General features: G+C 34.9%; 1 protein-coding gene and 5 non-coding genes across 6 annotated transcripts; 1 reads left to right on the forward strand and 5 right to left on the reverse strand.

The window, feature by feature from the left end:
• The first annotated feature begins 16,913 nt into the window (after positions 1–16,913).
• Positions 16,914–74,170, forward strand: LOC131076531 (translation machinery-associated protein 22). Its single transcript, XM_058013770.2, has 8 exons — positions 16,914–17,084; positions 17,219–17,480; positions 17,574–17,666; positions 46,233–46,291; positions 46,983–47,064; positions 47,270–47,337; positions 47,446–47,529; positions 73,733–74,170. The coding sequence occupies exons 2-8, from the start codon at positions 17,333–17,335 to the stop codon at positions 73,787–73,789; spliced, it is 591 nt and encodes a 196-aa protein (XP_057869753.1). The 5' UTR covers positions 16,914–17,084; positions 17,219–17,332; the 3' UTR covers positions 73,790–74,170.
• Positions 74,171–99,217: 25,047 nt separating this feature from the next.
• Positions 99,218–99,290, reverse strand: TRNAF-GAA (transfer RNA phenylalanine (anticodon GAA)). Its single transcript has one exon. It is a non-coding gene; the product is annotated as a tRNA-Phe (tRNA).
• Positions 99,291–101,582: 2,292 nt separating this feature from the next.
• Positions 101,583–101,655, reverse strand: TRNAF-GAA (transfer RNA phenylalanine (anticodon GAA)). Its single transcript has one exon. It is a non-coding gene; the product is annotated as a tRNA-Phe (tRNA).
• A 1,724-nt stretch (positions 101,656–103,379) lies between these two features.
• Positions 103,380–103,452, reverse strand: TRNAF-GAA (transfer RNA phenylalanine (anticodon GAA)). The gene has a single exon. It is a non-coding gene; the product is annotated as a tRNA-Phe (tRNA).
• Positions 103,453–123,979: 20,527 nt separating this feature from the next.
• On the reverse strand, positions 123,980–124,052 carry TRNAF-GAA (transfer RNA phenylalanine (anticodon GAA)). Its single transcript has one exon. It is a non-coding gene; the product is annotated as a tRNA-Phe (tRNA).
• A 7,220-nt stretch (positions 124,053–131,272) lies between these two features.
• On the reverse strand, positions 131,273–131,345 carry TRNAF-GAA (transfer RNA phenylalanine (anticodon GAA)). The gene has a single exon. It is a non-coding gene; the product is annotated as a tRNA-Phe (tRNA).
• Between the last annotated feature and the right edge of the window lie 12,834 nt (positions 131,346–144,179).

Raw genomic sequence — 144,179 nt, forward strand, 5'->3', positions numbered from 1 at the left:
TACTTTGTTGGATCAAGATGTCAAAATGGTTTTGAACAAGGTGTATTCCTAATCTCGCTTGAGGGAAAATAAGGGTTGAGTACAAAGCCCTTTTTGTTGGCTTGTGTGCCTCCGTTTCTTTTGAAGTTACACATATTTGTACTCATGGTGATTATGAACTTACTGTAAATAAAATAATAGGACCATGTTAGGCTAAGCAGTCTAAGCTATCTTAATATTGATATTTGGCTCCTTTGCTTAGTCATTTCTCCTCTTATACTATTGATAATATTTATAGGAGACAAAATCATCATACAGATGTAATGGCAAGCACAATTTACCTTGTACTCCTTGAATATAGTATAGATGAGTACCAATTTGTGGTGTGAGTTATTTTCTCTTTTGTTGTCTCTGATAAACCCAAACTCAATAGTATTATGTGTACCCAAATAGACTCAAGGGACTGGTTTTCTCACATCTACAACTATCTAAAGTTTGGAAGTTTTCTCAATAACACTAGTAGTAAAAATACTCACGTTCATATTTGAAAGCTCTCAACTCTTTACATCATTATTTCTAATGTGATTTATCGTAAATCTTACAATGGTATTCTTCTCCGATGTCTTACTAAGACTTAAATACCCCTCTCCCTTCAAGAAGCTCATTCAGGCTCTGGGGGTGGACACTTTGGTGGTAAATCCTTAGTACACAAATCGATACACATGAGATATTATTGACAAACAATGAAAAAATATTCCTTTGCCTTTGTCAATAACTATCCTCAATGTTAGCAACATAATAATTTCATTCAACCACTTGCACAAGAACTCCATACTCAAGCTTCTCCTTGACCTTTTCAAACTTGGGGCTTTGATATCAAAGGACAGATATTTCCTCCTTCTTCTAAGAGAGATATATTAATAATAACCTATGTTGAGTATCTTCATGATCATTATCTTCACTGCAAAATCCTAGTAGTGACAACAAATAATTCATTAACTACCTTATAACCCCATGGTCTATTTGCACAAAAACTTGATATTTAGCTATGTGATACCTGAAATTGTTGATAGAATAGATGATTACCAACATTAATTTTTTTGTTATTGTATAGTTAAGTTTTTTTGAAATGGCATACTAAATTATCCCCTCCTTTTGTCCTAGAATTGCTCTTGAAACATTATTTGAGGCATTTGTGTGTATGTGAAATGAAAGATTCCAATTTGGTCCTCTAAGAACATGTGCCTCACCAAAAACATCCTTAAATTTTTGAAAAGCTTTCCGATAAGCATTAGTCCATTCAAATTCTACATCCTTTATAAGTAGAACAAATAATGGTGATGCTATTTTACTAAAGTCTTGAATGAATTGCCTATAATAACTAGCATGACCAAGAAAGCTTCTAGCATACTTTTGCTCGGAAGGAATAGAAAGATTTTTAGTCACCTCCGTTTTCATAGGATAAACTTGTATGACTTGTTGGGAAATGTGATGGCCTTGCATAACAACTTCTTACATCATCATGTAGCACTTCTCATTGCTTAATGACAAATTATGCTCTTTGCACCTTTGAAGTAGCTTCTTCAAATTTGTCAAGGCACCATCATATCTATCACCATAAGTGGTGAAGTCATCCATATATACCTCCATACAACCAAGTGTGAGGTTAAATGAAATGCTTAGGATTATGCTCTGGAATGTAGCAAAGGCATTGCAAAGGCCAAAAGACAAGACAACATATGCATAGGTTCCCCAAGGACAAGTGAATGTAGTCTTGTCCTACTCTTTAGGTACTATCTTGATCTAATTACAACCATTAAACTTGTCCAATAATGAGAAATACTTCTTACCCGCCAAAAAGTCTAGGATTTGGTTAATAAAAGGAAGAGGAAAATGATCCTCCCTTGTAGTTGAATTGAGCTCCCTATAACTTTCCTTCAACTCTCGTGATTTATTAATTCTTAAAAATGTTTAAAAAAGATAAATTTATCTAGATGAAAAATTAGGGTTAGTTAGTATGTCATTTTCTTTCTTTATTGACATGGGAATTAACAAAAAAAAAAATTCATTTCTTTATAGCACTCATCATTCGTAAGTTTTATCCTTTGATGAAAGAAAAATTGACTAGAATGGTTCCTTTTTATATGAGAATGTGTATTAATATTGAAATAATTGATATCATCATCTTCTTTTCAAAACATGTATTTATTTACAATGAAGCATTGATGTTACATGTTGAGTTTAATAGATGCAATTTCTTTTCATGTTAGTAAATCTAAATAAAGATGAGAAAACTTAGAAAGACTTAGTAGTGTTCGTCATAAATGGTGCCTCTAGCTCGCACTTGTGGATAATGTCGTCGTGATTGAGCTACTACATCCATCACATAATAAAGTTGGAATAATGTTGTTTGTAGTCAGGTCCCTATAAATCATCAATGAGTAATAAGTGACATTGCAGAGTTAAAATCCAATAGGTGGGAAATCCCCCTTGGATTGATAATCTAATAATATAATTCTTAATAAACCTACATCCACTAGTGAAATTGTAGAAAACTCCAATATGGCTTGGATGTATGAAATCATTCAAATTTATTATTAATTGGATGTAATGTTCCTTTATTTCAATATACGGGTTAAGGGTGACGTGAACACATGGCTAGGACCTAGATGGAATTAGGTAAACAAGCAAGGGGCCACCATAGACATTTTTTACTTACGAGCTTCCCAACGTGGGTAGAAACTAGAGAGAAATTGTTTGGGATAATGACCCTAGAAAGGGTTGCGTATGCATTATATAGTTTACACCAAACCTAGCTAGAAAATGAAACTACATAGGCCTTGATCCTGTTTGGAAGCGGTGTTTGTAGGCAATCTAGGGATGAGGTTGTCCCTAATACATAGACAATAGAGGATAGGGATTTATCAAGGTGATGTGTTAATCAAGATTAAAATAAATCAAGATAATTTTAGTGAAGGGATGGGAATAAAAATCTCTAATTTGGAGTTAAGATAAAATATATTCCTTGTATACTTGGAAGGAATCTTAGATGGATTCACTTTACTACTCGAGGCTTTAGATTAAATTCTAAGGCGAGGCTCAATCTATTTATATATGCTCCTGAAAATGATGACCTTGATGCACTTCTATTAAAGGAGTGTAGTCTCTAGGAGCTTAGGGTGATAGACTACCCCTGAGTTTAAGTCTCCAACTGGAGCATTTTGATTCATATCCTATATGATAGATGAATGCCCATCTTATTTGATAGATGGATGCCTAACCCTTCTAAGGGTTATATGCCTAACTTGTTTTATGGATATATGAATTCCTAAGTACACAAATGAATAAACACTTAATCACTTAAATAATAATAATAACAAAAAAAGAGTGGCATTTCAAGTTGAATGGATTAGGCCATTACATGGTGTTGTGATAATACAATGAGATTACCAATTCTACTTGTATATATAAAATAATCCCATAACCCTTCAACCAAACTATGTCAAACATAATTTAATGAGCCTACTTTTGGAAATAAGTTAGATAATATATAATCAGTGCAGATACCTTAAATACATGTATATGCAACTTTTTGCACATTTCAAAATCGCAAATACTAGAATTTAATTTTTTGCGGAGTAGTGATTGCCTGGTAATCTTAGACATACCTAGTGTTGGGGTATTTAGAGTTTGTAACAAAATTTGGAAAAGTTATTTGTTTATTTTGTTGGTAATGTAAGGAAGTTAAGTAGCGGAATAACTTCCAACACTAACCTTGAGAGGAGGGTAATGCAAAACTTTAATAGATCTTTACAACTGTTACAAAAACTTAATAGAAATAAACACAAATAGCATGCATACCACAACACAATGATTTACATGAGGAAAACCCTTTATGGAGAAAAACTCCACACTCCAAAAGTTGCCCAATATATTATATAGAAATAAACATATTACAATATACTTTTAGAGCAAGCTTCTAATAAGAGTATCACCCACAAAGATCCAAAGGCAACTTAACAACTATCAAAATAATGCAATTAGATTTCCACAATCCATCTGATTAATATGAGCAACTTTTGGATTCAATTGTGTGAATGTTTTTTTCATCAATGTTTTGAATCACATTCAGTGATTCATCATCAGGATGCAAAGAGCTCAAGGAGTTGTAAAATCTTACACACCTAATATATAGGAGATACAATACATAAAATTGTCAAATAGTATTATAAAGCCATGCGCTAAAACCACTCAAAAGTGGCGCCCATGTTATCTCCTATACAAGATGACCTATGATGTATTAATACACACACCAACACATGTAACTCCCTTTTACAACTCATTTATGTGTCTAGTGCATTTCAATGTTTCATATTTTAGGATAACCTACTTTTGGAGGCCATAACTTTTGTACAAGGTATCCGATTGATGAACTGTTTGAAGCATCAAAAAGCTTGTGACGTTCTCTATCAATCTATAACTCACTACTCCATGTTTAGACACTTTCAAGTTGTTCCAGAGCATCTAAGGCCCTCAAAATTGACTTTGAAACATCTATTCATAACTTAAAAAACAAATACTTTAATATCTTCAAATCTATACATGATCTTGCAACGAAAATCTCTTAGCATGCTTATCTAGCCAATTCGTATTCAAATGAAAACATACTAAAAACAATAATCTTATGTGTATGCAAATCTGAGACACCAATTTCCTAACATTCTCACACTTCTCAAATGCCTTGCAAGAGAAAAGGGAGTATCTACACAATAATTTTATTTCTAGGGGCCACAAGGCCCGTAGACTCAGAACACCATCTGAACTTATCTATGCTCATAACCTTAATTAAAGAATATACAATATTCATCAAAGTCTCTACCTTAATTAGGTTCACCCTACCATCCTTGACATATCTTTAAAAATATGATACTAGACATAAATGTGTTTGGTTTGGGCATGAAATGTTGGGTTCTTAGCTAGGTAGATAACACTTTAACTGTCATTACACCTTGTTTTATTCTAATACTCTAACACAACCTCTTAAGCTAGATGACTTCATTACAAACATGAGTATCTACCATATACTCAACTTTAGTAGGGATAAAGCAACCACAACCTATCACTTACTCATCCAGCTAATTGCACCATCAAATAGAGTGGACACATAAGCATCGGTGGATCTTTTCCTATCAATATCACCCGCCCAATCTAAATCAATATAACCATGAATATCAAGGGACATATCATTTCCTATAAAATTAACATGATAACACAAAATATTCTAAGGTACCCTTCAAATATCTAAAGTCCATTTTAACTGCATCCCAATGAATTCTACCAAGATTAGACATATATCTAGAAAGAACTCCCATGACTTGGGCAATGTCTGGTCTAGTACAAACCATGACATACATCAAAATTCCAAATATACTTTGGTAAGGTACTCTACTCATGTCTTGGTGGGTGAGGTCATTTATGTCACAACTCACACCATTTAATTCTTTCAATATCAAACCGGGTGTGTCTCAGAGGTGTATGCGATAAGGATGAGTCTAAGTTGGCGGTTTTTGCATTGAGAATAGTGACTTTTGTTTCGGTCATGCTCTGTTAGGAGCTATCAAGATCTATTCTAAGGAGGACTCTGGTGCTTCCAATGCAACTTAGACAGAAGTTTAATTATAATTGAATCATGGAATTATCCAATCAAGACCACAACATATACAAATTCAAATCCTATTTTACTTGCTATAATTTGAAACATATTCTATGCTTGTAGAAAAATAGAATCTATTTTACGCTTGCATGAAATTTGAGATCTATTCTACAAAACATTCAAAGCAAACTAAATTCCATGAATAATTCTAATAAAGTTACTGCCTTGATCATAGTCTTAATCACCATTGTCATCTATTATAATAAGATTAATGTTAAACTAAAATGTAACATTCAATAAATCTGAACTGAACTAAGAAAACACAAATATGAACTTCTTGTGAATGAATTAACCTATCTCAAAAGCTATCGAATTAACTTGTAAATGAAAACTATAGATTGTAGTTATTTTCAATTTTTAAAATTACCATGAATCATGCAGAAAACAATATAACTAAATTGATCATACAATACCTCATCAAATCAAAGAATTAACTTAGAATCACCTCCCTTTGGTTGAGTGGGCCTTACTCTTCCTCTGGTGGGATCTGCGAACATAGATATGTCAGATCAACTTTAAATTTTCATTGCAATTGGCTCCCATGAGGGAGTAAAACAAGTTTTGGAATTACAAAAATAAAACTTTGAACTGATGGCTAACTTACAATCTAGCTAACTAGTTTTTTGACGAAAAACACAGGATATATACATATCCTTATTCAAATTCAAAATCAACTTTACTCGTCTAAAGGATTAACAACAACTATCCTAAACTACAAAAGACTTTACAATGCATTAATTATTCAAAATGAAACTTAAAGTTTCATAGAACAACCAATGAAACAAACTTGGAGAGAAACAAAAGTATCATCCAGCTAGAGCGATCGGGGGTGACCAAGCATTCCACATTGTTTGAACAAGAAGTTCAAGATTCCATATCTACAACAACTTCCCAGCATATCTAAAACATATCCAGGAAAGATAGTACGAGATATAACAACAAAAATTTAGAAGTTCGATTGTTTTCATCATTGATCAGTCATAAAGTAATACATTTCCACAAAATACTATTTTTAAAATATTTTATCTAATTAACAGAGTATATAAGTAAAAGTAACAAACATGCATGTATAAAGTCTACCACCAGACACATTAATTAACAAAGTATTAAAAGTTTTTAAGCATAAATTATCATAAAAACATGACATATTTAGGCACTCATCATGCCTTCCATCTCTGATGGGGATGCGGGACAATCTAAAATAGATAACTTTGTTCCAACTGTAAAAGGAACACTTAATAGTCTACAATCTTGCATGTTGAACCTTTGTAAAATTGAATTCACATACTTACTTTGGTCGAGCCATAGCTTTCTTCACTCCATCTCTTCTAATTTCCATCCCAAAAATGTATTTCACTGCAACAAGATCTTTCATTTTAAATTTAGCAACAAGATATAACTTTAGTTTCGAATTCATACATTTTCATTTACCAATGAATAACATATCATCAATATATAATTCTATGTACATGAAATGATCACCATCAAATTTATAATATGACACACTGATTTGAATTAGAATGTTCGAATCCCAAACTCAACACATATGTATCACATTTCTAGCACCACATCATAGGACTTTGTCCGAGGCCACACAAAAATTTCTTCAATTTATAAACCAAATTACTTTTACCTTCTACCATGCAGTGCTCTAGCAATGTCATATAAATATCCTCCTCTGAATCAGCATGAAGGAAAGCATTTTTCACATCCATTTGATCAACGTCTAAATCATAAGCAACATCAATAGAAAGAAAAAATCTCATGGATGTGATTTTTGCAACAAGAGAAAATATCTCACCATAATCAACACCCTCAACCTGAGAGTAGCTTTTCACAACCAACCTTGCTTTATACATCTCAATACGTCCATCTAAACCAATTTGTTTTTTGAACACCCATTTACAACCAACAGGTTTATGTCCTTCAAAAAATGGTACAAGATCCCATGTACCATTCTTTTTCAAAGCTATCATTTCTTCTTCCATAGCAATCTTCTAGGATTCTGCATCATTCATACCTGACATCTCTTCTACAGATATAGGTTCATCAATATTAGTGTTCAAAGAAAAAATACATCTCCAATCATCGAGCAAATACCTTTCAAGTGGTTGTCTATGTCTTGTAGACCTTCGAACAAGCTGAGTTGGAGGTTCTTCCTCCTCTTCCAAAGATTCAAATCTATATGAGCTCTCCTCAACTTCTTGCCTATCTAGGGGTCCCGATTCAACTGTTTTAGGCATAGAAGGAAATTGAATCACGTATTCTTGTTTAGTCTATTCTTGCTGGAATGTAACAAAACGAGGCTTAGTTTCTAAAAAAAAAATACTTTTACTATGTATTACCTTTTGTGCAACATAGTCCCAAAGCTTGTAGCCTTTCACACCATAACTCTATCCAATGAAGATACATTTCATAGCCTTGTTCTCCATATTTTTTTTCCTCTCCTCTAGCACATATGAATATGCCTCATAAACAAGTACTCTAAGATCTCTCAATGAAGGCTTATGACCCAACCATGCCTCCATAGGCATTTTGTCAGCAAAAGCTAATGTAGGAGACCTGTTAATCAAGTAGTAAGAAGTGGCGACAACTTTAGCCCAAAATTTTTATCCTAGACCAACACCACTCAACATCCTCCTATCCTTCTCCATCAATGTTCCTATTAATTCTTTTTGTAACTCCATTATGTTGTGGAGACTACAGAGTTGCCTTCTATCTATGAATGTCACAATCTTTATAGAATCTATCAAAATCACTAGAGATAAATCCACATCCATTATCAGTCCTCAAACATTTTATTTTAGATTCTTAGTCTGCAACTCAACCATTTCTCTAACACACCACAAAAAAAATGTGGCCAAGTCTCTACCATAACATAGTCTAATATGCAAGTAACTTTGATTCAAAAGAAAAAACACCCTTAGGTACCCAAAAGCCATGACCATTTTTTGAAGGTGAAACCTTCACCTCCTCCAATGAAGTATTCACATATTTACTTTTCACAAAAGTACTATTACACTCAATAGTATATGCATCTATCTTATATAATGTGTCAAATTTGACACCTCTGGCAATCACCATAACACCTCTAAACATTTTGCATCCTCCATAAAAAAATGACTACTTGCACACCCACATGTATTAGTTTGCTCACAAACAATAGATTTTGAGTTAGTCTAGGGATATGCAATATACCATTAATCCTTTTTATTCTACCATCAGGAAACTTGATTATAACTTTACCACGACCAACAATATCTAAATGAGAATCATCACCTAAGTACACCTTACCTCCATTAAATTCTTCATATTCAAAAAAACAATCTCTATTGGAAGTCATATGAAAAGATGCACCTAAGTCAATTAAGCATGCATCATTACTTGGACGAGTGGCCAAAGCTATAATGAACACATCACCATCTTCCTTCTCAAACTCATAATTAGAATCAAACTTCTTTTTTTTCTTTTTCTTTTCTTCTTTCAATTCTTACTAAGTGTCTTGAGTTATCGCAATTACAACAAACGACTTTGGACATTCCAAGATATTTAGATCTTCCTCTAGATTTGAATTCGACATGCTTCTCATTCTTATTGCCTTTTTCCTTAGGTCTTCCGTGAACAATTAGGGATTTCTTCAAACTGATGGATATCTTCCTCTGCATCTCTTCACCAAACAATACACTCATCATATCTTTAGACTTCAAAACAACAAAAGTACTACTGATAGCCATAAGAAGAGAATATCACGAATCAGACAAAGAACAAAGAACAAAGAAAGATATGATATTTATCCTCCTCATCCATCTTGACACCAACAAATGCCAATAAAGCCACCAACAAATGCCAATAAAGCCACCAACATATTGAAATCTTCCAGGAGGCTAGTAATCGATCCATCCTCTTCCATTCTCAAGGAAAATATTTTCTTCCTTAAGAAAATCTAATTAAATAAAGTTTTGTCTTGGTACATCTCACCAAGCTTATTCCATAGCTTATTTGTAGATGTCTCTTTATGGACATTAATTAGGATAGAGTATGTCAAGCACAATCTTATTAGACCCTTAGCTTTATAGTCCATAACATCATATTGAGTAGCCACACTAGAACTTGAAGGTCTTGAGACATTAACACCAACAACATCCCACACATATTGATCTATGAACATATCCTCATTCTTTAGCTTCCACATCTCAAAATTACTTCTAGAAAATTTATCCACCTCTATTCTCCCTAATGAACTTGTCATTTAAAAATGTCTGCGACTAGATCAAAATGTATCTTTTGCACAAGCTCCCACTCAAATTTGGATTAGTTTAAAAAATACAACAACCCACAACCGAAACGAAACATGATCACTTTGATACCACTTGTAAGGAAATTAAGTAGTAGAACAATTTCCTACACTAAGCTTGAGATGAGAAAAACTCCACACTCTAAAAGCTACCCAATATATTATTAAAAAATCAACATATTATAATATAATTACAAAGAAAGCTTCTCACAAGATTATCATCCACTGAGATCTAGAGGAAACTTATCAACTATCAAACTCTTAGACACAACCTCCATCTCATGTACCTAGAATATAGAAGATACAATACATGAAACCGTCCAACGATATTACAAAGCCATGGGCTAAAACCATTCAAGAGAGGCGTCCATCTTATTTACAATATAAGATGACCTATGATGTGTCAAAACACAAAACAACACATGTAACTCCCTTTTACAACTCATTTATGTGTCCAACATATTTCAATATTTCTATTTTAGGAGACCCAACTTCCAAAGGCCATAACTTTTGAACCAAGTGTTTGATTGACGAATTGTTTGAAGTGCCATAAATTGGGTGACGTGCTTTATCAAGCTATAATTGTTATGTTGATTACAAACATTTTTGGGCCATTTCAGAGGCTCCAAGTCCCTCAAAATTGACTCTAAAACTTTTGTTCACAACTTTCAAAAATAAAAACTTTGATATCTTCAAATCTAGGCATGATCTTGCCATAAAAAAATTACCAACATGCTTTTCTAGCCAATTCAAAGGTTTTGGGAAAATTTTGGACTAATTTGTGCTCGAACGACAACTTACTACAAATTGTAACCTTACGTATATGCAAGGTTGAGACACCATTTTTTTAATAGGTACAAAATATTTGTAGTTATTGACATGCACACAAAATTGAAATGTGTACTCTCCATGGGACCACAAGGATTAACTCAAAATTTTCAATAGATCTTGACATGTAGGTTGGATAGAGTATTTTCTTAGAACTCAATTAGTTTATTGTATGATTTTTCAAGTCTCATGCTTGATACATTCATAACTTAATTTGGAGGTTCATCTTATCCTTGAAAGTTAGTGACTATAGGCATGCATAAGAAAAATAATGTATTGATTGTAAAAGGTTTATTTTTTAGAAGCAAAAAAGAGGAACCATAATAGATTACTCTTCAAGTTTAAAAACAATAATTTAAATTGTTGATCTTGATTTGAAGTGGCTATAAGTGTTAATTATTATTTTATTTTTCTTATCGCTTCTACCACTTACCAAAATTAAGATAATTCTAATGACATGCTTGAAGGAAATTTAGTTATTGTACATCAATAAGCTTCAGTTTATTGAGATGGTTATGTTTCTTTTTGGTATGTATAGGAACTTTTTGTATAGATTTAATTCAACAATGATTTAGGTTGTATATAGAACTTTGTGATAGTTTATTCATAGGTAAAGTAGAGGTCTTCCTAAAACCCAAGTTGGGGGATTCAATTTTGAGGGGTGATTTCAATTGGAAATTGTGCCTACCCAATTTTGAATTGGGTTGTCTTATTAGGTTTCTCAAATGTAAAAGGAAGATGAGATGAAATGTATTTAATCATTAATAAAGCTATTAATTAAATTTTATCTTGTAAAATGATATTAGCTTTGAAATAGTCATAAATTATCAATAGTTTGAATTGCATTTTCTCTCTTTATATAACAAGATCTCTAGCCAAATGAATTTTTACTCTTTGTAAATATATGGAACATTCACTTTGATTTCGTCAACTTTCTTAACTTTTCAAGACAACATTTCTAATCACAAAAAAACTATACTATTCTTTAAATTATGAGGCATTTGCTTCAATTTCTTCAACTTAGGCAGGCTATTTGTTCATCCTTTTTCAATTAAATATTTTTATTAAGGATAGAATTAAATAATATGTCTCACTTTGTTATATGCTCTTTTGCAATTTTTTCGTCAATTGACAATTATTTGGGACCCTATATAGCTACAAGAACATCTGATTTATATTGAAATACAATGTATTAACTTTTAAGGATGCATTAGATTTTAAAATATAAATACTTTTTAATCTCTAATGGTTTATCAATCTAAATAAACCATTAAATTATGATTTTCCTTTTAAAAAAACAAAAACAAAGTTTACTTGTTCTTATAATTGTTCAAGGAGAACAAGCAATATATGCCAAGGGTTTGTAATATAGACTTGGTGATCGAAGAATTAGGGGTACTAAATTGGTGTAGGTTAACGTAAATTTAGAAAGTAATTTTTTTAATGAAGTTTTATATATTTTTATTGGTGAACTTCGGGATTTTTTAGCTTGTCTTGAGTCGAAGAGAAGTCACAAAGGGAACCTCCTCCCTAATCAACACATTCAACTAAGAAGTCACTTATTCAACTCAAATTAACTTAGAAGCTACAATGAAAGTGCAAGAGCCTGTTATAAATACTGGTCTTAGTTGTCATTGATGTCAAACCTTGATCCGGATTGGTCTGGATGTGTTGTACAATAGTGGAAGATAGGTATGTATGATGTGTTGCAAAACAATGGAAGATATGTATGTATGATGTGATGTAGTAACAATGGAAGATAGGTATGTATGTTGCAGATGGTAGATCCTAGTTGTCACTAATATGTTGCAAACATGTTTATTGCTATGGAAATATGGATTGTCAATATGAGGATACATTTATTTTGATATGAGAGATTTTGGTGTTGGTTGTGACAATTGGTTTTGTGCTCCGATCGTTCATGCAGTTCGATAGTATGCAATTGACTTATCTCGGAAGTGCAGTTCTCCATTTTTGTGCAGATATGGAACAACAATTTTTTATATGAATGTCGTCATCAATTGAAATTGTTGTATTTATGGATGGGCTTCTCTGGAAGTTGTGCTCTGGATGTTGTGCCTTAGAAGTATATTTGGTTATGCAGTGTTGAGTAGATCTTCGTGCTCCGGTTTCTTCTAGATTATTGATTTCTGATGATAAACTATTGATGATCAGTTATTCATATCTTTAACCTCGTAATTCTAAGTTGGATTATGATTGTTGTGCTTCGGTAGCGTGTCATGGAGGAAATTCAAGGACATGCTCTTTTCGAGTCAGACCGACCTTGAAAGATTATGCGGTTATGTTTACTCCAGTGTTTGTAGCATGTGATTTGACCGTTGAATATATCATTAGAAAAATATTAGTAAGGGTGATTTGATGTACATTCTTATTGTTACACTCATATATATATATATAGTCATATTATGTTTCATGGTAATGAGGTGAACAAAATAAGAGAGATGTATGAGACAATATGGATGAATTATGATGAAGTAAGTGAAGAGTAAGGTGGTAAGCAATAAAGTGAAGAAGTTGATGCTGAGAGAAGAAGGAAAAATCTAGCGCGACAATATTTTAGAGAAGGTAGATAGCGAAGTAATTTGTAGAGTTTCTTAACCGGATTTACTGCAAACGATTGGTGTGTTGTCTGAGCTTAATTGGAATTGATCCCATGCATATGTAGATGAAATTCTCTCAGTTCATTTCTTTATTTTCTGGCAGTGAGCCTTTTCGGTAGTGAGTCGTTGTAATCTGGGTAGTGAGCCCTCCGATAGTGAACCTCTTTTGTAATCCCATATAAGTAGTTATATTATCTTGAGAGTTAACCCTCTCTGTGGTTTTTCCCATATGGGTTTTCCATGCATAAAAATTTGGTGTCACTCTTATGGTTGTGTATGTTGTGCATTTTTGCTTCTATTGCATATTTCATTTCAGGTCTAAATAAGTTTCAAATTATCAGAGCAACTTGTATTTGGGAATATCGATTTATCCCCCCCCCCGCTTTCAGTATTTCAGTATGCTCAACAGAGCCACCGCTTGAAATTCCAACACTAGATGTCACTTTGGGGATTCAAACATGGATCTCCACCTTGAGAATCTAATGGCCTTTCCATTAGAGCGCAATCCCATTGACTTATGAAGTTTTATTTTGATGGTGTTGCAAAAGGGAATATTAAATTTGCTAGTAAAGAAAACATTTACAAAGATGAAAAATGTCAACCAAGATTTGACTTTTGAATGCATGTTGGATGCAATACAAATAATCAAACTAAAGTGATGCCAAATTCAAATTATAATGTTTATAAAGTGGAGAAAGCTTGTGGTCAAAGGCAATTCACAAATTATAAATGATGCCATGGAGATAGTGTTAGCATTTTTAATTGACATCTTTTAGTGCAACACAAAATAGAACAAATGTGCAATATAACCACTCTTCAAATAAAAAGGGGAAGCTTCCATCGAACTAGAATAAAAACCAAAAATCCTAACTAAAACAATATTTACTTTCTTATTTATGATCTTTACAATGTTTTCTAGGGTGGTTCACATCTATCCTAAACAAAACTAGAAGTGTATCTTTCCTAGTTCACATAGGAGAAAAGGTTGGGACACTGTTAAACTCAATGCAAAAGATTTTTATACTTTTTGATAAAAACAAATTCAACGGCTATATACTTTTCTTTGGACATGATGGGTTTTCCTCAAATTTTAAAACATTTTTCTTTTTATTTCAAAAACTTAGAAAAGAAGCATATTCTTAACAAGTACTTGCATTCTAGTTTGGTCTGCTTGCCTAATTATCCTCTCGGTATGCAAATTTTCCAAGCCTAATGAGAACCACTAAATCATTGCACTTGGAGAACCCATGAAGGCAATATAATATCTTGAGCATAAATTTTTAAATGGAAATGAAATACCAATCATAGATTACGAACCATAGGGTCCCAATGGTGGGCAAGAGGTTGTTGTATTGACCAACCTTTGGAAGTCATCACATAGTGTAAGCTACAATGTGTTGTTTGAGAGATGACTCCTAGATTTACATCTTGAAAACTATGACTACAATACAATGATCAAGTAGGTGGTGTTTTTACAATACAACAAGTGTACCAATTTTACTACTGTATATAATAGAATCTCATAACCCTCTAGTTCAAACTATGTCAAACAGTATAGCTCCGCAAAATTTTGTCTCTCTCTTAAATAATCTTAGATTCCTCCATAAAGTCCATAATTATTAGTCACGTAGCAATAACAACAATCTCAATGCAAGACTTAAAATCGATTGTGATTACTCTCTACAAAGCCCTTTTATGATTTTACTATATCCTTAAGAATACACTATTTAAAATTAAGATTACACACAAAAACTCTAAAATCACCTAGGCTTGCACCCCAATATTACCACAATAACAATGAATTTAAAAAGAATAATGTCGGGGTTACAAATTATCTATAAATCACACGAGGGTTTGAATTCAACACGGTGCCTTCTCAATTGCAAAACCAAATTTATGCTTTATATGATAAACTGTCCACTTAATAAGAATGAAAAATAGAGTTGCCTTATTTATAGCAATAAACATTTACCACTTAATAAACATAATTTAAAATGATATGTATAATTTAGTAAAGAAGGGCCCATTGTTATTCCTCACTATTCTTTACATTGTCCTTTGTACATATAAATTGTTTGCATAAAAAAGTTTTGGTATGAACTACTAATAATTTAATGAGCTTACTTGGTGAAAAAAGTTAACTAATATATAATTAGTGTAGATAATTTAAATAGATTTATATGCAAATTGTTACATTTCAAACTTGCAAATAATAGAATTTAAAAGAAAGTAGTGATTGCGTAGGAAGAGTAATCTCAATCCTAACTAGTGTTGGGGTACTTAGAGTTTGCAACAACTTTAGATAAGTTAATTTGTTTATTTCATTGGTGAAATCTAAGTATGGTTATTGACGTGCACATAAAAAATTGTCATGCGTACTCTTTATGACACCACAAGGTTTGATTCAATTTTTTCAATAGAGCCTGATATGTAGGTTGGCTAAAATATCTTCCTAGAATTTAGTTATTTTAGTCTATATTTTTTCAAGTCTCATGCTTGATACATTTGTAACTTAATTTAGAGGTTCCTCTTATCCTAGAAAGTTAGTAATTGTGCATATGCGTAAGAAAATATTGTGCTCTCGAATAAGGCTTATTTTTGAGAAGGAAAGAATAGGAACCATAATAGATTACCGTTCAAAAATAAAATAAAATGATTTGAATTATTAATCTTGATTTGAAGTGGCTAGAAATGTTAAATGCTTATTTTAAAGTTCCTATTACTTCCACCACTTACCAAAACTAAGACAATTCCAATTACAAGCTCGGAGAAGATTTAGTTATAGTACATCAATAAACTCTTAGAAGTTGTTGAGATGGTTATGTTTCATCTCATGACATTTAGAAACCTTTAGTATATATTTTAGTTCTACAAAGATTTACGATGTATATACAAATTTTTGACAATGTATTCATATGTAAAGCATAAGTTCCTAAAATTCAAGTGGAAGGATTCAATTTTGAGGGATATTTCAATTAGAGTTTGCAACTGCCAAGGAGGTACCTCATTGTAACTGCCCAGGTACAAATTTGATTGAGTTCTTAGATTTCTCAAATGAAAAAAAAGATCTGATGAAGCATATAGAATCATTGGTTTAAAAAAAGAGGAAAGGGTCTTTTATAGTCCATGATGCCACTAATTTGTATATGGGTTTATAGATCGGTTATACATTATGGGACTACCTTGTACTCCTCGTAGGAGGTTCCTCATTGCACTACAAACAAGACTTACATACCTTACCCCCTTATGAAATTTGAACTTGTGACCTTTCTTTCAAGAACACATCTCCACCATTAGACCAACTAAGCTGTACTATTAATTAAATTATATTCTCTAATATATTAACTTACATGTAGCCATTACATCTCTTTTAAGTACTAATAATTTAATCTAAATAAGATAAAACCCAGCTTTTGAAGAGTTTTAACTATATAAAATAAACATTAGAGTATAGAATTGAGATAATCTAAACGTAGGTACACAGAACGCCTTTTGGCGACAAATAGACTGCGACGTAACGCAAAGGCGAGCTGCTTTAGAGGCGAATATAAAAATAGATATCCCTGGTCGGATTCAAATCTGAAAATACCACCAAAATTGTAGTTAAAAAGATCCACAGGAGAGGAGAGCCAAAGTCACCGCCTCGCAGGTATGCTCCAGATTCATGATTCCAAATTTACCTTTTATCTATACCATTCTCCTTCCACTAAAACATTATTGTCTTCCTTTTCTTCATTCTTACATTATTGTCCTCCTTTTTTTACATTATTGTACGGTCTACAGGGCAAAGTGAAATCGAATTCGGATTTCTGCTGCTATAAAAGCCCTGTTATTTTGATACTCAAGTCTACCACAAACCGTGGGCGGAATTATCATTGAACGAGTAAACTGAACATAATGGCAGAGAAGCCACAACCCGTGAACGTTCTGTACTGCGGAGTGTGCAGCTTGCCTGCCGAGTATTGCGAATTTGGCCCTGACTTTGAAAAATGCAAGCCATGGCTCATACAAAATGCTCCGCATTTGTATCCAGACCTCCGTAGAGGTATTTGCAGATATTTGTTTGTTCGTTCATGTCTTATTTAGCCCTTTTGATATGGTTGTTTCATTTAATATACGATGTTGGTTTATATTACAGAGGCAGCTGAGAAGGACGCTGACAAGACGGCAGATGAGCTTCAAGGCGTCCGAATTTCTGGGGAGCGTAGTGATTTCGCTGCGTCTTCTGCAGGTACTTCATTTGTACTATCGCTTCGTATTTTCTTTAAACATTTGATAATTTTACAGGAAAAAAGATTTTAACGAGGGAGAGATGTGAGGCCATGGTATCATTATTGGGTAAAGGTTCCTTGGTTTAAATTCCTGTATTGCACATACTGACTCATGCAATGCTTCTATGCTCGCTGGGGTTTGAACTTGGGTTTCATGTATAACGACGTCCTGTTGCGATAACTAGATAGGAGCCTGGCAGACTTTTAGGGCTCTGGATGGTTAATGCTAAATGATATTATTATTTTCATAAGGAACCCTGATTAGTTGAAATGCATTTGTCTAAGCTTCTGTAACATCTCTTTCCCTCGATGATATGCCATTCCATTGATTGCCGTATCTAAATTTGAAAATTATTTGCTGAAATCTATTTGCATCATTATGAACTCTTGTTGGGCCCATGTTTTGGAACAAGTAGATATAGGTTGGAATGTGATAGTTGCTCTCTTGTTATATCTTGTGGGTCATTGTTAGCTTTGTTGCGAGAGCTTTAAGTTGACCTTATGATGATCTGGTTCTTGGATTTAAGTCTTGCTTGAATTGGGTAATAGAAACCATCTGCTGGTCTTGTTTGTTCCTTCACTTGATCCTAAAGTGCCTGGTATATAATCAGCAGACGGTTGGATATGCAGAGTGCTGCATTATGTTACATGATTTTAATTGCAAGGTACAGTCCCCACGATTAAGCAAGGAAAAGATATGTAGATCTCACCCACTGCATAGATAAAGATATTGGTTTGTTAAAATGTGCAAATTGTGTCCTCTCTTTTCCCAGTCCATAAAAGCAGGAAGGTTGATTCATCTTTTGTCTTCATAGTTTGTTATCTGTTTAAGGATGTGTTGTAGTTATGATATCAAATCAATGTCTTTACAAATTGGCCTTTTGGGTCAACCTCTAGGGAGGTGAACCTGCTTCTGCCGAGTAAGAAAGATAGATAGAAATTATATTATTACCCCCAAATGATCACAATAGCGCAGTAGGAATTAAAACTATATCCATTAATGATGGCAAGTAGAACAGGATGCTATAAGATAAAAGCTGAAAGCACAACAACAAATATTCTAACAGGCCAGGGGGTGAAATAAAAATGGATAGACCCTAAACATGTTGGAGGAGACACATATGTATCCCAAACCTAATTTACCAGATTGGAATCAGGTATGAGTACATGCATGGTATACCATTATAATATTTTTTTGGGCGGGGTATGTTCTGTGTATGTTTGTACACAAAACATGTAAAATAATAAATATATACATATTTGCAGCCTGAAGACAGGAATTAAGTTTAGAATACACATATCATGCATATGTTAGACAAAACTACTATAAATGTTACATATCTGAAATATAGTATACTAATTTGATATTAATTTGTCAAACTTGAATGTCATGATAGATATTCGTTGTTCGATATTAAAAATAATACAATTAGTAATCATTGTTATATAGGTTGTCATCAAGACCATCACCATCATTATCATTGGTGATATTTGATGATTCATGTAGATTAGATGAACCATAGGTGGCTCCACTGCCACTTGCAGTAAAAGTTGCTGGCTATTTCACTCCTCAAAAAGTGATGATTTTGTGGCACCAAAAACATCCAAGTCAGTGCACTCTTGGTCTACATCTCACAACTTTGTTGCATTTTCCATGTACTTATTATGTTTATATGTAAAAAGGCATGCCTTGGAACACATAGACTTGCTCCTTTGCCTCACTTGATGCCAATTGGTTGTGCTTCATTGAGTGGATGAAAGAGTATGTACTACAGTTTTCCTTAGATGAATAGGAACTAGCAACTTATTGAGGCAAAGTGAGAGTTAGAGTTATTAAACGCTTGCTTGTATCCTTCATTGACATCTATATAATTGCATGATGGCATCCTCGTCGGCTAAGGAAGGATCTCATTGTTGCAATATTTGGGAGTCAATGCAAAGGCAAGAAGATGTTTGGGGAGGTCATTTTGTTACATTGCTCATCACAAATTGTCTTCACCTCTTTGAAGAAGGTTTCTTGAGGGTCTTGCTCTTTTTTGCTTATGATGTACTTCATCTTCTCAATTGTTGAGTTGATGGCATCATATACTTCTCCCAAACATGGCTTTTCCATGTCAGTTAAGTAAATCTTACTCATGTTCAATTCAGTGAAACTAAGAATATATTCTGTGTGATCCATGAAGTGTCATCTAGGATCATCTACTTTACATTTGTTGACCTCTTGTTGTTGGATTTCCTTCATACAAACTAGAGTTGGATGATAATCATGCTAGAAAGCATCTCTTGTATCTTCACAAGTCGTCTCAAGATGATTGTGATGGATACAAATCATGTCTCAACAACCTATTCACAAAGAAAAAAAAAAAATAAAAAAAATCGTCCTTAAATTATTATTATCGTCCTTAAAGCAATCACTACTTTAAAAGTGCCATGAATATTTGGAATTTTGTCTAGCTATATAAATATATTGTGAATTAAGCAAAATTGAGATACTAGCTGTGATGAAATGCTTTGCTTTAATTTTCACACATTTTATTGCATTTGATGTAAAACTTAGTTTCATTTCTAAAGGAGAGTTTTATGAGTCGCCTTTATTCCACCATTTCTTTATCTAAAAAATAATATTTATTACAGTGGAGAGTTGTATTTTGTCTGAATAGGATCAAATCTCGTTGTTTATCTGCATCCTAAAAAGAAGCTCTAAAGTTCAGTAGCAAAGAGTTTAGAGGAATCTACTTGATCATTAAAGATGTATACGGTTCTGCCTAGCTGCCCAGTATGCACCTGGCTTATGTGAATCGTTCAGGACCAGCATCAGACTTTTGTCAACAACAAGCTCTCCTTAAAGGGCCTCAAACCATTTTGACTTTGATTTGTGTCATTACCTTAGCAATTAATTACCAATGCATGGCACATGGTTGAATTCCGTCCCGTTCTATTAGTTTATGAGAAAAAGAAAGAAAGAAATAAATTATATTAATGTCCACAAATGACCACAAAAGTATAGGAGAGAAAATAAAGCACCATGCCGCTAACAAATAGCAATGAAAGGTGAACAAGAGTCCCAAAAGCATGTGCCAGTGAAGATTGGGAAATAATCTTCTTGAATATCCTTGCGTATGTTTGAAATGGAGTAGTCATTTGAGCTTCCTCTAGAAATTGCCCTAACATCTAAGGATGGTGTAGCTCCCATAATAGAAAGAAGCCCGTAATGTAAGTTTGTCCTTGTGTTCTTGGGGGTGATTCGTAGGTAATAGACCCATGTTGTTAGGATGGGGTTGAGGTATGCTGATGGGAATGAGAAGAACCATGATGTTGAAGGAGAAGTGCTGCTTAATTGATCTATCAGCTTTGTACATGAAGTGTATGTATCCAAAAGTAGTTTTGTGTTGTTTGTAGCTTGGATGGTTGGAAGAGAAAGGTGATCAACAGATGGGCTCTAGAGCTCCTAGATCCCCTTGCAGTGATTTGTATTAGAGGTTAATGGCTTCACGAAGAAAAGAGCTAAGCATTGTTGGTCTAAATATTTGAAGAAAGTAAATAGGCTATTGCGTAAGCCCGTGTAGAGATAATGAAATCTTCTTAGATCTCATAGTAAATGGGGCATCTAAAAATAAAGTCTTCATTGGTCTCCACCCTCTGGAGGGAGCAAAGACTCATATTTTATGAATAGTGGTTCACACAAACCCATCTCGCATTAGCATGAATGGTCCACTTTACATCATTGCATCTAGGTGATGCTCACAAGGTGAAGTGTCGAGACTTCCTAGACTATCATCTGTCCTAGTACCATGATTTAAGTATGCTTAACCATGAAGTTTCCTCCAAGATCAAACCCATGTAGCTTGCTACCCTATTTGCAAACCCTTTATCTTGTGTTATGCTTAATGAACCATGCATCATAGAGCTCCTTTAGCTCATCTCATCACAAGTAGAAAGTATTTTTCACAGTGTATCAAATTACAATGTTTTATTAGGATTCAACTACATAGTTTTTGAGTCAAACTCATTGACCCATATTTTATGAGTAGTGGTGTATAAAATATGGGTTGCTTAGCTCTCATTAGCATGAATGGTTCCTTACCACTCATTGCATCTAGGTAATACACATAGAGGTGAATCATCGAGACTTATTGGGAGGCCATCTATCTTGATTTTACTTGGACTCAAGTGCACTTAACCATGAAGTTTTCATCAAGATTGTAATGTCCCCTACTTGATCTATTTCAATATACTAAAATTGATTGATATTCTTCAATTGGTTATTAACAAATTTCTTATTTATTTTCCTCATTAGATGATTAATTTCATTATTCATAGTTTTTAATATAGATATCAAACCCTGCTACTACTTCAGTTTTAAGGGAGAAGGGTCTATGTATGTTACCAAAGCGCTTAGAGACCAAATACAATAGGTTCCCTCAAAGTTTACAGATCCAATCCCTTACCTATCTTGGGTCTATACCCTCGAGGCTTATGGGTCACTGATCCCCACCATATCTTGGGTCTTAACCTATTGCTTGGATTACAAAGATCAATTCCACTGAGCTTGGTACCTACCCTATTTGCAATACTTTAGCAAGTGTTGTGCCTTATGAAGAATTCATTACAGAGTGAGTACCTTTAGTTGATGCTCATGGGAGATGGGTTCATGTGATCGACTACACATGAAATATGGGTCAATGAGTTTTAAGTAAAAATTACGTAGTTGATTCTTGATAAAGGGTTTTAATTTGACATACTCTAAAAAATTCCACGTAATTGTCATTGAATGAGCGTAAGGGGCTCTATAATGAATGGTTCATAATGTGCCATGTTTGTTGGAGGTTTTGCAAATGGGGTAGCAAGCTAAGTGAGCTTAATCTTGGGGCAAACTCCATGGTTAAGCATGTATGAATTGTAGTAGTCCTAGGATGGGTGACCTCTTGGGAAGTCTAGATGCTTCATTACTGCAAATTTGTGAGCATGACCTAGATGTTTCACCCATGTAAGCATTACATAAATATTATGAGTACCAGGGGGACCATTCATGCTCATGAGATGGGTTTGTGTGAAACACTAATCATAAAATATGGGTCAATGAGTTTTTCTCAAAAATTACGTAGTTGAATCATGATAAAACATCATAATTTGATACATTATGAAAAATACTTCTGAGTTGATAAAGTGAATCTTTAGAGTTTCATATGTCTCTAGAGGGTTTGCTAAAGTTAGTTAGAATGGATGAATGCTTCGTTAGGATCATTTAAGGCTTCTTTTCTAGATAGACCCCTAGTTTTAGCCTTCACTAAAAATAGCTCCCTATTTTTAGCTATCACTATTTTCAAAGAAAAGAGTATATATTGGGTTTTGTTATTTATAGCTAGAGATATTTTTGTTTTCACTAAATTTGGTGTACTCTACTTGAAGCTCCGAGTCAACTATTATTAGATTATCTATCTTTGTAGTAATTTCTTTGATAGTTTAATTGTAGGTTGTTGAAGTTCATATTTAGGTTTAGTAGATAGAATTTTAGAATAAAACTTGCATGGCATGCGAGTATTCAATTGCTAATTTAGTAGTGCAGTTAGTTTCTGTGTTTTATTTTTATGCAATGTTTTGAAAACTATATAAAAACAAGTACCATTTTACACATAGTTTCATAATGTAATATTGAATTTTGGATTAACAATAATAAATACTCAATGAACAACAATTTCAACAAGAGTTAAGCATTGTTTAGTCTATGCATTTAGCTAAACAACATAAGTATACTAGTCATAGATTTTTTTTAGTCAAAAAGTATAAAAGTCTTTTGCTTTGAGTTAAGAGTCCCAACTTTTGCCCTATGTGAATCCACAAATACATACTTCTAGTTTTATTAGGATGAGTGTGAACCACCCTAGAAAATACTGTAAAGATTGTAACTAAGCAAGTACATATTGTCCAGGTTAGGATTTTAGGGTTTTTTTGGTTCAAAGGGAGCTCCCCCTTTTAATTTGAAGAGTGGTTCTATTGCACATTTGCTCCATTTTGTTTTGCACTAAAAGATGTGAATTAAAATGCTAACACTGTCTTCATGGCATCATTTATAATTTGTGAATCATCTTTGACTACAAGCTTTCTCCATTTTATTATCACTCTAATTTAAATATTTTGAAGCATTGGCATTACTTCAATTGATTTTTTGTATTACATCCAACATGCATTTAGAAGTCAAATCTTGGTTGACATTTTTCATCTTTGTAAATGTTTTCTTTGTTAGCAAATTTAATAATATCTTTTGCAACACCATCAAAATAAAAAAGTTAAAGTCAAAGGTAGCTTTTAGTCACTGTTGACCAAGACTCAAGTTTGGTTTGTGAGACCCTTATTCAAATACTCCACAAGGGGATTTCTTTTCCATTTACTTTGTATATATTTCTGATGAGTTGTACAACTCTAGAATCAAACATGTGACTACTATGGAGTACACACATCTTCACCATAAATAATCATAGAGGGGACAACCCTCGATTAATCCCATTATTAAGATACATCATTACTTTAGGCCAAACATGTAATTGTTGTTGACTAATTGACACCAATTTCTTTGGTTTAAACCTAAGTTATCGGTTTGGCTACGGGTACAAATACGGAACCGGGTACGGATTGGTGGCTACACCAATTTCTTTTCCTTTGGTATAGTTACAGGTATGCCATGACACAATGAAAATTCAAATTACAAGCCATATTGGATTTAATCTTCATATTCATCTGAAGCATCAAGCCCAAGCCCAAGGTCATCATTTGGTTCATATTCAACATCATTTGAACCACAATCCATTGGATTGCCACTCCCACTAGGCACGTCTTTGTCAAGTTCCACAGTTGCCTCATCTATAGAGACCTGGGCAAGTTGTGCAACTATAATATCTAAATCAGCACACTCAGGGGATAGATCTTAATTCCTTGTTGCACCTGCATTATATTCAGGTTTTTTATGTGACAATAGACAAAGGTTGGAGTGCACATAGACCAAATCCTCAGCTTTTTTTTGCACCCAAACGAGTACTCTTGACTGAATGGATGAAGGAGTATGTACTCCAATTCCGCTCAGCTGAAGAAGAACTTGCAACCTGTTAAAACATAATTATAATTTATAAACTATAAAATAAAAATACTTTAATATGATAGCATTGAATGGAATTGGAAAGCAATAAAAAATAAAAATAAAAAGATACATACTTGGGAGAGAATTTTCAGCAAGAAAATGGATCCTTGACCATGTACATACCACCACTCATCAACATCCATCCCATATTTGGCTCGAAGAGCTACAACATCATGATATTTTGTAGATACGAATTGGCCAAACTCCCTCAAGACAATATTTCTAGTCTCGTCATCTGAAAATATATTTTTAAATGCAACCCTATAGCTAGTAGCAACCTCCTCTATATGGTGGCACCCTCCTCGGCAATGCAAGCATCTTTGCGCTATAAAACTTTGGCATCAAAGCAAATGCTAAGAGATGCAAGGGGGTGGTCATCTTGTTTCAGTGGTCAACAACAATTTGCTGCACAACTTTGAAAAATGTTTCAGTTGGGTCATGTTACTTGGCCTCGATTATTGCTCTTATTTTCTCCACCATGTAGTCTATGTGATCATAAATCTCACCCAAACATGGGCGATCAGTTTAGCATACCTAATCATGCTCATGATGGGCTTGGTGAAACTTAAAACATATTACACACGATCCCACCAATCATCATCAAGGATCAATGCTCTTACTTTTTGGGCTCTTTTTGTGTTTGACTGCTTCCATACACTCCACAAGGTGTTGATGGCCATAGCACTCAAGGCCTCTTGCACCTTCACAAGTCATCTTAAGATGAGTGCGTGAGATGCAAATCGTGTTTTGACAACCTAACACGGCATAAAAAAATACACATTATATTTAACTATAAAAAATAAAAACTGAAAAATTAAAAATTAAAATTAAAATTACCTTCAACAACTCCAACTTGGAGAAGGTCTTGAATATGGCTTGTGACATGATGGTTAGTCACAAACATTTGAATCTCCTTACCCTTCGTGTAAACTTGTTTCACCCAATCAATTTGTGTGCCAATCTTTTGCATGATTAAATTGAGTGAGTGGACTACACATGCTGTCCAAAAAATGTGACAATATGTAGCCTCCACTATAGACCCAGCTGCCCTACAATTTTAAGCATTGCTCGTTATGACTTGGGCAACATTTTGAGGCCCCACAATGTCAATGGATACTATGAGGATATTGGCAATGAAACTTGCATCTTTCACTTGCCCCTCACAATCCACCCCTTTCAAAAAACATTGTCCCTTTAGGGGATACTGCTATAACATTGATCAATGGTCTGTTTTTGCAATATTTCTATCCATCAAAAACGATGGACACACTTGTTTCCGGCCATGTATATTTGATGACTCTCAATTGTGTCTCAATGGAAACTTTCTCCTTTGCCAATACGGTGGTTCACAACCTTTCGTACTCGGGACAAACATAATCAGGAGGTGTATTGCAAAGGGTATGCACCATGTCTTGAAAATAAGGTGATCCTACAATGTTGAAAAGGAAGCCCATTGCCATAAACAACGCTCTGATCTGCAACCTCTTTGATTTCATTTTTGAAGGCACTATCCAATGGGCCTCTTTTTCATGTAACCGCAATATTCTTTGGTTCGGAAGGTGGTGGCATGAGCATGAAGGGATGTGGGCCAACTGGTCTTGTGGAGCCACTACTAGTAGGAGGCCTCTTTGAGCTTGCCTTGGCAAGAGGATGATCAGTCTTTGGTTTGTTGCTTCTCCAGTTGGCTTCCTCTTCTTCTTTGATATATTCCATAATTAGAGCTTTGGGCAGCCCTTTGCTATCTAGCCCCTTAAAAATTTTTATTCCACATCTAGGGATGGCACAAAAGTGACCTTTCACTTGATAGTATGAGCTGGTATATTCTATGCTACAATGGTTTCACTGCCAATAAAAACTCCCACCACTAGGCATTTGCTTGATCATTGTTGTATAATGCACTCGACATCAATTTTAAAAGGGTTTTGTTGAGTTTGGGCTTGGGCAACTGAACTAGAGCTTGCACTTGCACTTGCGCTTCCAACCATTATGTATGAACAATAAACCTAAAATAAAAAATGGAAAACTCTAACATTATTGAAAAAAATTGAATAAAACTTCAGCATTATAAACCCCTATTATGCATACAAAGTGTAAAAAAAAATTCAAAACTTTGTTTTTTTTTGAATACTTGAAAAAAATTAATATTCAGTCACCTTTGATGGCTAAATCTTCTTTCTCCAACGATTCCCATGCCTTTGATGCATGTCTCACACCTTTGTAGCCTTCACCTTCAAAGAAAAATGCAATCACCTTCAAAACCTGCTTGGAGAGGAAAAAAATGTGAAAATTGCAAGTAGAATGAGAAGAATGAGTGAAAAGAGCAAATAGAGGCATATTCAGGGTGAAATTAGTGTTTTGCAAAAATTAAAAGGTTAAAAAATTTGTTGTTAAGTTAAAAAAATGTTTTTTCAACTTGTGGGCCTTGTTTTTGGGCACCCACGAGCTTGGGTTCCCTCGGGTTCGTCTCAGGTGTGCCCTTGGTGGTTGGGTAGCCAAACCCACAGGGAACACGGTCGCCCAGGGGTGAACTTGACTTGTATCAAGCCCAGAATCGTACTCAGCTTTTCAATTTCGGGCCATCCCTGCAATACCCAGTTACTCAAGTTTAAACTCATACCCACTTTTTAACTAGGTCGTATTCAGTTCTAATATTGCTTCTTCAATTCTTCTCCAATTTTCAATTTTGATTGGCTCTTTTCTTTTAAATGTTTTGTGTTTTCTTTCTAGCCATATCAATTGATTATGATTGCAGAAGCTATTTTCTAGATAATCTTTAGAGGTGAATTTTAATCCTTATGACCCATTTGTCAAGTATAAGCCAAGCTGTACTTTAAAAGACTCATATTTCTTTTTTGTATAAATCTATTGCATATACTTTGGGCAACGGGACATAGCAGAGAAATGCATCATTAGTTTCATTAGTTTCCCTATATAACATAAATATAGATGGCCCATGGAACCACCTCTTGATTGACTTGTCATATGTTAGTAATCTTTCCATCAATGCTAGCCATAAAATGATATGGGCTTTTCACAATCTCTCATTAAACCAAGCGTTTTTGCTAGGTACTTAAACCATTTTCAAATTCCAACTATACTTCCACATATGCAACTTTAATTGCAGCAAATCTTGAGTTATCCCGTTTTCAAACTACCTTATTCCATCCTCTTTTGTAGGGGAGAAAATAACACACCAATAAGTGGTTTATAGCCTTTACTACCTTAACTATATTTGTGGAGGTGTGAAATCTTATTCTTGTATATAATTAGTTCTCATTGTGATATTACATATTTAGCCAACTCATTATCATGAAAATAATGGATACTTTTCGACCTGGCATCTTACTAAAATTGTATATTCTCATACCCCATACTTTAATCTTCTTTTTCGTTTTTCTTTGGTGTTTGATTTTGTGGGTTTATCCATATTTTGTTGCCTCATTGCAAACTTGCTTTGATTGTTTCCCTTTGGCTTCACACTTGCAGTTGAGCTTGGCTTTTATAAAACCTGCCCCCTGGTCACCGATTTATTTATTTATTTTTTAAAATCACAACAACCAACTTAATCAATTTGACATCTTTCACTAATCTAGAGATATCAACTTCATAACTTCTCCAACCATCATCGTGGTGATGACTCCATGCCAATAGTCCAAGGTTTACCCTAGAAACTGTTGATCTCCTGATGTCAGGTATATGCCTACAACTAGATCTAAGCCTCAAGGGTTCATTCGTGATGACTTGCCTACGTATTTCTTTTGGGAAAACAAAGGCTTTGTAGTTCACACACCAATGATAGAGAGATTGTCAACCTCTTCTCTTGTGTGAGATCTTTGATCTCTCTTTTAAAACCAATTGTTATCAGTCTAGCTACACTTGAATGATAACTTCACATTCTAGTCAAGAATTGGTCCCATACCATACCAATATTTAGTATACAAACACACAAAATCATATAGGGTCATATCATTTTATAATCTTATGTTCACACTTAGTGATTATCTCGAGCATTCATTACACTTTCACAAGCAACTAGTTTATACATATCACACATACAACAATGACTAGCTCATATGTACAACACAAGTACAACAATGACTAGCTCATATACACATTATAAGTATAACATGGAATAGGTCATACACATAACATATACCATAGTTACTAGCTCGAACATACATCATTTATATCCAGTGTGAACGATCCACACGAAAAATCACATGTTCACATAAAGAACAAAATTGGTAAAGTAGAAATCCCACCACCTAGCTCACAATCACATAAGATCGTAAGCAAATCTCGCTTGGAAAAGTAATGTTGCTGCATTCCCACATTACACCATGGGTCCTATCTTTTTCCAATCCGTAACCATTTGTGATGATAGTCAAGCAACCTATACTACCTGATGTCATCGCTAGCAAGGTCCACAGTGATAATGTGCACAAAACCCCGAGGCCATTTACACAAGTATATATTTAGTGACTAAACATATAAATAGTGAGATTGACACATCCACAATGAGTGACTAACACCTACCCTTTTCATGCATCCTAGATAGAAAAGGAATGTTGGTGCATTACAGATTACACCATGGGTCACATCCCTTTTCTTGATCTTCTGCACCTATAATGATAATGGCAAGAATCCCATGCTACTTGCAACACCATCAGTGATTGGGAGGAGGATTCGGTGTATTGCATACTACATAGGGGGTCCACCTTCCATCCCAAGGGTCATATAGGCACAAGTGAAATTTCCACATGTAGTGAACCTATCCAGCTTAGTGGATTCTAGCTTTAATCACGCATGGGGAACTAGTGACAAGTTTGTCCACTTAGGAAGTAACAACTTTCGACATATACCACCTCGTGACCTCAGTGATATTGCTAGCTAGCTTCATATTATGGATAGCATTTGGCATTGATCACCTCCGTGCTATAGGTGATTGCTTACTAACCCTCTCCCTCTTGATAGAATGGTCAACTTTGATTACCATTACTCATGTAGTAAGGTAACTACCCGCACAACCGCTCTAGTATCAAATTAGGGTAGCTCTTGGCAACCTACCTTCACCTTTGTGAACTAGGTGAATTTTAGCTAATCCATTGCAATAGCTTAGGCATTGATCATTGGCACAGTCAAATGACTACCTGACTTTGTTCAAATATTTTGGAGGTTCACACTTGTGGGAGTCATACATAACAAGGTTCACAAGGATTGGTCAAGTGGACCTACATAAGTATATCACAATCAAGATTTAGGAGCCTATACATAGAGTCCTATAGGTTTGGAGTTGAGTTTTACAAACACAAGAATCACATTGAATCCACAAGAGATGGCCTTCATTCAACATGTACACATAAGCAAATACTGACTATAAAGTAATCAAATCCACTTTATTCAAATCGTTATCCAAAATACACTATTAAAAATGCATTCTATATTAGAAAGATGCAAAGACAAACTCCAACCTTATTTAGTAATACTTATAGTTTTCGCCTACAAATGGCATAAGCAATCACAAAGAATGTCATCGCAAGCTCAACTCAAAATGAAACACAACTATAGCAAGAGGACCATCCATAGGAAATAAGAATGTCCATTGTTTTTTCCATTAGATCATGTTAACGTAATTTTATATCATAATTGGATACGAGTTATCAAGTTCTTTTAACTCATCCTTAACCATCTAATATGAATTTCAATTTCAAATTGAAGCCTATTGAAGAGGGCAAGTTCAAGAACAACCCCAACCTTAGAGCTGCCCACCTAGCCCCCTTCCCCCCCCCCCCCCCCCCCCCTCCCACCAACGGACTTGAGGTCACAAGGGCATCCTTCGCCCATGATTGCCTACATATCTGCTTCCAAATGGGATCAAAGTCACATGTATTTGTATTAACATGGTCTCTCTCAAGGAACATTTATTTGAAATTCCTACATAGAAAAACCCCTCGTCCAATTGATAAGGGTAATACAATTTTCCACCCAAGGGGGGTTAATTAAACCATAGCAAACTAACATTAAATTTTTCCTTGCAAACCCACCAAGGTTCTATATGTATAAAGATCCTCTTACATGAGAGAATGAGGGTTAGCTAGGTTTTGTTAGTAATAATGTCATCCCATATATATGTCTCTAGGCATGGAGATCCAAGCATACCTAAGTACAAGGTTGCTAGGCAATTTTGATTCCATCTAAGAATAGGACATTAATAAAGTATATATGTCCCTATAAATAGTAGTCAAATATCATTATCATGCATCAATAATGCAAGAAGCCTTGACATGGGTCTAAGTGAGGCCCCGACATAATATAGTTCTAGAAATCAAGTATCATAATCATTTATGACCTCCTCCTAGATGGAGCACAACATGCATCAACAAAGCCATATAAATAATCCCTTGAACCTCGAAAAACTTGCTTTGGTCATGATCAATAGCAGGGTCATTTTTTAAGTGAACGAACTACCCTATAACCTATAAATTATCATATGACAATGTCCCCACAATAATATAATTAATAATAATGACATCATTAACCTTTTGATTTCAATAATGTCTTCCATCAATTATTAACACTTGATAGTAGGTAGGAAAACTTAAGTTCACAATATGGTGAACCAATATCAGTGAACTTCCAACAAGGATGTCTAGATCTTAACTTGTTCTCACACTCATATTACTCCTAATTCAATGCGAGCATCCTAGAATCCTTACAATTACTTATCAAGGATATTGTGCAACATTTGGTACCTTGATGATAGTATCATATAGTTTATAATATAGAGTTTGATTTAGAATTAGAATGTGATAACATACAACATAGTTTGGTAATCTTTGATATCACAAGTGTAACGGTTCTTGATATCTTGAACCACTATATTATACTATTGAGAAACCCCTTAATGTATGAGGATAATCCAATAGAAATTAGAATAAATTACATATAATTGTCTTATGACTATTGCTAATAATTATGCTAATGGACTATTATTTTACTCCTTATGATTGTCTTCAAAATGAATATACCATATAACTGTAGTGCCTTATTCAACTATAAGGAAGCATTCTTCTCTAGTATCGAAGCATGGTGTAAATATAAACAAGATTGTTTTGGTTATGTTGCTAAATCTCTTGATCACCAAGATAATGCAACAATTAAAAATGAATTAACATTTTAGGACAATGCTTGAGGGGTTTGTTTTAGACCATACATTGATTTGATCAACCTTCAAAACAATATTTTTTTACCTTCAACAACAAATGCGCTCGTGTGAAACTTCGTTTAGAAGAACCAACATAGTAAGCTATAGTTTGATAGTCGCAGCCTTGTCTATTGTTGAAAATACATTTCTTTGACCTTTTCCTTTTATACTATGTGTTTTTTTCCTTTAGCTATTAACTTGGCTATTAAATAAATTTAAAAATATTGGATGCATGAAAATGTTACATGACATTTCTCTAGATCCACCTTGCCATCAAAGGAAGCGTTGTAATGAGACAAGAGAAAGATCTGTCAAGGTTGCTTTATTGTAATTCAATCTAAATATCCATTGCAAAGTTTGTCTTGATTATTGCAAGTTATATTTGCATCTATTTCAACCACCATGATGAAATTATTGATCAGAGGCCGATATGAATAAGCTGGATAGATACCCTTTAAACATGATAATCAAACTATATTATAACAAAGTGGAATGTTTGTAGGCCAATTTACACAATGAATGCAAATGAGAATGAAGTGGCAATGTATAAATAAAATAAACTACTTAGCTTTGTCGAAGGATTATCCTGCATATATCACTCTAGTAAATCCACATGCATCCCCAATTTCTTCAAATTTGTCCTTGGTCTGAAAGTCAAACTCCAAGGAAGGTAGGGAGTTTGCTATCAAGGGTTGTGGATTTTGTCTTTTAGGCCAACCTATCCCTAGTGATGAGGGCATGATACACTTGTAGGTTGTGTCAATATCATGCCCAATTTGTAAGATGCTTTCCCCAAATTCATCACAACTCCATGTTACTCTATTTTCATCTTTTGCCTTTGTTTTTCTTTCTCCTTCCATTCTTTAACCTTTTTCCTTCCTCTCTTCGAATTTGTCTATCCTTTTATGCTTTGATGGTTGTCCATAACCTATCCAAATGATCTCCTTTAGGTGCAACAAGGAGGCACGGAGTCAAAGGTTGTTGAGTTTGGCATTTACACCCCTTGAATGCCTTAACGGATGCCCATACTCTCTTCTTCTACACCTTATTTTTGGTTTGTCCCTTCACATGAATGATTGAGGAAATGTCAAGGGTGCCATGCCTCATTAAATGCATGGTCTCCCCCCTTCCTTAAGATCCTGTTTAATATATATACATATACATACATACATACATACATACATACATACATACATGTATGTATGTATGTATGTATGTATATGTATATGTATGTATGTATGTATGTATATGTATATGTATGTATGTATGTATGTATATGTATATTAACATATACATACATACATACATACATACGTATGTATATGTATATGTATATTAACATATACATACATACATACATACATACGTATGTATATGTATATGTATATCTACATGTACATATACATATACATATACATATATATTTAAAGGATGGTTATATATATATACATACATATGTACATACATATGTACATATACATATGTATGTATATGTATACATATACATATGTATATGTATACGTATACATATATGTATATGTATGTATGTATGTGTATACGCACATGTATATGTATATGTATATGTATATATGTATATGTATACGTATACACGTATAATATACATGTACGTATACGTATACATATACATATACATATACATATATATATATATTTAAAGGGTGGTTATATATATATATATATATATATATATACATATACATGTATACATATGTATGTCAATATATACATATATATATATATATATATACATACATATGTATATCAATATATACATACATGTATAGTTTGCAAACTCTACGAGTACTCTATTTTTTTGCTGGGCAAGTTTTCACAAGGTTAACTCTCATGTTTTTATAGACGCAAAAAAACATGGGTAAAAATGTCAATGTAGGTAAAACAGTGGTTAAATTGCATTATTCACATGTTATTTTTGCTATAAAACCATGCATTTTCTCTTTTGAGATGTCAATTTTTAATTTAATACATTTTGTAATTGAATTTTAATTAAAAAAAATGTTTTTTTAAGAGATTTTAATTTTTTAGGATTTTCTAAGTTGTTGAGTTTTCATGGAGTTGAAAATTTTGGGCTTGCTAAGTACTCTCCGAGTCCGTGTCTGCGAACATTGTATACATGCATATACATATATACATACACATATACATACATATATACACACACAAATGCATATACATACATATACATACATGTACACATAGATATATATACATACACATACATATATATATATATATATCAATATGAATTATTTCAATTTTTATTTAATTTAAAACCCTATTAGAAGGGCCTGATGTGGGGATGTGACAACGTTCTCTCCAATCTTCATCTTGTAATGATAGGCAGTCCCTAGGACTTTGATTTTAGAAATTCCATCTTTGTTTGAATAAAATGGTGAAGGACTCTTTGGTACTTGAATACACACACAGTATTTCGATTTTTATTTATTCAAAACCCTATCAAAAGGGCCTGATGTGGGGATGTGACAACTTTATCTTCAATCTTCATCTTGTAATGGTAGGTGGTCCCTAGAACTTCGTTATTTAGAAATTCCATCTCTGTATGAATAAAATGGTGAAGGAAGCTTTGGTACTTGAGGACTTGATGCTTCTTTGAGTCATTGATTTTGAGATTTGTAGACAATGCATGGAAAATATTGGTGGTCTTGTATCAACTAGTCTTCTTTTTGCAATAGTTGCAATTGGATATATACTTTTCTCTGCATGTCCTTAGGAAAGAAATCTTTTTTGATGGCCTTAATGAAATATCCCTAGGTGGATTCACCTTCATTACTTTGTCAGTATTTTTTCTTGGCCAGCAAAGTAGCCTTCCACCATTCTTTAAGATGGGGTTCAACTCTTGGGGGAGCGAGTGATTTTCTCTAAATCTGAAAAAATGTCTCCTAGGAAAATCTTTCCAATTTGGAAATCTAGTCATCAACAACATTTTTGTCAGCTTCCTTAGGGGTGGCGATGCAAAAGTTGACTTTTTTAAGGGGGTTTGGCCACCAAATGGCCTTTTTGGTAGGGCTTGTCACATATTTCACGTATTTTGGAGCATTTGTGCAAATTGGTTCATCATCTCTGATCTTTGTCTTCTGAGAGCTATTGATATCAACTTCTTGAAGGGATTCAAGGATTCAATAGCTTGTGCATTTATATCCATCGCTGATAGTTTGCATCTATTAGGAAAGTATGTAATGGATCTATTGTCTTCATTCCAAGTTTTTGATATGCTGAACACATTTGATGATAATTCAAGAGCACTTAGGCTTTGATACCACTTATTCGAATTAAGATGGTAATCCAGAGTGCACTAGTTGAGGAATTTAATGTATTATAAACAGCAATTGAACAAAGCTTAAATAAAATAATATTGACAGTTATTGAATAGCCAAAGTATATTCTTATTTTAATTGAGAGCTTATACTAAATGAGCAAATTCTATGGAAGAGTTTTATGCCTTCTTTGATTACATTTTTCCAACCTAGCTATTATATAGTTTTACAATAATAGAAACTGAAAAACTAAGAAGAGTAAATTAGGGTTCTTTATGAGAATCAAAGTGTCTCCACACTTAATATTGACCTGTGTACTCCATGGATGGAAGTTGAAATTGACAGTCAGATGTGGAAGAACTTATTAGAAAATTTATTTTTTTGTTTTATTTATTTAATTGTGGTACTCCTTTTTGCTGGGGTCATTACTTCTATCTCTTCGCTTGAAATTTGGAGTTTGTATATATATTGGAAATATTGGGTGTGAACTAATCTATCTGGGTTGGACTGTAGCGTAAGAAAGTCCAACCATTGCATTGCCAATTTCTGCTCTGAAAGGCTTTAGAAATTAAAAAAAAAAGAGAAATGTAGGAAAATGCTGAAAAACATTTTTTCAGAAAGATTAAAAAATCTGCCCCAAAATTCCACTCAGATGTTTTCTAGATAACCTTCACCTTATCCTTTTGAATGCATTTATATTGAGGCTTCCTGGCAGTAAACAACACAATTGAACATTTTTTTCTGCTTCATTTAATTTGTTCATCTCCTTATAAGAATTGAATGCTATTGGTCAAATAAGTTATTTTCACATCTTTATATCTTAACTCTTTATTGAACTCATAAGTTGTGTTTTTTCTACTCCTGTCCAGCCCATCAAGGACAAATTTTATTCTTCAAAAATGATATCTTTGCAATTTTGTTTTGTCAACTCACTTTTGCAGACTTGTTGATCCATTTTTAGCATAAGAAGTTTATCATATTCATTTGTGGTCAAGAAAACTTGTTGAATTACATTCCCCAATCCAAAAAATCTTTTAACAGTAATTGATGTTTTGCCACCAAATACAAGTTTCCCTGTGTAAGCTTCTTGTGGTAACCTTGTGTAAGCTTCTCATGGTAACCTTGTCGCCAAAAGGCCTATGTAAATGTTGTTTTAATGTAAACCACCATCGTTTAGCATACACACCAATCTAGAATACTTATGTATTTGCATGTATTACAATCTAGGTGAAGAACTAGTTTCAAGAAAACTTGCTCTAATGGATTTCCATTCTTACTATAAATCGTGTAATGAAAAACACAAGTTCTGGTAAATTTGCAAATTTCCTTCAAAATTATTATCAATATTGGACTGACCCAGTCAGACCAGTATCTTTTATTTTCTTAAGTAATCGGAGCTTCCACTATCATTTTGAATCGATTTTTTAGTTGTCGTTGGATTTTGATCTGTGTAATTTTTATTTTGGCATATCTAAATGACCAATTCCATGACTGGTCATTAGACTCATTACTTTAATGACCTCTCTCATATATGTTGGTAATAATTGCAAGGCAAGGGGGGATCCATATAGGAATGCTGATTATTAGAAATTCCATTTCTTGTTTATTTTGATTGCAAGATACAGAGAATGCTCTTTTTTTTTGGTCAAATGACAACGAGAAAAGCTATGTTGCAGGTTTGGGTTTGATTTGGCTTGGTCAATGGGTTTAGCTGTACCCATATATATAGAAAATAAAAAAATTATCATAATTTGCAAAAAATCTATAAAATTAAATCTAGATTTGAGAACACAGCTTAAAGTTGATAATTCAATATCAATTGTCAAATCATAATTTTAAAAGATAATTCAGAATGGTTTATAGTATTGGAACTTCACATTAAAAGTCAATACAATTAAATAATCATCATATTGCTTTCCATCGATGTCATTAGCTTGTTCATTAGAACTGTATGCACCCCTAGTGCCACTCCCACTAGCTCCACTATGCAAGGTCTATGTTACGATTTTGTTCCTTTCATCCAAATTGGGATGCTCAAGGGCTACATCTCAATGCCTTGTTGCCCCTTCCTTGTACTTGTATTGCTTCTATATACCATTTCCTTTGCCTTTTTGGTGCAATTTAGTTGTGGTTAATTGAGTGTATAAAAAAGTATGCACTCGAGTTCCACTTAGCTGAAGAGGAACTCACAACTTGTTGAGATTTCAGATATAAGCGATACAACACGTAAAATTATAGTTGCCCAAGAGAAGTATGAAAAATAATAAAAAAATGCATGTGATAGAACTTTGATGGCAAGAGGCTATAGGTATGAATCGATCCTTGGCCATGCAAGTACCATCATATTTGAGCAACTTCCTCTTTGTTTCAAAGAGTTCTTAGGTTGTGATTTGTTAAAGCTATAAAATTTCTAAACTTGCTCTAGTTGTGCTTAATTGAGTGCATAAAAAAGTATGTACTACATTTCCACTTAGCTGAAGAGGAACTCACAACTTGCTGAGATTTGAGTTGAAGTCAATACATTTTAAAATTATAGTTGCTCAAGAGAAATAATAAAGTTGAAAAGAAATTACATAACTCTGATTTTGATGGGAAGAAGCTATAGGTACAAATGGATCCCTGGCCATGAAGGTAACACCATTTAGGAGCATCCTCCTATTTGTCTTGTAGATTGTTTAGGTTGTGATTCGTTGAAGCTATAAATTTCCCATACTCATGACTATGTCCTCTATATCTAAAATTAGGGAATAGTGAATGTTGCTTTCTATCCTTTTGCTAACTTCAATGTCTTTGTATGATTGTATCCTCTTGAGCAAAGAGGTTATCTTTGTGGTATGCTATTTTTTGTACCTATTTGAAAAATGTTTCAAAGTGTTCTTACTACTTAGCTACCATTATGTTCCTTATGTTTCTGTTGTGAAGTTAGTGTCCTCATATATTTTACTCAAACATGGCTGATCTATATCAGTGAACTTGCTCATGATGGACTTAATGAAACTCAACACAAATTCCACATAGGCATACCGATAATCATCTAGGACCAATGCATTTTAAAGGTTGTTGAATACCATAGTGCTTGAGGCCTTTCACTTCTTCACAATTCATCTTAAAATGATTGTCTATGAGGCAACTCAAGTTTCGGCAACCTAATATAGTAAAAAATTATAACAAACTGAAATTTTTTTATGTCAAAAACTGAAAACATCATCTATTTTGTTTTTACAATTTAAAATTAAAAAAACAAAGTAGATGATGTAAAAAGTAAAATAACAAATGGACGGTAAAATTTTAAAATTGAGCCAATAATAAAAATAAAACATTGAAGTGCTATAAACTTACTGTTGGATATTTTGTCATTGATGTCAAAGGATGATGATTCAAGGTCGTATAAATCTCAGAGGATTACTCAAAGTAATAGATTGAGCTGCCTGGTTGTTTGCTTGAGGTACTTGAGCTGGTTGGTTGTGTGTTTCAGCTGCTTGCTTGCTTGGTTGAGATGCTTGGGTACTTCATTGAGTTGCTTGCCTCCTTGGTTGAGCTACTTGGTTGCTAGGTTGAGCTGATTGCTTACTTGGTTGAGCTGCCTGGGTGTTAGCTTGAGCTACTTGCCTATCTATTTGAGCTGGTTGATTGTCTGCTTAAGCTGCTTGCTTGTCAACTTCTCTGCGCCATGTTAGATTGCCATGTCAACTTCTAGAAGCACGTTTTGATCTAATAAGGGGAATTGTTTTCTATTTTCTGTTATCAGCTGAGCCGTGAGAAATATTAATGCTTCAAGAACGTGGGCATGAATACATTCAATTTAAAAATAATTTTTGTTGAATGAAGATAAAGCGGAGTGACTTTTGTTTGCTGTGCATTACCTTTTCAATATCGTGAGGAATGCGTTTTTTTTAAAAGCTAAGAGACGTGCTAGCTGTATGTAATGTGTTGGAGTTACAAAATTAATTGCTGTGCACTTTGAATAAAGTATGGGAGACGTGCAGGTATGAATCGAATATTATGTGGAGTCAACTTTATGAAGAAAGTTGTGTACGTTATTTAGCTGGGCATGTTTCTTCTTATGGAATGTTTTTTGTTGTATTTGTTTAAACCATTGGAACAATAGCAGCCTATGGTATTTTGATTATGATGACGTGATTGGGACTTCAATAATAGATACTGCGATTAAAACCATGGGACTTTTGGTGGAGTTTTGGCTGCTCATGTGTTGGATGTGAGTAAGAGGACAAGATATTTGTGTTTCCCATGGGTGCTATTTCTTGGGCTGTAGAAGAGGCATGTGAAAATGTTGATAAATGATGATGAGTTAAATCTACTAGGGCTGTAGCGCTAAACTGATTTTTGTGAGTCTAGTGTCTATGCTCGGGTCTTTTGGGAATGGTGTTGGATCCATTAGTAGATATCGGGTTGAAGCCCTTTGGAAGTGATTGGTGAAGAGTTGAACAAGCATGAGAAGAGGCAATAAAGCTGCATCAAATATCTAGAAGCTACAACAGTGTATGTGCAGAAATAAAAGGTTTGAAGATCATTTGTCCAAGTTTGTCAAAGATTCAAGTGCATTTTTCAGAGTCTGCGAGTTGGTGCTCAAACTAAGGTTGGTGCCTTAGCTGTTTGGAGTTGGTGCTCACTCTTGTATTCTGGGTTGGTGCCCATTTTTGTTAATGAAAGCTATTGTATGCTGTGGTATTTTACTCGAAAGGGTTTTCCATGTGAAATCTGGTGTTTGCATTTTGATGGTTGTTCTCTTTAAGTTTAAAAATCTAAAATATCGATTCACCGGCCCCCCACCCCCTCGCTGATGATTAATCACAAACATTTGAATCTTATCAACTTCAATGTGGAGTTGTTTTATACAATTAAATTGTGTGCTAACCTTTTGCATAATCAAGTTGTGTGTGGACATGACATGGTGCTCAAAATTGTGTCTGTATCTTGCTTGAACCAATTCTTTTACAACTTTACAAATGTTACCAGTACCATTATTTGTTTTGACTTGTATAATATTTTGAGGTCCCACCACCTAATATACTATACCTAAATGTACTATATGAGGATGTTGGTGCTAACATTTGCATCATTCACTTGCCCCTCACAATTATTTGTTAAAAAATATTACCTCCTTTAGGCCACACTACAATGACATTAATTAGGGGTCTATTTTTGTAATCTCACCATCTATTAGAAATCTACACCATTGTTTTAGTTTTTGAATTCCTAATGGGCTCCAATGAAGTGTCTACAAACTTCCTTTCCTCGTCCAATAAGCTAGTTTGTACCTATTCGTAGCTAAAATTTGTATACCTTGTGAGCCCGTCATATATTCCTCTCACAATTTCCTTCTAGTATGGTGATTTTATGAGATTGAAAGGAAGCTCATCAGTGTAAAAATGACTTGCATTGTGTTCATTGACATTGTGCTTTGCCTCATTTTGAAATACTTTTTCTAATTGGTGTGTGGTAGCCATTGTCATATTATTTGAAGATGGCATTGCAGGTGGTCGACTAATGTGTAAATAGGTGTGGAGATTCCACCAATGTATTCTTTAACTACATATTTAATTTAAACCAACTCAATAAATAATTCCTAAAACCATAATAAACAAGCCTTACACTTAAACAAATCAGCCGAATTCAAAGGACTTAACCAAACAAATATGAGAGCTATTGGAAAGGGATTGGAAATTGTAGATGCAAGCATGAAAATGGACTTAAGACATGATTACATTGGAGAAACCCTTAAATGGGAAAAAAAAGTCTATCTAGAGCGAGCTTCAAACTTCTCAGGCCACTAAAACTCAACCATACAAGTAGGATTAATGTTCCAAGGGCCATTTGAAACTTAAGGCAATATCATTAACCAAAATCTACAATTTGGATGGTCTTCTTTGCACACAATCCTTGGAATTGGAAGGAGAGGATACATCATTTGAAACCCATGCCTTCCCCAAAAAGACAACTATGTGAAATCGCCACTTCTATCAAAACAATGGTTCATATCCATTGGGGTGATTGCAAAACTGAGTGGGCAGTTCTAGTCTGTTAAGACCAGCAGTTTTGTCCACAACACCCAAAACCACTTTTTTATTTCAGTACTCCTCTAGAACTTCAACTTCATTGAGATGTTTTGGATTAATTCAATGTAATATTTAGTATTGAGGATTTCTTTTTTGCCTTTGAAATCTGCTCTAGCAAGGGGTTTTGAGTCTATGGAGCCCCTTGACATCTTTTTTGGTTGAAGTGATTGCAACTAATCTTCCAATCATGCATCAAGATTTGATTTACGAATCACCTCTGCCCAATTAGGAGGCTTTTGGGTACCAACAGCTTAGGAACTTGTCAAGTGAGGAAATTTTGTTGCTCATTCGTTGTCGAATACTACTTCCCCTTGCTTGATAATTTGCCCCTAGTCAAATCAGCCAAGTATCTTGTACCCCTGATCATCAATAGGAGGCAGCAACAAACCTTCATCAAGCATCAAAGGCTCAAACAATTATAGATTCTTAGTATTTATAACTATGTACATCTTCATTTATAGAGGCAAATCAAGGGAAAAGACAATTGTGCCCATTTGTTCCAAAATCTGAAATGTGCCATATATTAAGAGCTTCAACTTGCTTGCTTGCCCTTGGAGTCAAGATAGAATCAAACTTGGTCACCAACCTGAAACCTATACTCATCCAATGTTGGTTGTTCCTTTTCTTATAGCTGGCTTCTGACTCCTTTAACTTCCCGAGAACAGAGAGATGAGTATGCCAAAGTCTTTCAATTAACTTTTTGGTTGTGTAGATTTATGAATCTACCTGATCTTTATCCTTATGTGTCTGTCCTAAGAAACATCCAAAGGTCTAGGTGTTAGGCATAAGACAGCTCAAATGGTGACAAATTTGTCTAAGTATGGTTTTCTCTGTTTTAAGAGTGTTCTATGTGTGCCAAATTCTCATCTCATGACTTAGGATGCTTCTGATTATATCCTTTCAAGAGTTGTACAAGTGTCTGGTTCACCACCTTTGTCTGCCCATTGGTATGGGGAACAAAAGTGCCTGATCTCATCAATTAACCATCTTTTTCCTACAAAGCACATGAAAACTTCCCTATGTTACCCTAAGTTTCTGGGATGGGGATGGCAGGGGATGAGTTTCCAAGATGGCAATTTTTTTTTGCCTATTTTGGGATGGTGGGGGGACGTCAAAGGGGATGGTTATATAAAATATAGGGAAAATTCAAAATATATATGGAAATTTTAAATGTTCATATGAAAAATAGATAAAGCATGTATATATACATTATATTTATATGAAAACATGGATAAAGCAGGTATATGTACATTATAGAACCTTAACTTACCACTTTTGTGTTCAAAATTCATTGTCAATACTCAATATACATTCATAATTCATAATTCATTGTCAATACTCAATATGCATTCATAATTGAAAATACATTGTCAATATGCCAGCACTTGTTTGCATGTAGTTCATTGTTTCTTTCTGGTTGGAGGATATTTTGATAGCCTTCCATTTCTATTATTGACCTACAACCGCTTCTTTATGCACTACAAAGTTTTGGGTGTTTGTGAAATTCTATACCGAGCTGTTATTCATATTTCTGAGTGCTTTTGGCTATGATTCAGACCTGTTTACCTTTCATATTTGTGAAAAGTCCAATATTGCAGACCTGCAACTATTTTTTTACGCACTATCAAGTTCTAAGTGTGAGAAATTTATTACCAGGTTGCTGCTCATTATTTCTAAGTGCTTTTGGAAGTGATTCAGACATGTTTACCCGTTATATTAGTGAAAATCCAGTTTTACAGAACTATAATAAAATTAAAAAATGTTCTTTTTGAGCATTTGAGTCTTTTTTTTTTTTTCTCAAATGTGCTGGGAAAAGGGGGATGGCTGGCCGTCCCCGAGACAGTTAGGGAACGGTGGGACGTCCCCCAATCATATTGGAGACGGGGGGCTCTCCCCTTTGAGAATCACTGCCATCCCCAAGTTTCCGGGACGTTTCCCACTGATTTTGCAATTTTGGGGACGATGGGGGGATGTCCCCTAGCCGTCCCCAAGTCCCCGAAACGTCCCTGGTACGGGGACGGGGGATTTTAGCTACGTAGAAACTTCCTCAAGAGCATTGTATCATGGCCTGATATGATACATTTAGGTAAATCAAAATGAACCCATGCATGCAAAAAGAACAGCTTAGCTGTATCATTATCTTGAAGAATATTATTGCATGGAAATGAGCAAACACATAAAATGGTCCACTTCCACAAATAGATAGTCATGCACTCTTCTAGACATAGATTATACCCCCACAAAATCCATGGAGATGCTCCCCCATGGCTGGGAAGGTACTGGTAATAGTTGATACAATGCCACTGGTAATATTTGATACAATGCCAACTTTCTATTATTTGGCTTATTTATGCTACACAACTTGCACCCATGAATGAACTTGAAGACATCAACTTGTATGTATGGCCAATTCACACAGCTCTAAAGATTTGGTATTATCTTAGCAGCCTCATGACCAGCAACCTTTTAAAAATATGAGCCTCTCTTAAGAACAACCTCCTTTCTTTGAGAATTCACAACTTGCCCAATTTGTTGAGCAATACTCAGAGAAAGTAGTCTAAGTTCAGTTCAAAACCCACAACCTTACCCTTTATAGCTTGTTCGCAGATCTCTCCAAAGTCCTTAACACCAATAATCCTCCACACACTTCTTTGGTGAAGAATTCCAACTGAGAAAGAGTGCTAGAGAGTTGGCCTAGACAACATGTCTGCTAATTTGTTGGTCACCCCTAGTTTTGCTTGATAACCAAGTGGTATTGTTGCAATAAATACGTCCTCTTTTAATGCCTTTCTACAACAACTTGGTTTGAGCTTGCAAATATTTAAGGAGTTGATCTTTATGGACGATTGTTTCCTTGCCCATCAAGTAGTGTTTCCTTTTCTTGACCGCCTAGACTAGATCATTCAATTTCTTGTTACGTGTGTAACATTTTAGGATTGAATTGCTGAAAACTTATGAGGCCTAGATCATATAATTTCTTTCTTTTTTGTGCTACTATTGCAATTTACTGCTACAAGTTTTGGGCTTGGGATATTTTGGAGGTTTTTTTTTATTGTATCATGAGGGTACATTCTCCACTGCCCTGGGCCACCTTGAATGCTATGGGTATTTTGGGGATTTAGAGACGCAAAGGATACTTCCTCCTTGTGATGCCTTTTTTTATTATTAGTTTTTGATGTCCCATCAACATGTCAGGATATTTTTGACATCTTTAGTGTATCTCCTATTTTAAGGGGGTATTTGGGGAAATCCAATTTTCTGAGACATTGAGGGTTTTCCGAAAATTCCCCATATCAACTTTATAAGGAAAAAGATTTGTTTTGTAAACATAAAAATAAAAACAAATGGGACATTTTAAAACATTTTTTTAAAGACCATCAATAATATGCAGTGTTCCACGGGCGTTGGGGACGGGGGGACGGGGGGACGAGGGGGACGCGTTTCTGGGACGGGGGGACCAAGGGCCTAAATTTGGGGACGGCGGGGGGACGGCGGGGGGGTGGCGGGGTGGTGGTGCTCATATACTTGTACATATACATATAGTACTTGAAAAACTAGTTTTGAAAAGATGTATGACAGTATTACAGTGTAAGAATTACATTTCAAATGAGACTATAGGAAATTTGAAATACTAAATCTAAATACCAAGATTTCTAAGTTGTGTTGTTATATGGAGCCTGATCAAACTCGGAGGTTAGATTTTCCCTACTTCTATCGGCGCGGTTTCCCCCTATATTTTTCAACGGGGGTTTGGGGGCAGCGCCCCCAAGTTGGGTTCAAGGGGCATCGCCCCTTGCGGGGTCAAGGGGCAGCGCCCCTTGCGCGTTCCCTGTCGCGATACAGGGCGGGGTCGAGGGGCAGCGCCCCGCGAGGCCAAAAATACTTTTATTATTTTCTAAAGGCGTCGGGTGTTATTTTTCCATTGGCCCACGTCCAATTAGAGTTACCCCTTAACCCTCAAAAAACTTAAAAACTCACTTTTTTTAAAAATTTTAATTTTAAACATTGCATATAAGTGGGGGCGACAGGAGACGTCTGGGCGTCTCCCCGTCCTTGGAGAGACGTCTGCACGTCTCTTGAAGGACGGGGAGACGCCCAAACGTCTCCCAAGGAGACATGGAGACGGCGTCTCCATGTCTCTTTGGGAGACACCTAAACATCTCCCAAGGAGACGTCTCCACGTCTCCACGTCTCCCTGGGAGACGCGGGGACGTCTCCACGTCCCGGCGGCGTTTGGGTGGCGGTGGCGGGACGGCGGGGGACGTCGCGTCCCCGTCCCCCCGTCCCCGAGACGTCTCTGACGGGGGGACGCGCCCAAAAAGGGGGGGGACGCGTCCCCGTGGTTCACTGATAATATGACTATTTCATATTGTTATTTCGGTAACTCAACTTTGGATTTCCATTTTCAATTGCAAATTTTGAATGTTCATTTTTCAATGTTCTCCTTACAGATGTTATTTTTATTTGAAATATAGCTATTTAAATTATATGTTTAGCAGTTTAAGAATAGAATTGAAAACTTGTAATTAATACACACACACACACACACACACACACACACACACATGAAATGTGTTCCCATTCACCAGTCCTGGAAACTCAAAAAAAACATTGTTTCTTTGCACAATGTAAGAACCATTTTCACCCTTGGTGGATTGTTGTTTTGTGTTTCATGGTTGTGATTACGGAGAATGTCCATATTTAGCATGAGAGAATTTTGTAATCTTTGAATTTTCATTTAATGTTTCTACGGTTACTTTCTACTTAAGTTCACTCTTATCTCCTCTCTGTTGTTGCAGGAAGTGCGTCAAACCAGGAGGAAGTAAAACGGCTTCCAGGTGGGAAGATTAAGAAGAAGGTAAGAAAGTTACATAATGGGTACATATCTATATATCATATGCATAAAAGGAAACACTTAGTACTAGAAAAATGCTAAGGATTAGAGCTCTTGGCAAACTAAAACAATATATTTTAATCCCCACTCAGAAAAGAAACAGGTGACTCATGAATGACTAAATTGATACTGGCATAGGTTCCATCATTTCCATGTAATACAAGCCAATAGAGCCTACTGGAAACATATGATATAGAAATCCGGAACTTTAAGAATAGATTGTATTGGTAATGGAAAGAAACTTACATGGTTTTTAACTGATTGGATACTCCTTTCTTTCCTTCACTAGGGAAGACTAGAGGAAAGAACATTAGATTAAAAATGACATGTGAGTTATCTGGTAATGTTTGATTGCTCGCAGACTTTAGGCCCCTTAAGAATAATCCATTACTTAACAAACCTGATATCTGCATTTTCGTAACATTTGTGTGACGTTCTTATCTTGAGAAATCAATTACCATATACATAATGAATTTGTACTACACATTCTCTAACGTGCTGCAATCTGTCCATATGCGTGCTTTTAAATTCAATCAGATTATCTTCTTTATAGTTTCTAATGTCTGACAATCTGTCCTTCTGTATGCCAGTAAAGCCAGTCATATAATATAGTTTTAAGTTCATTGATTGGTTGCTGTTGATGATTTTATACCAGGAAAAACCAGAGGTTATAGTTGAGAAGGTTGTTCGAAATAAACGAAAATGTGTTACCACTGTGAAGGGTCTTGATATGTTTGGTAAGCTGGCCTTTTACCTGAAGCTTTCTGTCATTATTAATTTTTTCTTGGTATGAGATTTAATTAGAACATTTTGACTTTTTTCCAGAGGGAGGTACTATCTGGTTGACAATGCTACTTATTTTTTTCTCATGACCAATGGTTTTTTAGAATGTTGGCAATTCATAAGAAGTATAAGTTAAATATTTTATTGTGGATGTTGCAGGGATAAAATTGAGTGACGCTTCTAAAAAACTTGGGAAGAAGTTTGCTAGTGGAGCTTCGGTGGTTAAGGTAAGTGTATTTGAATTTGTTTGCTTCCAGATAACAGTTTACATCACATTATTAGTAGATTGGTTTACCTGTGCTGTTGATTAAATGAGATGTACAAATTATTTTTAGGGTCCAACTGAAAAAGACCAGATTGATGTTCAAGGAGATATCTTGTATGATATTGTGGAATTTATCACCGACACCTGGCCAAATGTAAGTACTTAACTTACGCCATGTGATGTATCTCTGCATTAAAGGATATCTTGATTGCTTTAAAAGTTGAGCTCCTTCTATACATGTTATATTTTGTGTCTCTATTGTCATGCTCTTTGACTTGGAGCTTTCCATCAACTTTACAGAGCAGCATAAGATCAAAATAGATGGGTTATGAACTTGATCAGCCTACATGATAATTGTTGTGGCCTGTTGACAATTTCTGATTTCTGCAAAAAAATTGTTCATATGAGGATGTTTTGTGTGTATTGAAAATAATTCTTATTTAGTAGGATAAGATTAAATGTTCCTTTTCCAAGAGAAAGAGAACTTTTCTATTTTGTTATTGCTCCCTTTGAAATGCACAGTGGTATTGGTAAACTTAAGTTCCCAGCCTTATTTTACCTGTGATCATAGTTATCAGATCTAAACGAATTTGTAATGAACCCAGCAAGAAAATTGTGTGCTCTTCTAAACCCTATAAAAATCTTGTTAAAAAATTTAAAAAATCTCTGGTTCGCCGAAGACATTCTTATTTGAGGAAGATGACCTGCTTTTTCAAATCTACGGTTAAGAGTTACTCAGAGGCAATGCAAAACGATCCAAAATATTTCGTCTGTTGATTGCTTTTTTGCGTTTTTTCTGCCCCGCCATTTTCCACGTTTTTGCGTTTTTTCTGTGCCGCCATTTTCCACATTTTTGCTCTTTTAATTCCTTCTGTTGTTTTCGGCTACCAGATTTTTTTTTCTTTGAAATACAACTGTTCGTTTCGTCATTATTGCGCATCAATGTATGCCAGAATTTTGATTACTGTTTTGGAGAAGCAAGGCTTATTACAATTCTTTAAAGAATTTTGACGGCATGTCCTTAATTCTCGTTGCTTCCAATAAAGTCCCCCAAAATTCATTCTTATTGACAATGAAAAAGCATAACAAAGTGGTCTGATTTAGTGTTTATTTTTATTAAATATTTAGTATGAGAGTAATAGGGGTCTATCTCTTTCTTAAATTTTGTGAAGGATTCTTCAACCAGTAAGAATGGTGTTAATAAACCATATTGCTATCAATAGAGGTTAACAAGGTTTTATTCCTAAGTGATGGGGAGAGTATAAAAGAGTGAAATTTGTTAAGAAATAGTTATCAAAACAAGAACATGGGAATGGGAATTTGATTGTGGAGTATATTTAAATTGGATTGTAGATTTTTGAATTCATATTAGTTATTTTGTATGTGTAATTAATAACAAAACAATTTTTATCATTACAAAAAAGATTTTTTAAGAATAAAGTCTTCTTTTTATAAACACAAGCTTCAAATTTGTCTTTACGAATTTGTGAAATATTATTTGGGCTAACAAATATGCAATGTTTACATAATTATAATAAAGTCAAATAGTTATTAATTATAATATAATTCTTACGTCTTATAAATTATTAAATATAATTTAAAAATTAATTCAATATATTTATTTAGTTTATATTATAATTATATTTATTTTTTATATATTTTATTTTTTTATATAAATAATAATGTAAATAATAAATATATATATATATATATATATTTTGGTCGGTAATATTGATTTTTTATTGATTAATATATGAAAGTATTTGATTACAATTCAAGAGGGGCCTATCATATGCCCAGAGTATAACATGTAGCCTATATCAGCCTATCCCTAAACATTACAGCAATACTGCAAACAGGGCTGAAATTTAAACCCCTATGAGGGCTTGGGTCATACAAAAAAACCATGGGTCCCCATCCAAAGCTACAAAAACTGGCAAAAACCGGTTCATTTCATTGAAAACCGGGAACAACAAAAACCGGTTCACTTCATATCGAGTTCAGACCGGCAAAAACCGGTTCCCTTCATCAAAAACTAGAAACTGCAAAAACCAGTTCACTTCGTAGACACCAAAACTTGTAGGTGGGTTACAACCAGTTCCCTTCATCAAAAACTAGAAACTGCAAAAAAGTGGTTCACTTCGTAGACACAAAAACTTGTAGGTGGGTTAAAACCGGTTCACTGGGGTGGTCGACGTCTTGCACTTCGTCGTTTCCTCAGAATGACACTCAAAAACCATGGCCTCCGCCTCTCTTGCGCATTCTGATAAATTCTGATTGCTTCCAATAAAGAATTCCACTCCGCCCTTATATGACTTAGATAAAGTCTCTGTCACCAGTTTGGCCATATAAAGAAAGATTGCAGGAAATTGTTGGCATCCGTGCAATCTAGGCTGGGAGGGTCTCAAGAACAGGCTCATGTTGTAGAGCATTTTGGAGAGGAGTCAGACTTCTATGCTTTGTGATAAGCAAATTTCCTGATTGGTTGGTTTGCACCTTTTTTTTTCCTCAAAAATTGTTAGCAGGGTTTGTAATTTTATACTTAAAAATTATTCTCTATCATCCGCAAAGCTTGTGTGGGATTTCTAGGTTTTCACGTTCTTTTCTTCAAAAATTGTTTTTTGTTTTTTACGATTTTTTCTTCAAAAATCATCTGTAATATGCGAAGTTCGCATGGGATTTGTGATTTGCAAAGTTCTCTGGTTTTGATCAATTTTTCTCCTCAAAAATCGTGCTTTGTTGCAGTTAGTTTTGGATCGCATTGTCAGGGTGAACCTCTGCAACCATGGTATCTTGCAGTTTGTTTAGGAGTTGTTGGAGCAAACAGTGCTCAGTACTCTTCTGCAAAAGGGTTTGCTGATTTTTCCTCAAAATCAGGATTTCAGGCTTCAGTTTATCAATGATATTATGCAGCGGAAGAGTAGTCTCTTAGAAGTTATTAGTGTTGTGAATAGTTATCAATGAACACTTGCTGTTCGTGCCTGCACCAGTAAAGCTGATTAGGAGTGGGCTATAATCCGACTATTCCTCGGTGGATAAGATGGAAAGAGGTGATACCTATTCTATCTCCCTTTCTGATGTCTACGATTTGCCAAGTTATATCTTGCTGGGTGAAAGGCTTGCAACCTTTGGATACATGAAAGACATATCTCTTCCTAACAAAGATCTAACTTAATTGCATCCTTTCCTTAACTATGTTCATAACAAGATAATTGGTTAAAGTCGTTCTTTCATAGTTATTCCGTAGTGTTGGGTTTGATTACAAAATCCATTTATCATCGATAATAATCGTTAGATGTGCCATTACTTCCTTTCACAGTAATAATGATACTAGAATTCTAATTGTCCTTATGACTTTCCTAAAATGAATGCGATATGGTCCAGAACTATGCTGAACTGTAATCATATGTTGATCGCCGCCCTTAATGCAATAATGTCTTTTTCATTTAGCCGTATAATTTATAAATAGAATCGTTGTCTTGTTATCACGCTATTGAATGCTTTCTGTCAATACGGATGGCTTGATTCTCCACCAAGAACAATGATGTTACTGCCTGTATCTCAATGATAGCTCTGATCTGATTTGATCTGATGGATTAATACTAAAAGTCTCTATATAAGTAATTGATGTTAATTGATACTCCTATAATTCCTATCTTTCAAGGTTGGTGGTCAAAGATTATCAATGTGTTATTGATATTGTGAGATTTTGCCAAGATCAAGAGCTCAATGAAAAGTACAAAATAGAGAGACAAAATATTGATAGGAATAAACTGTAATCTATCAAGATAAAAATACTAATCAACTGGATCATCAATCAATACATACAATGAATATGAGTCTGCTTATATAGGCAAGGCTATATGGATATGTGAGCACACAAACATGACATGTGACTCAATGAGAAACAAGGGTAGGTAGGAAATAGGTGTGGTAGGTAGGAGAACCAATATAATATTCCACATGAGGTGGATCACCCACCGAATGTGGAATGTAACAACAAGATAAGACCACAAAAGATGGAAATTCTCCTACACAAACTATCCCAATGTGGCACAAACAGCCAAGTGTCTCATACCCAAACTATTATGATATGCATGTACCTAAGTAAACTTAAGTAAGGTGTAATAATAACCAAGATGAATAATTAATTATACCAACACCCCCCCTTAAGTGCAACTTAGGGGAATGCACTTAAGTCTACAATGCAACTAAGCAATGCAAGATGGGTCCCGACTACTAGGCCATGTTAGGTACCCATGTACAAATGCAAATGCACGCAAACCAATGCAATCGCTCATAAAGCGGGGAAAGAGAGAAAAACCCAATGGAAAAAACCCTCCCCCAAAAAGAGAGATGAAAACTATATACAAAGAACTCTCATAGAAGTATATGAAGGACAAAACCCCATGTGTGGAAAAAATCCCCATCATATGAGAGAAGAAGAGAGACTAGGTAGCCCCCCCCTCAATGTAGAATCTGCACCAATGGTAGAAGCTTGAAGATGAATGAAGAAACTGCTCCACGAACGTCGAACAACGTTCCTCCCCTTGGGAAGAAACAAAACCAAAGGTGTATCCATGAAGTCTCCCCAATCATGAAGGGAAGATGTAGGAAAAAAACTCATGATGAATGAAATCTTTGAAAACTGCTCAAGTGTCCCCATATCGATGCTGAAAGGTACCCCCTCCAAAGGTGGTGAACTGCTCCACAATGCTGAAAAAGGCACTCCAAGATCTAGTGGAGAAGAATGTAGAACAAGTCCCAAAGTCTCACATGTCTCCTCTAAACATAAAGAGACCTCGTCCAACTGTTATACAAAAGTATCCACAATCATGTCAACCTCAAAAGAATGATCATGTAGAGAATGCACAAGAGGGTCAGAGTGTTCCCTCGCAACAATTGAAGAAGGATCATCTTCATCAAAGAGAAGATGAATGTCATCAATAATGTCTCCCAAATCTGCAATGTAGGACTCCACAAACAAACCTGCAATGTCTGTCAAGTAGTCATTCCAATGAACTGAAGGTGGAAGACAAGGAAAATCCTGTTGCATTGAATCACAAGAAGGCAAAACTGTCGCACTAGCTGCATCATCAGGTGCAAGAGGTGATGTGATATCAATAGGAGGAGATGAAATCGAAGGTTCATGAACAGGGTCACATGTGAGAATCTCCAAGTTCAAGTACCCAAAGTTCTCAAAATCTAAATCATCAGGTGAAGAATCAACCTCATCAATAGGACCAAAATGTGAAAAGGAGTACAACCGAGATGCATGATCAACCACCCCAGTCGCAATGATAGCTCTAGTCTCCAAGTCTCTAATGATAACTGAATCAGGTGTGAACTCCACAGTTTTCCTAGTTGCCCCATGTGTGATTTGATAGATGGAAAGAAGATTGTTTGTCAAGTGGGGTACACACAACACATCATTGAAGGAGTTATCCCCAATGGCAATATATCCTTTCCCAATCACATCCATGTATGTATGATTGCCCATCAAAATCTGCGGCATGTGGCAAGGCTCAAATGAAGAGAACATAGACTGCGAAGATGCCTTATGATGAGAAGCCTCTGAATCTAGAAGCCATCTCCTGGAATCATGACTTGTAGTAGCTCAAAGAGCTTGTCCTTTTCCTTTATTTGTCCCAAAAGAGTGATCCTTTCCTTTATCCTTTTCTTTGGAAGCCGAAGTAGACATTCTAGAAGGTAGGTTGATTTTGTTCTTCTCAAGAAGATGCTTCAACTCATCAATATCCTTCTTGTAACAATGTTGTTCATCATGTCCTGACTTCTTGCAATAGGCACAAAAAAAGATTGTCCTTAAATTTCCTCTTAGGTGAGGATGCAGAATCACCTTGTTGTGGAGAGGATGATTGTGCTCCATCTTGTTGTGGTTTAGACTTAGGTTGCTTTTCCTTGATTGCTTTGATTCCCTTTATTAGCCACCAAAGCTTGTGACTTTGAAGATTTGAGAATCCCCATCTTGGTCAACTTAGATTGCTCAAGTATCAACATCCTCGTGAATGCATCAAATGAGGGAGAAGTGTATGAGGAACCTTGAGCTAACCTATGGGTGTGAAAGCTAGATAGGCTGCATACTCTGAAGGAAGTTTGTCCCACAAGTTATAAACCAATTGAGCATCCTTTTTGTCAATGCCACAATCCTTTAGCTTTGCTCTTAGCTCATTAGCTTTTGTGACATAATCTTGGATTGTATCAAAATCCTTGGGATCCAAAGTTGTGAGTTCACTATCAAGCTTGTAGCCCTTAATCTCATCAACTTGACCATACAATTTCTCATAAATATCCCAAGCCTCTTTAATTGTAGTACACTTATCAATGTGAAAAATGAGGTCATCTGATACATACTTTCTAAGAGTTCCAAATGCCATAGCATTCTTAGTGAGCCATTCAATTTGAGCATTGGGATCAACCTTAGGATCAGGTGGTGCTGTTAATGTTCCATTTACATAATGAATGAGTCATTTTTCCATTAGTTTACTCCATGCCTTTATCTTCCATGATGCATAATTATGAGGAGTTAAAAGTGGAAATTTAGGAGAACCCATAGCACCAGAATGAAAAATACAAGATAGAGAGAGGCACAATCACACAAGACACCCCCCCAAATTCACTCAATCAAGAACCCCCCCCCCCCCAAAAAAAAAATAAAAATAAAAAAAATGGTGATTTGACACTTTATACTTAGTTCGTATACAATGGGCCACTTGCAAAACAAGGCAAGGTGGACTTCTGATTTCAATTTTATAACTTCTCAAAATGGAATATAAGAGACTTCAACAAATACTGCAAGTGATCTAATCTTAAGATCCAAGCAAAATGCAAGTACCAAATAAGCCAAAAATGACTAAATACTGAAAGTACAATTTCTACTCAAAATCACTGCAAATTAATGGCAGATTATGAAAGTAGACGAAAAATTATGCACTTTAAAAAAAAACGGCACCTGAAAAGGAGGTCGTATGACCCCAAACGAAGCCTCTGAAGTTGCAAAATCTGGGATTAGATAGTACAGTCATGAAAATCTGCAAATTCTGAAAAATCCGTCCATAAAAATTAGAAAATTCCTCCACCATTGCAAAGAGCACGAAATTCTAGCCCATTTCAAAAAAAATTGCACCAAAAAGGGAGCAAAAATGAGCAAGATATGGCTATCTGAAGTCAGACTGCAAAACTGAAAAGCCAAATGGTGAGGGGGTAATTTTTTTTTTCAAAATACTGCTGAAGCAGTACTGACATCAGCAAACGACGGGCTTGAATTTGACGCCCGTCTGGCCGTAAAAAAAAACTTCACCTCCCCCTGCATGGCTGCCCGTACCTACAGATTGTACGTGTGGTGCTGACCAGGCTAACATGTGGCGGATGGGGTGTCTGTCTACGTGGAAGGTGACTGATCCGTAGACCTACGTGGCGGTGTTGACTGTACAAAGGTGTTTTGCTCACGGGCCAGTGGCCACCTGACACGTGGCGGACGTGGATCCCGCCAGTTAAAAAGGTTGCTGGTTGATGTGGCTCACTCCACGGGCTAATGCAGAAGAGCCACGTGGACTGGGCCGAAAAGGATGAACCCGGGCAGTGAGTGGGGCCGGTCCAGAGCGGCGTATGGAGAATACACGCAGGACGACGGGAAGGTGGCCGTCGGAGAGAGCTCGCCAGAGTGCGAATGGCAACGGTGGGGATGGGGCGACAAACAAATGGCCAGCGGTTGAGGATCGTCGCAGGCGATTACCGAAGCAGAGCAGGGAGAATAGTTGGAGCACAGGCGGAGCCTGTCGGTGGGAGGAGAACAAACGGTCGGCGGGAGGTGCACGGAAGGAGGTTGGTGCAGGGGCACCTCATCAACATTCCAATCATGGCTCTAAGGATGAAGACTAGGATCATTGTAGTGTCTTAGGGTGTCTTGGATTTATGCAAGTTTGTTTCATGTATTCAATAAGCCCAACCATGTAAGCCCATGTCACCAATTAGGCAATTGGATAAGCCAATTGGGACAATGTGGTCAATAGGGGTAGCAAATGGTTTAGTTTTGTGTTTGATAGGTTTTTGACATGTTTTAGGAGTGTTTGGTTGATCCAAGTGTGTGGATCCCAACCTTAGCAAGTGTGACAACATTTTGTGCAAAATTGCAAAATTGCAACTTTTGAGTGCAAAAGTACAATTTTTTTTGAAATGCGGTTGGGGAAGCCTTTCAACGGCTTGAACCTCCTCCAAATTCGGTTGGCAACCGTTGGGGAGTTGTATAAACCTTGTGGACACGATTCCCAAGGAGGTTGTTGTTGTGTTGTGAAGCAATTGAACACAAAAATACTGAAGTTTTCCTTGAATTTCTGTCTTTGCATTGATTGCACGTGCTTGTACAGATTGGATTGAAGCACACCATTCATGGATTAGATAGAGGGATGCAGTAGCTTTGTTTTGGTGGTGGTCTGAGGTCCTAATTGTTTCTGAGTAGAGAGAACCCTCCATTTTTTTGACTTTAACCCAGAAAGTGAGGGTTTGGAGAGGGTTTTGGATAAAAATGGCCTTATCTTGCAATCTAGTCCACTAGAAGACTCTTCCTTTGGTGGGATGCAGGATAGGCCTCTGTACTTTAGGGTTTTTGCGGGGGAGGCTTGATTGTGTGGAGAAAGAAGCAAAATTAGGTAAGTCTCTATGTGACTACCTCGGACAAGATTTAGGACAGTCATCCTAAAATCTGATAGCGGTGGATTCTAGGCGTGTAACCTTGGAATTAGAAGTTATTCACCATCCCCCACATGCTCATAAAGTTGGCTTTGTAGTTGGGATACCGTTAAAGGGGGTTGCTTTTTAAATTAGGCCTAATCGTCCTAATTAGGTCTCTAGGCTTCTAGGGGGATCAGACCTTTAGGTTGCAGATCTTGCCAACCCATTTTGGGGATGAATGTAACTTCCAAAAGGGTATCTGAAATGGTGAATAGTTTGGCAGAGTTTGTGGAAGATTTTGGAGTTAAAGGCAAAATACCGATATAGGAGGGCTACTAGCCTAAGGGGTAGGTTTCCAAAGGAGGTATAAGGAGTTGGTGCCTAAGTCCTAAACCAATGGTTGGAATAGTTCTTAGATGTCATGTATAGACCAAATTCAAAATCCCTAAGAGCAGGAGTCACCGGTAAGGCATGTTTGAGAAGTTGAAGCGTTTTATTCATCTTGAGTAGGTGTTAGGCTTGAGTAGTTCTAAACCTTAAGATGTGGTGTCCTTTCTTGTAGGGTCGTTTTTGACATTCGAAGGGTCAGACCCTAACCTTTGGACTTGTCCTTAGGTGTAAGGAGGCCTCTGCATCAGAGGTTGCAGCAGGGGTCGGAGCACGATAGACCTGCAGACTCGTACTCTGCAGAACTGTACGGGGTGTCGACTGTGGGGGGTCATGGTCCCCCAAAGCAATTTTTTTTTTTAATAAATAAAATATATATATATATATATATATATTGTATGTGAGATTTTGCCAAGATCAAGAGCTCAATGAAAGGTACAAAATAGATGATAAGAATAAACTGTATTCTATCAAGATGAAAATACTGATCAATTGGATCATCAATCAATACATACAATGAATATGAGCCTGCTTATATAGGCAAGGCTATATGGATTTGTGAGCACACAAACATGATAAGACCACAAAAGGTGGAAATTCTCCTACACACACTCCCAATGTGGCACAAACAACCAAGTGTCTCATCCCCAAACTATTATGATATGCATGTACCTAAGTAAACTTAAGTAAGGTGTAATAATATCCAAGATGAATAATTAATTACACCAACGGATATTATAATTTCTTTGATGCCAAAGCTAGTCTTACTTGATGCTTGAATAATCTTCTTTAATATGTAGAAATATTATGATGTTGATCATTATCCCTTTAAGTCGTTCGTGCCTTCTTTAAATAGATCGAAGCCTCACCAATCTAATAGATGTTGCTACTTAGTCTTGGTCTTCTTTATTATGGTAATTTGCATTTCTCCAAGTCATTGTCCTAAAGGACTGGATCTTTGTTCTATAGATTACTCCTTCCTAATGTCACTGTCTATTGAGAGGGGACAAAATCTGACACCAACAATGTTCTTATATTTAATTTAGTAATTAACTTTATTTAGGATTATTCCTATTCTATTAAATATTGTTTTTCTAATTACTTTGTTATTTTGTGAATAATATAATATTGTAAAATTTTATTTGATAAATATGGAAATTAATATTAATATTTAATAAATATAAATTATATATTAAACCTTGTTTATTATTATCATTAAGATTTTATCTAGTTCATTCTATTCATTTATTTGGTTATATATATATATATATATATATATTTTTTTTTTTTTTTTTTTTTAATATTTTAATTGTATTGTTATTATTTATTATTAAACTCTATTCTAAAGCGGGCATCATCATGTTTGATTGTTTAGATGGGGACATCACACATGTCTACCATCCAATAGGGTTAGTTTGAGCTAATGTATCTCTATCTATCCTTGCCTTTGGTTTACTGAATGCTGGACTATGAAGGTTTGTGAAGGCAAGCCATTGTGTGCAAAATATTGAAGATTCCTCATTGAATACATCTTTTTGAAGGCCTTCATTAGCCCTTCTTTTACCTCTTCATCATCACATGGAGGCAAACTTCCAGCCTTTGGTGCATACCATTTGGGATTTAGAGCAAAGGCTGCCATATGAAGCGGGGTGTTAAATGTGTTCCATCTTTGCAACACAATGGCTTAATATGTTGCTCATATAATCCCAAAGTAGGATCCTTAGCCACAATTGTTTTCTTTATCTTTCTATGCATGTTGTCAAATGTCTCATGTATCTCTCCATGACCAGGAGAGTCCATAGCAACATATCTAATGACATCTACATCAGGTGAGATGAAAGAGCAACATATCTGCAAATTGCAAATAAAAAGTTGAAAATAATTAATTGACAAGTTAGAAACTTCAAAAGTTGAAACATTGAACAATAAAATTAAATATTAAAATCAGAAATTTAATATAAAAATCAACAATTTAATAATAAAATCAGCAATGTCTTACCTAATAGTGGGTCACCAATTGCCATCAAGGATCTTTTGTTTCATGGCTTTTCCTATAGTAGAGCTTGAATTAGGCCATCTCTACTCTGAATTCACTGCCATCAATTGTAGAGGCTCATGCACCTCAAGCATCCTCTCTACAAAATGACGTAATTGGCATATCTTGTCTCAACAAGTTTGACGGACTCCTTTGAAAATGTTCTGAAGAGAGAAAGTGAGGTGTGTTGGTTGAAAATGAACATTTGAATGTCTCTATAGCTTTTGCCACCACTTTCTTCACCCAATCTATTTTCCATGTCTTTCAATGCATTGTTCAATGCATGAACACAACATGCGGTCCAAAAGATGCTCTTGTAAACACCCTCCACCATCATACCGGCTAATTTGCTCACACGTGCTGAACCAATGACACCTATACAACATTTGATGCCCCAACCTCCTCTATGACCTTTCTCAAAATGCTAAATTGGAAGTCTGCATTCTTATGCTTCCTCGAACAATCCACAACTCTAAGAAAATAAGAGCCAGAAGGGCATGCAACTATTATATTGATGAGTAGTCGATTCTAATATTAGTCCACTCATCCATCACAATTTGTTCTAATCCAAGTTTGCCTCATATTTTCCACTAACAAATTAACCTTAGAATACTCTTTGTTTGAGAGGATATTGCGTAGCTTTCTCTAGGGGATACAAATGAGGGATATGTTGATGGGTGTTTTGTGACCACACCAACACATAATAAAAGTGCCAAAGGACGCTTTATCCTCTCTTAAGCAAAATCTTGTGTATGCTAAGATTGCAAAAGATCATATTGGTGACTCCAAGGTTCCTACTGTGAATGTGTGACTTTGTATTGGATATGAGCTCGTTTGGCTTGATGTATGTTGGTAACATAAAGGGACTTATGTTTGAATCTTTCTTTACTTCTTCTGCAATGCTGGTTGAAACTTCTTCATTGTATATTGCAATCTCGTGATTCTTCTTCGAACAGACACAACTGAAATAAACAAAAATTAAAGGGGAAAGGGTTAGAAGGATCTAAATCTACTCCTAAGGACAATGATATTAATGGATAGTGCTCTAATCGGCGAATTCCAAATAAACCAAGTTCTGCTTTGCCAAGATCAAGTACAACTCCACAAGAACTGGTGCAATATTCCAAGGGTTATGCAAAGAATTTTCATATCATAATGAACACCATCATAACTAACAATGTACATTCAATAATCGAAGTTAAGCATCCATATAAAAAAGGCTAAGGCTAACTTTACACTGCAAGTAGAAATCATCTAAGTGCAAAAAGTATGAACCATTGAAATTCATCAAACATTGTCACATTCTCCATTAACATCAATGCACTTCTAAGAATTTAAGAAATCAAAGGAACACCATGCAACAAGTTGAAATAGACAAGAATCCACCATAACTTCAATGTAATCAAGTTTTATATCTCGAAGTCATAAGCAACAATGTCTTCTCCTTCTCCTACTCCTACTCCTACTCTAAGGAGCAAGAGCTCTCTGCTTCTAATGACCTAACTATCTCTTGCAATTGAGAAGGCATGGCCTTTTATGGAGATCCTCCCACAAATAATGGCCAAGATTGATTTGAAATCGAGGGTCAAGATTACACCATGCAAACCCTAATTAGGGTTTGACCAAGAATAACCCTTGAGGCACAAGGTAGTGGGTCTAGCCATTAATGAGGCATCATGCTAATGGCTCATCGCCTAAAATAGCACGCCCACTATCCCTCTCCTTGGCGACAAATGCAATGAATTTGGTCATGACGGTTTAGAAACATGTGATTGGTCGGAGAAGGTGATGGGGTGCCACCTTAGCATGTTGGACGCCATGTGGATGCAGTAACTCATCACAAAGAATATTCCATTTTGATTGATTGTGATGGAGTATCTTCACAAATTGCATCATCTAGACCAAAGTTTTAACTTTAATCAACTCTTCTGAAATTATCCTTCCTTGATCATTTTCTTCTTTCCACATACTTGGGTTCGGGAATTCACCCTCTTGGAATATCTTTCCTTTTCAACGACTATCATTCCTTGAGTCTTTTCCTTATGACTTTTGATTTTTGATTTCCGGAGGAAATTCAAGATTTTGTAAATTCTTCTTCTCACTTGCAATTGAACTTTGGATCCTTGAGGTCTAGAACTAGATTGCCTTTAAGCTTGAATGTTGGGAGTTTGAATGTCCTCTTCGACATTTGGAACTGGAATTCTTTCTCCATGAACTTCTTGAGATTGGGTTTCTTCTTGAACTTGGATGTCATAAACTAGAATGCCTCTTGACGTCTGGATGTTGTTTGTGGATTGGATAGATGAATCCTTGATGTTTTATCATTTTCTGACATTTTGGAGATGGGTGCATTTGGAGCTTGGAGAAGGAATTTCTCCATACTTGGTCATTTTTTTGAGTTTCCATGCCTTGAGAATGCTTGGGCACACATGAGATGGCATGGAGGATTTTTCCAACAGAGTCACATTTTGAGTTTCCATACCTTTTGGAATGCTTATGCACACATGAGATGGCATGGAGGATTTTTCCAACACTTAGTCACATTTTGAGTTTCCATACCTTCTGGAATGCTTAAGCATATATTAGACCTGGAGGAGGAATTTTCAAACACAAAGCCAAATTTTCAATGTCCATGACTTTATGAATTCTTGGGCACACTTGGAGGGGGGAGGAGGAATTTTTAAACACTTAACGAATTTTTATCATTTCCTCCCATCATGAGGTTGGGCACATTCTAGAAGGATAGGAAGAAATTCCAATGCCTAGTTAAATTTTCAATTTCCATGACTTCATTAATGCTTGGGTGCACTTGGAGGGGGAAGGAGGATTTTTGGACAAAAGGATAATTCCTCCTTGTGATGTGATTTGTGCCTAGGGATAGATTCCTGGTGCACTTGAGGCCTGAAGGAGGATTTTTGGACAAAAGTGTTGGAAATATTGTCATTGATGTCACGAAGGTAAGAAGACAATGTTAAAGACAAAATTATCATTGATGCCAAAGCCATTGAGGAAGGAATTGGATGTCAAACAAGATCTATGCCAAAGAAATCATAAAAGTCCATAGGCCACTAATTGATGGACAGGTTGATAGTATACAAGACCAAGCAAGATCATTAAAGGTCATTATACCATAGTAATGCAGTAATACATGACAGAGATAAAATCATAAAAAAAGAAACAGTTTGTATATTCTATAAAAGACAGTGATCCATTATAGAATTGCGATAAAGAAGGATTTGGAAAATATTAAGGATGCCGGCCGACTCATCAAGAAAGTCTACTGACATAAGTAGGTTATTTCAAAATGGTGAGCTTGCTTTATTAGGAACGGTGACTTCATAACAACAAAGAATAACGTTTTATATGGCAGCCACTATTTTTGTTAAGGCAGCGACTTCACTTGAGCAACAAAGACGGTGGCTTATTAAGATGCCTAGCAATTCACAAAATAGCGATGATTATAATATGCAGCAAATTAGTTAAATAATGATTACATCATTATGATATAAACTGGGAGATTTCAAACGAGAAGAATTACATCAAGTGATTCCATTAATGATAAGTCTCTAAAGTTTATTTGAAGTCAGCGATTCAAACTGAATAGAAAAATTAAAGAACAATGATTATGATCAGTATTGAAGATAATAACAGGACAGTGGATTGAAGAGAAGGTACAATTCATAACTGGCGAATTCATCATCAATATGGCCGACTTAATGAACAGACGACTTTGTCCTTTTTGAGTGATTAGTAATAAAAAGTTCATAAATGGCGATTTATTACAAAGACAGTTGACTTCTTGAATTAATGAATAGCTAATCTGAAGAATTGTTAATGAATAAATGACTATAAAATAAGCATTATTAAGATGGTGTTTTGATTAGTAAAGCATAAGAACAGTTAAAGGAAACACTTTAAGAGGTGCGATTTATAAAGAAGACATAGTTATCAATAACAATTAATCTGCAGCGGTTCAAATGACAAGTCAGCACTTAGAAAAAAATTGTCTAATCAGTGAGAGGTACAATTGAAAATTAAGGAAGAAGCAATCATTATAAAAAACAAGCAAACATTTGCAAAAGGTGCAATTAAAGATATTGAAGGATGCGATTATAAGGTATATTAATATATTCAAAATGCAGCAATAAACATCAGACTGGAAGGAGGTGATTAGAAAAAGACATGTCTTGTGGAGATAAATTTTTTCTACTAGTGGGTCGATGCCTATGAATTTTTCCTCATATATATCTTGTGTTCTCACTTCTCAACAAAAAGGATTAATCCTTCTTTTCTTGGGTTTTACGCCCAAGAATAGTTCTTTGGTGATTCTGATTTTGAAGGAGAATTCTCTGACTTAGTCAAAATTTGACCATTTGCTTGCTTCATTGACTTTTTGGATTTGGAACTGGGTGCTCTAGTTCTTTCTTTAGTTAGTACTCACTCATTGCCAAGTATAGACTTTCCAAAAATAGTAAGTTCTACCAAACATAGAATTAGGGCAAATTGGGACATAGTGAAACTTACTAAAAATAGTAAGTTGTTCAAACTCGAAATTAGGCCAATTGGAGGCATAGTGAAATTTACTAAAAATATACATACTTAAAATAGCAATTACTAAAAATAGTAAGTTTGTTAGAAGCACTAAAAAATCATCACTGCTAGGCCCTTTGAAAGATTTTTCCTTGCCTTGGAAGAAATTCCTGTTTCTTGTCTTGTACTGACTTTTAAAGCGCAAATTAGAGGTTGAGGAAGAATGTTAGTCATTGGGAGAGAATCCCGACACTGCTACAAACTACCTCCTTGAGTGCAAATGAGACCTCGAGGAGGATTTTGTCCTTGGCTGTTGATGTACCTAACTGCTTCCTTGGGTGCAATTTAGGGGTGGAGGAGGAATCTATGGCAATGGCGCAAATCCTCTGTGGTGAGGGATTCCTACTCTTGGGCGCAAATTCATGGGTAAGGAGGAATTTTCATTGCCTTAGCCAAAATTTGCCTTTTCATTTTGATTTATCTGTTGCCACCAACAATTTTTGACTTAGAAATATTTTTTCGTTGCAATATTGGATTCTTCCATGCTGACTCCCTTTGGGATAGACTTTGTCCAAGCTTACCTTTTATAATTTTTTATCATTCCAAGTCATTATATCATCAAACATTGAATTCCTTGATCTGGAGCGCATTTTCACCCTTGGGGAGGAATTTTTTCGAAACTTAGCCAAATTTTGGCTGTTTCTCATTTATTTCTTCATATCAGTTCTCAGGGTTATCTTGACACTTAGCCAAATATCCATCATTCTATTCCTCTGCTTGTGCATTCTTTGTTCTATAATTTCAATCTCTTCCTTGGACTTCCTTGGACAATGATATCATCCACTCAACAATGTCCTCTTCTCAGCATCCAAAGTCTTGCTCCCCACAATGTACCTGAAAAAGACAAGGAAACGTCGCGAAGTACAAGTATCAATCAAGTCATAGTTAGCAAAATGCAAAGTTCGAAGGATAAAGCAATAAGCACAATGCATTTCTCAATACATCAAAACCCTAATTCTTGACTTGATGATAATATTAAGACTGTATCTTGTCTAGGCTGTATATTCCTTGAGAATCCATTCCTTGTGTAGTCATTTCATTACTTTCAAAGATCAAAATCCAGATCAACAAGACCTTACAATTCATTCCTTAGGGTTAGGAGACGACATAGACTGCAAAAGGCTTGGTTTAATCAGCGAAAAGAGGGGGTCCCCATTTGCAATGGGTGATGTGTGAAAATGTCACAACAGGACCAATAGAGGCTACATCTTTGATCATTTCTTTGAAATAAGAGGAACGGGCCACATGAAATGGGATGGTTTGGGCATAAAGAATTTAGCAATGTAAGACTCTGTTGCATTCCGTGCTTGCACATTAAACATAGCTTCAATTGTCCATGGCTCTCACCACCACTAATATCCTCTTTCCTCTTGTGGCAATTTTACTATCATTATTGCCAACCATGGATGGCATAGGCATAGATGATTGTTTACTTGCAAAAGAATGTGCCGACATTGTCACACCTTGAGATCTCATTTCCGCCTCCACTTGCAATCTATGAGTCTCTATCTTCTCATCGTCTTTTGTTTTTGGACAAACTATAAATCCGCGACTTTTTAATCTCTTTAAAGTCTTTCTTGCAAATGTGACAAAGCCACACCCTACTAACCCCTATGTTTTTTTATCTTTGGTATCTATAGCTGTAACAAGCTGGAGAAGAGTTTTTATTGTTAGAAGGGCCCTTTGCATAACGTTTCAAGACATTTGAAGGGCACTCAAATGGATTTGGTGGTTGCCCACACACTTCCACACTCCAATGAGGCCGAAATTCTTGCATTTGTTTTAATTTCTTCCACTTCATTGTCACTACTATCATTCTCTTGCTGCTCATTCATTGTCAAATTGAGATGCTATTGGAAGTAGATCTTTGGTTCTATGTGGAAAGCATGATTACACCTGTTGTTGATCTTGTTCAATTGGCTATATATAACAAGAAGATGGCCAAGGCAAAGTGTAATGTCCCTTTTTTAATCTCTTAAGATCTAAGACCAATTTCTTATAATTTTGTAATGTCCCCTTCTAAGAGTTCTTCTATTTTCCCAATCTAATGATTATACTTATGATTTTTGGGGTATAGATTGAAAGTTGTATAACGGAGATATTGTTTTGTAAGACATATCAAGGATAACTTTAATTGGATTAGCTAAGTGCTTAATTATTGAACTTTATATGAATATGAAGTACTATAATAGACAGTAATAAACCCTTCCCTGTGTAGTAATATCCGACAGTAAATTCCAATATACTGTTTCAAAAGAAGTCTGTATAGATTCCAATTATAAAGAGGGCCTGTGATTATATCTCAAAGATATACAGGAGATTTGATGCTTTTATGTGCAGAATGCGCTATCAGTATTATACTTCATCTAGTCTATAATCGGTATAGGAAAGAATATAACTTCTGATCCCTCTGTTGATCTGATCACTATTTCTGAATGGTGACTTATAACCATTTGATCTGAATATCTATGGATCTGATATGAAAGAATTAGAGTTCTGATCTCTGATCGCCCTTCCTGATATATCTCCTTGTAATCATGCAATCTCTTGATGTCATACTTGCTTAATTCCACTCTTTGTTCATGCATCTTTGCCTTGCAATTGGATGGGTAAGTATCACCTCTTACTCGGCTGCTAATGGCTGTTTTGATTGCTCCAAATCTGAAGTGAATAAATGAAAAACAAAAACTACATGCCTCTTGGTGAATCCACGATCTCCCTCTTATATCCTTCAAAAGGGCATGATGTGAAAAGTTGTATCTCTCAAAGCCACGTCTCTTTGCAAGCAATCTCAATTGTTCATGTTCTTTCACTTAATCAGGTCTCCTCCATGATGATTAAGAATGTCCTTAATTAACTAACCTTAGATTGGACTAGTTCCTTTTTCCTTGGGCAGCGATAGTATTATTCTTAACTATTATAATATTATACTAGGATTGATTAGTTTATGAATTGAATGGGTTTATTTTATGCTTAGTCAATGACAACCTTGTAATCGATAGTTACCATGGTTCTCCAATATATTCCAATTGCTATCTTTTGTTTATCAGCCTTCTTCATTTTAATTGCCTTTAATGAATATATTTTATTATTACTTATTTATTTATTTATATTATTATATTCTTTTTATATTTTAATTTTAAATTTATCATTAAATTGTATTTAAAAGTGGGGACATTACACAAAGCATATCAACTTGGATTATATGGAGGATCATTTGGTTCCACACATTGCAAGAAAACAATGAGCAAATGAAGTGTATGATGCCTTGATCACTCTTTATCATAGTGTGAACATCTCTCATAAGATGTTGAAGAACAAAAACAATGGGACACCCATGACACAAATACAGTAGCCACCTTCCTAATGAAGATCATAGATCCTCATGATCAATTTGTTGTAATTGGGGTAAAGGTGAAGGATGAAGAATTGATACCCGTAGCCTTAAATAGGTTCTCTACATCTTGGAATCTATTTGTTCGGGGTGTTTGTGCTTGTGAGAAGCTTTCCACCTAAAATCTTTAGGATGATTTAATCTAGGAAAATACTATACTCAGAGCTATTTCAATTAGATTGGAAGATAATTCAAACCTAGCCCTCATCAAGAAGATGAAGAAAGGTGGCAAGAAAGGAACTGGGAAGGGTTAGAAAGGAAAGGAGAATCACTGCTCTATCATTGTCGGGGACCATGGAAAGATTATGCCAATTAAGAAAGGGGTAACCAAAAGTTTGTCAACAAGCTGAAAAAGATTAAAGCCATATCAAGTGTTTCAAGTGCCAAAAAGTATTGGCCACAGTTTTGGTGTAGGGTACTATGTGGGTAGCAAAAAATTAAGATGCATGACTTTCAATAAGGTTTTTATTGGACTTTAGGAGTAGAAGGCTGGTATAAGGGTAGAGCTTCATGATGATACCACATATCCTATTACTGGGACTAGAACTACATCCTTCTGCATGTTTATTGGTAATATTCTTGATCTTCACAAGTCCTCTATGTTCTTGGATTAACAAACAATTTTCTTTAGTTTCAGCTATGACAGATTTGAATAGTGTGGCTGTCAAAGGCATTGATCTTAATTGGTTAAAGCATCGTGTTCTCGTTGTGGAGACCCAATTTCAAATCCTATGGGGACATCTAGTGTGGAATACTAATTGGTGACTCTTGATCTTTTTAAAGTTGGCTTCTAACGTGGATTTAGTTTCTAAATGAAGTGGATTTCTAAGTAGTGAAGTTTGATCTTCCATTAGTGTTTTCTAGTATATGTGCTCATAAGGAGCTTGTATTAGTCTAAACTGCTTGTAGAGCTTTTATTGGTCTCATATAGATGCTTGTATGAGCAGAATATTTGTAAATGATATTCAAGAGAAAGATAGAGTGTGGGTGAATTTGATGAGCAATAAGTAATCATCAGAATTCACTACCAAGAGGTCAAGTATTGCCTGGAGGCATTTTTGAAGGAAGTCTTTACGATCTGATTGTTGATCTGATCAAGCAGACTGTTTTGATACATGATAGTGACAAATTGTGCGAACTTTAAGTACAAGTAATTTGGTCAACTGTACTATGGAGCTCTACCTCTTTTGAAGGATATGTTGCATGGATTGCCTAACTTTAAGGTAGAAAAGACTAGTGTATGCAGGGAATGTGCTTGGAAAGCAATTCAAGATTGTTTTTTGTAGTAGTGAGCACATATCAAAAGGAATTCTAGATTTGATCCATATGGATGTTTGTGGACCTGTGCTAGTATCTTCATTGGTTGGAAATATTATTATGTTTCCTTCATTGATGATTCTTCAAGAAAAACCTAGATTTATTTCATAAAGACTAAAGAGGTCTTTGGAAAATTTCAGGAGTTCAAAGCTCTAGTGGACAATTAGATAGTTAGAATGATTAAAGTGTTGAGGTCTAATAATGGAGTTGTTAATGCATAGTAGCTTCGGTAAGATAAATGATTGAATGAGAGATAAATGAAGTCTCTCATTCAATCATTTATCATATCGATAATTATGATGAATAACTTCAAGCCCTCATTTGATAAACCATTCTTTATTTGTATATGATCAATCAAATTAGTTCGATCAAAATGCTTAACTGTCAATTATCATTCTATAGCATAGAATCCCGATTTAATATCGGTTACACTATTTGTGTTCACCGATTATTAAATCGGGTTAACCATTGCAATCCGAGTTAATTCGGTTAACTCATTTAATGATAAAACAAACAATTATCGGGTAGACCAAACATCGATTAGTATCGATGTTAACTTAGGTTTGCACCGATTGATATCGGGTGGTAGAATAAATATACACCGATTGTTATTGGGTGTTAAGGCAAGCATTCACCGATTGGCATACACCGATTGTTATTGGGTGTTAATATAAGCATACACCGTTTGGTAAATAAACACCATGTATTATTATTATAGCGAAGGGGCACGATCAAGTAATGTCTTGATTGGCCATGTCTAAAAGACATGGCCGGTCAAGGCATTGCTTGACCGTACCCAGTCTGCTATATATATATCAAATGGCATTTGTGAGAAAGGACATCGAAATTGATAAATGCTCCTCTCACCTGCCATACAAAAGAAGATAGTCAGATTTATATTTTTAAATCAGTAATACATAGAACAAGATAATATCAAATAGAATATAACTTGCATATTGAATGTAAATTGAACATCATTTACAGGAGTGACTACATCTCCAAAGAATTTGATGCGTTTTATAAAGATGCAAGGATCATGAGATTCTGACCATGCTTTACTACCCTTCACCTAAGAAGTTTCCATGTTATGTTGTTTAATGTTTTCATCATTTATGTTGATCTTTTTACTTATGAGTAATCAAATTAGAGCAGCTATGGCAAGATTCCATGGCAGACGAGTATTACCGAGTGTTCCATGAGGATGCATCCCCACCAAAAAATCCCCACGTTTTCGAGAGGGGGACGTTTCCAGGATGTGGAGACTTGGGGGAAACATCCCCATGCAACACCACCACCTCTATCAGGTTTTTTATGGTTTTGCATGTAAGAAACCATGCCAACTGAACATGTTTCATGTTTTAATGAGAGGTGTGAATTACATATGATTGTGCTAGCTGAGAAGTACGTTGGTGGAATGCTTGCATGGTCATTGCAACAAAAATGTTCACTTATGCTCATCGATGTCGTCCCGCCACCATCACTCAGCCGTCATCCCCCCACCGCACCCAAATTTAGGCCTTTGGTCCCGCTATCCCCAAAATCTGTCTTCCTGTCAGGAAACTCAATCAAACTATGGTAATACTCTTTAATTCACAATGATGTTTGGACGATTGTGCCAAGACTTGATGGGAAGTATGGTTGATTCAAAGTGGTTGTACAAAATGAAGCATGTAACAGATAGAAGTTTAGAGGTCAGTTTTTCTGCATGGGGCTTCTCTCACAAAAAGAGAGTTGATTATGAGGCTTTTGCTTCAATTGCAAGATAAACTTCTATATGGGTAGTTATGTCTATTGCTTCTAATTTCAATTGGTGTTTATATCAAATGTATGTAAAACCAATATTTTTGAATGACAACATAGACAAAAAATTTAATATAAATCAAATTAGAGAATTTGAGGTACATGGCAAGCATACCCATGTATGCAAGTTAAAAAAAGGCCTTGTATGGGCTGAAGCAAGCACCTTGTGCTTAGCACACTCAAATTGATGAGTACTTATTTAGTTTGACATTAACCAAAACTACTATAGATCCTAATCTCTATTGTTCATTTGATAAATCTGATTTGCTGGTTTTAATTTTGTATAAAGATGATCTTACTCTTACAAATGGTGAAAAATCTAGTATGGCACAAGAGGAAATTGGCATCCGAATTTGAGATGAAAGATGTCAACCATTATGTTTTTGGTCTTTAAGTGTGGAAAGATGCAAGAGAAGTCTTGCTAAGTGAAGGGAAGTACATTGTAGAATTTTTGAAAAGATTTCAGATGTTGGATTGTAAGCCCTTGCTACTCAAATGATTTCAAATCTGAACTTGACTACAGATTTAGAAGTTGATTCGTTAGATCTATATGTATACAGGCAGCTGATAGGCCCTCCAACTTACATGGTAAATATTAGACTTGTTATTTATATCGTTGTTAGTATATTAAATCAATTTATGATTGAGCCAAGGCAAGTTCATTGTACTACTACAAAACATGTGCTTCAAAATTTGAAGGGCACAATTCATTATGGTTTGAGCCTTGCTGGAGACAAAGAGTTCATGTTTGCATTTTTTTGTGAATATAGACCAGGCAAGCTAGTGCTAGGAGGAGCACTTTAGGGTTTGGTTGCAGCTTGGGTTCAAGTATGATATCTTGATTCAATATGAAATAGGATGCAGGAGCATCATGTTCAGGCAAGCCAGAGTATGCAGCAACTTCTTTTGCTAGTTGCGAGGCTATTTGGCTTTGCAAGTTGCCAGTAGAATTTATTGATTAGATGTTGGAGCTAACAATAATTTATTCTGATGATTAGAGTTGTATAAAATTATTTTAAAATTTTATGTTTAATGATTGATCCAAGCACATAGATATTTGTTATAATTGGGTAATATTGATCTCTGAATCCCAATAATGCTGACTAACCCTATAATTAATATATCTAGGAACTAGCAAAAAAATAAGAATAATGTGTGCCCTAGTCAGTCATCTTATATCCCAATACATTGAATGATTTAAGGGCATAACGATACAAAATCTACTACTTCCGATGCAATCTATTATTAAATTCTTCAACTTATGATGAATCGTAATTTATATTGGAAAATCAAAACATCTATTTGTCACTGCAGAGAGTATGTCCAATTACTTAGAGCATATCTTAACAATATATTTTGTGTGTGGTCCTATCTGTTAGAGGAGTACCTCTGTCAACCTTAGATAAACTGGAACAGTTCGGAGTTCCATAAAGTGCCAATGTTCTGCTAAGCATTGGAAGTGATGGAGAAGGGTGCAAGAATACTTTTTAGGGACAATTAGAGGGACTGCCAGGAGATTTGATAGGAGAGGCAGGCCTAAGATCATAAAGGAAATATATTTAAATTTTAGAGAAATGTCATTTTTAACGACAAAAACAATCGTTGATTCACAAACGGATCAAATCAGGTAATGCAACATACAGTTCACAGTTAAAAAATTTAACTTGAAAAAGGGCTGATCATTGTATTTCTGAAGTCAGTTCCCATTGCTAAGCAGAATAAAGGCCAATGATAATATGATAACTGGTGGTCTTATCTGCTGCAACTTTGCAAGAAATTGCTGATGCTGGGTTGCTTTCTCTGTCAATGAGTAGAAATGAAGAAAGACAATTTTTTTCACTATTTATGTTTTGTTGCATATTTTGTTAGGGAGCGTATAGATGTGTCTGCAGGGCTGAAGAATATCTTGACGTCTCCCTTGGCAGAGATGTCAGGGTATGTCGCTGGGACATGCTTTACTGATAACAGATGTCCTTAAACCATTCCAGTGTTGTCCCTTGTGTTAGGAATGTCAGAACATGTTCCTTGTGTCTTCACACCCCTGCCCCCTGAATTTTAGGGATACAGGAACCTGTTTTGGATTCACCTGATATATCCTTATGTTTTTTGTATAAAACATGTATAATTGCCTAGAATCACTATATCATGCATATAAAAACATAGAGATTAAATAATAAATTGGTTTGACATTTTGCAAATAATAAATATATGGATATAGGATTTTCTGGTAAAAAATTATGCCAATCTTTTTAAGTATAAAATATGATGAAGTTACCGAGAAATACGGGGCTAACATGTATTCAGTAGCAAGAGAAATTAAACTGTTGTTTTGGATTAATATGGCATAAACATGTAATATACATTCCTTTTTGAGGGAACATGGAAATTTTACCATCTTGTGATGGTAGTTCATTGCTGATCTCTTTCAGCCTCACATCTGATTACAGTGTTCCTAGCAAGAGTCCAACTAATTGCAGTGTGAATTCTCTAGGTTCCTCAACAAGGAGGGTTCATTTTGGATCTTTTTTTAATAGTATACACTATATGTCATAATATGGGTTTGAGGTTGGTTTGAAATTGTTGATCCTTTGCCGGCATTAGATTCTTTTCATGCATAAATGCACATAGAAACTCTAGTATGATTTACAATCATCTTCTCACTTGAAGAACCTGTTATATGTTCAAAAGGGTTAAGTTATAGCCGTGGTTCAGAATTTTATACCCCTTTGCCCCTTATGAAAAATGATATGCCTACATTAAATAAACAAAATAACTTGAGCAATATTGAGAAGCTTGTAGCAATACTCAATCATCATACGCATAATCATGCACACTAATGCAACTTTCTTGCAGTCACATGCATTAACATCTAAAAATAATGCATGTCAAACATTTAATGGCAATGCATGTGTCAACATGCAGTCTATAAATTAGCCATAGCGTAAATGCAAAATTATATAATCTCAAAGCAATTGTCTACCCAATATGCATATAACTGCTGTGGAAACATGGTTATATCTCAGATGTGTTAAAAATATCTCATCAATCTTACAACCAATCATATGTTGAAAAATGATAGAGAGAAACAAGTTTAATGATTACATGACAGATTCTCATCTTTGTGGGGATATCTGAGGGCAATGCAATGTTGCAACTGAGAAACCGGTTTTTAAGATTGAGCATATAAACTGAATCCCTAAGAAAGGTAAAACCTGCTAACCTAGAACCTGAAAAGATCATCCCTGAAGATAATGATAATCATGACTTTAGTTACTCTAAAGTTTACCACAAGTTGGGAAAGCTTACAAGAACTAACAGAGCATCTAATCTATCTCTGTAAAACCTCAGGAGAATGGGCGATAACTACATGTGATCAATGAAAAATAGTATAGCAATAAAGCATGACGTAAGATACAACTATCATCAGAATCAGTGCTCTTTTTAAGCAACTCTCCAAGCTCGTCGATATAAATGCCAAAGAACGCCAATGAGAATCCATTGGTAGTTGGAATTTGGCAAAGTGCTTAATTCATCTTCTTATAGTGATTTTCTTTTGGAGTCATAGATAGTGTGAACGTATTTTATGGAACTTAGCTTTGCAGAATGAGATTCTGGTTTCCTCTTTATGGAACTTTATGGAAGAGGGAATATGAACATCAAATGATGTAAATTAGGCCGGCTTCCTTCCAAGAGGCCTATCAGTCTAGTTAAGCTTGTTGTTCAACTCGGGATTGCATTTATCTTTGCACGGGGGCATTTCTTGTGTGTTGAATATAGTCATTAGTTTGCCCTAGCAAGTACATATTTTCTCAGTCTGTATACCTTCAAAGCTTGTTCTCATTCAAACATGATTAATATTTTCCGCAGTTTTATCTAAATTGCACATTCTTAATGGGGATTATTTAATGACTTTTGAGAAGAACATTTTTGTCATGAAAGTTTCGTCACTAAATTTTTTGTTCTAAATTTAAAAATATGCTTATAGAAACTCCACAATTTCATTTTGAAATTGAATAGCCCAAGCCAATTTTATGAGCAGATATATACCCCAATTTTTCGAAGTTTGGACGTCTAAATTTTGTAGAAATTTAGCAGGATGATATAAAGAGACCGGGTACTAAAACATGGATTCTTTGCACATTTCAGGTACCAGAAAATGCCATATATTTTATCGAAGATGGAAGGAAGGTTCCTGCTGTGTAATCAAGCATTTTGGGTCCTTAATGAGGCTCTGAATGTTGTCTGACTAGTGTTATCATAGTTCAGTGTTTTACCATAAAGTTTTGCAGCTGGATATATTAGTTTGATATGCAATATTTTACTTTGTATTGCTAATCAGTTCTGGAAATGCGTTCTCTATGACTTTCAATTTAAAAGGCTGCCTAGAAATTTGTGTTATTCACAACTCTTCTATGTGGTCTGTTATATAACTTTGGCAACCATGTATGGCTAGCCATTTTATTTTGGTGTGGCAGTATAAAGTTTTACCTTAGCTACATGTATTGAAATTGAGTTCACTGTATAGGTGCGTCTAATTGTTGTTTTGTGAACATTTAATAAGATCATAATTAGTAGTCGTCATTATACTTTTGCATTTTCTAAGCTTCAAGATGTAAGCTTTTCTGTTTTAAAATTGTTGGTGTTCCAGCTTTTTAATTCCTTTAAATCTCGGGAAGTTCTAATCAGGCTAAAAAATTGTAAAGAACAAAATCTGACGAATATTGTACGTAAATTAATCAATGTTTGACACAGTTCCTCGGGCTATAAGCTCTTGCTCAGAAGGTATTTATAAATTTGTTGAATCAATGTATAAGACCAATTTATGGCATTATTATATTTAGTACCATTACTGAATTATGTTATAGTAAATGGTTTTCTTATATTCAGTGACATGAAGACACGGTGGAAACTTACAGAGTTATCTAATTGAAGAAATATATATTTAGAATTATATTGCCCAGCTCGATTAACAATCGTAGGCTGAATACATTACATCCAACTATTTAATACCGCATAGAGTCAGTAGGCTGAATACATTACATCCAACTGTTTAATACCGCATAGAGTCAGTAGTAGTGGAAATGATGGGATTGAGCCATGGATGAAAGCAGTGGTCTAAAGGCTTACAAATTACACATTCGAGGAAATGGGATTGTGGGTCCCAAAAGAATGCTGCACTGTGCAGAGTGTATAATTGTATTCCCTGCAAGATCATTATAGAGCTATTAGAGGTGTCTGAACATTTTTGGTGAATACTAAAATATTGAAGATAAAAAATCAAAGCTTCAGCTTGGAAGCAAATATGCTAGAGGCATCGGAGGAGTTGTGGAGTAATGGTAATTGGTGGGGATTCAAAAAAGCATGACCCAGGTTAGAATGTCAAAATTGCAGTAAGGTGGCCCATAATTTCAATGGACATGGTGAGGTTGTAGTGCAACAATATAGGACAGTGGAAGTATATTTGACACGGTGTTAGAAGAGGCCCCATGATGTCACACAAGATATATGCAGTAAAAGAATGTTTTTGTTATTTTCCATGAGAATGATTCACGTGCATTTTCTTTTCAAAGAAGCATGACCCAGGTTTAAATGTGAAAATTGTGGTATGGTGGCTTATAATTTCAAAGGATATGGTGAGGTTGTACCGCAATAATATAGGACTTGATGGAAGTATATTCGACACACTGTAGAGGAGGCCAATAATGTCGTACAAGATGTATCCAACAAAACAGTTTTTTTGTTATTTTCCAAGAGAATGATTTTCTTCCTTTTCTTTTCTAAGCTTTAGAGAGAAAGTTTGAATGGATGGCTGTTATATTTTGATTCAAAAAATCATGGTCCATGTACGAGTTGATATGCATCCATTCTAATAATACTATTGGTGTGAAATTATATTCAATTATCATGAGTTTGGTAGGGATTTTTTATTAGGAATTTATTTTTCTATTTTTAAGATTTAGAATCTTGTGATAATCTCCTCTCCATTCATGGCAAATGTGGCTGCATATTTTCTTGTATTTTTTGATTTGTGAATTAATATTTGAATGCACATATTCACATTTTGCATCAATTTCTTTGATTTTGCTCATGTTATTGCTCTCTTTTGTATCAACCTTAACATGGTATCAGAGTTTCAGATTTGCAAGTTTTTCTCATGATTTGAGATTTTTCACCAGGAGGTTTCTTTTGGTGTTTTGTTGCAAAATAGATCCCACAAATGAGTCTAGAAGGCCCAAAGCTTATATATTAACATAAGACTCGATCAGTTTTGGTGTCAAGGCCTTTTTAACATTGTTTGGGGTTTGCATTTTTTTTCTAGTCTTAAAAATTCTTATACAATTGTATTGTCAGCATGCACATCATTTTTACGTAGAATTACTTAGCTTTAGCTTTAGCTTGGGTCTTCTATTTTATCCTCTAGTTTGTAGGTTTTTTATCTAGTTGTTTTTGGCTTTGTTTGTCAGCATTGTATTATTGTCTATTGGTCTTTGGTGCAAGTTTTGTTGCCTAGTCTTATGGGGAGTAACCAATGATTTTGTCTAGTTGGGGTAGCTTAACCCTAATAGGCAAGCGGCCCTTAGTTAGGGCCACCTTTGCCTTGTCAGTGGTTGAGCGGTAATCGTTGCTCAGAGCTACCTTGCCACTAGCTACATTGTCCATTGAAATCAAACACCAAAGTGGTGCCATTCTCACTTCCCAAACAATGTAGAGTCCTTATTTCACATCAGACAATTTTCTTCCAACGACCATATCTAGAGCATGCATATCAAAATTATACAAAATTACAAGTGATAGAGAGTTGGTTACAGTATTTTTAATTGATTCTATTGCTTTTCTAAGCTTTAGAGAGAAAGTTTGAATGAATGGTTGTTAGAATTTGATTTAAAAACTCATGGTCCAGGCAAGAGTTGATATGCATCCATTCTAATAATACTATTGGTGTGAAATTATATTCACATTATCATGAATTTGTTAGGGAGTTTTTACTAGGAATTTATTTTTCTATTTTTAGATTTAGAATCTTGTGTTGTCATGGGATTATTTTTTCCTCCCCATTCATTGCAAATGTTGTTGCATATTTTCTTGTATTTTTTGATTTGTGAATTAATATTTGAATGCACATATTCACATTTTGCACATGTTATTGCTCTCTTCTATATCAACCTTAACATGGTATCCGAGTTTAAGATTTGCAAGTTTCTTCTCATGTTTTGAGATTTTTCATCGGGAGGTTTCAGATGGTGTTTTGCTTCAAAACATCTCACAAATGAATCTAGAAGGCCCAAAGCTTATATATTGACATAAAACTCAAGTGGTTTTGGTGTCAAGGCCTTTTTAACGTTTTTTTGGGGTTTGCAGTTTTCTAGTCTTAAAAATTCTTATACAATTGTATTGTTGCCATGCACATCATTTTTGCATAGAATTACTTTGCTTTAGCTTGGGTCTTCTATCTTATCCTCTACTTTGTAGGTATTTTATCTAGTTGTTTTTGGCTTTATTTGTGAGCATTGTATTATTGTCTATTGGTCTTTTGTGTAGGTTTTGTTGCCTTGTCCCATGGGGAGTAGCCTTTGATTTTGTCTAGTTGGGGTAGCTTAACCCTAATAGGTTAGTGACCCTTAGTTAGGGCCACCTTTCCCTTATCAATGGCCGAGTGGTAATCGTTTCTCAAATCTACCTTGCCACTAGCTACATTGTCGACCAATCACTGAAGTGTTATCAATCAGACACCAAAGTGCAACCATTCTCACTTCCCAAACAATATAAGGGTCCTTATTTCACATGAGGCAATTTTCTTCCAATGACCATATCAAGAGCATACATATCAAAATTATACAAAATTACAAGTTATGGAGAGTTGGTTAGACCTCTTCACATCAATACTTGTAATTTTTATTGATTTTATTGCTAATTGATTTTATTGTTGATTGAATTTTAGATTGCTTTTTTTGGCTTATGATCTCAACTTTCTTCTAGCATTTTTGTTTTTGGAGATCGAATAGGCATGGGAAGGGTATTGGAGAGCTCTTCACATTCATCCATAATTTTTTTCATACAACCCCATGTATCTTTTATTTAGTTTGTCAGTTATGTGTATTTTGGTTGATATGTTGGACTTTTTGGCACCAAGAAAACTTATTTTTGGTAGAATTTGTTTCTTCTTATTGAAATGAATTTAGGCTATTGATCTTTGATTTGTTTTTTAGGAGAGCATAACACGTTTTTTATTCATCTCTTTGTGGTAATCAATAAGGATGATTTGAGTTTGACAAAAGAGAGTTTTTGACACATCTTAGGTGGCTTAATATTTCACCTTATCTTTATAGATTTGATGCTTGAATCAAATACATTTGGGAGAAAATCAACATGAGAAACTATTATTGATCATGTCATAGGATTAATTTGTTCTTATGTATTTGATTAGTGGGGAAATAGGTTTTGAAGAGGCCTTGAGACCTTTTACAACAAGAAACATCTAGCACATAGTCGAAGAATAACGAAAAAATAGAAAAACATATAGGCTATTACAAAACAACCGAGTTGTTACACACCAAACACAATCAACAATAGATAACACTCCCAAACTAGCTCTCTAGCATCTAGTCCTAGTGTAGTTGAGTAGCACCTGAAAGATGATCATGCCTTTACTATTCGTGTTGACTTATTGATGCTTATATGATTGCCATGTGTTTTGGCTTTTGGATGTTGTGATATTCTGCGTGCTTGGATGCTTTGTATTCTTTATGTTTGGATGAGTGTTTGCTTCCTCATGTGTCTTGCGTGTGTGAGTATTTTTGGCCTTGTGACCATCTCCTAGCATGGAGGGAGTGGATCTTTTGATTCCACATAGTTGGGTAGTGTGTATACCACCATCGAGGTCCAAAGGATAGTAGACCAAGATTGCTCAACGACTTCATATATCATTTTTAGTTTGCTTCTTTGAAATGTGATTTGTATATTGAAAGGACATTTGAGTCCTCATGTAATGTAATGATTACCCATTGGACCCCTTATTGAGAGGATATGTAATTGAATGGACTATGTATTTGGTTATGGTTTGGTTTGCATGTCTCACTGTTGGGACAAGCATGATTGCTTCATGAATTGCTCAAATTGCTTATGTTTTGTTAAGGAAAAAGAATGTAGGAACATGTTTTTGGGGTTAAAATGAATCTTAGGTGTTTTGATGTCATCTTGGGTGGTGTTGTACACCTACCATGTCTTCATCATGTGTCCTAGTAGTATTTTGAGTGGTGTTGTTAAGTTTTTGGGTTGTTTCAAACCCCTGTGTAGAGTGTTGTAAAGTGTCTCTTTTGTTGAAAGTGTCATAGTCATATGTCCTCGCATCCTCTCACTTGGGGCAAGAGTTAGGAGTGTTGGTGAGGTTGCTACGATCCATCTCAACCTCTCCTTTCACTTTTTGGTGGTGTCTAGCATATGAGGAAGTCATTTGTTGATTTCTTTTCTCGACTTTTGTTTCGTCATTTTTGAGCTCTTGTGGCATCGAAGGCCCTTGTAGGTGTGTCCTCTATGTTCATAGTGTATTGGTGACTAATCCTTGGCTTCAACTTGCTCATTGGCCAAGACATTAGCTTTAAAATTAGATACCAACATGTTGTCAATACTCCAATGTGCAGGTAGGACTGTAGTGGTAAACTAGGAAACCAACATGGCATGCTAGTGTCCTTCCTGGGTTCTAATATCCCATTGAGGTGCTAGTATCTCTAGGGTGTCCATTTTTGCTATTTGGTTGCTCGTAACTTGTTGTCTATCATTTGTTGGGGTGACCCAGTGTGTGGGAGTTGGTCCCCTTAGTCTCTGGAGCCTTCTTAAGTTGTCAAGATGATGATGAGTGTCCAACGTAAGGATTTAGGACATCTTCTTGCCTTGGGAAGCATGTCGTTTCTTGGAAGTAGCATGATATCCTTCCGTTTAGTGGAGAGTTGTGTCCTGTTGGTTGAGAGATCTCTTGCATAGGTTGAACTTCATGTTAAAAGCTTGTCATCGGTGTTGTTGAGTGGAGTGGAAGTGACTATGCCTTCATCCTACTCCCTATCTTGAAATTCGATAGATTTGTCGTCTAGTCACACAATGTGGGCTCTTAGACTCTCTTTGTAGGTGTCAATCTTCTTAGTGTAGTTTGGCTTGAGTTGGTTATTGCAGTTTGATGTGGATTAGAGGTTGATGATTCCCTAATCCCATCCTAGTGTCATTTTGTGAGAGAATGTGATTGTGGATTGTGTCGATTATCATTAAGGTGTTGTCCTCTCTCTCTCTCTCTCTCTCTCTCTCTCTCTCTCTCTCTCTCTCTCTCTCTCTCTCTCTCTCTCTCTCTCTCTCTCTCTCTCTCTCTCTCTCTCTCTCTCTCTCTCTCTCTTTTGTCATTTCATCATGGTGATTTGTCCAATGGTGGTTAGTCTTCTGCTGGTGCCAACTTTCTTATATAATGGTGAGACCTATCTTGGTAGTTGTTATTTAGTGTTGTAGTGCTCTTGTGACACTTGCATGTGCACACATTGAAGTTAAAATACGACTTCTTGTTGTTGTATCTTTAGTGTTGTCGGTTGTTGCAAAAAATAATTGTTTTGCCAAGTTTTGCCTTGGTCCTTTAGACGAGGCATTATATAATCTTTACAATCAATTTGTTGCACCCAAACTTTAATTTTTGAAGATAAGGTTATCTAAGTGGGGAGCATCTAGTTTTCCTCCACAAATACATGAAATGTAGTCACTAACAAATACTTCAAGAATTGCGTGATCTCATTAGTAGCACAATTTTGCCAAAAAGAATTGGCAATAATCATAAAAATATTTTCATTCTACTACACCAAGGGCAGCCTTGGGAAATAAACCCAAACATAAAACTTTGAAGTATTTTTCGTTGGGTTGAAACTAGAAGACTAATTTTGAAGATGAAGGCCATTCATGCCAAAAAATTAGGGGCCATCTATAAGGATCCTAGAGCAATCCTCTAGACAAGGAAAAGAGAGCAAGTAAAAAAACATTCAAAATTGTAGTTATTGTAGTTTGGCATTGAAATTTCCAAACTTGAAGAATCCATCTTCTTATAGTATTAATATTTGGACAATTGCCACAAAATCTCCTAACAAGTGAGATCCTAAGATAAGCTAATGACTCAAGCTTGTGAGAAACATGAATATCAATTTGGAATTGCCCATCCTCCTTAACCTTAGTAGAGTTCCCAAATATTACATCACAATCATAACTTGTTTGTAGGTTAGACACACCACACACCTCCTTCACACAAAGATCCTAAAAACCCTAGGGATCGAGGCAAGAGTAGCAATAGGTGGTGAAACCTCAAGCACATAAGGACCAATACTCTTAATCATCACATCACAATGTGAACTATAAGTAGCATCCACAACAACACAAAACTCTTAGCCATCACATTATAATCCACACCTATTTACAAACATGAAGCACCACAAACATTCAACTCATAGAGTTCCTTTGAAACCCTAAACGATGAAATAGGGATAATAATAGGAGGCGAGGAAACAACACCATTCTCAATAGACTCAAATTGAAACCCCATAGCTTCTTGAGAAAAAGAAATGAGCATTGATAAGTCCACATTATTGTGGACTGACTTGGAGGACAAAACACTTAAGCAAGTGTTTTCACCTTCAGGTGGGAATCAAGGAGTATATCTAAGAGAAGCTCATCCTCATCTTCAACCATATCCTACATAGAAATAACATCCTCAGCTCCATCCCTGTAAAAGGGGAGAAGCCAAAGGGAGACTCAACAAATACATCTTCTTTTGCCAAAACACTTGCCCAAGCTTCAACTTGATCTCCATCATCTTCATTTGCTTTGACACCTTCCTCACTCACATTATTTATTGCAATAAAACCCGTGATGCCACACCTAGGGTTTAGACAATGCTTCATGGTGCTCATTGTGCTCTCAACCAAGGAATAATGCAAGTTTGAAGCCCCACGTGAACATGTAGAGCGCGAGCTTACACATGATCCCTTCCTTTGTCACCTCTATCTCAAGAGGATTTGTCATAATTTATTATTCAAAGATAACTCCATCAATCAATATGAACAAATAATTCTATAGCTTGCATACCATTCTTTTCATGGAATTTAGATTGGTTTGATATGCCCCTATTTGCACAAATCTTATCCTTTATTTTGCCTAGTTTGGTATAATAGCTTCAATGGCAATTCATCAATCAAGCAATCCTCTATATTTCTATGTTACTTTGACAATTATTTACCTAATTGATAAAATAAACCCTACCTTTGGTTAACAAGGCAGGTTTATCTCAATGTTGTATCCTAGCACCTTGATGTTCTGGTTAGCTATTTTCTCATTTGATTGCTCATGATTACTCTATTATAGTGGAATGAATAACACGAGTGATGATCTTACTATTGGGTTTTGTTGGCACTTGATTTTATGCCTTGTTTTTACAAGAAATTGACGTTCACTTTGACGAATAACCTTTCTTTTATGCCCCAAATGGGAAGTTGGTCATAAATTTGGTACATTAAAATCTCAAATTATGGGCTTGACTCTCAAATTCTAGAATTGCACAAAGTTTATGTAAATTCAATTTGAGCCTCCATCTCTACTTTGAAGTCCGTTGGACAAGATTAGAACCCAAAATTGATGATTCGGCAATTGGGAGTGCATTCATGAAATGTGGACAATGAGTTAGAATTTCTTAATTCCTAATAATTAAATAGGTTTAGATAATTCATGAAGAGGGTCTAGTTTTAGTTTCAATACTATTAGAAGAGATTTGTGGTTGTAGTGGAATTTCGATTAACTCCCTACCAATTGGTTGCCATTACAAAGGAACCTCTAGTTAGTGGTCATATTTTCAAATTGCAGTGATTGCACAATTAACTTTAGCAATAATAAATACTCATTTTAGAAATTTTTTCATCTTATGACACAAATCTTGACCGCAAAGATTTTAATTGTTGACAACATTTTTTTAATTAAAATATCTAATATAACATTTATTATTTAAAATTGATATAAAAGGTCAAAATATTGGTAGATTAATGAGTTTTTAAATCCATTGGACATTTTAAACCCAACCATATTTCATAAACCAATTTTAAGAGGACAAAGATGGGTGTGAACAATTTAGTTTAATTTCTTTAAAACATGCAATGTTTGAGTTTTAAGTTTTCTATTGTTGTAGAGCCATGCAAGAAAGAGGGAATATTAGTATAGTGGTTACATTTTGTACAAGTTTTCACCCATGGACCTACCTTCATCTCATGTGCCACTATAACAAAATTTTAAGCTGTAAGTGCCACAATGAGCAGCTATAGAATCACGACCCAAATTTTTGTTTGAAACATTGGAGAAATCTTGACTCAAGCTCATGGCTTGAACATCTTCAAATCCCATGTTCTTTTTCTTATCTACATTTTGTTTTGGGTAAGTTGAATGAGGCACTAGGTGTAGGGAATTTGTTATTGGCTTATCTCATTTTTATGTGAGGTTGTTGCGTTGGTTTGAAATCTGAATATTTCTCCTGCAAACTTTGTCCAACCTTTCTCTTTGGTTGTTGACAACACAACATAATTTGTGCAGAAAATCTGTTATCTTTTCTTCCATGCTTGAAGTAAGGTGCCCAACAGATTGGGTGGGTATTAAGTTTGTTTAAGCACTGAAAGGATTAGTCATGCTTGTGGGTGCATAGTTTATGATGGTATATAATATTTGCATAGATGCATAAGCACTACATAGCTGGCAAAATATGTGAATGCCTCATGTATTGAACTTAATAAAGAAACCTAAGAAATAGGTGAGATAAGAGGTTGTGTTTTGTAATCCTCAAATATTGTTGAGTGAAGAGGAGTTGTGAAAAATGGCTACGAGTAGTAGATATGAAAATGGAGTGTTAGTAGATCTAAACAAGTTCTACATTGAGGACACCAATGATGAAGAAAATGATAAAGAGGAAGGAGTGGTTGTTAAAGATTTAGATGGTGTCCAACCAAATGTCTCTTGTTATACAATGTTAGGAATTAGCAACCCATCAATGCCTAAGGTAGGTGTTCGTTAAACAATAGAAGTTAAAAACCATTGTTTGACTTAGGTTGTACTCATAACTTCATCAATAGTATATTGGAGTCACAATCAAACTATTTCATATTCCAACCCTACTTTTTTTTGTTATAATTACAAATGGATGTATAATTATTTGTTTAATGAAATGTCATGATGATAAACACATTATGAGAGACTGCATGCTTGGTTGTCTTATGTTTGCTATCCCCATGTCGAGATGATACATTGTTTTGGGAGTCCAATGACGCAGTACTTATAGGAACAATTGAGATGAAATTTCAAGAGCTATTAATGTGGTTTCACTTAGATGGTAAAATAGTTGAAATAAGGGGATTACATGCAAAGTATCCACAAATGGCAAGCTTGCACCAAATGCAAAGGATACTTAACAATAGGATAGATAGATGCATGACTCAATTATTAATATAAAAAAATATAGTAGTCAAGGATTCCTACATCACTAAATGCAAAAGCTATTTTTAGGGATAGACCAAAAGGATTGCCTCCCAAAAGAGATCCTAAGAAGACCAATCAATCAGTGTTAGGGTACCATCTACCATCCTTCACATCTTTTTTTGGACACTAAAATGTTAGAGTGATGAACACATTTAACATCAACATGACTTACTCTCTATTTGCATAAAGAAAAAGACAAAGCCACACAACACAATCAAGCAATAAGTTGATTAGTGTAAAAAAATAACACAAACAATGTTACTTAAGGGAGATGTAGAGGGAATATCCATCTCAAAGCACGAGTTAATTTTAAAGACATGTAAAAAAGAATTAAGGACGAGGACACTCATAAAATGGAAGAATTTGCTAGTTGAAGATGTCACATGAGATTTTTTTTTTGGTAGAACATTTTGCGATTGGATAGAATGTTGAGGACAACGCTTGTTTGAAGGGGGGACATGCTATGCCATTAATCCTATAGTGTGCATAGGTTATAAATAGTGGACTTGTGGCTATATTAACTCTTAATTAAGTTGAATGGTCATTAATATAGTCTTGTATGAGTATTTACATTAGCCTAGGTGGCATCAAAGGCATAAGTAGGGTATATGTATGATCTAGAGTTAGTTTATGATCATCATATTGTAAAATGTGTTCTCCTTGGATATATTTGGAGGTTTGCCTCCTCAAAATGGCTTATTATTCTCAAGTATTATCAATCATTACAACATTTCCTGTTATAGTCCTCTCTTAAGCTAGTTGTTTCATTACAAATATGAATATTGCCAATGCAAGGTTGAGCCATATTTTTCCAATAGTGTACCTTGCATTGAGAAAATTAGAATGCTATTTCCATGGGTGCTTAAATATAATATTATTTTTACAACCTATTTTTTAAAATTCATTTAATATTTGTACATAATAGATATCCATTAACAGAAAATGTTTTTCATCTTACACTTCATCAAAGGTACTAAAACTATAAATTATAAATGATCTAAGTTATAAAAATATATTATTTGAGTTCTCATTTAACATTATACATCTTGTAATAATATGCAAATTGTTAAGCTACTAAATCTATTAAGAATCCATGAAAAATCATGTGCATATATTGTATCCCTATATATACTCCTTGCAAGGTAGACAAAATCAGCTATGGAGTATTCCCTTATAACATTAGAGTTAATTCTCAAGTTAAGAATTGTAATTTCATACTTTTGAGCTTATTGTAGAGGACAAGGCCATGGACATGAGAGATTCATATTGTCATTTGTAAAATTGTCAAATTGTGACCCTCCATGTTAGATTGGATAGTTAAGCCATTGAAAAACATATACAATGGTTTTAGTTTTGTGTTGTGATTCAAATGCTATGCTCAAATGATGCAAAATTCGAGGAACAACCATGGAGTTATAGAATTAGTACTAATAGTTGATTCTATGTGTAATTGTTTTGGTTAAATTATAATGTAAAGCTCATGAGAAAAAAATTGAGGGATTTAAATTTTTTGCATGTGGTTGATAGTGTCATGTGAATCACATTGCATGTTTGTTACTTTTTTAGTAAATGGATGCCTTGAAAAAATAATTTTAATATTGACAGTTTTTCAAATAGAACTCTACTATTCAACTAAGTACATTTAATAAGGTTTGTAGGAAGTTTGGACCATGTTTTATGGCCTATGGTATGGTTGAATGCTCTTTACCAAACATCATACATATGTTTCTAGCACTATAGGGAGATTTTTATAAATGAAATGTGCTTTTACCCTAGCATACAAAAAAAATAGGACTGAGGTCTACCAATAACACATATAACCTAGTATTGATCTTGAATATTATTACCTTTATTATCAAATCAAGAAAAAATTCATATAAATAGAAAATTTAATTGTTTTTTATTAAAAAAACAACATTAACTAGGGCGCCAACCCTTTACATAGTCCGAGACCATAAAAAAGAAAATCCCCCATGTAGTAAAAATCAACACATCAGAGCAAGCTCAAAACAAGCAAGGTCGAACAAAAGAAACCTGTCCAACCTTCTACAACTCAGACCCAACTCAAGGAGGGGTATGGAGACTTGAGCCTTAGGGGAGGGGGCCGAGAGGACAAAGATACATTATAAAGTTGAGAAAAAGAAACAAATCCAATACTTTAACAATAGGAGTCAAGAACCCCCATCATAGAGTCTCAAACTAAAATCAAGTGTTTATGACAATTCTTTAGCAGTTTACAAAGACAAAACAACAAACAAATTGTTACCCTCTAAATATCTACAAGATGCAAGATAAAGAAATCTCTACGATCTCACAGGTTGAGAAAAAGACATCTAGAAATGGTCAACTTGGCAAACAAAGAAGCACAACTAAAGATAGTAGCTAGACTCAAACACCTTTCCCCAAAATTCCATCAACATTGAACAATTTTGATAGCACACTTTCTGAAATCTCTGCCTAAAAATGAAACTTTTTGTTTGAGCCAAGTAAGAAGATCCTCCACCTACACCTTGAAAGCATCATTGTTGACTTGATCTTTGGAGGAGGTAAGTATTTGTGTCATTAGCATTAAAAGGTTACAAAAAATGGTCTGAATTTCAATCTCTAGGGGAGAAAAAGAATGAGAAAGAGCAGATGCATATCTAAACTTCCAAATGTAATTTATTATGGTGAGACGACATAAGCTGGATGTCATGTTGTGAGATTTTGAAGATCTAAGAAGAGCAGCTTTCCAAGACCAAGGAAAGTGGAAAAGAGCAGGAAAGGAGGCACAAAGCTCATTCCATAACAGTTTGGCATGAGAGCAAAACTGAAAGCAATGTTTGAAGGATTCAAAAGCACCACAAAAGGGGCAAGCAGGGGGTGGGTTGGGGAATTTAAGGCAGGGTCCAATAGGGAGTTTTTCATTAAGAAGCTTTCAAGCAGTGAGTTGGAATTGAGAGTCAACTTTCGATTTCCAGATTTGGTGGTTGAGATGGTTCCAACTAGTTCATTTGAAATTGCATTTAAAAAAAAAAATTAAGTCTACGAGATAAGGGCATGCCATTCACAAGTTTTTTATAAAGGACTCTCAGAGGAAATGATCTAAGGTTGCAGCCATTTGGCCACCTCTAGTCTTTGAGAAAGCAAGAATGACAATTTGAAGAGGTAAGAATAGCTAGGTTGGGAGGCACAATATTAATAATTTCCATCATTGCAGCCTTATGTCTATAATTTAAATTGAAGCACAATTTGAATTGTTGCCATGATTTCCACGAACAACAAGTAGAGTCCCATAGATCTCTAAATGTTTGAATGCTTTTCTTGAATAGACCTTCAGCTTTAAACCTTGGAATCATTGCGAGTAGGCTGTTACTTTCTTTGATTAGATGATTCCACCAAATTGAAGAGGACACAAAGCTGAGACCATCACTGAAAGATTGTTCAAACCAAGACAACTTGCAAGAAACCACCGGCCAGGCTTTCCATATGTAGTCGAGAAGGGTTGATCCATGGAGTTTAAAGTGTAGGGCTAAAAGGATCTTATCACTCCATTAAACAGAGTTCCAAGATCTACCGGCTGTAGCCATTTGAATACGATACCGAATTAAAAGTTTCCAAGCCGTGTTTCCTTCCAAAGCTCTTCCAATCCATTTGGCTGAAAGACAAACTCCGTGAGTATAAGGATCAATGATGCCGAATCCCCCCTTTTCTTTTGGGAGGATGCAATGAGACCATGAAGTGATTGGCGTACCTTTTTTATTCCCCCATTAGGACCATAATAAAACCGCAGATGAGTTGTGTGAGCTGTTTGTAACAAGAAGGGCGAGCTGTTTGTAACAAGAAGGGCAACCAACAAGAAGAAATATAAACATGACTGACCAAAAGAACTCTATTGGCCACTTGTATTTGTCCAACCATAGACAAAAAAAGGATTCGTCCAAGACAACAATTTAGGGTTTGACTAAAAAAAACACACACTAAATTGACAGACTGTTTAGGTGGCTCTTGTGGGTTCTGTTCCCCTAAATTGTCCAGTAAACCGTCATAGTCAGCAGTCAAATCACCGTTGCATAAGCCAGACCAAATTCAAATCACTTGTCACGGAAATAGAGCCTCTCATTGAGTATGTTTGTTGCAGCAAACAAAAGTATGGAGATCTTCAGGAGGCAGCTGTCACTTTGTCAAAATATGCAACAAACAGGCCAACGATTTAGCATACTTCCAGCCTGTGCTGAAATGAGAGCTTTCAGATGTAGTTTTGGAAATACTTCGATATACATGCATGCAAAATGTGGAGACATAGACAAGCAATGTAAACTGTTTGACCAAATGCCTCAAAGAAATGTGGTCTCGTGGAATGCAATGATTTAAGGATATATGCAAAATGTATTTGTTGAAAAGGCTTCAGGAATCTTCAAGCAAATGCAATTTGCAGGTGTAAAGAAAGCTTCACAACTTTTGCAAGCAGCCTCCCTGCATGTGCTAAAACGGGAGCTTAAGAACAGGGCGTGAAATTCGTCAAGTGATAAAGGATGGGGAATTTGTCAGATCAATAGCCTACCAATCAACCTGGTAGACATGTACGCAAAATGTGGATGCATAGCGCAGGGGCATGAACTATTTGACAAAATACCTAAAATAAATATGTTCTTATGGATTGCCATGACTGCAGGGTACCCAGAATATGGAATTATAGATAAGCTAAACAGAATGCCTCGAAGAGACGTATTCTCATGGAAAGCCTTGATTGCAGCTTATTCACAAAGTCAATTTCAAGAAAATGTGATTGGCATATGTAAAGACAGACTGTGGAACCTTTGCCAACATCCTCCTAGTTTGTGCCAAAATAGGAGCTTTGGAATAGGGTATGGACATCCATCAAAGCATAAAGGATAGAGCAAGTCTGTCAGTAGTTGTTGTTGCAATTACTCTGGTAGACATATGCAAAGTACAAACAATGGGTGTGAACTGTTTTGAAACAATCTTGTTATTCATAAATTTAATTATTTTTATTTTCCAACCAAATCTTATTTAGATTAAGAATTTGTTCTAAGCCATGTTGAGCAATTTAGATAGAAAGAAAAATAATTTAGTTGATAGACTAATTTTTTTTTGTGTTTGTTAACTTAAATAAACCTATTTGTAATTGATTGCTTGTTGGATCCTAAGATAGACAATTGAAAAGACTTTTTTATATTTAAATTATGTAGGCTATCATATTTTTATGCATATTTGTAATAAACTTGATGTGAATTCTTCATCATTTATTCCTCACTTCATCCTCAAAAATATTTTTCAAGTTTTAAACAACAAACACTCATTCTAATTTCCAAAAATTAGCTAATCCTTAATCTCTTCACTCACATACTCCTTAATAAATCATCATCATTCATCTTGAAGAGCTATACATATTACAACGTAGAGAATATATTATCCACATTCAAGTGTCCGTTTATAGTCTAATTCTCCTACCTTCATACCCTCTTCTAGCCAACCTCTTTTCTTTTTACTACCACTCAATATTCCTTTACCTATATTTTCATGCCTACTCCTCATGCAACCTCTCTCTCTCTCTCTCTCTCTCTCTCTCTCTCTCTCTCTCTCTCTCTCTCTCTCTCTCTCTCTCTCTCTCTCTCTCTCTCTCTCTCTCTCTCTCTCTCTCTCTCTCCTGTTAATTATGATCATGTCCCTTTAGGCAATTGCTTTGCTTCCTATATCCCTATTCACCACCCTTTGTTGGCGGCAATATTGTACATGAAAATAAAACTAGTTAATTAAGTTGTACTTGTCTTGGTTAGTTGGCAACCGAGGGGTGGTAGTTGCAGTGCGACGGTTGGCGCTCACACCCCCTCGGTATCTTTATATACTTCCGAATGTAACTTGTGAAAAACAACAATTATGAAGGGAATAACATCTCTTATATTGCATCTGATATCTATGGCATTATTATTCTGCATTACGTGTTTTATCTGTGTGCTTTAAGTTATTCACCCGAGAGGGCAAACATTTGGTGCCGTTGCTTAGACATACTCGAGAACGGAAGACGCAGATGGCGCAGGGACATGATGGGCTTACCTGTTGGTGAGATAAACCCAGAGGCCGACGACGCGCAAATCGAGCTCTACAATGGAGAAGACACTGTGACGAGGGAATTTTCAATTCTGCTCCAAGTAGCCATCGAGACATACGTCTGATGAGAGGCCATGGAGGCAGAAATCCCACCAAGTGCCGTGTGGATAGTGCTGGAGGTTAGCCCGACAGTAAATCAATTAATGAACCATTTTCCCTGGTTGCTTGCACAGGCATCACTGGCACAACAAGCTCGCCTAGAAAAGATTTCCCAGGAAGAGCGACGCCAACATATCCCTCAATAGTACGAAGATAGCAGCTGACCGGAAGCAGAACGGGATGGCGCCAAGCCAGAAAGGAATTGAACCTTGAACCTTCTTTATTCAAATAAAAGTGTCATTGACACATGTTGTATCTGACGAAATGAATTAATAAAGACGTGTTTTGGTTTATGTATTGTGAATTATGGAAATGTACGACAATTAATGCCCAACCTATTGAATAAAGATAGAAATAAAAAAGCAGAAATAGACGAGTGGGAGGCCGCGCAGAGGGCCTTGATTCTGGAACAACAAGTAGAACATAGACGAAGGTTGAGGCAACTTGCCGAAGGACGACCTGCCTAAGGGTGGCCCGAAGGGAACCAAGGAGGTGTCACGAAGGGTGCAGAAGCCGAGGGAAATTTCTATGCGTCGCCAGAACACCATAGGGTGCAGAGCCACGAAGATTTTCTGGAGGAAACAAGGTTACGACAGAATCTAGTCGAAGAGATTCGGGATCAGTTTAAAAACTTATCCCTTACGCCACGAAGTGAGGATCATGAGAGGGAGCCAGGAGTGGGTGCGGGCGACAACGGAGGGGAGGACAACTGTATGGTTGCAGGTGCCACACACAACAGGCAAAGCACTGTACCTCCAATCACCCACGCAGGACACACCACCGGCGCCGGAGGGAGCGGCGCATAGATGCAGCCACAACAACCTCCAGGAAGATGACCCCCCTCGATGGCGGGCAAACGGAAGTTGCCTAAATTCAATGGAGATGGCAACGATGACCCCGTATGACATTGTCGTACATGTGAGACAATATGGTCAGCCAATGGGGTAGTTGACAAAGCAGATTGGGTGGTGCAGTTCCCTGCCACCCTGAGAGGAGTAGCCATTGATTGGTACTCTGATGTGGACAAAACAAAGGTGGGAACATGGGATGACCTACATAAAGCTTTTGAGAAGGAGTTTCGACTCCTTCAAGATGATAATGAGATCGTGGAGGAGATACTAAGCACAAAGCAGGGAAAGCACGAAATAGTGCAAACATACAGCTGACGATTAAAGGAATTACTGGGGAAGATGGAGAACCAGCCGGCTGACGGACTAAAGAAGAGATGGTTCGTGGAAGGGTTGCGGTCATCCTTGGGGAGGAAGATGAAAATTGTACCGCCCACTTCTTGTACCGCCCACTTCATACGATGACGCATATAATCGTGCGATGGATTTGGAAAGCGGAGACAAAACATTGCGGAAGAAAAAGGACAAGTCCTCTGGAGAAGAGGAGTCCTCGGGAGAAAGCAGTAGTGACGAATCATCAAGAAAGAAGGTCCAAGATCTTCAAAAGGATATGCACCGTATGTTGAAGGAATTTAAGAACATGAAAGGAAGCACGAGCAAAAACGAAGATGTGTGGTGCACTGATTGTAAGGAAGAAGGCCACACAAAAGGCACCTGCCTGAAGAAGGCCTTTTGTGAGACTTGCCAAGTGATGGGACACTCCATCAAGGAATGCCCATACAACATGAAAACCCGAAGTACGCAAATGAGCCAAGTGTTGTTCACGGAGCAGGCCACAACATCCGCACTAGCGGGTATGACCCAATAAACCAACACAACGACATCATATGGAGGTTACCAGGACAACAGACGCGACGACAGAAGGAATAACAACAATAACAATAACGAAAGTCATATCCAGTATGACGCCAAGGGCCAGCCAATGATCCAATGTAGGGCCTGTAATAAGTGGGGGCACTTCGCCCGTGATTGCACGAAGGAAGCCACCCCTCAACACCTCTGCCGATGGTGTGGGCCAGGCGACCATGAGGACGCAAATTGCCCAAAGGCAGGGGTTAATCTCCTCAACATTGAGAAGGCTGAGAAGACTGGTGAGAAAGAAGTACTGGCGATCACCCGTGCCCAGATGAAAGAGGCCACTTATCCCGACCCCCGTATGGAGAAGGAGAGATTACGGGAGGCAAAGGCCAATATTGAACATGAGATGACGACCGAATGACAAGATAACGAGGTGGCGAGTACATCATCCCGTATGAAAGCTGAAAATAACATCATTGGGCAAGTATTGCAGATGGAAGTACCTATAAGGGTAAAGGACCTTCTAGAAACAATGCCACAATTAAGAACCGCCATTTTTAGTTCCATACAAACCACTGCGTAGGCACCTTTGCATGCCACACCGGCGGAAGTTCCGGTCAGCCCCTCGGCTGACCCAATGTTGTTGGCCTTAAATAGTGGTCAGCATCCTGTTGTAGTAGAGATGGGAATTCTCCGAGTTGTCCTCAAAGACACCATCGTGGACGGAGGTTCGAGGGTGAATGTATTGCCAGAGGATACGTGGAAGAAGCTGGGGAAGCCAACACTATGGCCACCCACATTCAACTTGGTAGGTGCAGACCAGCACGACATCAAGCCACTCGACACCTTGATGGCCCATCCGGTCACCATCGGCACGCAACCCTTCATACTAGATTTAATGGTAATCCCACTCAAGAAGAAGGGGTACGACGCCATCTTAGGCAGAGGGTGGCTGGTTACAACAAAGGTGAACCACGACTGGAAAAAGAACACCCTTTCTATGGAGAAAGGGGGGCGGAAGTACACCATTGATCTGAGGATCCAGGTTGTCGGCGAGGAATTGGCATCATCTTCGGAATCAGAGGGTGAAGGAAAAGGCGACCTAAGGGACGAAGGACAGGGCTGCAGGGAGCCCAACGACGAAGGGATTCTCAAACTAGGAGAGTGCTTCGAGGATGAGACAGGGTCATTGAACGGGCTCTTCCACTGGCAGATGGAGGATTACGAAATGTTCCAGAGCTACAGGCTCAAAGTAGAGGAACTAGAGCAAGTAACAGAGGAGGTGTACCTGCCAGAATACAAAGAATATTGGAAGGGAGACGGCCCAAACCGCGGTGACGTAGATAATCCCAAGATCATTCGTGTCGGCACCGATTGGAACCCTACGTGGAAGGCCGTAGCCTTGAAATTTTTTATTCTTCTTCTTCTTCTTCTTCTTATGTATGGGAAGGAGATAGTGATCCCTGTAGAATTTGTGGTTCCAGGTCTTTGGATGGCCATCGAAAATAGACTTGCCACCAACGGGTCTAAATTGAAACCCTACCACAAGAAGCGCACAGGGGACCCGAGAGGCCGGAAGGACACCCGAGAGTCTGGAGGGGAACCCGATAGGATGGAAGGGGACTCGAGAGGCCGGGCAGGCGACTTGAGAGGCACAGGACCTATGTGGGAGATTCTTGGGCGAGGAAAACTGAGAAGGATGAAGAGCGATCCCAGAGACAGGGGACCCGAGCCGAAGACTATCTAGACAACTAAATTAGGAAATTAAAAAAAAAACATACGACCGTACGACAGTTGACCGTACAACTGGGGAAAAAAGAAGAAGAAGAAAGCCATGGTGGAGCCACAGTACGGTGGAACCACCGTGCGGTGGCAACACCGACGGTGGGACCACTGGCGGTGACAACATCGACGGTGGGACCACCGGCGATGGAACCACCGTACGGTAGCACCACCATGCGGTGGCAACTCCGACGGTGGGACCACTGGCGGTGACAACATCGACGGTGGACCACCGTGCGGTGGAAACCATCACCGTCGCAAGGCATAAGCACAACCGAAGACATAAACACGTGCAGATGCAGCAACCCCGCCCAAACGCACTTCACCCAACAACGCAACGTCCACGCAAGCATAGGGTAGGCACATGCAACCATACACAGCCATCCAGGAGGTAGTTAAGTGTTCAGCGTGCAGAAGGAGGCCCGTACGATGTGTATGGTAGATGGTTGGTCGTGTATTCCATATGGGGTGATTCGTACGGTGGAGGGGTGTTGACGACACAGATAGATGGTTGTACGATTGGAGGTGTCAGTGCTGTTGTTGACCGTATAGGGAGGTTGTATGGCCGGGGTGCCGTCGGGGACATTACAGTGGATTAAAAAAAAAAAAACGACGACGATGACTAGATTGAAAAATCATTCGATTACATCTGGAGCTAGGACGCTGAAAATATTAGAGTGCAGAAGAAGGGTTTAGACATCTTAAAATATCACAGAATTGATGCGCGCCATGGACTTTCGTGTGGTTCTGAAGGTTGTAAATTGGTCTTGGTGGCAGGGGTGCTGCCCCTCGACCCCGCTAGGGGCACTGCCCCCAGACCCCCAGTTTATTTTTGAGCTACAGTGCACTTGTTGGAGTTGGGCGAAGGGCATCAAAGATGTGACGATAAGTGTTGTGGTTGTCCGTACTGTGAGAAGGAAGCCTAAAGCTAAGCATTGGTGAGGGAAGGCATTGCAGGTCCGCGTAGTTGTATGACACCGGGGAGTTATTCAGTTTAGTTTTTAGCCTTTGGGGAGTGTGATGGTGGATTTGAGGTGTCTCCTAGTCTTTGTGCCAGAGGGTTGTGGCCACCTCCAGGCAGGAATGGTACGCTTTGAGGAACTCGGAGTATGTCTCGGCTGGACGTGAGGTTGCCTTGGTGGATGCACAGAGGGCTTGGGAGGAGCTGACCACTGGGTTGGAGGCAGTATTAGCGTGAGACTTAGCTCGACGTACCCAAGAGTTGGATGCTGAGAGGGCCGCGCAGGTGGCCATCGAGGACAAATTGGCTAGGGAGACAGTATCATTTGAGTAGTAGTTGGTGGAGGCTGAGACTGAAAAGCGTGTTTTGCAGACAAGTTTGGTTTAGGCACCGGAGGACTATGATGTCAAGGAAAAAAAAAAGAACTCCTTGTGGAAGCAATAATGGTGACATCCGCACTTGAGTATCGGATGGTAGCAGAAAAGGGTTTTCAGGCGAGGACGCAACAAGTGTATAAGTTCCGGGCTCGACTGGTGTTAGCAGTTCTCTACTTTGGTTCTGTTTAATGTCATCTCTATTTTGTATTATGTCGTCCAGAGACGACTTCTTTTCTTTTGGGGGGGATGATGTTGGCAGCAATATTGTACATGAAAATAAAACTAGTTAGTTAAGTTGTAATTGTCTTGGTTAGTTGGCAAGCGAGGGGTGGCAGTTGCGGTGCGACGGTTGGCGCTCGCACCCCCTCGGTATCTTTATATACTTCCGAATGTAACTTGTGAAAAACAACAATTATGAATGGAATAGCATCTCTTATATTGCATCTGATATCTATGGCATTATTATTCTGCATTACGTGTTTTATTTGTATGCTTTAAGTTATTCACCTGAGAGGGCAAACACCCTTTCAATCCTTACCCTTCGCATATCTTGCTTGATCCTCTCTTACCATGATTGTCAATCCCTCTCCTTTCTTACCATAACTTCACAACCCTTGCCACATTCTTATTAAAAAATAAAAAAATTTGCACCTCCTACCCTTAACGTCCCAACCTATGCCCCTAACCCTATCATTTACCACCTAGTTCAAGAAATGTCAATAATTGAACACTACCCATCTATTCTCCCATCATCTTATACCCTAAGGGTTGGAACCTTAAACCTCCTCCAAAACCTATGCCCCTAACCCTATCATTTACCACCTAGTTCAAGAAATGTCAATAATTGAACACTACCCATCTATTCTCCCATCATCGTATACCCTAAGGGATGGAACCTTAAACCTCCTCCAAAATAAAAATATTTCTGGCTATAATAAATCACCCACAAGAACCATAGTTCATGCTAAAAATTTACATACATGTATGATACATGTTTAATCCTGTATATATTAATATGCATTGGTCATTACATTGATGATCAATTCTTAGCTAATAGTTTTCTCTATTCATTAAGGAAAATGCCTGAAAATGGTTTTACTCTTTATCTACGTATTTTATGGGTTCTTTGCTTTATCTCGCTTATCTTTTCATGGAAAACATTTAAGTCGACATAGGATTGCAAGTTAGTTTCATCAATATTATATATTGCACAATCAAAGCACAGATGAGAAGGTGATGGATTTCATCTTCTATCAACAATGCAGTCTTTCATAGATCTCTTACTTCTTCATGACTCTAATATTGAGAGGGTATTTATTAGGAATTTTTTCTGAAAGCTTCACTTGCATAAATGTCCAACTTTTATAACACTATATGCTTATTTACATATATGATAGATCATTTTAAGTGCATATGGACTCTTTGACCTCTAATGCCTCTATTTCTTTAGCCCCATCTTCTTCTCAAGAAACGAATAATTCTACAAAAAAGAACACTTGTAACTTACAATTTTCTCCTTAACTCCTTACCCAACCCTTATCAAAGAATTAACTAAACCAACCAAAATTGTCTTACTCCTCCTCCTCATCTAAATTTACTATCTCCCTTTGTTCACAAGCTAACTCTAATTGAATGAACTAGAAAACCCATGAAAATCCATCTTTCATGAGTTTCTTTTCAATAAACTTATTCATCTTAAACCTACCCAACCCTTGAACCCTAACCTCTTCTTATTCTACCAAATTTTCCAATTTTTTCGTACATGCCTTACTATCATCCTCCCCCTTTTCCCCTTAATTAACTCTTTGGAATTCCTTATCACCAAATCATGTCCCTCCTTTCTTTAATATTTTTCCATTATTCACTTTCATAATCTTCTGAGATATGCTCCTATTAATCCAACCTTGGTAATAATTGAAGTTCTTTTTCTAAGTTTCTGCATGGCCTTTTTCTTGATTTTTTACTTCTTTCCTTTGTATTATTTTTTCAATTTTTCTTTTGTCAATGAGGATTCTCCTATTCTCTAATTTTTTTTTTAATTTTTGTTTTCTTACATTGTTTAACATTTCATACATTGTATGACTTAATTGGAAGCCGAAGCCCATATTGCATTAAGTTGGTAGAACTTAAATAGAAGTCCATATTGCATTAAGTAATTTTGAAATAAGGTTTATTATTACCATATGCTACCTTACTTTTAGGGAAATTTGCATAAAGAATCTTAGAGTTTAAAAGGAAAATATGTAAAGGGGAACAAGGATTAGGGAAAGGGATATCCAATAGTGAGGGAAAATGTAATACCACTATATAATATGGATAAAAGGGTTAAGGAACGGGATTAGTGATCAAGGATACAGAGTGCCAAATGCATTTTTGGTAAAGGAAAATATAATATTCCAAAAGTTTATGACTTAAGAGAAATGGGTTAGGGATTATTAATGTCATGTGCCAAATGCTCTAGAAGCAAAAAGAGCAAGGTAAATAGAGTGGAAGACTTTCAAGGTTAAAATATTGGTTTTGCCACATAGCTTATAACTTTTGGGTATGATGGTATGAGTAATCCTTCAAGTCTAGCTCCCACAAGGAGGAAGGGAGATGGGAAGTGGGGTGAGGGAAATGAGTAGGGAAAATAATAAAAGGCAAAGATTTTGAGATTTAACGGAAAAGTAAATCCTCAATTTATGAATTGAGGATGGTGAATAGTCAATGCTAAATGAGAGGGAGCATGGAAAAGATAAGTGGAAAATTCAAGGTTCATGAATTAGAATTATAACATAAGAAGTATATGATCATATGGAGACCTAAAATTCTAGGGCCACGGGCAAAGGCAAAGTAGGCAATGGAAGCATTCGGAAAACCATGATAATACTTGGGCAATAAGAAGTCTAAAAGACTGAAATAGTCAAAATTCTTAGACAAAATTGGAAATGTTGGGTTTTAAAATAGATGGAAAGAACACTAGCAAGAGAAAACCTATAAACCCAACAATGGCTAGAAATAGACACAATCACCTCTAACACTTAGAAATTTTTATAATTTGAGATATTTATGTACATAACAAGTATAACAAAAGGCAAAACACTACAAGAAGAACATTTTTGAATAAGGGGGTCCATTGAAGGAATTCTTGGATTGGTTATAGGTGCTGGCCAAAACATGACTCTATTGAGAAAGGAAGCACTAGACTTATAGGTTCATGTTAATGGTAGGGATTTTTATACCAACCTTAGATTGAGATAAAGTTTTAGCAAAGGGAATATTGATGTGGAAAAACTGGAAAACACATCAAGGATAAACATAGAGAAGTTCTTGGTTGCTTAACACCATCTTTCTAGTTAGATTGCTTAACATGTCTTACTTAGAACAAACTATTAATCTAACTGAGATTTGATTAGGAAATGAAAATGAATCAATAATTTGGTCGATTTAGTGACAATTAAATTTATGAATGACAAGGTTGTTTAATTTTTTTTTAAAAAGGTAATAAGAATGAAAGATGGACATTAGATAAGTTAGATGAAAGAAATAATTGGATCGTCGCATTAAAAAATTTGAATTGTAAGTAAGAGAACAAAGCCTTGTTTTGATAATAAGATGTTAGCAAGAGTGTAACCATGTCATTATTACATGCAATTTTAAAAAAAAAAAGGTAAGATAGATAATGATAAACAAAAGAATGCTAAAGTTTTGAAGAAATGAAAAATAGAATAAAGATGTCGAATTCTATGTAAATGAGCCACCTAAGTAGTCTCTCAGCTTAGTGTGTTCTGTTTAAGAGTGTCCACAATTTAGATACCCTTTTCTATTGCTAGAATTAAACCTTAAAGATAAAATTTTGCATTTTCCTTTTTCTTTGAGTTGAATGCTTCATTGAATTGTGCACCAAATGGCTTTCTGGGAACAAGCTTTTACCTTATGAAGCAAATTGGCCGAGATAACTTGAATGATGAAGAATCTAGAATTTTAAAATATCCAAGCAATTAATTATTTAGACTGTCAATGTTGAAAACTCCGATACATTTTTTGATTTTATTTCTAAGCAAAAGCTCTGTAAGTTGACTGGCTTGTGTGCGGTGAGCGTGGATCGAACACGCGACCTTCAGATCTTCAGTCTGACGCTCTCCCAACTGAGCTATCCCCGCATGAGTACGATAGATAATTATTGTATTTTAATCAATATAATTAATTAATCAACAAGAAGAAGTTGACGAAAACACTGAAATGCAGGCATTGCTGACGAGTTAGAATTTAATCAAAATGTTGGGCAAGTTCCGTTGAATTCCACTTGCTTTGAGAACGCACTCATTTATATTTGTGTTAATAATAGTCCCACACTACTTAAATTTATATCCAAGTCATAAATATAAGTGATGCATTATTTACAAAAAAAAAAAAAATTTTTATTTTGTTAAACATGAGTGAAAATAGGGGTATGGACCTTTGGTAAAATTTCTTTATAACATTTCATGTTTGTTTTAAGTTTTCTATTCTTGAGATTTTTATGGTGTATTTTGTAAGATTTGAGCTATAGTAGTAGATTGTTTACAATTTATACAAGTTTTCATATATGGAGATACCTATATCTGATGTGTCCCTTAAGAAATTGCTAAATTACAACTCAAATTTATCTTTTAAAAATTACAAAAATCTTAACTCAAGCTCATGGGTCGAGCATCTTCATATTTATGGTTTTTTTATCTTCTTTTTGTTTTAGGTAAATTGAATGAATTTGGTTTTGGTTTGCCTCATTTTTATGTGGAGGTCGTTGCTTGGGTTTGGATTCTTAATATTTCTCTTGCAAACTTTGCCCAACCTTTCTCATTGGCGTTGTTGACAACACAACCTAATTTGCGCACAAACTAAAGGTACCCAATTTGTTTTCCTTTCTTCCACACCTTGAACTAAGGTGCGAGATAGATTGGGTGGTAATTAGGATTGTTAAAACATTGAAAAGTGCCTACTAAAGAAACCAAGTGCCCAATAAACTGGAATACAAAGCAATGATGAAGAAAACAAAAATGTTAAAATCCTCCAAATGCCCAAATATGGATTAAAATGACCCTCAAGAAGAAATGCCCTGAAACCGATAATATTGAAGTCATTCAAATGAGGAGGCATGAGCATTGGTGGAACATAAAATAGTGGGTGCCAAAAATGTAAAAGAGGAGGTAATTCAAGGTTTTTATATTAAAGATCTTGGTATTCAAATGAAGAGTATTGTTAGTGTGTAAGATGGCGATAAAAAGATTCAGTTATGATTGATAATTCCATTTGAATGAGAAGACTCCATTGAAAATTTGAAGCAAGAGGATTATTTTAGCTAAGAAGAAACGGTGACTGTGTTGTGAAATGGTGGAATAATTGCTTCTCAATGTGCAAATGTTTGGTATGAATCCGCAAACAACTTAATTAGAAGGAGAATTTATGAGTATTGTAATTTTTTTATGTATTCTCTGTTTCCTTCATATTTTGTGTCCAAATTATGAAGGAAACATAGAAAACATAAAAAAATTCAATTGTTAAAATTCGAAAATGACAGTCAATTCATAGACAACTAATAGAAATTCAACCACAAGAAAAATCCTCACCCAATAGTCATGCAACTTGAACTGAAGAAGTTCTTAAGCTAGATTTAGAGGGTCGATCCATCTCAAAGCACGATTTAATTATAGGCATGTATAAAAGAACTAAGGACTAGGACACTCATAAAATGGAAGAATTTGTCAGTTGAAGATGTCACATGGGATGAAAAATATTTTGTGTAGAAGCTTTCCCAATTGATTAACATTAAGAACAATTCTTGTTTGATGGGGCGACATGCCTGCCATTAATCCTATAGTGTGCATAGGGATATAAAGAGTGGGCTTGCGGTTATATTACTCTTAATTAAGTTGTATGGTCATAAATATAGTCTTGTATATGTAGTTAAGTTAGCCTAGGTGGCATCAAAGGCATACATAGGTTATAGATGAGCCAGTAGTTAATTAATGAACATCATATTGGAAATTGTGTTCTCCTTGGATATATTTGGAGGTTTACAAGTATTATATGAATTATTGCGATAATTACTATTACATTCTTCTCTTGTGCAAGTAGTTCCATTACAAATATGAACATTGGTAATGCAAGGTTGAGACACCTTTTTCCAACAATGTAATCTGCATTGAAAAATTAGAATATTATTTCTATGATTACTTAAATATAAATTTTTTTTTTGCAACCTATTTTGTTAAATTTGTTTATATTTAATAATCTAAATTATATTTGTACAAAATGAACATCCATTAGAAGAAAATGTTCTTCATCATACTCTTAATCAAAACTGCTATCCCTATAAATTATTTATAGATAATTAAACATGATAAGTTAAGGATTCATACTAGTGAAGATGAAATTCATTTATAAGCAAAACTCTCTGAATTCGCTGGCTTGAGTGCGGTGAGCGTGGATCGAACACGCGACCTTCAGATCTTCAGTCTGACGCTCTCCCAACTGAGCTATCCCCGCATAGATGAAAACTCTGACGGTGGTAAAAACATGGTGCATCGTATTCATTCCACTTGTTAAGAAATGCCATTTGCAGTTTGTGAGTTATTTATTAGTCCCACATTCATTTCTTTGCGTAGAACCAGGTGAATGGAGACTATATATAATAATAATAATATTTGTGTAATCTTCTTTTCTCAGTTTTTGAACACCCAAATAAGGGTGATGTCATATAGTTTTTTTTCAAAGACAAAAGGAAATGCAATCATTCATATTTTAGTTGAAGAGTGTTGAATAAGGCAAGTATGTTCAAACAAAAAATGAAAGATCAGGTGGAGGAGTTCAAAGAGGTAGAGTGCATGATATTTATTGAGTTTTTAATTGTAAGTAAACAAACAAGAGTTAGATGACTATTTTATTCATCTAATCTAATATTTTAGATTAACAAATCATAACATCTTTAGAAATTTATTAGTTATTTGATCGTGTTTGTTTTTGTGGAGCTTAACAATGCAAAGGAAAGGCTTCAAGTCTTATTCATTCATCGCCCATTTTCTTGTTTGTTCTAAAGATGGTTTATATAATTTATTTGTTCACAATGCTAGTGAAGGTATGGAGGATCATATAGGCACATGCTAAATATGAAACTTTGATTATGCATTTATGAATGTGTCAATTATCCACGTGTATAAGGAATGTGAGTGCAAATTTATATGAAAGGGAAAATTTGAGTTAGTGATAGTAAGCTGAGCTAATGTATTGTGCTTCTTGGATGTGGTTTTGTCTTTGTATTAATGTTTGTTAAAGATCTTTATCACTCTTTGAGATTCTCATTAGAATTACCCTCTCGAGTCTTGTGGAGTTCAAAGTGTAGAAGGCATGGTCCACTCTCATCTCATTAGCTTTCTTTTTTCTTTGGTTAAATCATGGGGATGCCATTTTACTTGGATCAACATGATCCCCAAGTCTACGTGTTGTGTCATTCCTTAGAGTTAAGGGTAGCAAGAAAAAAACCCCAACAAATTGACATTTTTGTTGAGGAGGCAATTCAAGGTTCTTATATTAAAGACCTTGGTATTTAAGTGAAGAGTATTATTAGTGTGTAAGTTGGCAATAAAAGGATTTGGTTATGATTGATAGTTTCATTTGAGTGTGAAGACTCCATTGGAAATTTTAACTAAGAGGATTATTTTAGCTAAGTTAGTGCAACATTATTTAGATATTTTCTTATAAAGAAATTTTTAATAGCAAAATATAATTGAGATATTTTGTTTTGAAGGATTTTTTTAACTCTGCCCACCTATTTCACTATTATATATATAATATTGTAGATGCAGTTTGGTTTGTTTTATGCTTAATTTACCAAGTTGTTTTTAAATAGAAACAAAAGTTAATTGTTTTCTTTTTAGCTTCTAAATTGCTAATGGTGCATAGGTTCGTTCATCACTATTGAACTTCATTTATTCTAATTATCATCATTACTTTAGATACGCTTTTTCTATTACTAAAATTAAACTCTAAAGATGAATTTACTTGTTCTTATTTATTTTTATTTTTCTCAGAATGACAATGGCTGTTAACAATCAATTGCTTCAATTTTGCACAAAATTGAATGCTTTGAATGGCTTTCAGAAAATAAGTTTTGAAATATCCCAACAATAATTTTTTTACTGTCATTGTTGAAAACTCCAATACATTTATTGATTTTATTTCCTACCAAAACCTTGTTATTATAATGGCTGGACTGCGGTGAGCGTGGATCGAACACGCGACCTTCAGATCTTCAGTCTGACGCTCTCCCAACTGAGCTATCCCCGCATGAATATAAATTGACATAGTAGAAAGATTAGGATTCGTTGTTTTCATTCCATTTGCTGAGAAATTTCGTTTGCAGTTTGAGTTAATTATCATAGTTTGAACTTCAATGCATCATTTATTTTGAAGAGAATTCCATCAACAACATGAATGGAGAATTCTATAGTTTAAATATCATTGTTTTCAGATGGAATGATAGACACTTCTTTGAGAAATAGTTTTCGTACAATAATTTCAAGGTTAATTAAACAAATTGACAAATATTTATCTAATGGTTAAAAAGTTGCATTATCTTTGATTAAAATGGTGGGTTTGATATATTTATTTTAAAAAAAAATATAAAAAAAATATGGTGGGTTTGATCGCAATGTCAGATCTGAACACCTTAGTGAACTATACAAGTAATGATCTCACCATTATACTTTATTGCATGAGTAATGGTCTTGTTGGGGCTTAATTTTGTGCTACATTTCTAAGGGAGACTGCTCTCCATTTTGGTGAAGAACCTTTTTTGAGGCCCAAAAACATATGGTTGGTCATAGATTTGGTAAAGCTTAAATTATGACTTTGATTTTTGAGTTCTAACATTGCATAACATTTTGATAATTTGATTTAAGCCTCTATTAAAGATATTAGATTTCTATAGATCATCATAATTAACGCATTATATTTTGGATTCAATCATGTTAGTTTTTGTCTTGCATCATGCATTAATTGAGCCTCCATTTTTTAATTTCAAGTTAGCTGGACAAGATTAGATCCTAGAATTGATGTTTCAACAATCGGAAGTGTATTCAAAGAATATAGGAAAAGGGGAGCGATTTCTCGATTCTAACAATTAAACATGTTTAAATAATTCATGAAGAGTATCTAGTTCTAGTTTCATGACCGTTGGCTGAGATTTGTGGTTGTACCTGAATTTCTATTAATTGTCTATGGATTGGTTGTCATTTCAAAGGAACCTCTAGATAGTGCTCATATTTTTGAATTTTGAAAATTGTACAATCATCTTTGAAAATTATAAGCACTCCAAATTTTCAATATTCTTAGATACAATTTGAACTCATGACACAAAAGTTGTCATTCCAATCGAAAAATTTTCATTGTCAACAACACTTCTTTATATTGAAATATTTAATTATTTTGAATTGATAAGAAGTAAAAATATTAATAGATTAATGAGTTTCAAAATTCATAGGTCTTTTTAAACCCAAATATATTTTGAAATCCAATTTTAAAAGGCAAAATGGTAATGTTTTCTAATTGACCGACAACCCCAAAACATATAAATGGAAATGGGGATCCTTTTATAGTCCACACTATCGAACAATCTATTTTTGTGTCTACAAATGACGTATAAATATGGGACTACCCCCTATTCCATATATGAAGCATCCAACTCTACTACATATGAGACATACATACTCTACCCCTATATAAAATTGGTGTTTTTGTTTGGACTCTTAATATTTCTTCTGCAAACTTTGTCTAGTTTTTTTCATTATTGTCATTAACAACACAACATAATTTATGTAGAAATTGAAGGCATCAACATTGTTTTTTCTTCCACACCTTGAAATAAGGCACCCAACAAATTAAGTGGTTATTAAGATTATGAAAACATTGAAAAATGCCCAATAAACAAACCAATCACCCAAAAAATTGGGATTCCAAACAAAAATGAAGTAAATAATAATATTAAAATCTCCAAATGCCCATCCATGGATTAAAATTCCCATCATAAAGAAATTAGAAATTCCCTACAACCAATGATGTTGAATTCATTCAAATGAGGGGGAGGCACAAATATTGATGGAATCCAAAATAGATGCAGTTAATCTATTAAAAGAAGATAGATGCACTAGTTAATGACTATATATATATATATATTCAGCATTCATATTTTAGATGGAAAGTATTGGATAAGCAAATTATTGTTCCTTGTAGTGTCATTCTAAGTGGTTAGTGAAGGGAAAGAGGCATAAAAATGGAAATTGTATTATCCTAGGAAAACTTATTGTTTTAACAATAAATGAAGATGAGGTGGATGACTACAAACCATTTAATAAAATGTTTGATTAGTCGTAAGGAGAAATAAGGAGTTCTAAGAGGTAGAGTGCATAATATTAATTGAGTTTTTAGTTGTAAGTGTAGACACCTAAAATTGTCCAGTCTAATTAATTACTTTATCCTAAGTCTTCTATTAATTAAATAATTTTTTACTTATTTAATTAATTAATTTATCTTTTTTTCTAGCCTTTCTCTATTTAAATAAATATAAATTATATTTTTCCTAAATTAAATAAATATTTTATTAATTTAATTGGTCACATCGGACATGCCAAATGTAGATAGAGAAAAATGTGTGTTTTAGTTTAGATTTGGTTTTGCATGTGTGCGTGTTTTGCATGTATTTCATTGTTGGATATTGGAAATGCCTGGATCTTAATCCATAAGATTGCAACCAGATTTAGTTTTTTCACTCTATGACACATGTCATTTATCTCTTAATTTTCCTCTACCTACCCCCTTCATTTTTTTTAATTTTTCTTAACTACCCTCTTATTATTTTATCATTTTGTATACCTACTCTTTAATCCTAGCCGATCATTTATCTTTTCACCTCTTAATCTTATTCCTCCATTTTCTAAAGTCTTTTGTATATAAAAGGATTCCCTCATTCTTATCAATCCTAATAAGCAATATATCAATATGAAAATCTAGCATTCGAATGTAGTTTTTGCATTCTAGCATTCTTATTTTGCATCTATCATATTTTAAATCTTCATTCACCATAGCTTCTTGTGCGTATGCTTCTTAGAGCATCATTTTTAAACATAAAATCTTGGTTGATAGAAGTGCAATGGAGTAGATTTATGGCATGCATGTGTGTTTTAGTTTAGATTTGGTTTCGCATGTGTGTGCGTTTTGCAGGTACTTCATTGGGTATTGGAAATGCTTGAATCTTAATCCATAAAATTGCAGACAAATTTCTATTTCTTCTATCTACATTTGGCATGCCCGATAGAACCTAAACCCATAATCGCCTCATTAGAATGAAATTTGCCTTCTATCTACTTATATTTCCATTAGCACAGTGGTCAACATATTTTTTGTATCAACGTATTTTGTTTGTGCCTTTACATTTTGCATTTGGTTGAAAGTTTCTAAGGCCTTATCATGCAGCGTTTACTCTCTTCCTTTAGCCACGTAGATTTATTTCTTTTACATTAGCTTTTCCTTTTTAACTTAGTTTTCTTATTAAGCTTTAATTTAGTTTTTATTTAGTTTGTATATTTTTTAATTTGGTAATTAGAATTAGATTTTTTATTTATTTTTATTTAGTTTAGATTTTTTTAATTTGATAATTAGAATTAGATTTTTAAAATTTTTAATTAGATTTAGATTTTTAAATTTGTTAATTAGTTTTAGATTTTTAAATTTGATTAATTAGATTTAGATTTTTTAAATTTGTTAATTATTTTTAAATTTTTTATTTGTCAATTAGTTTGGATTTTTAATTTGTTAATTAGTTTTAATTTTTTAATTTGTTAATTTGTTAATTAGTTTGAGTTTGAGTTTTTTTAATTTAATTAGTTTCAAAATTTCTTTTAACTTGTTTTTGATAAATAAAGCAGCGATAACAAGGGCACTGACTCTTTACAAAGCTAAACGGATAACTGAAAACAATAGACCAAGCAAGGGTGAAAACCCCAAACAAACAAAGTTAGACAGGGCAAACAAATTCATTGTCAAACCGTCAACAAACCAACCCAACTCAAGAGTGGGGAGAATCCACACCTTGACGAAGGGGGGGCTGGGGAAGGGAGGTAGATTTTTCTTTCCACCTGCGAGAAACAACCATCCAGGCAACACTATCATTAGGAATGTTCAAAGACAAATTAGGCGGGGGAGACCTGCAGATACACTGCCAGACTGCTGCAACAGTACACCGGCAGCCTGATGTTGCAGAAACACAACATATTGTTGCTAAAGAAGAACATAATTGCCAAGAGAAGAGCGAAGCTAAGGATCAGGAGCAACGGATGTAGGAGCCAAGGGGACGGAAGAGTCTGCAACAATAGTAACCTCAGCAAAGGCATCGTCAGCAGTAAGGGGCACCTCATCTCGAGAGGATTCAACCAAGACAGAGTCAGAAGAATTAATTGTCAAGTGATCTTCAATGGCGTCCTTCCACCAAGTAGCAGTGCCTCTGCGACGGGAGAGAGAGCAGGTTGAAGCTAAGTGTCCCGTAGAGAAGCATCGTCAACAACGAAAGGGGAGGCCCTCATAATCCAACAGTTGAGCCCAAGGCTTGTCCCCAACCATAAGCACTACATCCCTGGGGAGGGCTAGAGATATGTCAAAATCAATCAATAGGCGAGCAAAGGTAGAGTGACCTATGGAGTTCGTTGCATCGTCAACCTTCAGGAAACTGCCAATGGAGTTACCGATAGCCTCAAAGCAAGAAGGCTCCCAGAAATGGAGGGGGAGATTGGGGAGGCGAACCCAAACCAGATGAATAGATAGAGATTCAGTAAAGGGCTTGAAGGAAGGAGAGCAGGGCTTAATGGAGAGAGAGTGATCCCCCCAAGACCACAACTTTCCCATTACCAAATCACGATCAAGAGTAGAGGTAAAAGAAGCAATGAAAAAACCTTTAGCACATGAGAAAAGCTCAATGCCATAAGCAACTAAAGGCTTCCAAGAAACACTCACCCAATGATGAAGGTCTGGAAGGGAAGGCCAAAACCCAGCAAATCTACACACCAAAGCACAGTGTTGGTAGAAATCGATATTCTCCACAACCTCCTGGTCATAGACCACCACAGGAGAAGTCTTGGCACAAGGAAGAGGATGAACCCCCTTGGATGGATGGGCAGCAGATCTGGCCACACGAGCAAAGCTACAGTTCCCAGCAAAAGAAGGTCTGGGCAGAGCACTAGCAGCCGCAGTAGGGTCGTCAGGATCCCCACCAGTATGAGGAGAGTCTCCATTGACCTAAGCATCAGCAGCAGCAACATGGGCGTCCAAGTCCAAAACCGGATCCAAGGCCCCAACCATGGGGGAACCAGCACAACCCACCTCTAGGGGGGCATCACGCACAAAACGTTCCATAGAAAGAAGAGGGGAGGCAACGAAAAATGGCACCAAGAAGCCCCCACCTCTACCCACAACAACGACAACCACAGATGCACCATTCACATTGACAGGGGAGTGAGGGATGTTTGGAAGAGCCTGGCCAGGAGTCACGGGAGTCGCAGACGCTAAGCAGTTTGAAAACGCCTGGGCGAGAACTGCGAGAGTCTCCATACATCAACTAATTACTATTCAAAAATTGAACTTTCTTTTAATTTGTTGATTAGTTTAGATTTTTTATTTTTTAATTAGATTAGATGTTAATTTTTTGTTTATTAGACATGTTTAGTTTTGTGTATGTTTTTATTTTTTTTGTAAATTGATATTTGTGGTTTTGTGTGCTTGTGCAGGGTATCTATTTTCGTGTGTCAAAGACAATAATTTTGAAACTATTAATGACATTTGGTGCAGGACGTTTGATGAAGACTTTATTTTGAAATCAATTCTTTTTAGTATAACAAACACTTCAATTGGTGCTCTAAAATTAACCAGTGTCTTTTGTGTCTTGAGTAATAGGCTCTTTTTGTTTTACCCTTTAGAGGGCTTTCCTCCCAAGAAATCCTTAACGCTTGGTGAAAGGGAACGACCCAAGTGGCAATAGTTTGAAGCCAAGCACTTCCAAGCCACTATAAACAAATGTGTTTGTGACAAAAGTTGCAAGTGACGAGTGTTATATGCTATCATAACAACGTCATGTCTCCCTCAGTGTTTGTGTGGCATGTAAAATCCTATAGAACGTAACCTCTGTAGGTTGGGAGGCCTCCTTTGATAGAGTGGAAAACACTACTAATTATGGCCACTCATACAGATGCCTTGACTGTGACCCCTTATGTTTAGATTTGCCAAAAAACCTTCTACTTGTTGACTCAAGTGTTGTGATACGCACATGTTGAAGAAACCCCTCATGTGCCCTTCAATTTACAATAGTAAATTTCTTGGGAAGTGATAACCTAAGAAATTTGAAGTTTGGCATGCCCAAAAAGTGAGTATCGTGGACTGGAGCCGGTGCTACCAGCCTTCTAACTATCCAACTGAATGTGGTATTTTATTGCAAGGGGATTCAACAACCATTGTCCTGGCCAACCTTAGGATTGTGCTTGAATTTGTTTTTATTTCAAAAGAAAACAAACATTCTGTTTGTTGTGCTTTCTGTGTGAGTTCAAAACAAGCGAGAACACATCAACAAATCAACACTGCACCTGAAACTAGTAACATTGAAACTGCACTTTGCAAACCTCAAATTTTGTCCAACAGTCAAACAGTGCAAGCATCTGCATGATTCCTTGCAAGGCTAAAATCCCTAGCCGAAGACCTACATTTCAATTTTTCAAACATAGGCATCATAGTCCAAGGTCCCTTAGAAAACACATCTTGAGGAACTACCGCAAATGAGACATATTATTAAGAGATTTTTATGACTGCCCTTTGAGAAATGACCCTGACTTACACATCCAATAAGATTCTAGTGCTCCCACTTGAAACTACATATTCTCAGAGAATCATGTTCTAAGTTCTAATGTTTTTAGGTCCTTGCATAGTCACATAATTATAGTTTGCCATACCTTTTAGGTCATTGCATAGTCTTCACCTAGTTGCACCTTTCATCCTTGCATATCTCATTTAATTATACCTAGTCCTTGCATATTTAGATCATCCCATTCAGTCAAATATTCACTCCTTGCATCACATCCCCTTGTGTGATTCTCATAGATCATACCCATAACCTTTGCATACCACCATTAGGTTATACCCTTGCATCATTCCCTTAGATCATACCCATAGTCTTTGCATAGCCCCCCCAAAAAAAAATTCAAAAAAAAACAAAAAATATTGTTTGCACTTCGGAATTCTCGTCTTAGGTCTGAGATCAACTTTTGATCATCAATCACCCTTATCACTTGAGGTGCATCTTCCTTGAGTTAGGGAACATATCAATGTCTTTGAGTTGGTATTCCACTTGGAGTTCATCATCTCCTAGCATAGCATTCCTTCTTTTTGATCACTTATCCTTGTGTCTATCTATCATAACACAAGTCAAAACCTCACATTGCAAATATTTTCAGATCTATAGTATCCTTAGTCCTTGCATCAAACATCATTCATCCCCATATCCCATTTAGGGTTTAGCTGCACATCACTTTCCTATCATATAGATCGCATTTTGTATCAATCCTTTAGCACATTCCCATCTCAAACATATCACATAGATTGCAATTTTGCATTGATCCTTATCATATCCCAATCTCACATAGTTTGCACCTTAATCTTTGCATTGTTCCTTAGTTGGATCCTAATCTCACTCATATCATATAGTTTCCCCTTGGCACTTTAGGGTTTGCATCATACCTTGAGTCTCAATGATCATCATATCCATAGACCTTAGGTCAAAGATCAAAACAATAGCTTATGTCTCCTAAATCGAGAATCAAAATGTTTCAAAATCATCTATCTCAAGATGGAGACAAACTTATTGATTTTGATTGAGAAGAACACATTAGCATTGTGACTAGTGAAACCAGTGATGAAGAAATAACTCAATCTACCATTGAGGAATCATTTCACGATTATAATTTACTAAACTTCTTAAAGAGGTGGTTAAATGTGATCCACCGACATATTTCAAAGCCCTTGCTGACGAGGGAATTAAACTACCACTTTATTTTGACATATCATTGCTCATAGTAAAGGACAAACAGAGAGCTAGTGAGTCAAAATCTAGAAGGACCAACAATGAGGAGAGGATAAAAGATCATAGACCTTTCTACTTGCAACCATGATACAAGAGATCTACGAAAACAACAAAACATGCACCTACCAATGATCTCCTTTTGAATGAATTAAGAGCATTGTGACAAGAATTAGACACTCTCAAGAATAAGAAGGCATCGTCACACAAGTTTTCCATTGAGGACATATGTCCCTATCCTTTTGATCTGATCATTTTGATGCCACCTTTTCCTAGTCATTAGGAGATATTGAAACCAGATAAGTATATAGGAAAAGGGGATCCAAAAGATCACTTGAGATAATTTTACGTTGCTACCTTAGAATTTACAGTGGATGAAACATACCTTATGAGACTATTTTATCATAGTCTTGGAGGAAGTGCTATGGAATGGTTCGCCCGATTACCTTTGATTATCAAATCTTTCCAAGAATTTGGTGATAAGTTTTTATCAAACTATGCTTACAACAGCACACATGAGGTGACCATGATGGACCTCTTCAACACAAAACAAAAACAAAGAGAATCCTCTGTATCATTTTTGCAAAGATGGAGACATTTGACAAAATGAGCATCCTATGACATTCTCGATAAACAACTTGTTGAACTCTTTTGTCGCAATTTAAACAAGAAATTGGAAGAGAACATCGCCTCAAGTATTTGGACACATTTTATGAGGTCATTGACATGGGATTTTGAATCGAACAAACCCTTATCAATGATGGTACTATAAAGGTAAATGATGATAAAGATCACAAAGGATCGAGTTTTAATCACAAAACACCCTTTTGGGCTAAGAAAAAGAATGTGGTTAATGACAGAGTAGTTGATGCAAAAAATGTTAAAACATCATCACCTGTTTACAACCTTAAAGGTTCATCTTCAGGATAAAGGAAAAGAGAAACAAAGAAGCTTCCCTAAATGAAATTTTACACCATTAGGACAACTGCTCGAATCGACATTGAAGGAACTCCTTGAAAATAATCTTATAACATTGCCTGAGAGAAGAGAATACAATCCCGAAGTCAAACCCCCATGGTGGAATGACGATCACTTTTGTGACTATCATAGACACAAGTGTCATAAGACTATAGTTGCAATAAACTCTGACATGTGATATAAGGCCTTCTTGATGAGGGAGAGATTTCAGTTGATAGACATACTCCTTCCGGTAACTCTGATCGTGAGACATTCAAGAATCCTTTCCCTAAGCATGACAAAGATAAAGGAAAGGCCCCCAAATCTAGTGAAGGTGTGAACTATACCATTGCTAAATATAATTATACCATAAATAACATCATTGAAGCCAATAATCATGTGAATGCCCTCATCATAAAGGGCAAAGAAACTAATTATAATGTTACCACCCACACAGACACATTTATCCTTAGAGGTCCTAATTCTAAACCCATTGTACTGACTTCACAATACAACCTTATAGAGAATTTATGAAAAACGCCTGCACAACTTTCAATACTTGAGTTGCTACACTTATCCCCTAAACATAAAGCTATCCTTGATAAAGTGCTCTCCACTTCTACAATGCTTACAAACCTACATGTAGATCAATTTCAAGATACGGTGGGACATATCGCCTCCCCTCATACCCTCACTTCCACTGAGAATGATGATTCATCCATGCAACAACAACATAATGCACCCTTACACATTGAGATCCTTGTCCATAGAGTCAAGATCAAGTGAGTTTTGATAGATGGAGGAGCGGGTCTTAATTTTTGTACCTTGAACTTGATCACAAAACTAGGGTTTGTTGAAACTACAGTTGATCTGAAGAAAAATATTACTATAAAGGCATATGATGAAGAGGAATGCTCATCTAAGGGATCAGTGGCATTTCATATCAAAGTGGGACCTATGGTAAAATATGTGGTTTGCCAAGTCCTTGATCTCCCCTTGACCTATAATATTCTCCTTGGAAGGCCATGGATCCATGCAATGGAAGCTGTACCTTCTACCTACCATCAATGTATCGAATTTCCACACAATGGTGTCAAAACATCTATACCAGGAGATGCAAACCCTTTTATGTATTGCAACAACATAAGTTCTAAGACTGAATCCATCATTCCTTGCAATCGTGAAGCGCCTCCTTTCCAAGCATACATTGATCCTGATTCCTTAAAAGCATCCACTTCAAAATCCAATGAAGTTGAGATCAAAATAAAAGTAAAAGACCATGGATTAGGGGAATATTCTATGAGTTGTGCTCTCTGCATTGGAAAGCTACTTTTTTCGCCTCGCACCTATGGAAAACCACAAATGACTGAAACCAAATTGGACACCACTCATATAGTCTACAAACCTACTATTTTCAAAAAATGGGGAGCTTTGTATAATGAAATGAAAGAAGAGGACCTATTGAGATGGTTATACAAAGATGAAGATACAAAGAAAGAACAAATTGCAGAACTTGAAATCAAAATACCAACTGAGCAATATGGAAAGGGACTAAAGATAATAAAAAGATATGGCTATGATGGTCACACTCTTCTTGGTTTACACAAACAAGGTATATTTTAACCAATCAAACCTAATGGTAGACGTAAGGTTCCTGGTCTAGGGTATGATACACAAAAAGATACAACCTTGAGTACTAAGGTTAACTGGAGTGAGGTAAGAGAGTCTTCTAACGCAACACAGATTGACGAGGAAGGTGCCATCAATGACTCTGACAATTTCATTGACATATATGACTATGATTCTATTTGTACCCTTGATCCCATTCATAACCTTGAGCCTAATCATGATCCTTTACCTCTTGTTCACCCACAACTTATTGATTGGGGCCAATTAGGACCACTCCACTGAGATGTTTTTTCAAAACGATGAGGCAATCATAAAATTTTTGAGAGCACGAAGTGACTTACCCCTCAAAGATCATAGAGTTGGACTCACCATAGAGCTCAACAATGTGTCTTAATTTGGAGAAGTTGCCAAGACTTCTAGTCACAAAATTATGGAAAATATTAATAGGTCTTCTAGTGAAAACTGTTATGTGGCGTTATTAGACCCAAAAAAGTATTAAAAAAAAAAGGACGTATCTAAAGGTTTAAGCCTCTCTGAGGCACTTGAGGATGAAAGGCTTGACACACTTCCCCTAGAATTATACCATGATAAGTCATCTATGCTAGTGGAAAAGACAATACCAACAAACTTGGGCATTGAAGAGCAACCAAAGATCATACATCTAGCATAATCATTAACACCTGAAGAGAGAATAGAGCATACCCAATTTTAGAAGGAACGATAGATTAATTTTGCATGGTCCTATGCTGACATGTCGAGACTTGACCCTGATTTAGTTATGTGTCACTTGTCTTTTCCACCGGGGGCAAAACCTGTCAAACAAAAATTAAGAAAAGTGCACCCTCATGTGGCACTATTGGTAAAGGTAGAACTACAAAAGTTGCTAGATGTTGGATTTATAAAACTTGTTGACTATGCCAATTGGATTTCAAATTCGGTGCTAGTTTCAAAACTTGATGGGAATGTTAGTGTTTGCACATATTTCGGAGATTTAAATAAAGCTTGTCCTAAAGATGACTTCATACTTCCAAATATTGACATGATAGTGGATTCTACAACAGGACACGAGATGTTATCCCTCATGTATGGTTTCTTGGGCTACAATCAAATCAAAATTACTCTTGAGTATTAAATCAAAACAACATTCATTTTTCCTAGGGATCTTTTTGTTGGAACATCATGCCCTTTAGACTGAAGAATGTCAGAGCTACTTATTTGCGTGCAATGACCACTATTTTTCATAAAATGATGTATATAGATCTGGAAGATTATGTAGATGACTTGCTTGGAAAATCTTACACCGAGAAGGGACATTTAGAAATCATGGATAAAATCTTTACAAGGTTGGAAAAATATAAAGTCTGATTGAATCCAAAGAAATGTGTCTTTGGGGTAGAACCTCTTGGAAACTCCTTGGATATATAGTCTCATCTAAGGGAATTGAATTTGGTCCAAAAAAAGTGAAAGCCATACTTGAGATGCCGTCACCAAGCAATATTCGTCAGCTGAGATCCTTACAAGGAATTCTCCAATCTATTTGTCATTTTGTAGCGCAACTAGCAGATAAATGTCAACCATTCTAGCACCTGCTACATAAAAATGTTTCCTTCAGATGGGATTACAAATGTGAACAAGATTTCCAACATATCAAAGAATACCTAATGTCACCACTAGTGTTAGTACCTCTTGCAGATGACAAGCCTTTACTATTGTATATATCTACAACTACTACAACATTGGGGCCACTTTTGATGCAATATGACTTTGGAGGAAAAGGACATGTAATATATTACATCCAGTCATACTCTAGTGGGATATGAGCTCAGTTACAATCCTATTGAGAGAGTGTCTCTTGCTATAGTTTTTGCCTCAGAGAAATTGCGACATTACATGCTTACACACTAAACAAAGCTCGTTGCAAAAATTGATCCACTTAAATATCTTCTGAGTAAAGTAGCTCTTACAGGGCGATTGGTTAAATGGGTAATGATTCTCAGTGAGGTTGACATTGAATATGCAAAAAGAAAAGAAATCAAAGGACAAGCTATAGAAGATCAACTTGTTGATGCTCTTGTCATAGCTGATCATCCACTTATCACAGAATTACCTGATGAGTCAATCTTCAACATGGAATCTTCACATCTCTGGAATTTATATTTTGATGGCTCCTTCACACATGGTGGTTTTGGCGCTGGCATTCTCTTTGTTACACCACAAGGAGATTGCATACCTAAGGATTGTAAGATACAATTTCCATGTACCAACAATATTGTAGAATATGAAGCATTACTTTTTGGACTACGTATGGTTGTACAATGAAAAATCATAGAGTTGTGTGCTCTTGGTGACTCTCAATTAGTGATCAGACAAGTTAATGATGATTATAAGACAAAAGATGAAAATCTAATTCCATATAAGAGAATGGTGCATGATTTCAAGGCTTATTTTACCACAACCACATTTGAGAAAATTCCTCGAGACAACAAAAAAGCAATTGATGCAATGGTTACAATCACTTCCCCTGTAATAATGCCAAGTAATGTCGAATACTGCGATTTCTTGGTTGAAACACTCTTGGAGCCTACCTACAATGTACCACAATCTGAAATGATATGTCTCATATTTGGTCCTAATTCCCAATGGTATAGATATATTTATGCCTACTTACATGATAATACCTTACCTTCGAATCTATCCAATACAACCCGAAAAACCTTTATTCGTTGAGCCTCTCGTTATTCCATTTTAGCTGATACCCTATATCGTCAGGGTCTTAATGGTACCTTACTTAAGTGTCTTGAGTGTGACGAAGCCAATATTTCCTTGCGAGAGGTGCACAAAGGTATATGTGGGACACATTTGAGTGGTCCTACCCTAGATAAGAAACTTTTGCGTACTGGTTACTACTGGCCTACCATGGAGAAAGACACTTATCAATTTGTTAAGAAATGCAAGCAATGCTAGATACATGGAGACTTGATACATGCACTGACATAGGAGTTGCAACCAATCATTACATCTTGGCCCTTCTGTCAGTCGGGACTTAACCTCGTGCGCAAAATCCATCCACCCTCATCCAATGGCCAAAAATTTATCACCACTGCTACTGAGTACTTCATGAAATGGATTGGAGCCATTCCTCTTACCCATATCATTGGGAAAAAATTGCCACATTTATCCTGAACCACATCATATGCTGGTATGATGTCCCCCTTTCCATCATTACTAATAACGGACGTCCCTTCAAGAATCGGGATGTTTGTGAGCTCTGTGAGAAATTCCACATCCAACACCACTTATCCATACCATATTATCCTCAAGATAATGACCAAGTTGAGGCCTTTAATAAAAATATCCTTAAAATCCTTAAAAAGATGGTCAATGAAGCTGGTCGTGATTGGCATATCTAGTTGAACCCCACCTTGTGGGCTTATTGCATGAGTTTCTGCACTCCCACATGCACCACTCCATACTCCCTTATTTATGGTGTTGAAGCTATATTTCCCACTGAGGTTGAGATACCATCCTTACGAGTCACTTTGCGCAACTTGATAAGTGACGAAGACTATAGAGTCTCCTGCTTGCATGACTTAGAATTGCTGGATGAAAGAAGACAAACTTCTTTTGATCATTGCAAAAGTTACAACCATAGAGTCAAATCTCGCACATTTGAAGTTGGTGATCTTTTCCTGAGAGAAAATCCAAAGAATCAACAAGACCAAGAGAAAAAGGGCAGTTTTGAACTTAACTGGCTTGGTCCATATATTATCACTGATGCCTATGGATCAAAAGCATATTAGTTGGCTACTCTCGAGGGTGAACTACTTGAAGATCCAATAAATAACATTTACCTTCGCAAGTTATATGCGTAAGTATGTCAAAGAATTTATTTAAAAGATCCTAAAAAAAATACAAAAAATGAGAAAAAGACCTAAAAAAATTGTCACTTTGGTGAAAACCTAGCAAATAGGCGCCTTGTGACACAAAAAAAAAGACTTGAAAAAATCGTCACTTTGGTGAAAACCTAGCAAACATGCGCCTTGGGCAAGTACCATGGTGAAAACTAGGCAACTGGTGCCATGCCTAGAGATTTTGCTCCTCTTTCCTTCAGTACTCTACTTGATTATGCCCTATCTGTGTCTACCCTCCCTTTCCATAATAACCTTCCCACCCCCATCATAGCTTGTGGATTGTTTTGCATACCCCACGTACAACGCTCATCTTGCATATTAAGTTAGTCTTATCCCTCACTGGTGCATTTTCCTCAACTTTAGCAATGGGTTGGGATATTTGGGCATCTCACAATCGGAGGAACTATCTAAAATGTCTTGAAAAAATCCTGAAAATCATAAAATATCCTTTAAAATCTTAAAAATCATAAAATGTCCTGAAAAAATCCTAAAAAATCCTAAATGTCTTGAAAAAATCATAAAAATCATAAAATGTACTGAAAAATCTTAAAAATCATAAAAAGTTCTAGAAAACCTTAAAAATTAAAACATTTATAAAACCCTAAAAATCTAAAAACATGTAATAAACATTGTGATGACACAAACACTTCGGACAATCATGTTGCTTTGAACTTCATCGAAATCATGATGTGACGAGATTACAATTAAGCAGACATAACAACAGACTATCGATATATCCAATCAACATGATAACTGAACGAGAATCACTGTGGCATAAAACATACTGTTTGTTTGTTTGATTATGTCTTCTTATTGTTTTCTTTGATCATGTCCTCGATGATCTTAGATAATCTTCACCTATTTGTTGCTTGTGGATTATTCCTTAGTAATATGATGACTCGTCTTAGGACACGATCATCTAAGATCATCGGGGTAACAGTCTAATGCAAATTGAGGAAATCCTTTCTTGTCTGATGTGTTTTCTTTCATGCAATTGGTATGATGATTCATTTCAGTCTTATTCATATCTAGATGAGTTTTATTCCTTTTGCTATAATAAGCTCGATGATGATATAAGCACTTAAAAAGCACAAGAATTCTCATCACTTTTCTCTTTTCATCACCCCTTTCATCTCTTTCTTTCATCATCTTCTTCATTTTTCTTATTGTTGTGTGCTTAATCAAATGCTTTATGCAACTGATGCATGTCTACGAATCTTTAATCGCTTTATCAAATAAACCAACTTGCCTCTTGTAATTGCAATGCCCCTAGATTAATCAATCAATCTTTGGATCACCTTATCTTGCGCTAGCATCAATCCCAATCAGCTCAATTAGCATAATCAACTTATCAACTTGGCTATACTGGTCATTTCCATCAATTGTTCAGTTATGCCTCATGAATTGTGCATTTCCATGAAATGTACAAATTAACTTAATCACTTGTGCAATATCTATCATCCAATCTTTACTCCTGTAATCTATCAAGAGATCAATATCCATCAATTTGTTCAATCAAACCCTCGAGGGGGCATAATCAATCAATCATCACCCTTACCAAGATATCTCTGGGGCATGTATCGGTTGATCTTTTTCTTTGAGCCAACACGACAGGCTACATTGTCTCAAAGACGGGCAAAATGTAGACACCTATAATTGTCCATATTTAATTAATTTATCCTAAGTCTTCTATTAATTAAATAAATATTTATTTATTTAATTAATTCATTTATCCTTTTTTCTAACCTTTCTCTATTTTTATTTATTTAAATTATATTTTCCCTAAATTAAATAAATATTTTATCTATTTTATTGCTCCCACTTCCTCTATTAATTAATTAAATATTTATTTATTTAATTAATTCATTAGCTTTTTCACTCTATGACACATGTCATTTTTCTCTTAATTTTCTTCTACATACCCCCTTCATTATTTTTTTATTTTTCCTAACTACCCTCTTATTATTTTATCATTTTCTATACCCGCCCTTTAATCCTACCGACCATTTATCTTTTCACCTCTTAATCTTATTCCTCCACTTTCTAAAGTCTTTTTTATATAATAATATTCCCTCATTCTTATCAATCCTAATAAGCAATCTAGCAATCTGGCAATCTAGCATTGGAACATAGTTTTTGCATTCTAGCATTCTTATTTTGCATCCATCATATTTCAAATCTTCATTCACCAAAGCTTCTTGTGCATGTGCTTTTGAGAGCATCATTTTTAAACACAAGATCTTGGTTGATAGAAGTGCAATGGAGTATATTTTATGGCTTGCATGTGTGTTTTATTTTAGATTTGGTTTTGCATGTGTGTGCGTTTTGCAGGCACTTCATTGTTGGATATTGCCTAGATCTTAATCCATAAGATTGTAGGCAGATTTATATTTTCTCTATCTACAGTAAGTATCTAGAAATGAGTTGCAGAGGATTATAATAGTCATCTACAAGGTGAAATTAAAGCTAGAAATTATATTTTACATAGGGTAAAAAATTACATGTGAAATCCAAGTTAATGTTTTGAGTTAGTATTTTCTTTGGTTAGAAGGGGGTAAAATAGAGGAGGTGAATGCCTACTAACTACTTGATGAAATTGTAGGGTAAAATGATGAGTTATAAGAGGCAAAGTGCATGATATTAATTGATCCTTTAATAGAAATGAAGTAACAAGAGTTGGAAGAATCTTTTAGGTGAAAGTTAAGCTAAAAATTTATTTTCACATGGGTAAAAAATTGCACATGAAATGCAAGTAAATGCTTGAGTTAGTATTTTCACTTGTTTAGAAGGGAGTAAATAGAGGAAGTTTAAAGGTGTTGTGGTAAATTTATTTATGCCAATTTGTAATTGCAGATTGGTGATTTAGCTTATATCTGGAAACAACTTAGTTAGAAGGAGAATTTACGAGGATTGTAATTTTTTAGGTATTTTATTTTTCCTTCATATTTTGTGTTCAAAGGATAAAAACATTGTTGTAGGAAGCTCATTTGTGAAGTGACTAAGTGGAGAAATTTTATTCCCTACCATGCATAGATTTATATTGAAAGGGGGATGTTAGAATGATCAAGACACAATTGAGTGATTTTAAAAATATGGCCATGATAAGGATATTCCTTTGAGGTACGTGTAGTAAATGAAGAGTGGAAAGATTACTCATGCTTATGGTTGCATATTTTATAAGATATATTATATTGCATAGATGCATAAGCACTATAAAATTGGTAAACTTTGTGAATGCTTCGTGTTGAAATTAAGTATCAGAGAAAAAAATAGGTGCAATAAGAGGTTGTCTTGTGTAGTTCTAAAATCTTTTTGAGAGGAAAGAGGTTGTGAAAAATTGTGACAAGGTTAGTCAATCTGAAAATGGAACTTGTTACTATGGAGTGTCAGTAAATCTAAAGAAGTGGCTCTACATTAAGGGAAGGGCTCCAATGACAAATAAAATGATGAAGAAGAGGTAGTAAGATGACATTTGTTAAACATTCAAAAGATGTCCAACCAAACACCTCTTGTCACACACTATCAAGTATTAGCATCCAACAAATGCTCAAGATAAGGGGTTTCTTTAAACAATCAAAGGTAAATACATTGGTTTACTCAGGTTCTACTCGTTACTTCATTAATGATAAGATAACAAAACAATTGAACTATTTCATTTACCCAACATAGTAATTTTAGGTTATGTTTACAAATGGAGGTTCAATTAGTTGTTCAAAGGAATTTCACAATGACAAACTCATCATGGGAAACCACATGCTTGATTATCCATTGTTTACTATCCCCAAGGCCAAAATAGACATTGGTAAATTGGAGTCCAGTGGATTAATACCTTAGGAACAATTGAGATGAACTTACAAGAGCTATTAATGTGGTTTCACTTAGAGGGTAAAATAATTGAACTAAGGGGTTTATGTATACAAAGTATATGTAGATGGTAAGCTTGCATGAAATGCAAAGGATACTTAGCAAGAGGGTAGATATAGGTGTGGATCAATTATTGAACATTATTAGAATCTTAACAATCAAGGATTCCTACATCACTAATTCCAAAATATATTTTGAAGGATAGATGTAAAGGATTGCCTCCCAAAAGAGATCCTAAACAGATTGATCAATCAGTGTCAAGGTACCTGTCATCTACCATCCTTCACATCCTTTTTTGAAGTGACACTTGAGGGTTAGAGTAATGGGAACACATTCGACACCAATACGAATTCCTCTTTATTTGCATAGAGAATAAATCAAAGACGCATCAAAATGAAGCAATAATTGGATTAATGCAAAAAATCAACACAAACAATGCTATCTAAGCTAGATGTAGAGGGACAATCCATTTCAAAGTATGAGTTAGTATTATAGACACACATAATAGAACTAAGGACTAGGACACTCATAAAATGGAAGAATTTTCCAATTGAAGATGTCACATGGGGTGAAAAATATTTTGTGTAGAAGCTTTCACAATTGGTTGGCATTGAGAACAATTCTTGTTTAAAGAGGTGACATGCTATGCCATTAATCCTATAGTGTGGGGCTATAAATAGTGGGATTGTGGTCATATTAACTCTTAAATAAGGTGTATGGTCATTAATATAGTCTTGTATCTAGGTAGCTACGTTAGCCTAGGTGGCATCAAATGCATAAGTCAAATATATATTTATACGAGCTAGTAGTTAGTTTACGAACATAATATTGAAAATTGTGTTATCTTTGGATATATTTGGAGGTTTGCCTCCTCAAAGTAACTTATTATTTTCAAGTAGTATCAATTATTGCAATAATTCCTTTTATATTCCTCTCTTGTGCAAGTACAAATATGAACATTGGGAATGCGATGTTGAGACAACTTTTTCCAACAATGTAATTTGCATTAAAAAACTAGAATATTATTTCTATGGTTGTTTAAACATAATTTTTTTCAACCGATTTTGTTAAATTTGTTGATATTTAATAAACTGGGTTATATTTGTATAAAATGAACAATCCATTAGAAGAAAATGTTCTTCATCTTACACTTAATCAAAGGTGCTAACCTTATAGATTGTTTATAAATAATTAAACATGATAAGTTATAAATTTATGTTAATTGAGCTTATCCAAACATTATACATGTTGTACTAATATGCAAATTGTTCAACGACCAAAGTTGTTAAGAATTCATTAAAATAACATGTGCATACATTTTATCCCTCTATATACTCCTTGCAAGATAGACAACGTGAGCTTTGGAGTATTATCCCTCTAAATACTCCTTATAACATTATAGTTAATTCTCAATTTAAGAATTGCACTCTCATACATGCCATGAACTTGAAGAGATTCATATTTTCATTTTTAAAATTGTTAAATTGTAACCCTCCATGTTAGAACAAATAGTTAAGCCACTGAAAAACATAGGCAATGGTTGTAAGTTTGAGCCTTGATTCAAATGCTACACTTAAATAATGGGAAATTCAAGGCACAACCATTAAGTAGTAAGATTAATAAAAATTATGTCACTAAGTGGCAAATTCATTCTAGTGTGATTTTTTTGGAGTAATTTATTATGTAAAGTTTCATGAGAAAACATTGAAGGTTTTTTCAAATTTGGCATGTGGTTGATAGTGTAATATGAGTCACATTGGATGTTTTTGGCCGAATTTATTCTGGCTCCAAAACAAACCTTTCGTACAACGTGATAGCGACGGGTTAGTCAATCGTAGCTGTTTATTGCAAAATCGACGGTGTAAAATGTGCAACTAACACACGTGTTAGTCAATCCGTAATGATGTTTTAGAGCTAGAATAGACGCATCCAATGTTTTTTACTTTTTTAAGTAAATGAATGCATTCACAAAAAAATTATTGATATTAATGGTTTCTTCGAATATAATTCTACTATACAACGAAGTACATTTCATGAGATTTAGGATAAGTATGAATCATATTTTATAGTGTCTAACATGATTAAACACTCTACAAAGATCTCCCATATTCCTAAAACCATTATGCCATCTTTGCCGAACATCATACATGTTTCTAACAATACAGTGAGATTTCTATAAATGAAATGTCTAAACATACGATAAATAAATAAAAAACCCCTTGTAAAGGCTTAATAAAATCATTAAATGGCATTATCCAAATATCCCAAATTTCTGCATTCACAACATACTGTAATATGATTACTCGCCATCAGCAAATTCTTATTACTTAGAAATCGGCTTGAATGCGGTGAGCGTGGATCGAACACGCGACCTTCAGATCTTCAGTCTGACGCTCTCCCAACTGAGGTATCCCCGCACGTTTAAAATGTATAATTATTTTGTTTTTATTCACGTGAATAATGAATTAACAAAAATAAATTGATGAAAACCCTAAACGCAAGCATTTCTGAGGAGTTAGAATTGAATCAAAATGTTGTATATCTCGCAACTTTGAGAATGCCATTTATTATAGCTCCGTTCAACTATTCTTTCGCCTTTTACTAAAAGATACTGTTTCTTGCTTACAAAAATCGCTATTTTTTGAGAATTCTTGGAGTTTAAGGCTTCAATGCATTTGAAGAAAATGTTTTCATAGTTTATTCTAACAATATTCTATCAATTCAAAAGAATCTTATGGTGCAAATAGGTTTTCGCAATTCATGTAACTATTTATTCAGCTTTTGAATTTGATTGTGTAAGCTTTTTAGCATTAATATTTTGGGTCACATTTCAAGAATCATCATCAGGATGAGAGAGAGCTGAACGAGTTGAAAAATGATTAGTTGCAGACCAAGACTCAATAAAAAAGAGAGAAGGAGGGGAGAGAAGAGGAGCACAAGATATGAGGAGAACGACAAGGAAAAAGAGAAAACCTTGTCCTTCTTCTCGTATCTGGTGCTCCTCCTTTTTCCCCTCCCTCTCTCTTTTTTATTGAGTCTTGATCTGCAACTAATCATTTTTCAACTCCTCTCTCTCTCTCTCTCTCTCGTACCGTGATCCAAAACATTGAAGCTAAAAATCTTACACAATTAACTCTAGAAGCTGAATAGATAAAAAAATCTTATAGTTTGAATATCATTCTTTTCACAAAATTAATATTGTTTTAATAGGCATTTGTATGCAAAATCTTATCCTTCCTTAAAACACTACAAATTTGACCATTGCACAATACAATACAATGTAGACAATCATAAAATTATAGAACATGTACTTCTATTGAAAAATGTGAATAACAACATCCTTTTGGGGTTTATAAAACCGAAAAAAAAAACACAACTATCAAATACACTTTCCAACTTGAAAAGTTGTAAGCCTAAATCAGTCATCCCATTCACAACAAACTCAATGTGAAGCATCCATAAATATTTCAATGCACACTCCATTATTGATCAGAATAATCTACTAACAAAATAATTATTAGGTTTGGAGACAAATAAAAATGGCATTCACTGGACATAATTTCAATGTAGGTATTTATAAAATTCGAAATGCCCACACTATCATTGAACACAGAATGATTTGTCGAAGACTTATATATATATATACACAACATTTTTTATAGATCTTTCTTCTTTTGTGTTGGGTAAACTTTTTAACGTGAGTGGTGATGCTAGCGCAACACGTCCTCCTGTACTACGTGGGTTGGGGGAGATTAGACCTCGTGACCTCGTGCTTCACCACTAGAAGCTCTTGCCAATCGAGCTAGGCCCCCAACGCATTCTTGATATATCTTTGTAGCACTAAATAAATCCGAATAATTCTAAAATTGTATGTCTTATATTTTGTAAATACTATAACTTACAAGACATCTTTTTCGACTCACTTCAAACAGTTAATGAAATAGTCTGTAAACTTTGCATCCATAATTCTAAAATTGTATGACCTATATTTTGTAAATACTGCAACTTGCAAATACTAAGCAAACTGTAGACAATTGCATCCATTTTGTAAAAGATTAAATTCTTTGTGGTTAATCATCTAACTAAAATTATTTATACGCTTTTCTAAACCTATCGGCTCACCGGTGCACAACAAAAGTGTGCAACTGCTAGTTACATAATTGTTAACAATTTGTCTTACTTTTGGTTAAAATGGTGGGTTTGATCTCAATGTCATATTCTAAAATCTTTGTGGTCCAATTTATTCTTCTTCATTTACTTGTTTGCTCATGATATACACTATTATACTAGAATGAACTAAATGAGTGCTCATCTTACTATTGGGTTTTGTTGGCACATGATTTTGTGCTTCATTTCTTAGGGAGATTTAACTTCACTTTGGGAAAGAACTTTCTTTTTAGGTCTCAAAATATTTAATTGGTCATAGATTTTGATGATTGCATAATCATCTTTAAAAATTATACGTACTCCAAAATTCCATTGCTCTTAAATACAACTTAGACTCATGACACAAATTTCATTAAATTCCAATCAAATTATTTTAATTGTCAACAACACTTTTTAAAATTGAAAGATTTTATTATTTTAAAATGATATGCAAGTTGAAATATTAATAGGTTAATGAGTTTTAAAACCGACAAGTCATTTTTAACACAAACTTATTTTGAAAATCAATTTAAAAAAGTAAAATGGTAATTTTTTCCATTGATTGTATTTAACCACAGAACATCAAAAATAGAAATGAGGATCCTTTTATAGTCCACAATATCGAATGATCTTTTTCTGGGTCTACAAATGACTTATAATTATGAAACTACAATGAACTAAATGAGTGCTACTCTTACTATTGTTTTGTTGGCAGATGACTTTGTGCTTCATTTCTTAGGGAGATTTACCTTCACTTTGGCGAAGAACTTTCTTTTTAGGTCTCAAAATATTTAATTGGTCATATATTTGATGCATTAAAATCTAAAATTATGGATTTGATTTTCGAGTTCTAACATTGCACAATTTTTATAATTCAACTTGATCCTTCATTAAAGACATTATATTACATAGTCCATCATAATTAGTGTATGCTATTTCTTAATTCAATTGTGTGAGCTTTGTCTAACATCATGCATTAGTTGAGCCTCCATTTCTAATTTCAAGTTAGTTGGAGTGGATTAGATCCTAGAACTGACATTTTGAGAATTGGAAACATATTCATAGAATATGGGCAAATAAGTACAATTTCTCAATTCTAACAATTAAACAGGTTTAAGTAATTCATGAAGTGTCTCCAATTCTAGTTTCATGATTGTTGGGTGGGATTTATGGTTCTAGCTGAATTTCTTTTAATTGGGTATGGATTGGTTGACATTTGAAATGAGCCTCTGGATAATGCTCATATTTTTTTAATTTTGACGATTGCATAATCATCTTAAAAAATTATACGTACTCCAAAATTTCATTGCTCTTAAATACAACTTATACTCATGACACAAATTTCATTAAATTCCAATCAAATTATTTTAATTGTCAACAACACTTTTTAAAATTGAAAGATTTTATTATTTTAAAATGATATGCAAGTTGAAATATTAATAGGTTAATGAGTTTTAAAACCGACAAGTCATTTTTAACACAAACATATTTTGAAAATCAATTTTAAAAAGTAAAATGGTAAATTTTTCCATTGATTGTATTTAACCACAAAACATCAAAATAGAAATGAGGATCCTTTTATAGTCCACAATATCGAAGTATCATTTTTTGGGTCTACAAATGACTTATAATTATGAAACTACATTGTACTTAATATAGGAAGCACCCAACTCTACAACATATGAAACATGCAATACCCTACCCCCCATAAGATTTGAACTTGTGACCTCTTTCAATAATACAAGTTCTCTACCACTACACCAACTCATAAATATAACTAATGCATTGTTTCCTTTTGCAAATATGGTAAAAATATGGGTATGTACCTTTGGTTAAATTTATTTATAGCATGCAATGTTTGAGTTTTAAAGTTTTCCTTTCTTGTGAGCCATGCAAGAAAGAGGGAATATTTCTTTCAAATTTCCATGTGATTCTTTTTTGGTGTATGACCTATGAGATACAGGGTATAATAGTAGAGAGCTTACCTTTTGTACAAGTTTTCACCGATGGAGATACCTACATCTACAACACAACATAATTTATGCAAACTGGAGGTATCAACTTTGTTTTCTTTTCTTCCATGCCCTAATGTAAGGTGCCCAATAGATTGGGTGGTTACTAAGATTGTTAAAATACTAAAAAGTGCTAGTTAAACAAACCAAGCACCCAACAAACTAGAAAGAGAAGCAACAATGAAGTAAACAATAATGTTAAATTCCTCCAAATGCCCAACTATGGACTAAAATGCCCATCATGAAGAAATGCCCTACAATCAATAATATTGAAATCATTCAAATGAGAGGGAGACACAAGTACTGATGGAATGTAAAATAGGTTAAGTGAAAATTTTAGAAGATGGATGCACTAATCAATGGCTACAAAGTATGAAGATGGAAATATCAACACTCAAGATTTTGATTTACTCAAATAAGGGCAATGTCATGTAGTTTTTTCATTTACAAAGGAGTTGCGAATATTCATATTTTAGATGGAGAGTATTGTGTATAATAAATTGTTATTCCTTGTAGTGTCATTCTAAGTGGTTAGTGTAGGGAGGCAGGTAGAAGCGTGGAGATTGTATTCTCCAAGGCATGCATGTTTGAACAAAAAGAAGAGGTGGGGTATGACTTTAAATATTTGACAAAATGTTTGATTAGTTGTAGGGAAAAGTGAGCAGTTCTAAGAGGTAGGTTGTATGATATTGAGTTTTTAATTGCTAGTAACAAGATAAGAGTTAGAGGACTATTTATTCATCTTCAAGTTGACAGTCAAGCTATAAACTATATTTTTTATATAGGGGTAAAAAATTGCATGTGAAATGTAAGTAAATGTTTTGAGTTACTATTTTCATTTGGTTAAAAGAAAGTAAAATAGAGGAGGTGAATGTTTGTAGATAGAAAACTTGATTATTTGTAGGGAGAAATGAGGAGTTATGAGAGGTAGAGTGCATGTTATTAATTGACCTTTTAATTGTCAATAAAGTGACAAGAGTTGGACTATTTGGATGAAATTTGAGCTAAAAATTATTGGATAAATAGTTGCACATAAAATGCATGCACATGCTTGAGTTACTATTTTCACTTGTTTGGAAGGGAGTAAAATAGAGGAAGTTTAAAGGTACTAGTGGAAAATTCCTTTATATAGTTGCAGATTGGGAGCTTAGCTTATGCCATGTGTCACATTTAGAATTAATCTAAGTTCTTCCCTTTTTGATATATTGCAATTTATAGGACTTAATGAGGGGTTGGGAAGATTGGTTTTGAACTACTAGAAGTTTTTTAAGCCAATCCTAAGTCTATTCTTGTAATTATCTTAGATTTGTGGCGCAAGGATCAATATAAAATAATTTAATGTGAATATTGTCTAACTCTTGCTATAGTTTTCTACAATTGACATTGTAATTTAGTAAATCAATATAAGATACTCTTGTGTTTCTTGTATTTTTTAGGGAATTTGACATTTTTCTAAGTAGACATTTGCTGCACTTGTATTAGAGACTTGTTAGTTTGTATTGAAGGAGCATTGTAAATGTTTCCATAAAAAAACTTGAGGTATCAACTTTGTTTTATTTTCTTCCATGCTTTGAAGTAAGGTTCCCAATAGATTGGGTCGTTATTAAGATTGTTAAAATAGTGTCAGGTAAACAAGCCAAGCACCCAACAAACTAGAATGTCAAGCAAGGATGAAGTAAACAATAATGTTAAAATCCTCCAAATGCCCAACTATGGATTAAAATGTGCATCATGAAGAAATGCCTTGCAACCAATAATATTGAAGTTATTCAAATGAGAGAGAGGCACAAGTACTGATTAAATGCAAAATAGGCAAAGTTAAACTTTTAGAAGAAGAGGGATGTACCAGTTAATGGCTACAAAGTATGAAGATGGAATCATCAACATTCAAGATTATCATTGACTTAAATAAGGGCAATGTCATGAAGTTTTTTCAAAGACTTGAAGAAGTTGGGAACATTCATATTTTAGAAGGAGAGTATTGTACATAATAAATTGCCAATCCTTGTAGTGTCATTCTAAGCGGTTAGTGTGGGAAGGGAGGTATAAGCGTGGAGATTGTATTCTCCAAGGCAAGAATGCTTGAACACAAAAAAGAGAGGTGGTGGATGACTTCAAATATTTGACAAAATGTTTGATTAGTTGCAGGAAAAATTGAGGAGTTCCAAGAGGTAGGTTACATGATATTGAATTTTTAATTGCTAGTAACATGATGTGATAAGAGTTAGAGGATTATTTATTCATCTTTGAGGTGAAAGTGAAGATAGAAATTATATTTTTATAAAAGGGTAAAAAATTGCATGTAAAATGTAAATAAATGTTTTGAGTTACTATTTTCATTTGGTTAGAAGGAAGTAAAATAGAGGAGGTGAATTTTTGCAAACTATTTAATAGAAAACTTTATTAATTATAGGGAGAAATGAGGAGGCGTGAGAGGTAGAGTCCATGAAATTAATTGAGCTTTTAATTGTAGTAAAGTGACAAGTGTTGGACTATTTTGGGTGAATCTTAAGCTAAAAATTATATTTTTACACATGTATAAAAAATTGCACATGAAATGCAAGTACATGCTTGAGTTACTATTTTTACTTGCTTAGAAGGGAGTTAAATAGAGGAAGTTTAAAGGTGTCATTGAAAAATTCCTTTATATCTATTTACAGTTGCAAATTGGGGGCTTAGCGAATTTCATGTGTCACATTTAGAATTAATCTAAGTTCTTCCCTTTTTGATATATTGCAATTTCTAGGATTTGATGAGGGGTTGAGAGGATAGGTTTTGAAACTTGACATTCATATAACTCTCTTAGAAGTTGACATAATAATGAGTTGTGTAAGTCCTTTTGGTAGTTTGTTTGATATATTGTGTGGCAATAAGCAGAAAGAAACACATCCGACTTTGGTGCATTGCCACCCTTTGTATCTTTTGTTCTCTTTATAAGTTGATAGGATATGATTAGTGATAGGATTTATGAGGTTGGGCGGGTTCAACACTCTACATCAATATTAAAAAGGAAGTTGATCTTCTCTGAAAGTTTGATCTCAATTGCAAGGGTCTCATACTTCAAAACAATTCCCATTGTGTCATTAGAATATTGAAACTCGATTTCAATAGAGTGCAATATCATGTGACTACAATTCAATCCAAGCATACCAAAAACCTTATAAGAACTTCATCATTGAATATCTTAAAACTTTATATCTATAGATCAAATTGAACCAAGGTCCACCAATAGCACATATAACCTGATATATTATCAAATTAAAAAAATTATTGCACATATAAAATAGTATACGTAAGATAGATAAGTATATCTATCCCTAAAGAGGGGGCATACACAACATATTATACTACAATTTTGTGTCAATACGTTCTAATGTCATTATTCATCATCATCTGTTTAACACTACTTAATCGGCCAACGGTAAAAAAATCCTCCTATTAATCTTATTTTTAAACAGCACTCCATTTGCCAACATCATTGCGGTGAGCGTGGATCGAACACGCGACCTTCAGATCTTCAGTCTGACGCTCTCCCAACTGAGCTATCCCCGCATTGTTGAAAATTTAGATAGTGGAGGAAACATATTCCGTATTCATTCCGTTTGTTGAGAAATACCGTCTGCAGTTTCTGAGTTATTTTGGCCTCTTTACGGTGCTAGACTTTTTTTTGGGTTATCAAATCATCTAATATTTACTAATGTTCCATTTTGTTTCACAAATGGCAGTCCAAGGAACATTTATATGAATGACATTAGATAGAAGGATGAATTTTGAAGTATACATACATACTCTTATAAGGATACTCAAGTTTTTTTTATTTGTAAAATTTAACTATGTATGACATCAAAATTAAGATAGCAACAATAATATAACAATCATAAATATATATCATGAGAGCAATATAGTAGAAATAAATCTGTCATGACAACAGTATATTTTATTTATTTAGTATAAATTTTATTTGGGGACAATTAGGGGATGTCTTTCACTATCTTTTTTTTTTTGGAAACATGGTGTGGGATAGGGATGCCGATTTTAGAAATGGGGATGCATTCTTGTGGAACATAAAATATAATAAAAAAAAATGAACTATTAGTGATGAAGAAAGTTAAATTCATAATTATTAGGAGACATAAGAGTAAAAAACATGAACTATTAATGATATAGAAAGTTAAATTCATAATTATTAGGAGACATAAGAGTATTGGTACCATTACGAGACAGCGATGCCAATCAAATTAGGGTACTCAAGTAAATGAATGAGGAGATGGCTATTTTATGTATAATTGTAATCACCAAAAATTGCGGGTAAGGGAATAGGTACATGGTGCATGTTCTTATAGTAGAATTTCCTTGAAACTATGATTAAATTCATCCCGCTCTTTCATGCTAAAAGGGATAAAGAGAAACAATAATAATGCTCTTGATAAGTGCTTTAGACATTGCTATCAATAGAAATGTTGCCAATGAATAAGATTCTTGGGGGTTAACATTTTTTTGTGCAATTATGATACCATACAAGAGGATCTCCAGCATCAACTTTTTGGTAAACAATTGTCACTTTTCTTATTCAGTAGCTTGTACATCCATATTCCCCAATGTAGGTTGCCACTGGATTTTTTGAATGTATGGTCTTTTATTATACTAGTTTTTTTGGTATGTATAGCTTTCAATCACGATTCATGATGTAATATGATACTTCCATATAGTGAACTTATTAGTGTTTTAAAAAATGAATTTTACAAGTTTAGTCTATGTAGTGTTGAGACTTAAGCATACATGATAGATCCTTCCTCATTTCTATAGCTTGATGTATTTATGCAATGCAAAGTGTACTTGATTCATGTACAAACATTAAACTACTAAAAGTTGAGGTAAGTTGGTTCCGGACCTTAGTTCAGTTTATTCCTTAGTTAAGGTTGTGTTGTAAGAAGTCTCATGTTTTGTTAAGTATTGACTCTAGAATAGGGATATTTTCTTTGGGTTCTCTAATGGGATTGAATTAACAATTCCATTTCCTTATTTTATGGCTTAATTAGTGACATTGAAACACGCTTACTCAAATAGCCCTCCAAATTGTTACATATGGAATCAAAGACATAGATATTATAAGATATTGAGGTTAGACTTGTACACAATGGGAATGATTTGAAGAGGTTGTGTTCATTCTGATTATGGGTGTTGTTTTTAGCTTCATCACTTTACTGTTTAGTCAATGTTTTAGTTTAGACTACTAGCTTTGGAGGATCTAATATTGATCCAATGGGAATTGGGAAGACAAAAAAATGTATTCACATTCTAATGAGCTTTAACCATTTCCACTTGATTGTTTCTTTTTGGTGTCATTTTGTTTGTAATTTTATTTAATATTTCTATTTATTGACCATAGGTATTAGAAATATGTGCTATGTTACATGAGATATGCAATTGCATCCAATGAATTCTAGAAATGGACAATGCATATATTTAGAGAATCTCTTAATAATTTTGATGATAAGTATAATGTTTTATTGTATATACATAATTAAATAATAATTAATAATTTAATAATATATTTAGTAGAATAAGATTACTATAATAAAAAAATTAGTTTTACATGATAATAATAATTTTGATGAAGTATAATATTTTATTGTATATACATAATTAAATAATAATTAATAATTTAATAATATATTTAGTAGAATAAGATTACTATAATAAAAATTATAGTTTTAATAAAAATAATGAAAATTATAATTATAATAGATAAATAGTATAATGTTATGCATTATATAATGGAGTATAATAAAATCATATTAAATATAGTATATAATAATATTGTATAAAATAATTAAATATTAACTAGTATGATAGTATCATCATTGTAAGATTAATATAATCATATATATAAAGTTTGGATAATAATCATAGATAATAATATATAATGTGTTTGACATTTATAATTGTATCAATAAAATCAAATGGCTCCACATGTAATTGTTACATAGTCAAATGAATAGACCAAATATTCTCACAAACACTAAATGGAACGCTCCATTAAGGAACCCTCAAGGAAATAAGTCAATAAAACTTGGAATATTTAAAAAAAAAACATTCTAGATAAATTTAACAACTTCAACACTAAATATGTGACACAACTTGACACACTTGCATGAGAACATACACACAAATGTCGCAAGGGAGGTTGTGACACACAAGAACACGTCATTGCACAAGCAAGGGGACCGCAACAAAAGACTAACAATGGAAACACAAAGCATGATGAAGCATCAAAAATGAGAGAGAGAGAGAGAGAGAGAGAGAGAGAGAGAGAGAGAGAGAGAGAGAGAGAGAGAGAGAGAGAGTCCTTAATGACAACGCAACAAAAGACTAACAATGGAAACACAAAGCATGATGAAGCATCAAAAATGAGAGAGAGAGAGAGAGAGAGAGAGAGAGAGAGACTCCTTAATGACAATCATCACAAATTATGATCACATCCTCTCAAAAATGACATTTAGAAGGGATGAGGGAATCATCAACCTCAAATCCATATCTAAATAGGCTAACCAACTCAAGCTCATACACTCTCGACACATGCATGAATTCACTAGCTCAATTACATAAGTGAAAGATTGAAGCCCCTAAATGCCATCCAGCCATCAAAGAAGGCTTAGGAAACCATAAGGATGGTCGAAGATATTTTTTGACCCTTACAAGACTACATAGGAGGTGATGAGACCTCATTAAAAAAACTAGGCTTTTTGCTCAATCCTAGGTGCAATGATCAACTTCCTATGAACATAATCATGCAAACAATGCAATTGACACCACAAGAACTCACTAACAACACACTTGGACGATCTCAGAGGTTCCCTTGACTCTTCAAGCCCCAATGATAAATTTTATTGACCTAGAAATGCCCCTCAGGGCCTTGAAAAGCCTGTCGATAAACAACTCAAGACTATGGCACCCCAAGTGGACTTGGGCACCCACCCGAGACACTAGCACCATTGGAAACAAAATGGAGAGGATATGGAGGTGTGTAATGATCTCACCAATATCCTAAAATCATTCCTTCTGTACGGACACATAGGAACATGGAATTACAACACTTAACAAGCACTCCAAAAGGCCACAAACGGACTCAGAATGACTCAAAACAACACGAAATGCCACAAGAAGGTACAAAAACCTTTCGAGGTGACTACAGAACCCTCCAAGATGACTCAAAATACACTATATTTATTTTTATCCCAAAAGGAATATTCCTATGGCATTTGTCATAATCACCATAAGCATCATAAAAATAACTAAGCAATCATGTTTGACCCCAATGCATATGCATGCATATCAATCTACATACAATTACATAGTCTGACCAAATACATATCCTCTCATTAAGAGGTTCAATGAATCTATCATATTACATATAATTAGGGATTTGTCATCCTTAATAATAAACCATTACATTATATAGAAAAAATTGCAAAGCATAATCAAAACCATGAGAAGAATCCACTGAGCATGCTCAATTTTATATCCTCCAGAAACCAACAGTGGTATACATGCCACCCAGCCATGTGGAACCAAAAGGTCCACTCCCTCTATGTTAGGAGATAGACACAAAGGCCACAAGTACTCACACATGTAAAGCAATGAGGAGAGATACAACACTCAATCCAACAATGCAAAAAATAAAGCATTGATGCATGAAGATACACAACATCCAAGCATGGGGAGATATACACAACATCATAGACCAATCATACATGGTGATCACATTGGAATTCCATAAGTCAAGACCAACAAGGAAGGCATATACATCTTCTAGGTGCTACTCAACTATAGGGCTAGGTACTAGAGAACAAGAGAGGGAAGTGTTATCATGTAGCTCGAAGGGATGGCTCACACGAAATTGAGTGGCCCCTCATACAAACAAGGAGACCCAATCTTACTTGATTTGGTTCTCTATGAGTAGGAAGATCTTCCCAAGTCATCCTTGGCCTATAAGAGCACTCAAGACATGAAAGCGACATCCAATTATCTTAGTTAATTGTATTACCCATGTTTTCATTAGTTATCACTTGATTAAGTAACTCTCCACACCGTGATTGCCAACATGCCACTTTGGGCTAGGGATATGTTGGGATCCACTACCATCATTGACTCTACTACCTACCCTAGGATCATCACATTCCAATGAATGTGGATCAAAACCAAAAATCAATTGATACCAACTTTCCATTTTCACAACTGTTCACAAAATGAACCAAATTCCTTAATTTTAATAGTTCACATGAAACAAGATCCAAATTGATCCAAATCAAAAATTTATAACGTAAATCCATCATTCCACATAACATCCCATTTAAATTTCACAAAAATTCCACTTTTAAACAAATTCCAACTTTCATAAAAACTAAGTGAATAGTGAAATCAACTACTAAAGTAGCTTCAAAAAGTCATAAAAATTAAAAAATTAAAAATTAAAGAATTAAGAGGACCCTTTTGGTCTATAGGCGCCCAACTCTCCAAATCCATATTAAAATTCACAATTCATCCATTCAAATAAAAATTGGGCATGGTAAGCGTATAATTTGGAAATTTTATCAAATTTGTTCAAACAACCCATACAATCACTAAAATGAAATTATTTAAACAATGAAATTACTTCTTTTCATAATACAAATCATTTGCAACCGTTTTAAAGCAAAAAAGAGGAGAAATAGAATTCCAACCTCAGTTTTGCAACAAATTTGAAAGATCGAAAACTCCAAAAACACCAAATAAACAAGAACATAAACAAAGCACCACAATCTCCTACCCATTCCTATCTCGATTCAACAAATCTCATTCAATTTAACCCACAAATGCCCGCACAATATCAATTTGAAAATCCAAGCAAAAGAGGGTTTTTTCAAAGCTCTCGAATTAAAAAATTGGCTAAGTAAAAATGAGCACTTTTTTCCTTATAAAATAATTGATTTTGAAATAGAATAATAAAATAAATAAGTCAATCAATAATTAAAACTTAAATTCCCAAACATCCAAATTTAATTTCAATAATAAAATGCAATCAAAATGAGTATAGATAAGCCACCCATAAATGGTCAAAACATTAAATAACCTTAAAAACCCATAAAATGCATATCAACTTTAAATTTTACAAAAAAATGCAAATTGACATAAACGTCCAAATACTCTTCACGGGTTGATCACATAGGGTAATATGGTTTTTTTGAAACATTATTGATCTTGGTATCTAGGGTATAACATTGGTAATCACCTAGAAAACCATACTTGAACTTAGTAGAACGGGTTAGGGTTAGCATATTAGGCCAATGTGACATCTCCACATAACCATTGTTGAGGCACACTCAGACTTGTGTAGCCAAGTGAAGTTGATACTCGATACTTGCAACCACTCAACACACATCTAGGGTACTAGTGCATATATATAAATAGTCAAAGCACATACAATTCTCCCAAACGGGGTGAAACATCATATGTATTAATTTGTTGCATTTAATTGGCTTAAAACACATTATCATTTAATTTTAACATCAAAATTAAAATCCCAAATGTTGTAAACCATAACCACCTTAGCATTTCATCTCAACACACATTTTAGTGCCACAATCACATTTAATTCATATTTAGCCAATATATCACATCATTAATTCTGAAGCATACAAAACTAGATATAAAGTCGGTACTTGTACAACACATGAAGTATCATTGCAAAAGAGAACATCAAGTCCATACAAGGACTCGGGCACAAAAATACACACGCATGTATCTCAATGCAATCATAATAACGACTGATAATCCAAATACATCATGAGCCATAAAGAGCACCATACACACATTGAAACAAAACATAGAAATAACATTCAAGAGCAAAACACACTTGTAATCCATGCGTGTCTAGGGGCAAAGTCAAAACATCATTGAGATATACACATCTCAAAACTACAAAAAGGAAAAGACGTTACACTAAACAGTTGACTAGTGAAACAATTCATATCTATTATGTAAGAGTGAAACTAATGCCAAATAGTATATTTCAAAGTAAAAATTTCAAATAGTTATATAAATCAATTGAATTCATTATAATTAAATGAAAAAATAATTGGCATCATCTATTGTAATAGTATAATAAATAAAGCTATTTGTATGTTTTGAAATAAATTTGAAAAAAAAATATATTAATAAAATTAGTCAACTTATTTTCATTGATTGGTTCTTTACCATTTAAAAAAGGTATACATCATGCAACACAAATTAGTTTGTTAATAAAGTCAAAGCATATATGAAAAGATCTTTAAACGGAACATATGTTGGAGCATAAGGAAGTTTGCTAATAAACGGAAAAAAAAATATATTAATAAAATTAGTCAACTTATTTTCATTGATTGGTTCTTTACCATTTAAAAAAGGTATACATCATGCAACACAAATTAGTTTGCTAATAAAGTCAAAGCATATGTTGGAGCATAAGGAAGCCATAATCTCTCATTTGAGTTGGGTTAGTTTATTCCTAGGTTTTCATACCTTGGGACTTTATGTTCATAACGATGTTATGCTCGCTTTTGGTACTCCAGAAAAGCAAATCTTGATTGAACCCATATTTGCTCAATGGATACAATCTGCTCATGGTAAGACCTTATATGGTTTTGATGTACTTTTATCTTCAGCAAATGATCCAGCATTCAATGCTGGGAAAAGCTTATGGTTACCCGGTTGGTTGAGTGCTATAAAAAATAAATAAAAATAAAAGAGAGAAACGAGAAAAAAGTATCGTTGTAAATAGTATACATTAATTCATTGTGGAGGATGAAGAAAAATACGAGTTGTAGCTAAACATGTATGTATGTCTTCTAATAAAGCACGTAGAGTAGCTCATCAACTTCGTGGTTGTACCTATATGGAGGCACTTTCGATACTGAATTGGATGCCTCATAGAGCATGTTATCCCATATTAAAAGTACTTTGTTCTGCAGCCGCAAATGCATATCACAATATGGGTATAGATAAGGGCTTTTTATTTGTCCTTATGACTGAAGTGAATGAAGGTCCTATTTTCAAAAGATTTCGACCTAAAGCTCGGGGACGCGGTTATCCAATACAAAAACCCACTTGTCATATAAGTATTACATTGGAGGATGTAAGTGACTCTAACTCAATTATGGTAAGGCTTGAATCATTAAAAAAAAATATTTGCCATAGTAATAAACTCCAAGGAAAAGGAAATTGATGTTTTTTAAAAGTAATAAATATGTGATAATGACTTAAAGCTTAAGTTAAAAGAACTCATGAAAAGGCATGAAATATTAAAGTGAAATCACACGAGGAAGAACATTTTACGTACCTTTATTATATTTTCTTATCATTTAGAGAGAGTCTTAAATTTGGAGGAGATCAATAGTAAGAAGACAAGTAAAGATGCACGTGAAAGGTTTCAAACTATTTTTAAATGAAATTTTTTTATGGTCAATAAATCTTTTGGCAAACAAAAGAGCTTGTAGGCATTCAATATAATTCCATGCATAAACCCAATATTTTATTTCCATTTTTGTATGTCAAGCATATTTAAATGTTTTCAAAAGATAAAGAGATCATTATTCAAGTTTTAGTACAAATATTTTAAAACATGAACAAACATTTTTAATTTTGTAATTGTCAAAAGTATTTAAACTTTTACAAAATTCAATTATAAATTTATAAATTATATTTTTATTTTTCAAAATGATCTTGTGGAATATGTGATATTTGATAAATTTCTTTTTTTTGCGAGCAAAATTTTTAGTCTGTTAGAGCTTTCAATTGAAGATCTAGATCGAAGATTTTGATGGAATATCCATACAACCTATTGATTTGTATAACCCATCCAAAAATAAAATATGCCAAGAACTAGAATACGCTTTTACAAATAGAATATACATTAATTTTAAATTTAGACCATTGATTCAAATCAAATCTTAGCCATTAATTTGTAAGCAATTTTTGGGTGCATGTATCTATAAAAGACTATTTGATTGATCATTTTAAGGAGGCATAAAGTGGTTCATAATTGAAGGATTTTGTAATTAAAAATTATAATTGCTAAATGCACTTGGTGGTTTTCTATCCAATAGTGGATTTTTAGTTTTGATTATTACAAATTACAATGTATAGATTTCTATTCAAGTTATCTGAACTTTGAAAATTATATGGTGACTCTTTTTTTATTATGAAAGATGTCACAAAATTATGCCATTTCAAAGGTATTTTATATAATTATTTTTGTAATTTAAATTTTCTATTGAAGCTTGCACTGATTGTGTATAATTGTGACAAGGTTTGGTGAAGCACAAGACAATTATTTAATGTCTTGTTATTGATTTATTGTTAATTTTGACAAATTTTCAAATCAAAATTTTTAACCTTTCTCTTTCTTACTTTTTTTTCTGTTTTATATTCATAAAATCTAAAAGTAAAAAATAGAGAATCGAAATATTTTTTGGATTAAATATCATAGAACACCAATACAGAGTATCAGATTAGACTGTGTCTAGCAACAACAGAGGCACCAAAAGGTGCATATACAAAAAAATTACAGTTTAAGGGCACCTCCAAGGTGTAGAGAATCAAAATATTACAAAATAGATGATTAAATTATTCTAGAATGCACAAATTTAATTATATTGCAAACCACATAACACTTGTTTAGGGGAAAATATGTGAATTAAGTTGTCATTGACGAATCTAATCCTATTTTGCACTCTACAAGAATGTAAGTCATTTTATTAAAATAATATTTCTTATAAGAATAAGTTCTTTTTCCTATCTTTTGTGAGATAACTTATCAAGAGTTTATGGTGCCTTATATGCTATGCATTGTAACTAAAAAATTTAATTTATTTATTTTAAAATTATCTAAACATGTTGGAATGAGAAAAAAAAAACTAGGTTAAAGAGAATTTTTGTATTGTTGGCTCATGACACCATCTAGGCCCATTGTATACTTGTTTGTTGGCTTCAATCCTTATTCCAAATCCATTTAATGAGTTTGAATAAGGAGAAAATAACCCTCATCATTCAACAAATTCATTCAAAGTGTTTATGTACACCACCAATGCTTATTGAAATTTAGATATCACAAGATAGACGATAGTGAATTCCAACAATCAATTATTGTCAGTTCATTTCTACAAACTCATAGGTTCATATTTGTGTAGCAAATTGTATTTGTACTTGCGTAAATTAGTTTCATAGTCATGGTTCTAAACTAGAGTGAAACATAATTAATTTGCAACTTTTGAGGCAAACATCTAATTGAGACCAAGAATTCTAGCATAGTGAGAAATCAATTCCCAACAACTTGGATAATAAAGACATGATATTTTCATAGGTCATTAAAATTAATTTGAAATCTTTTGACAAAAAACGTGTTTAATATATTGCAATTCTAGGTCAATAAAAGATACATGACAAAATCGCTAGAAGCATTATAAATGAAAAATGATTTAAAATATAAAATATTAAAAAGAGAAGAATAATAATATAGATATAATAAAAAATAATTTTAGTAATAAAAAAAGTTAGCTTATAAAGGGTAGGCACAAGAAGTTCAATCCACAAAAAAAAGTAAAAAGTGGGAAGTGTTTTTCTTGATTTTCAAAATTTTTCACAATTGATCTAAAAGCTTGAAGCACTCAAAGATTGAATTTTTCTAAAACTTCGGTATTATAAAATGTAGTACTTTGAGTATTTCAAATATGTAACTTATTTTAATACAAATATGATACAAATTGATTTTCAATAGGCATGTTTAAAAACCATTGTTTAAAAGTCACTCTTTTTAGGACCATACTATGCACGTTTATAACCACCATATTTAGACATAAATAACAACATTTTTCTAAAACTTCTTGAAAAATGATGTGTAAGACACTAAAGATTGATGAGGATATCTTTTTATAATATATATTTTTTAATTATTAATTTTTTATTGGTCCTTATTGTTGTTTTGAAAACCTCTCATGTACAACCACCATAGTTAGACCTAAACATATCATTTTAAACAAAAAATAATCATTTCTAAAATAATTGTGTGTATATTGATGTCATATATAATTTTCAAAAGACGTAAAAATTTAAAATTTATTAAGAAAATAAGAAAACCTATTATTTCAAATTTGTGGACTAATTTCATTAATAATTAATTAAAAAATAGAAAAAAATTATATTCTAAAAAAAATTGCATATTAGAAATTTAGACACTGTCATCTATAATGGGTTTCAATTTCATAAAAAAAATTATATAAAAAAGGTCATCAAACATATGTCTGTATTCAATCTTTTATATTGGCACTAACATAACCTTGTACTTGCTAGTCCAAGGCTAAGGATCAAGTCCCCATGCCTTTTCCAAGTGAAAAACCTAAGAAAACCACATGTTTATATTTCAAACTTTAAGTAACAGGTACACCCAATCCTAAACATAACAAATACCCATTTCTAAAATAGGAACTCATGTTTTCAAATTAAACATAATGGGTACTTGTTCTATTTTGGAAGAAGCACAAGTTTCTAAAACAAGTACTCATTCTATTTTGGAAATGGGTACTCATTCTATTTTGGAACAAGTACGTGTTCAGGTAGCCTCATCCTTGGCTCTTGCTACTGGTGAGATGCCTAGTATTGCCTTAGTGATTGTCCATCTTCGGGCTTGTCCTCCCTCTCCGTATAATCAAGATTGGGAGGACGATGATCCAATGTTGGGAATTTCTAGAGTAGTACTCTTCTTATCTTTTGGATTAGAGTGTGCATGTTTTGTGTTCCCTCATGCTTGTCTTTATATGTTGTGCTCTCTTGAAAGACCCAAGTTGTTCTATAAGTACTTGGATACAGGAGATTAGATTTGTCGTGTACTTCCTCTATTTCTCTCATATTTATTATTTTTATCATATCTTGATTTTTGGTATTTGGGGACAATGCCATGAGTTGGGGGCATTCAGGCCCTCTTCCATGTTGACCTAAAAAAAATTATATTTGTCCTCATGTGTCTTTCTTCAAATCCAAAAACTTTGGGACAGTGATGAGTAACTCATATACGACAGCATAGGTAATCTAATTTCATTGCTATGAGTTTTATTGCTGCCAAATAATTGGATCCCCCTATTTCTTTATGTGTTTTTGTTGATGTTGTGGATATCATGTGCTATCAATTGCAAGGTAGCATTCCATGGAAACATCTCGTTATGTTGACACGACACATCTCTTCTCCTTAGAATGGCATGTGTTCCCTCTGTGCAACACATATCATTCTTAGGGGGGGGGGTGCTATCATGTCTACATTTTACTATTATATTTATCTTAGCTCATTTATTATCTTGTGTGGGGGTCAAACTACTATGTTTTATCTAATTAATCTTTGTATCCTTTATGTGTTTGTCCAACAATGCAGTTTGTAGCAATCACATGTCAACTAATCGTATGACTATTTAGCATAACACAACTTGCTACCCATATTGACGCCATATCAACAATCTTCTATCTTGTTGATCATTATCTTGTAATCTATATTTAATTATAAATCATTTTTAATGTGAAATTTTCATTTTTCATCTAACATGTTTTTTATGATATAGCTCAAAAGTACTCTCTGAAGGTTCAACTCAAGTTTCTTCCCTGGGGGCAACTCTACATAGATAGAAGACTATGCTTCCCCTTCATAATTTGGTATACTTTTCTCAACTCTCTTTCTACTTTAGTTCACATCTCCTTTTGACATGCTCACTAAAGTGGGGGGAAATGTAATGTCCTAAATTTCACCTTGTGCAGTTCCACAACACATAGTGCCTTCACTTTGGGCTGAATTGAAAGAAATGATTGATCTTCCCCCTTGCCTACTTGCTCAACCTTCTTTGTCATCCGTTTTGTCCAACTTCTTGACTACTTGGACCGATATGTTCACGTGCACGTCACAAGGACATATGTGCACCACGCATTCGTCCATTGAATGTTTAGACCAAAGGTGGCCATTAAGACATTACTCTTGCTAATTGGCAGTGTAACGCCTCTTATTCCCACCAATGTCGGGACACTTCCTTAACCTCTTTAAATTTTTATCTTCATTCATTTTGTCTCTCCTTTCTCCCTTGACAAGTTACTTGCAACTTTAAGCTTTGGTTATACTTCAACACTCTTAATTCTTGCATTCATCGCCCACCATTCAACTATCATTATCACACATATCAAAGCTTTGTGAATCTAGAGGGTTTATGCTTTTCTCTCACCCCAACAAACTCTTGGCTTGTTGTTGTTGAAGGAACGTTCTTCCTTTTGGGTGCATTGTTTCATTTATGCTATTATCTTTGAATCAGCATATCATTTATCATATCTTCTTCATTGTAT

Source organism: Cryptomeria japonica, chromosome 3, assembly GCF_030272615.1.
Source record: "Cryptomeria japonica chromosome 3, Sugi_1.0, whole genome shotgun sequence".
Lineage (NCBI taxonomy): Eukaryota > Viridiplantae > Streptophyta > Pinopsida > Cupressales > Cupressaceae > Cryptomeria > Cryptomeria japonica.

Coding starts and splice junctions, on each gene's coding strand:
- LOC131076531 (XM_058013770.2), top strand. CDS start 17,333: ATGGCAGAGAAGCCACAACCCGTGAACGTTCTGTACTGCGGAGTGTGC. Junction 17,481..17,573: donor GTATCCAGACCTCCGTAGAG/GTATTTGCAGAT, acceptor TTTATATTACAG/AGGCAGCTGAGAAGGACGCT. Junction 47,530..73,732: donor TCACCGACACCTGGCCAAAT/GTAAGTACTTAA, acceptor TGCACATTTCAG/GTACCAGAAAATGCCATATA.